Genomic DNA, 130,680 nt, shown 5'->3' on the forward strand with positions numbered 1-130,680 from the left:
TTAAACCAAGGCATAAAAAAAAAATTTGTTTGGTTCTGGTTGGTTGTCAGTTGAGGTCATGGGTCGATAGGGAATTTATTTTAAAAAAAATTCCCAGTGGCAGCAAATTTCAGTCGGCAACAAAGCAATCCCGGAAGTGGAACGTTGTTGATATAGTGGGGACCTCACCTGGACATGTACAGTAACATCACCCAGCTGGTCAAGAAAGCACAGTTTTTTGCAATATGTCCTATGGCAGGATGTACTGTAGTGTGTAGTGCAGGACCTCTAGGCTGAGGGACAGCTTTTATCCTTTGGTCATCAGACTGATCAGCATTCTAATCTCTCTCTCTCTCTCTCTCTCTCTCTCTCTCTCTCTCTCTCAATCTAGCCCTGCCCACACCCTAACCCACCTCACCATACAGGAAGCTTCACAGCTTCACCCTGCACACACAGTCATAGACATTTACCCACTGTCTGCATAGAGTTTGGCACAGATATTTCTCTATTACTCTGTATATTGTAAATTAGTTTATTTGTTCCTCATGTTTCCATGAGAATGGCATTCAGAGTCAAGGGAAAAGGAAGAATTTCATTGTACAGGGAAGATTGTTTTAAACTGTTCATATGACATTAAACGCTTTGACTTTACTTGTAAGGATTCAGGATTCTGTGCATTCTATCACACTTTTAGGCTTTGAGTGCAATGATGGAGTGTACAGCTCCATGCCAGTGTTTCACCTATGGAATGACAGGTTAGGGTACCTCTTTTTCTGTGAGGTGCTCTCTCATATGCTGTCTACGTTACATCCCTCTTATATCCACATTCTTGAAACGTGTCCAACACATTTACTGCCTTTTTTATGTATTCCATCCTGCAAGAGCACATCAAAGACAGAAGAACTGAATCAGTAGAAGAATGTGTACAAGGAATTTGGGTATTTTAATTACAGAGCCACATAATTGTGATCCTAAATACGTTAACTAAAAAAAAAAAAAGTATGACATCATCCACAAATTTTGTTCTATAGTCTCCTAAATGTGTGAGGTCACATCTAGTTCACAAATCACAAACTAGTTTCCTGATTAAATAAAGGGATAAAATCATGCAATACACAACTTGTTATTTCATTCAGTTTCATATAAATGTTATCTATTACAAAATGTACATGCAATCCACTCTGGAACACTCAATCTTATGGATTTTAATCAAATAGGACTATATAAGCTGAAAACAGGGCTCACTGTAGGTACAGTGTACAGTATCTGACTTACCGACCCCATGTTTCAGTTTTGCACAGCTATCAAATTTCCTCATGTCTGATTGGAAAGAATGCAGCAAATCTGTTGTGAATATGGCTCGGGTTTATTGATGTTGGAGGCCCATGATGACATTGTTGAGGAGTGGGAGGTCGAGGCAGACAGAGCTAAGGGGCATGCAATTTAAAATGGGGACGGAGGAAAGGCCTGGTTGTTACTGAGAACGCTCCCTCACTGGGCTGTGTGATCCTCTGTGTGGCCGTAGCTGCCAAAATATCCCTGAGAAACTTGTGGCACACAAGGGTGACACTGCTACCAATCTTTTCACCGCACACTGCAAAGTTGATCAAAGAGTGTGTTTGCCAACTGCTGCAGCATTCCTTTAGGTTTGTGCAATTGCACTGCTCCTTGTGCTTTTTGACTGCAGCTGAAACATCAGTGTGAGGACTGCATTCATCCAAGTAAAGGTCCAGTCATGTGTGAGAGCCAGTGGGCCAGGGCTCGGCCTGCCTGCGACTATTTGCTTTTCCAGCTGTTTCCTAGACTCACCCTGTAAATGTGGGAGAGAAAGTTGTGTGTGCGTGCATGTGTGTGTTGGTTTGGAGGTGGGGAGTGGGGGCGTTGAAGTGAAATGGAGAGATTCTGAGTTCTACGAAGGAAGATAGTGAGGAAGAGAGAGCTACAAAGAAAGTGTGTTTGTTCAATTTAAGTGAGAGTGTCTCCTGTTCCTATTAAACTGTAGTGAGTTACAGAGTGGAAAAAACCCTAGACAAACAAGGTACCCCATACAGTATATACTCTGTCTCTGTCTCTCATACACACACAAACACAGAGGAAGATGAAATCCTGTGTGCGCATGCCCCCACGCAAACACGCCCATATGCCTAGCTGCCCCTCATATAGCCTGATTGGCCTCTCAGACACAAAGCCACAAGGGATGGCCTAGATTCCAGCACATGCACACACAGGCAGGCTGCAAGGAAAATGATCACACACACATAGGCTACACATTTGAATGTTAAGTATATAAACCGTATAATGTATACCTCTATATTTTCCAGTATATGTGTTTCAAACATGTTGTTTCAACCCTATATTTGTAGGGTGTTGACACAGTTTGACGCATATGCTATAAGAGTAGCGTAGTGATGGCGTTGCAAGTGTGTGGTAGTGCAAGGGGGAGGGGGGGGAGGGGCGGTAGATGCGCTCAGAGCAGATAGCTGTTCAAGTGTGATAGGAGCAGAGGAGAAATTAGCAGTAATGTTTCAAGTGGTAATAGTGGACACTGAAACAACATTTGAGGCTGTGGGATGTGATGGGATGTAACTTAGGCCTGGTCTGTTAAACAAAGTTACATTGATTACATAACTAAACTTTAGATTAGAAATTCAGAACAACATTTCTTTTAAAATAGCATGATTATATGTTTTAATTAAAGCAGTCCTCAATTATTTGACCCATTTTATCCAAACAATATGATAAGAATTTATAATGTGTATTATTTGCTAGTTTCCGGGCCCCTTTTACCCCAAGGGTGTCCCGTTTCACATAACAGCATTATGTCTTATGATTGTACTTGTCTTTTAACTTTTGTGAATTAATTGAACAGAACTGAATTGAACTTAAACGTATCTTAACCATGTGATATGATAAGCTACTTCAGTACACTTTGAGAACAAATATTACTAGGACAACTACAGAATATGCAGAATTGCAGATGAACATTTTATTTTTAGGAATTCACATGCAAAAAATGTGGCCACAATTTAGCTAATTTCTCACTTACATTTACCCGTGTACTAGGTTTCTACCTACTAGTCTTGTTTATATTCAGTTTATGAAAGCAAAAATAAGGTGTCACACACTCTGGCTCTATATGCATTTCTCTTTTATTCTGATGACGTTTTGGCGCTCAGGCCTTCTTGAAATAAACAATCAAAGCCAACACATGCACATTTGATGATGATTAGATAATCATGCTGTTATTATATATTCAGTTTATAACAATTAGGTAAGTCAACATTGATGTATGCTTAATTACAAAATCCTTGTGATGTGTTCCAGTTTTCACTGGAGGCTTTGAAGAAAAAATGTGAGGGGACAGCTGTGAGCTGTACAGAACCATGCTGTTCTAATTGGGATGCATGCATTTATTTGAGCTAAAAAGGTTTCTTGAAGCTACAACTGGTGAAACCACATTCATCATTGTATGACCATAACATCCTTATAACCATAACCATTTAGCTTTGACATTTATAAAACCCGAATGTACTATCCTGTGGCATAGTAGGCTATAATAAGGTATAATCAGTAGGCAATTTGAGGGGGGATGGAAAAGAATTTGTTAGCAAAATGACCAAAATACATGGCCCTTGTTAACCTGTCATCCCCCCTCTCCATTCCCATAGTAGCAGGGAGAGAGTGCAGGAGAAAATGTTAGTCTAGTCTCGTTGTATCATTGATCCTTTATCTGACTGAGGTTTGTGCACGTTAGAATCTATTGCCCGGACATGATCAGAAGTAAAACCGCAAACTCAAGTCATTTGTGAATGACCACCAACCCTGTTAAAAATGAACAAATCATCTACTTGCTTTGGTATAGTAATAGCATAGTCAGGGGCGGAGTGGGACCAAAAAAATCTACCGGGAAATTTCGGATGGTCCGGTGAATGAATGAATAACACACAGCACAGCAACACGATCCACACTAGCCCAACGCAAGTAGCGCCAATAGTAAACCATTAATTTGTCTCATATTTACCATGAGCTACTTTCAAATTTCACAAGCTTTTGGCTGGCTGGTAGCTGGTGTTAATTCACATCTGTGCCTAGCTGTGACATTAGGTGTTTAGCAAAGTTAGCTTATTTCACCTGTAGTATCTTTACTTGTTGATGCCTGGGAACATGTCCGTTATTTTGGAGCATTTCGCTGCATCCTCCTCCATAATTTTTTTCCTTTTGAGTCTGACCTTCTCAGCGCCACCTTTCCTTTTTCTTTTTTGGCTTTCCATCATTAGACTCACACACTGTCTGTTAACATTACCAATAGACTTCCAAACGTGACGAGGAAAAGAAGAGGTGTTCAATGGCTTTACGCCATAGGCCGACCAGGGCTATGCCATTTGGAGAGGGGCCGCTCACTGAACCCCCTATATTTCTGAAAATCCTAGACATGGTTGTGACCTGCACTTTGTTAGTGCTTTCTGATTAGCCTGTGTTTGTATTGAAATAAGAGGCTGCTGCGGCCATTTGTACGGGTTGAGCAGAGGCTGCACAGTTTGACCACCAGGCTGCGAGATGGTATTGCTAAGAACTTGCATAATGTATAACTATTATCAGAATCTCCCGATTGTCACTCCGCTACTGAGCATAGTTTACTATATGGTGATTTACTGTATAACAGTATAATGTATAGTATGGTAAGTATAGCATAGAGTAAAGTACTGGGTAACAGTAAAATGTATTATGTAGTATTCTAGAGTATGGTATAGTATACATAACTGCGTAGAATAGTATGACAGTATAGTCTATCTAGTCAATGCTAGTAATACACAGCATTTGAAGAAAGTTAGATTACAGCAACTTTACAGCTGTTTGCCAGTGTAGATGTTACATGCAGCCAACTGTGATAATCTTGTTGATGTACAGTAGCTTAAGTGTAACAACATCAAACTCCATCCATGATGAATACATCTCCACTGCCTTACAACAGTCAAAGAAGCTACCAGAAGAAGTATATTGCAACAAGTTCATTCACACTACCTTTACAAAGTCAAGAGCTTGACTTCCATGATGACAGTTGTTATTTCAACATACAACATGCCATATATCACATGGTGAATAAGAAGAACGGCTTTCTAAAAGCCTCCTTTCACACGGCACAGAAAGCAAGCTTTGAAATACCCTAATCCGTTCACAGAGAGCTCAAAACCACCAATAAGCAGGCTTCAAGTTGCCTTTTTTCCATCTGTCAGAAAGGGGATAATGTTGCCTGTCTCATTTGTACCATTGCATTAAATGTACGGCAAGTTATGGATTACTCACTGGAATGTTGTCAACGTGGACCTTTTTGTACTGAAAGGTCATGGGTTGGATTCCTGTAAGAGCTACATGGCAAAAGTGCAGTTACGCACGCAATAAAAAAGACACCATAGTCCAACTTTTCCAGGCTGGCGCTGTGTACTGCATAGCCCATCGAGAGAAATGGCAAGAGATGGATATAAGAAGAGAATCACTCCTAATTATAGAGTGGGTAATGTGGTGATTGAAGTGCTATAAAAAAAAACTCCCAGGGGTGACATAGTATAGCACCACAGGGCTCTATCATTCCATTTGAATTCTTCCACCAAGTAGACAAATTAGCCCCTCTCCATATAGGTTATAGGCTTACACTATGGACACAGACCAGCTGGTTAGTGGGTTGGTGAAAATGTTGTTTTTACTGCTCTTGGTATGTGTATACTATCAGTTACCACGTGTTTCCAGGACAGAGAGATCAGAAAGAGAGAGAAGAGGATGCTGGAACTTTCATATATTATGTATAGGTAGGCTAAATCATAAATAATTCATGATGAGAAATGTTGAGTTACTAAGTACATGCAGCATTCAAAATTCAACATTGTCAAAACACAAATTTGCACACACAAATGTATAAAAGAAAAGAATATGGTGACATTTCTCACCATCTCTCCAGTCTCTATAAATTCAGGCAAGCAAACGCCCTGAACATCGCAAGTGTAGTTCTTTTAATTTATACATTTTTATGATGTAATTTATTTATTTTTTATTAACTATTCTTTTTTTTTGTTTCTTTGAATTTGTTTACTACCTATCAGGCTGTGTGGTACATCAAGACACACCCCTATATGGTAAGGAGACAGCTGGAGACTCGGCTCAAGACTGACACGCTTCGCGACCAATGGGAGCAGACACTCCTCCAGAGTGGAGAGCTGTGATTGGACACTGGGGGGATATTCTATATGTATAGATATGCCTGACTGTTAAACCGTGGGGGGCGGGTCTATGGAGAAGTGCTGCCCGTGACCAGTCTATGTTGATACAGATCTAAAAAACTGGACTAACAGAGTGTCTGCTTACGTTGCCCTTCGCATGGACTAATGTAAGTTATTTTGCACTTTCCTGTACCTTTAAGAGTCTTCCGTGTAGTGAAAGTGGATGTAACATTGTAATAGCGTTGTAGTTGTGCTTTTTCTCGTCTCGTTTTACTAAGAAGTGCTTTCAGGCCGAAAGGCACACGCGCTTTTCAGGCCAGTGAAGTGTGCTGCTGTAAGCGTAGCGTTAGCTGTTGTTATTGCTCTCCAGCGTGCTGCAATATTTTGACATACCGCTGACACAAACGATACACTCAGTGAGCCGAGGCGTACTGTCATTGTAGAAAGACCATTTAACATAACACATACTAATATCCACGGTGTGTGAATATTAAAGGACATTTTCGTATTAACTGCTGGCACTGCTGCCATTCTTGTCAGCTAGTGTCCGAGCCCCCGTTAACGTTTACCGTTCTCTCTGCTCATGTGTGGAGAACGGGGACGACGAAACCCCCTTTTTTTTTATGTGGCAGTTGAATATGGCCGAATGTACAGAACTAATAACATTATTTCACAGACCTGTCATAATCCTACCCTCAAGCAAGCGCTTCGCTCACTAACATCATAAACAATGGCTCTGCTTTTAGTCCCACGTTTTTCTAACAAAATAGCGAGATTCGGAGGGTAAAAAGCAGTGTGAGCAATCATACGCCTTGAAAGTTTAGTTTGGATGAACTCGTGCTGGATCATTTGTTGTGTGCCGAATGTCCAAGAAGTCCCGAAATGAAGTCCTGTTTTCAGAAGTGTGTATCTACGCTTGAGTAAGGCAACTATTACAGTGCCAGATGTATTGAATCGTTTATTGGCGTCACAGTGTGTCCATGTAAGAAATAACGGGACGTCATCTGGACTCTAAAACGTTACCCAATTCCCAGCCCCCCCGACTGACCGTTAGATAGCCCTGCCTGATTACTCCTGTTGACAGTGTTGTTTTAAACGGAGGAAAAAGTTTTTCAGCGTGGGGAAATTGTTAAAAAGAAAAGCTGCATTCAACTCCACTGGCTCAGAAATTTGGCGACTTGGCTCCAACATTTGGGGGGCCCCTCTGCTACTGCACAAAGTGAAGGTTGATATGCCACATCAGGTAAGAGAGCATTCACTAGCATAGTTTTTGTGACAGGAACGCAGTCCAGTTAGCATGTGTACGTTGTGAGCTAACCGCTGCACATAAGCAAAAAGGAATCCTGCAGCTTTTCTCTTTGTGTCCTCGCTAATACCGAGTTTACGTGCGTCGAGGCCACATGGCATTTCACATATGCCGATTAATTTCGCGTTTTAGCAAAACTTGTACACTAGCCCTGTCCCGCTTATGTTTTGTGTGGAGTGTTATTGTTATAGGCGGGTGCTTCCCTCCACATTCCACATGTGTGTGCCTGCCTGCCTGCTGCAGGCTCAGTGCGCAAATCCCTGCAAATCCAAAAACGTCGATAGGAAAATAAACCTAATTGGAGTGTACTGAATTTCTATTATTTCTGAATTTGTCTGTACAGTGACAGGCAGATGAATGTTGTGGATGTGGGTTTACAAGTGCTCCTTCCTGGATGTTGTCAGTCTCTGATGTGGAGGAGGCTACTCCTCTTTGCAGGCGGTGAGGACAAAGGGACAGATCAGCATGGAGCCGAGTGGAGTAGAATGGACCCGGATAGACTTCAGTCGTTTTCACAGTTAGACAAAATGTTGTTGGGACTATTCGGATTGGAATCATAGACATTACTGGGCGTGGAAAAGTGATTATATTTTATTCAATATTGCATCCTACATGTGCATTGTCAGATAATATCAGCTATCAAGTCATCAGAGTACAATGTCCAGTGTTATTGTTCATACAGTGGTCTTTACTGTTTTGCTGTTGTGGAATTTGCATGGATATGCCATTCGCGATCTTGAATTATTGCTCCTCAATTAAGTATTATTTGTGTTGTGAATTTTCAGCTAATACGTTTCACTTTGAGGCTGACGTTTTAAACAAAACCATCCTGCTTTAAATAAGAATAGGTAATTATTTTAATTGTATTGATGGAGAAGCATGTATGGGCATAATCCATTTCTTTGGGTGTTTCCACTCAGGCTGAGACTGGTTCCCTTGGCAGAAGAGAAATTAAACTGCATTTCAATTATACTTAAACAAAATGTTATGTGTGATGAGATGATTTTTCTTTACCCCACAATCTGTAGGCTTTTCTATTTTTGACTTTTTTTAGCATAGCATATAAAACACTATAGCTGTACTAGTGCTTGTAGTGCTGAACTGGAATTACAGGGTCTGTAGCATTGACTCCGTCGGAAATGATGAAAGGCAATATACTTTCTGTAAATCTGATGCAATGACAACTAAGAGATTGGAAAGATAATGTTTTGTTCTTTGAAGAACACATTGTGTTATTTTGCCCAATGTGTTTTTAGTTGCACTATTTGTATGTATGCTTGTTTTCGTCTTATTTTGGCACATTGTGATTTTTATTTTACTGGCTTGTTGCTCTCCTGCTACACCCTACAATAACATGATTCACTGATCACTTAACCGCCCACCGCCATTGGAGCAAAACCTTGTATCTCCAAGAGTGCATGGTATCACGCCTTTAGTAATGTAGCCTTGTTTCTCAGCGTCACCCGCTCCATGTTGCCAGCGCAAGAGACATACATCATGCTCTAACTCCACCAGGTCAACGTACAGTTTTATGAATCTGGAAAGAGCTGGGAGTTGAGAAGTTTTGTTATGAAAGGGATAATCACTCTGTCACTTTGCAGGGTTGTTTCCTTCATCTAAAGGTTCCTCCCACCCACCTATCACCTCAGTGGGGTACAAAGGGTCTCTTTCTGTAATGAGGTGCTTAGTGGAGCACATTGTTCTCAGGAGGTTTGTACTCTGCTGAGTTACAGGCAGGTTGCAAAATGATAACAGATGCATGGGGGCCTCAAGGTGCAGGCACACTATTTTGAAACATAAGCGAATTCCAGGTAATATGGAATGCATGTGTGTGCACGCAGGACACACACACACACACACACACACACACACACACACACACACACACACACACACACACACACACACACACACACACACACACACACACTTGCACTAACACCTACAGGTCTTCACGCAGAGCTCTTGCCGTAGCCTACTTAAGTGGCCTGATGTTTATACTTGTGTGCTGGTGTGTGCGTTGAGTCGCCGTGTGTGTGTGGGGAGTGGGTGATAGAGCGAGGGAGAAGTGAGAGAGTGACGGCGATTAGCTTCGGAGCGAGTACCGACTCTAGAGTCATAGTGAGAGAAACAAAGCTTCTCCCCTGTGTTTTCTGACCAAGGTGGGAAATCTGTAGCAGGAAAAGGTAACCCTCTCCTTGATTTCACGTTGCATATGGAGAAGGAGAGCCAGGAAATGAGCCGGGGGAAATGCAACGCTACCAAGCCAAGGCCGAGCGACATGCGTCGCTGCGACATGCGTCTCATTACAACACAGATGCAACAACTCTTCTGGTCATCATTTTCTCCACATGATTATTAGTTCCAACAGTCCAAAAAACAACAACAACATATATCACATTCACATCACTAGCCTATCTCATAAGACCAAATGAAGCCACAACTTAACCAGAGAATCAAATACATTTTGAGAAAGTGTTAATGAATAAAATAACCTCACTCAGAGTTGTTTGAATGAGAGAAATCTGTTCAGGTGAGATCTTAATGAGTGCAACACGGACATGTCTAGTACAAAACTGTGTTTAGGATCCACAAAACAAGGATTACAACACTTCAAAAAAACGAACAATGATCTAACAAACAAAATGAGAATTAACTTTAGATAGCCCTAGTCTTATATGATTTAACAGGAGTTAGGAGGAGACAGTATTGAGATTTATAATAGCATATGTACCTTTCTGTATGGATCATAGTATAGTATTAAGGTTAAGTTGTTACATATAACATTTGTGCTCCGGCTAATCCGGTATTTTATCTGCTGAACCATAACATTTGACAAACTAACCAGATTTAATTTGACAAAGCACATCATGGCTACACTTCATCTGTATACTCTTTTAGTCTGATTTGTTTAATATGTAAATAGTTATTTCTTTCTAAATTATCTGTTAATGTTATGTAGCCATTGTTTTCAATAAATAGTTCATAAACCTTTGTTTGACTAGTTTATTACTGAACCCAGCCATCACGCGCCGCACCGTCACATCCTGCGCCACCCACCACCACAAATAAATTCTCAACCTGTGGGAAACACTGTAGAGTGACGGTAGCAATAATCTCACTCTGACATTTTCTGTTTTTGCCTTCATCTTTTGTTGTGGCGTGCTGATTGCTGCAGTATTTCTGCTCTGTACTTCTGAGTTCTCCTGTCATTCAAACAGCTCAGTGCTCTGTTGTCTTTTCTCTTGAATTTTCCTATTGTCTGTTAAACCATGGTGTTCGTACTAACCAGTTTCTCCTCTGCTTATTTTTGAAACCACACAAATCACTCCCCTAGGAAAGACCGACTAGACACCAGTTGTGTGCAATGGCAAGATGTGTAAGCTTTCATGAGCTGGCAAGAAGTTGAATCACTGTTGTGCAGAATAAATCGGTAATAGAGAGGAGAAAAAACAGACCTTTGTCTGCTTTGTAACATTCAGAAAATAATACCGTTCTTCCTACAGCCCCAGTCTCCTCCTCTCCTCCTCCCTCCCTAATGTGGACGTGCTAAACAGGGGCTAATGGATTCCTTATGAGAGGTAATTGTGTAGCTACAACATAAATGTAATAGAAGCTCTGGTGTTGTGGCTGGTGTGATTAGGTCTTGTTTGAAGCCCCTAGGGGGCTTGGCCTGATAAACGTCAATAGCGCCTACCATACAAGTAGTGCGTGCTACAGAATTGTAAGTTCTCAGGGTTCGCCATCTGAATGACTCGGCGGTGGTGAACAATGGCACAGACCATAGAGATCACAGGGCTTGTGCAGCGTGTTGTGGGCTGGGGTAGCCTAACACAACACAACAGAAACACTGCTAGGGTTAGAGGTTCTCACGAGGCGAAAATGTATTCACCATTGTAAATGTAAGGCTATTTGGATTGAATAGTGTCTGCATCGACAGTGTAGCTAATGGAGACATGCAGTTTATTTTCTTGAAATGTTTCTTGTAGTACCATTTTGCCGGATGGCATGGGTTGAATATGAACAACATGTTTAAGACCCATATTAATTCTAGGATTGCATGTATACATTCAATGTGCCAAGGGATAGTGACGTATTAAAATGCAAATTTAATTTGCTGTAAGTCTACTGAATATTTGCCATTGTGACCAAGTTATCTCTTCAGTCACAAATCTGAGAACAGTCAGCCCTTCATACTGCCTAATGTTCATCAGCATCCATTTTACCTGTCAGGCTGACTTAAGATAAAGCACAGGCCCACTTTTCTTTTAGCAGGGCCTCGTAGGGCTTAATGTGGCCAGAGAGCAGCTTAAATGCTTAACGGGAGACTAAAATCACCGTCAGTCTGTATTTGCAGAGGTAACTTGGACAGCAGCTCTGGATTCAGGTGACAGTCATAATACCAAGTTCTAAAATAATACATACAAGAAACATATCTTATTGCCCCAGATACTTCTTGAGAGATGCCTGCTTCATAAACAACATGTGGCCAAGCAAAAAAAAGTTGTGGAATCGGTAAACTGTTTCTAACCCTAACAACAGGGTTTTTTGAAAAGATGCAGTGGATCCCTGAAAGTAAGTCTTTTTCATTCAGCGTAGGACTTTGTGTTGGCACAGACAGTTAGAGAATCAAGCCCCGCATTGCCGGTTCCCTTGCCACCCCTGAACTCACACAGATTATGCTTTTAGAGGTTCATTATTTGCATCCCATTTTACGGTTTGCATGCTGTGGAGGCTGAAATATAATTTAAGGTATTTAAATTGTCTGTTCACCAGCCATTGAATCAGCCTGGTACTAATGTTTCTATCCCATCTGTACTCCAGTAAGTACAACTAAATATAGATACTCTGTAATTGTAAAAGTCAGGGATGTTTGTCATGTTTGTCTCCCAGCGACAGAAGTTTAATGAGAGATTTGGCCACAGGTTGGCAAAAACAAACCGGTAAAATGTTATTCGTGCAACTTGTGCTGTTAGACATGATGGAATATTCCTGGGAACAAAGCTTTGACATTTTAAAAGGTAACGTTTACAGTGTCACACAAACACAGGCCTTTTACAATCCGTAATCCAAGTCTGTATTTGGTTCCAGAAATGCACAGCCAATTCATTGACTTTAATTTGGTTTTTGTGGAATCAGACTACCAAACCCCACACTGAAGATATTTCCTTAAGCAGCCAAAAGTCTGTTGCAACCATCACTGCCTTCTGTTTCCATTGATTTAAACTGAGGCTTTTTAATTAGACTGATGTGAGAGTTAACTTGGATGTGTTTTACTGCCATACTAAAAGCACGGCTGGCTCATTAGTGCAGCCACTCATTAAACCTGGGAGAGAGAGAGAGAGAGTGTGTGTGTGTGTGTGTGTGTATGAAGTTAAAGTATGAAGAGTGTCTGTCTGTTCTGCATGGCTGCTGACGGCCCTGTAAGCCGTAGTCACTCTCACTGGACGAAATATGAGGAGGTTGTACCAGTGTCTGTTTCAAAAGTAGCATTTTGTTATATAGCTTTAGAGGTGCATATTTTCAAACTTGGAGAGAGCCGGGCTTCCACACACTTAAAATGTGAAGGAAATTAATTTAATCAATTAATAATATTCTCCAAAAAGTGGGTGTTAACATTTCTGGATATTGCAGGGAATTGCCCCACAGTGAGAAGGCAACATAAAACACAAGCAAATGGAATTCAGCTTCTGTCTCTTTCTTGCTCACTCTTTCTGCGTCTGTCTGTTGAGGCCCAGTGTAAGGGGCTTTCAGTGAGCTACTAACCCTGCTCAACCTTTTTTCTTTTTTTCCTCCATTCCTCATTTTCTCTTTCCTGATGCTACTGTAGCAAAGAGAGGGAGAGACAAGCCCACAGGAAGTGATTGGTTGTAACTCAACAGGCCCCCCACAGAAGGCTCCACCCATCTCATCCTGTTTGTGGGACAATTAGTCATCCTAAAGTGATGTGGCTGACTGGGCAACGTGCCGCATGCACACACACGCTCTAAATGCAGTTCAAGTGAATATCCTTTATTACTATTGTCATAAATAGTCCATGCCTCACTGTCTGCCAGCATCTGTTTGACACATGTAAATATAAACCATGGATCCAGTGTAAATGCAAAACCGCAGGCCCAAGCCGACATGACGAAGCATGTTCTTGCATAGAGCTGTAACACTTTCGCTCTCTCCCTCTTTCACCCAATGCCAGTACTTGGACTTCGGAATAAAAAAAAAGAAGATTATAAATGTTTATTAATTAATTATAAAAAAAATTTAAAAACTCCAAATTGTCTCTAAAATGGGTGAAGATGTGACAAATAGGTAGCAGTCTGGAGATCTGTTAACAGTCTTAACAGTTAACAGTTTATAGTTTCATCATGTACTGTAGACAAGCTAGATTTGACAGCTTTATACCTGGTTTTGGATTTATAATTGCTCTTAAAGTCAGGCCCCGGTAGAATTACAAATTGGAAAGGCTTCCTGAAACCTGGTTTCTTTATCCTCTTTGTCAATCTATTAAACTAGGAGAACGCTTGACTCCTCTTTGACTCTTATTTGTGCTTTTATGTATTTTTACCTCTTCTACTCTGCTGGGCCTACTACCATTACAAATCCAGAACAAATTTATAAATCCTGAAGACTATCTGATTTTCTGAAGTTTCCAGAGACGCAACATATGTGTTGTGTGAATTAAATGATGCATCTGCTGCTATCAAATATTTGATCTTTCTTGATGTTTTGGAACCATTGATTCATCGACTCAATGTCATCATAAAGTCATCAAAGTGGAATTTTAATTTTTACTCAATATACACATTGTATAGTATAACTTTAAAGTGACGGAACAATTGTGTGATCTAATATCAGATTAGATCACAAAGTTTGTTGTAACTTTGAAGCTACGGAAATAACAGAAATATAGGTTTCAGGCGGATAAAGTCCATTACATTATTAAATTAATGTGGCCTAAGTTTAATTTGACACCTTTCCATCTGCCTCCCATCTTTTTGATCTGTTTCACTTTATAAAAAAACAAACCGTTGTACCTCAAATATTCCCTCTTTTCTCTTTCCCTTCTCTTTCCTTCACATTCTTTCATGTCTCTTTTCTCACTATGAATTTGTCCATTTAGTGTAGTACACAAACCCAAGCTATGCGTGTGTGGGCTCTGTGATTATTAAAGCAGAGTCCAACCTACTGCCCCCCATTTTTGGTGAATGCGTCATGCCCTCCTCCGGAGTGTCATGCCCCCCCTCTACTCTGCATTATCAGGGAACATAGGAACGGCATATGAAAAATGCAGAAAAATAAGGCTTTACTGATTTGATAGGTATCAGACAGTCAACAGTCTGTATACTGTACATACTGTTGCGTGTACAGTTGTCAAGTTGGTTACTAAATTGGTCTTTTATTTAAATTCCTGGTAGCTGTAAAATCTTAATAAGCTGTTTAAAACATTTTCTGTCTCGTTATACGGTCTGTCTCTACCTCAATTTACTTCTTGTCATTTGCCTTTCTTCCTCTCCTTCACTGCCAGCATTTTACGCTTGTTATTCTCATTCTCTGACTCCCCCCCTGCCCCCTCCCCCCTCTCCCGCTGTCGTTCTATTTGCCTCCTGTGTTTTTTTTCCTTGTTATGGTTTTTCTGTGTCGCTCTCACCCATTCCCTTTTCTACCCCTGCTGTGTGCTGTATTATGTAGCGTTTAAGACTCTATTTGCTTTTGGCAGGAGCTGGAATCTGCTTGGGTCAGATTTGTTTTAGTGCTACACTGCTCGTGGCTTGTAGTGTATGCCCCAGAGAAGGAAAAACACTGCTGCACACACACTTGTACGTAGTGTCTCTCTCCAACATACAGTATGCACACTGCAAGCTGCCTTGCCCTTCTGACTGAATCATTCGGGGAAATGACGCAACTTGAAGACCATAAAAGAGATTAAATAGGTCTTGTGTGTGTGTGTGTGTGTGTGTGTGTGGACCCATGTACATGCTTACCTTTAGACTAGACATGGCGTCTTTCACACACCAAGGTAGTTTGAGAGTACATACATGTGTGGTCTTATATTTCAACACAATATTCTCTGAATATTTGCAATATTAATTAAAAGCATTCTGCATTTGGCCAATGGCCAATGGCCTTTCGATAATATATTGCAAATTTTAGTATCAATCAGCATTCCGATTGTTTTAACAGACTGGTGTTGGGTGTCGCTTGTTTCTTGTCTTCTGATTGTTGTGAACTGCTTTGAGATAGTTGGTGACTGTCTGACTGGTCTGCTCTTTGCTCCTGTGGAGAGTGGCATATAATCTAATGATATGATAATGAAGTGCAACAATGCAATGGATTAGCCTACATTTTGATGAAAGCCTCTATGAGCCAAAATGTGATTGAAATTATTTTAATGTTACAGATAAAGTGGTTTTAAATACATGGATTTTCTGTGCCTCTGTGACATCTAATGTGGACAAAAATGTAAATAAATAATGAAACATATAATTTATATAGTAGGCTATATCCTGATCTTGGGTCATCTACCGGTAATTGGATATTTTTCACAGAATCAAACATGGCTATTTTCACTCGTTTTTTGTTGTTGTTCTTTTTATTTATGGAATCCAAAGATCACATATGTTCATTCCACAGGCTATAAAAACGACAACAAAAAGCCCTACAATTCCGAAAAATTTAAAAGAATTGCCAGAGGTTTGAAAAATACAAATATTAATCACTGAAAATGTTTGTTGCTCTGAACTGTGGCTGCAGTGTTCACTCTGAGCGTACAGGATCAGAAAGTAATCGGCACGTCTAATCAACACATCTAACACACACGGGTTGCAGAGTTGTTCTGTTTATTAAGCTGTTTGGCCCGGCTAACAAGGTTGGATAGAGAACATAGCCGCAGAAGTGCACACACACAGACGCATGCAGGGCAGGGAGCGATGCACACCAGTGTTAATAACATGAAGAGTAAAAAGAAAGCTCAGGCCACCAAGGCTGCTCTTATAAACTAATCAACATCCTAAAAGTCTAAGAAATGCTCTCTTTTGCAAACAAGCTGATGTGTGCAGTTGTCTTGTGACTCATCATTCCTATTTACTTATTACTTGCAACTGAGAGCAATCACTGATCCTCTCTCTTCTGGCCCACATAAACAAAGACAAACGCTAAAGGAAAAGGAAACCAACTACCACCGATAATTTAATTTACAAGATTCCGTCTGATCTTTTACCTGCGCCCGGGGGCCCAACAGATAAAACAACACGGCCTTCTGGTGTCATTGAATCAACCCACACATCTTTGGCTAGAACAATGACATTACTGGTTTTCCTTGCAGGCCACAAGGCAACACAATAAATGTGAATAGGTGTTTTGTGTAGATATTACCAGTATGTTACGAGTAATATTTTGTCTGTTCTGAAGCAGAAAAGTATAGCTGTTCTACCTACCATCTTTCTACTTAGTATTTGTGTCAGGTCATATCTCTACTGGATAGACTCGCTCATCTCTCTGGCTACTCACAGGAGTTTTGACACCAGTCGTTTTAACTCATTGCCTTTCCAAAATTAGACCCGTGGCAGTGCACATGGCCTATTTACTGGCTGGCTCTCACAACACTCACTTTTCAGTCCCTCCAGGGTTTTGCGGCCTTTTTTTGAGATCGTTGCGGCCCAAAATGCCTGATTTTGCGGGAGCTTTTGTAAAAAAAAAAAGCTCTTTTTTTTTGTTGTTGTTGGTATAATTCTTTAAAAATTCCTGGGCTGAGTTTTTAGTAACCTTGCCAAAAAGGCTCAGGATGCTTCAAATGTTGGTATAATATGAAAATGACTGGTGGATTTAAGACAAAAAAATTATAATTTATTGAATGAATCAAATTTGAACATATCTGCCAGTGGCTTGTTGATCTTTACATAGTTGGCTCATTTCCAGTCCAGGCCTGGGCTGGGACACACATTCATACGGTTTGATAAAGCAACGTTACTCACTGGACTTTAATTTATCATTGCATTTACAATAATGAGCGTAGCTGTCATCCTGTAAGTCTCATCTCTGTGCATCCACTGTGTGTGTGTGTGTGTGTGCGCGCGCATCAGTCTCGAGGGGAACTGAGCAGCAGCCCCGCCCGCTGCAGAGAGCCGACAGGATTAAAACAGCAGCAGCTTTCAGCAACTTTAGAGTGAAGAAGCGTTGCGGTCTACATTGATGTTAAAATGTATACAGGTTGGCAAGTCGGTCTGAAATGTTTTGCACGGTCTTTCGCTGTACGTTTTGTTGGTAAATGTGAGATGTTCGAGTCACACACGTCTCGTCTTCATATCACAAACAAGGAAATGAATTTGGCGACGTGCGTGTGTTACGTCAACCCGTTCTCACTTCCGCTTAGTCAGTGGCTCTCATCGCAACACAGACAGACTCAAAGTCTGGCAAGTGGGACTGCTGTGATTGGTCGAAGTCGCGGGAAACTCCGGTTATTGGTCAAATTTGCGGTAAAGTTGCGGTGATTGGTCAAAATTGTGAGTCGCACCGAATTCACGGTGATTGGTTGAATTCGCGCAAAGTGTTGCGGCGGGACTGACTTTTACTGATCCGCTCACAGGGCTGGACTATTAATTAAAAAGTAATCAAAAAACGAAATTCAGTTTTTTTTTTTTATCCTGTTAATACTTTCCCCACTGTGTGGTTCATGTACTTTTCCCTTAAAAACATACTACGGCGTGTGTACTAACTGTGACGCCACCCCGTCCAAGACAACACAGAAGTAAGTTTAGCTGACAAAAGGCGAGTGTGAGCCGGTTACCAATCAACGTGTGGTCGTTTCAGCGGCTGCTCGGTTACGTTTAGCCGACAAAACGTGACCATCATGCGGACGACGACGCCAAAATGACGAGGAAGATTACAAACACCCGTTTTCTGGGGGAGACTTTTTAACTTTTACTGGACATGAGCTCCCATGCTTGAAAGCCCGGTGTTTTACTTTTTATAGGGCAATATTTGAAATGTATTTTGTCGGCAAGAGATGCTGATTATTTTCTACTTGTGACATGGCAATATTTCAAATTTTATTTTATTTGCAAAAAAGTTGTTTATTTTCAACTTTTTTAGGAAACTCACTTTTTACATTAACATTTAAAATGTAACTTTTTTCACAAGACGTCTTTATTTCAAGCAGTGTGTGCTTTGATTTCAATTGTTAGGGTTATTCAAAATTCAAAAAATAACAATTTGTTCATCTATGTGTTCACAAAGATAATACATGCACTATTTGTGTTTATCCTACTGTCTACTTTATTCCCTTATAATGGCCATATTTAATGCTGTCCTTTAAAAAAAAAAAACTTACTATAGGTTTTATATTACTATGTCTACATCATTTTCTTATATTGTCCATATTTAATGCTGGTCTCTAGACTTTATCCTTGCACTATTGGACTTATTTGCACTACCACCATGACACACTCTCAAGTTTGTGAAAACACTGTTCACAAACTGCTCCAAACAGCTCTATTGTAGTCCAGCCATTAATTCAGAGACAAACATGCTTCACTTTGTAACACGTTATAATGCTCGCCTAGCTGCTAGCATGGCACATCCTCATGCTCTGCAACTGACTAGCTAGCAGTACTTGCTGCGCATGTGCGATCCCCAACAAAGATGGTACAGAAGTGTTATGCCTCACTCTGTAGCTAAAACAGAGAGCTCAACACACGGGGTGAAAAGAGGAGCTGCAGCAATGTGCAGTACAACAAAAACATGGTGTTTTCTGAAAATTAAACAACATAAACCTATTCTGGTACAACCTCTATATACAATTATGAACCTGAAGATGAGCATAATATGAGCACTTTAAGCTACTGGGACCTTGAATTTCTCCTTGGGGATCAATAAAGTATCTATCTATCTATCTATCTATCTATCTATCTATCTATCTATCTATCTATCTATCTATTTCATTAAAAAATATTATCCTACCATTTAATAGTTGATCATATTAACAGTATAAACCTTGGACCTCAGTGAACAACAAAAAAATTGTTTATAAATCGTAATTGGGGCTAAATGTTCAATTAATCGCGAAAAATTATTTTAGGTCATATCGTCCAACCTTATCCACTCATTCGTGTGTGTGTGTGTGTGTGTGTGTGTGTGTGTTATGGAGCTGTCTAAACAAAGCTGCAGCAGTCAGATGGATGTATGTGGATGACACTTGTGTCAATGTTTGTGGTTGTGGGAGTTTGCAAGGTGTGGCATACATGGGTCTAGCAGCCACGCTATAGAGCAAGTGTACGTATGTGTGTGCATTAGTCACTCTATGCCATGAGTTGTGTATCACAGGCAATGCATACATATTTGACTTTAGTCATGCTGTGTGTGTAATGGTGTCCAGTGGGTATGCTGAAAGCTGACACAGCTGTTTCACAGTAACCACACTGTTTTCTCCACACTATCTACAATTTCACTCCCTAGAGTGAACTTCTGCCACTTCACTCTATCATTGTTTTTCTCCGTCTGATTTTCTCAGATTTTCTCTTTTAGTCTGTCCTCCCACTCCACAGTTCCACAGTTTCACCCAGCGAGTGTGTTTTAGCGAGTAGCGAGTTTTGGTGTGTTTGCACACGGCCAATATTGTGTCCTTTTGGGTCAGCTTGTGATGTTATTTTGTGTAATGTATTTACAGAACTGGATCTTTCCTTTTTAAGATAATATACACCTTTTATTGATCCCTATCCATGCTCGATGGACACTAACCTACAACAAATTGTTACCTCACTCAGGGCCCAAAATTAAGGCTTATCCGCTTGTCCGGGACAAGTGGATTTTTTTGTAGGGCAAGTGGAAGATAAATTTACTTGCCCCACTGGACAAGTTAAAACGCAAACAAAATAAAATGCCATGTTACTTCACGTTATGTGCCACTCATTACTTCTATGTTACCAATACAGGACACATTTGTTTCTACTGTTTCAACTGAATTTTATTAATGCTGATAGTGTTTGGATGACTTCAACGGTTTGTTCGAATTCTGCATTAGCAAAACACACACAAAAATAAATAAATAAAATGATAAATCTTTACCTGGACAAGTGACTTTTGTGCATGGACAAGTGAAACATTAGTGCCTCAAAAAGTTAATGTCGAGCCCTGTATTGAACACAGCATTTTCACAAAGTTGATCAATTGTTTCTTTTATTGTTTCCGTATGGATCAATCCTCTTGGATGTAGGCCTAATGCACGCAAATTAGCTGTGCATTATAGCCTCAGGGTTAAATATCACCCATGTCAGATGCCTTGCTGTCAGGTGGGCCACTGAAGGTAACTTAAGCCATAAAAAAACACATGAGCACAGTGACCTAAATGAATAACAAACATAGTGACACACTTTGTTTTAGTGTTCTTTTCAATGAATGCTTTGGTTTTGACAGGGATGAAAAGATGGAGCATTTCATGGTAAAATGTAAGGCCTCAGGTTTGTTGGACAAAAATTTGTAATGTTATGCCCTTATTCAACCAGATACTAGAAGCTGCATTGAATCCAAGTGGGTGTGAAATTGCGGCCGGAAAACAAAGACGTGACATTGTGAGGAGACTGTAGCAATGTAACAATGATATGGAAGGAAATAGTCATCAGAGTTGACAGTTCATCAGCTCCAGTGTGCCAGGAGACAGTGCTGGTACCCTGGGATTCTAAAGCAGCAGTAAATCCAGGCAATAGACTGTCCATCTGTGAATTTATTTAGCAATTTGAAATGTTAGCGAAACATACATTTTATACATACAATGGGTTAAGTAGTAGGACAATGACACCTTTCATTGTTTTATGTGTTGTTAGTAATGCATTGTTAAGGAGTATAAAGCTTTAGCTTAAACAGTGGTATGGTTTGAGTAGCACATCCATATTGAGTTAGTAGTGTAGGACAGGTTCTGTCAGAGGTTTCTGCCTGTTAAAAGGAACTTTTTCCTCGTCGCTGTCACACCAAATGCATGCTCTTGGGGGAATTGTTGGGTTTCTGTAAATTAAAGAATGTGTTCTAGACCTACTATCTGTTAAGTGTCCTGAGATAACATCGGTTTTGATTTGACACTATAAAAAAAGAAAAAAGGATTTAATTATGCATAGTTTTGAATAATGCAGGCAAGGATACTCAGCACAGCAAAAATGTAAAAAAGTAAATGTTTTACTATTGTGGCCAAACAGTAGAATGTATTGACTGGTCAAGTTAGGTCGCCCGACCTCAGTCCAACTGAACATGTTTTTCATCAGGTCAATTAAGTCAATTTAAACATAGCCCCAGTATCACCAAGTGAAATTTAACAAGGTAGGGAGGATTTTGTGTGGTGTGTAACATTTTCTGAATAATTAACAAAATGTTCTTAGTTAGTGGGATGAATAGGATTAGTTTTACAACTGAAATAAAAATGTTATTACAAGAAAAAAGAAAGAAAAATGATCCGATATGCGACTCAAAACCTTGATACGAACCAAACCGTGAGTTTTGTAATCTGCGTTACACCTCTAATTTTAATATATATGACTAAATATGACTAAAAATAATAGTATCAGTGAATATAATATAATGATAAAATAACAGCAGTATCAGTAATAATAACAGTAATTTATAATGATATAATAACAATCTGATCCAGCCCTACCTATAAGCTTATAAAAGAGGGAAGTCTTAAGCTTACTCTTAAATGTGGAGACGGTGACTGCCTCCCGAACCAAAACTAGGAGCTGGTGCCACAGGAAACCAAACTGTATTCAAAGTCCTAAAACAAACAGGGAGTTAAGATACCTGGCAGAGTGTCACTTGGAAGGATTTACACAGTTCTGAGAGGATGTATTATACAGACTACAGATTTAAAAAAAAAAGCTTCTTTATCAACAAAAACTCTACAGCAAGCATAAAACTTTGTCCTATGTAAATGTTCATGTTCTTACCATGTTTATTCCTTTTTATTTTATTTTATTAAAAAAAAAAAAAAATGTAATGTAATGCACCAGAAGAAAAACACAATCCTTCAAAGGAAACCTATTGGTCAGGGTAAGATAGAGACTTTTAGCCCCCATCATTCAGGCTAAGCGGCCCCTCATCTGGCTGGGAGCCAGGGGTAGAAGGGAGGTGAGGTATTTTAATTCACCGTAGGAAATTGTTTGTACAATGCAGAGTAATTGGTGGAAACAACTTTTGTGAGATCAGACAGAGCTAATCTAACAGAGGAAAACTAAAACCAATCCGGGCTGTCTCATAAAACCTGTGTGGTCTGAGAAGTTGCAAAGAACACATAGAAACAGAGTTGCAAAGTAATGGATATTAAAATCTAATATTGACAGATGCGTCACTATGACCTGTCCAATTGCGTGCACAGGAAAAAATGTTAACTGTTGTCGATGGTACCTGGTAGGGATGCTAATGATTAATCGACGATCGATTAATTGGTCGTTGGTCGATGCTATCAAGTTCTGAAAAACAAACGTGTAGTTTCCTATCATATTCTAGCATTGAGTAGAATGGTGTATTTTCGCGCCACCTTGGGGCACAATATATAACTTTTATATGACGCCATGTTGGGGTGCGCGGGGTCAGGAAGAAGAGAGCGGCAACTTTGGAAAATGAAGCAGGTGAAGTATTGTGTTGGACCATTTCGAATTATTTTCTCATAAGACTGTTAGTGGAGATTATTTTCAAGAGCGTACTTCGCATGTTATTTCAGCGTGGTTAAGACGTTTAGGCCTTTACGTGTTTATGTTTAATAGGCCATGCAATCGTGTCAGAAATGCTGTGGAAATAAAGCTTTAATTGAGGAAGAAAACCCATTTGGTATTGTTTAAATGATTAAGGAAAGTGCATCCTCTCTGATATTTTCTGCCATCTCTTCTCAGCCGATGATTCAAATCCTTGATATTTAGGAGGCAGCCCTACTAAAGGCTCTTTAAAACCAGTTTCCCTTCTTACCACGTTTTCACTGACTTTTCTAGTTCATTGTATTCTACCTCATTATCATTTCAGTGCTGTTATCTATCAAAATATTCACTGAAAAAGTAAAATAAACGGCACCTACACCTGCAGCGATGGTTGTGTCTTCCAAGATGTTGAGATAAGAGAATTATTATGGACAGGCTATGTATAATTTAAGCATAGTTGCAATTCCACCATGTTTATATTCTTCTTAGGTGCCTCGGAGGTTCAAATCGATCACGAAAAACCTTTAGTGCTCATGTCAATAATGTGGTGTCTTGTTGTCTGTGCAGTTACATGTAAACCAAGTTGTGTTTTTGGTAATCTTATAATCATTTAATGTGTGCAGGTATTTTTCCCTGCGTCGCTGCTTTGCAACAGCTGTAATGTTGAGTTTATGCTCCTAATGTTGTGCTGACATCAGAGTCAATGGCAAAAAGAGGAATGTGATTATGATTATAAATATGAACAGGTTGGATTACATTAGTATTTACGGAGCTCTGCTACATAAGAGGGGCTCTTGAAGTAAACAATGAGGTCAGACATGTTAGTCATAATTCTTTGGAAAATGTATTCATGTCAATGTCGCAAGTTACATATGTGTAGTGCTAACAAGTGCTAAACTGATGCAAAGATCCGGCTGTTCCGGGCTTACTGCATTTATGGTTTAGGTATGAAAAGAGAAGTATGTGATTGAGTATTTATTGTCCTATAGGGCTAATCATTTCCACACATCTTTTCAGAAACTTACAGAATATTGTCAAAGGCTGCACACAATAAACCACCGTATTGTTCTATACTAAAGAGTGGGGACCCTGGTGCAGACAATCTTTTTTTCAATTGCAATACTTTTATTGTGACCAAATGTAGGCCTACATGTACTGTATGTTTGTCTAGTATGTATGTGCAAGTGTAATATGTGTATGATTGACATTTAACTTCTTCCTTTTTTTTAAATGGACCCATGAGAAAAATAAAGAAAACTGAAGTAAAAAATTAAAACCTTTTGGCCAGGTCTCGCCCAGCCTCACATTTGTTTTATTCTCCAGCCTCCCTGCTGGCAGCTTTGACTGGATTCAGCATCAGTTACATAACACTGTCATTCCACGAATACCTTGTAACTTAGCTGATTTTCTTTCCTGCGCATTTTGTCTTTGAATCAAAGATTTGGTCCTTTTTATTTTGAGGGGTCACTCGGCATTACATATGCGTTGGTGCTCTGATGTATCGGCTTGCTGTCTGGCTGATGAGTTCATGGACATCTCAATATATAGGCTAATATATGTGTATATATTTCTACACAATGATCCTTGTTCTTTTTCTTGTACAGTGCCTAACTATATAAAGATACCAGGCAACTGAAAACCCTGCGTTAATATTTATAAGGGGTGTGAGTCCATAACACCAGGACTCATGGCGGTTATACACATTTGTGGGTCTTGTCCAATGCAATTAGCAGATACCTGGTGATGCATATTGTGTTCTCCTTCTGCACCTTTCTGTGCCTATCACCACAGAGCCAAAAGTTTCCAGCTGGTGTGAATTATAAACAGCTTCCCAATCAATCTATGGACTTCATCTTAAAGGGATAGTTTGGATATTTTGAAGTGGTGTTGTATTCAAGATGCAAGATTCAAAATCCTTTATTAATCCCACAACGGGGAAATTTGCACTGTTGCAGCAGCAAGTGATAGTTGGTGTATTACAGTATATGGCGGTCGGCACGCCCCTAGTTAGAAGAAGCAGGCATTAGTACCGATACGGAAGTTAAGTAATGTGCTGCTGACGACGGGGGCAGTAGCAAAACATATTTTAGCCACCTAAAAACAAAATAATCAATATCAGGTTAAGTGTAGCCTTCACTATATTTAGAATATTTTCACCGCTTTACGTTGCCGTCAGACAACCCTTTCCGAAAGTTGAACTAAAGCCTTTAAATCCTTCCTTTAAAAAAAACAACAAAAAAAACATGACGGACTCTTCAGAAGAGGTAATTATCTTCACTCGAGTTTCTCCGCGCGAAAGTCGCCGTACGACACCATTTTCTGAACATAGCCATGCTGAGAAATCCAGAGAGAGTTGTGTGGAGCTGATAGTCTTAATTAGCTTTGTATCAACTCATTTGGCAATGGCTTGAATGTAAAAGACGTTACGGATGTTACAGAATATTAAAAAAGGTTACACACTAAAGCTTTTAAAATCACCAGACGTCTCACCAAATATTGATTCCTTCCGTAGGTTATACACTGACTATGGATATGCTAAGTACCTCACACAACCCCACTTCAAAAGATCCGAACGATCCCTTCAAACGGGTAACTTTGGCTAATGATAAAAAGTGACATACCGAGTGCTGACTGAATTTAGCTGGATAGCAGATGTCAAGAACGGTGTTTTGTTTGTCTGCCTAAGACAACATGCAGTTTAATTCCAATGAACATAATACTGTGTGTCTGTGTGTACATGTTATGTAAATGTGTGTATGTATACACAGCCGCCGAAACCAGGAGAGAGTGGTTATGTTTTCCGAAACTTATGCGAGTTTACCCAGAGAGGAAAAACCAAGCAACAAACAACAGCCGCAACAAGTCTAAGCAGAGTTAATGATTTGCGCTCTCTCTCTCTCTCTCTCTCTCCCTCTCTCTGCTCTACATATGGTGTTGGTTGGTTGTGGTTTTTGTATTCTGCAATTCTGTGTATGTGGTGATTTGGTGAAGACCTCGAGCCTGGCTGGGAAATGCAGAGCCCTCAGCTTCTTTTGGAACATGCACGTACACACACGCGCGCGATTACGCACACAAATCCATGAATTCGGACACATTTGCAGAAGGAAACCGACTAAACGTCTGCACACTTTGCGCTGCCTGATCCCTCCCTTATCCCACTTATTTATAGTTGTTCTGTACACCGCAGAGTTGAAACTGTCACTCAGAATCAGATTCTGCTTTCACATGTGGTGATTCAGACCGCCTGTTTAAAAAAAACAGCCATCATGTTTGACAATCATGTACTTTATGGCTTCACCAGAGACTTGACTTGATTCACAAATCCTATTTTGACAGTTGCTTGTACTTGTGATTATGTGTTCCTGTTCCAATAGTGAAAATGTGAACATTTTGGTTGGTGAGGCTCTTGTATGACTTTCAGGGTGTGTCACTGTCAGTAATGCCACATTTTTTTCCCCTCTCCACTTTTCACTCCATCCGCTTTCAAGTATACCAAAAATATCAAGAAAACAATCCATAGCAGTGGCAGTCAGGACAACTTCAATGGCTTTTTTCAGATGAAGGAATGACATTTGAAGATCAAAAGAAATTCCGGTTACCAGTGATGCCGGACACGTTTCATATACAGGAAATCATTACTTTAAAACAAAGCATTTGTTTGAATATCTTCAAGACAACAGAGAACTAGAGTAAAAATAGAGGCAATCCTACCATAAAATTTCACTTTGCATGAAACATTTTGGACGATTTATTTATTTATTTGATAGGAGAGCTTAGACATGAAAGGGGACGGAGATAGTTATGTATCACTGCCATTTTAGTACATTGCATAGTGCATCTTTAAGCACTATCCATGGGTTAAAGGTCCCATGACATGGTGCTCTTTGGATGCTTTTATATAGACCTTAGTGGTCCCCTAATACTGTATCTGAAGTCTCTTTCCCGAAATTCAGCTTTGGTGCAGAACTACAGCCACTAGAACCAGTCCTACAATGAGCTTTCCTTAGTATGTGCCATTTCTGTGTCTGAAGCTATTGAGGAGGAGAGAGGGAGTGGCAAGGTGGATGGTGGGGGTGTGGCCTTGACCAACTGCCACTTTGCTTGTTTGAAAGCCATGATGTCTCTCTCTCATGGGTTGGCCAAATTCTCTGGGCGGGCAAAGCAGAGAAAGGGGAGGTAACCTTGCTTGTTATGACCTCATAACAAGCAGATTCCAAAACTGCTCATCTGAGCTTTCATTTTCTCAAAGGCAGAGCAGGATACCCAGGGCTCGGTTTACACCTATCACCATTTCTAGCCACTGGGGGAACATAGACAGGCTGGGGGAACTCATATTAATGTTAAAAACCTCATAAAGTGAAATTTTCATGCCATGGGACCTTTAAGTTAAAGTTGCTGACAGTAAAGAAGTCAACATTTGCATGAGAGAATTACAAGCACACAATGAATTTTCCCTGCCTGTTTTCCATCAATATTGCCCTGAGTCCCAGAGTGATCGAAAAACCTGTGTCTAGAAATGTAACCCTGCAAGATGTGGAGCAAATCCTGTTTCTTCCATACTTTTAACAGCTTTTTTTCATCTCTAGAAAATTATGCCAATTCTGTCACTTTTTTTTTTCTTAGTTGGGCAACAGGCAAGGGTGCTGACAAGGACAAAGTAGAAGTTATCAAACCAGCCAAGGCTGGAGTCGGGTTGCTTCTCTACAGGGACTTCTCACACATACAGTACATGAACTTGTAAACACACACACACACACACACACACACACACACACACACACACACACACACACACAAACACACACACACACACACACACCTTATTCAGTGCCACTTCACTGTTAAAATAACCACAAACAAATACTGCTTTAAAGATAGGTGGTTGTTTTTATTTAATACCAAAAAATGTGTAAAGCAAAACCTGTCTTCAGAACTTGGTACTGTTAAAGGAGCTATGAAGGAAAACTTAAAGGCAGCTTTAGGTAAAGTTCTGGGAACAGAGGGGTAAACATGTTGTCCACAGTACTGATGTCTATGTTCTCATTCAAGTTCAGCTATATTTGTATGTACAGGATGTGCTGGAGCTGGTAACTAGAAAAGAGGAAGGGAGAGAGCGAGAGATGGAGGGATGGAGCGATGGAGCGAGAGATGAGTCATTTTCTCTGTCAGACACTGTTGTTTTCCACTAAGCACTGTTATTTTCGCTCATAAATGGATGCCAGGTAGTGGGTGGGAAGAGTCTCTTATTTGTTTTTTGTTTTTTTCCATTTGGTGTAATTTTATAATGGGGGAAGACTGTGGTTAAACTTGAAACATTTGCATGGACTTGTCCCTATGTAACCCTCTTCTGTCTTTTTTAGACCAAACATGTATTGTGAAATTATCAGAGCCTTTTCTTTGAAAACAGCTGCCTTATGAGCCCGAAAACGACCCTATAAGAGCGGTAAGAGTGAACCAAAACAGTAAAGTTGCGGGCCACGAACCGAAACCGTGTGCTGAAAGATGCTACATGCAGAGTTGAGTAATAATTCTCAGGGGGTTCCTTGCTACAAGTGACCCCTTTCAAATACAACTTATTTTCTTAGCACTTGGCTCATGCTAATGGTTAGCACAATGAACATCAACTGCACCGTTTGTCACTCTGTATAAGGCAACAGTTAAATATCTACAGTGTAAAATGTGATGAATAAAGTAGTGACTATTGTTCTTCTGAGCTTGATTGGCAGACTCTGGCATTGAAGATACCATCCTTGACACCTCCTTTTAATACTTCTCTGACACTGGACAGGAAAGAATCAAGTAGTATTAGATCAGCGGCAGAATGTATTGAACCAAATCAAAAAACAAATGGGGTGGAATTGAGTGGGGTAATAGGCATTCTGTGTTGAATTGTAACCTTATGCCTGTGTTTGGATCTGAAGGATCTCTTTCAAGAGGCCATTTGCACTCAGTTAATCTGACTCTGAGAGTTTCTCCTTTTTCACAGTGGTTAATGTCAGCCCTGCCGCTGCACTGCAGCCACTTCTTTCCTGCCATGACTCGTGTTAAGATTATCTGCCGGCCTCGTACAGAGGAAGCCATTGTAGAGAATGACATTCATCCTTTATTTGTAGTACTATGTTTCTGTTAGCAGTATACTACTAACATTAATTATTCTGCATTTCCCAGGCGAACACACTAACCATGTTCAGGCTCACGGTCCCCATGAGTGACGTACTGTAATGCAGTGATTGTAAAATGTTTTCTGATTCATTCATTTAAATTATCATGATATATTAAATTTTTTACAAAAGGCTTCATAGTTTAAGGAATACTATTAAAAATTTTAAACTCTAATAGATAGTTAATAGATGGTCTCGCTTTGCCAGACCCTCTGTGGCTACTCCACACAGAATTTGGGGATGGGAGGAAAACGTGCTCTGGTTTATTGGCATTTCTTGAAACCAATCACAATTGTCTTGGGCGGTGCTAAGCCCCGGAGAAAGTTCGAAAGGAACTTGTTTTGGTGGAACATGTGTACGTTTAAAAGCTGTTTAGTCGTGCAACAGAAAACTCAGATTGGACAGATAGTCTAGCTAGCTGTCTGGATTTACCCTGCAGAGATCTGAGAAAAGGTTAACCATAGTCCTCATAAATCCACCAGAGTTTAAAATGCCAACACAAAGGAAGCCCAAGGCAGCGGATATCTGGCCTAAAAGAGTGAAATCCGGCGGATGGGGAAGGAAGGGAGGAGGAAGTGGAGCTGCATCGTCCGTCTTTATATACAGTCTATGCTTTGGATCAGGATATAGTTACCACCGCCTTTAAAAAAATAAAATAAAAATAAAATCCTTAAAAGAAGGCAGATTTCTGTATCACAGCTTTTAACTTATAATTAGCCTTGCATTTCTGTCCTCTTCTCTCTAACTAACCAGTTTGCAGTGAGACAATTACGATTTTAAAACGTTAAAAACCTAGGCCTAGATGAAAACTACAAACAAAGGGGGAAATACAGTTTAGCAGATTTCAAAAGAATTTGCACATTCAAAAGATAAACAATGAGAAGTCCAACACAAACCAAATCAATTTAGCTGTTTGTTTATATTATCCATCTTTATTCATTTTGAGGAAAATTTTGTGCAGAAACTACTAGGGATCGACCGATATGGATTTTTTAGTGCCGATACCGATTGCTGATTTTCTTGAGCCGATATTTGGAGCCAATACTGCTTTTGCTCCCTCAATTTACATCATAAAAATGTAAACCCTGCCACACTGGATTTGTTTTTGGGATCTGCTCTGCCATTTCTTTAAAAATAATAAACAAAAACACAGATCAGTGTCAACTTCTGCAATCATCTTACATTCATATCACCCAAATTATGTGTGCAGTGTGCATCATATGGATGGGTGCACTGCATACGGTTAACTGCAAGGGTAAAAGGCTTTCATCAACATCTACAACACAGCCTTGATGATTCATTGCTTGCTGACATATTATAAGACCGATATAATCAGGTCATCACAAAATGTCCTTTGTCAACACATTTAAATAATTTAAGAAAACAATAAACCTGAAAAGTAGCCATTGAAATAAAGTGCTTGATCTGTAATTTTAGACTGCCAGCACTGCTAGTGGGGGAGGGGCAGTGTGTGGTCTGCACGTGAACTGCAGCGTCTCCAGCAACACAGAGTTGCCTGTCTGTAAATAATGCCGGGAAAAAACTATCGGCGAACGCGTAAAAATGCAGATATCGGCCCGATATATCGGCCGGCCGATAAAATCGGTTCTATCACTAGAAACTACTCAGGTAGGCATGTACTTAGCTGTGATATCTTGCGTAGTTTGTTGTTACAAATCAATGTTGTCAAGTCAGCTTGCTGTCTTTTATTTCTGCAACATAGTAAAGAAGCTTCCTTCCTTGTAATACATACACTTGGTTCATGTCTTCATACTATCCATCCTCTATTTTAACCACATCATAAAACCTATATTCTGTGTCCTACATTCCACATTCCTGCATCCCATTTAAAGCATAATTGTCCATGTCCTACATTCTGTTTTAAGCTTTACTATGTCTATAATTACCTTTTTATGTACATATGTAACATATTTGTTTACATTTGTAGCCACATAGCAGCTTATTGTTAATTCTTCTTTTTTGATTTTATCAAACCTCTTGACAGTTGATGATTTGACCTAAAAAAGTTCTTTGGAGCCTACATTTTGTAACGGGGATTATTATCTATCCTTCCATTGTCACCAACTACATCACAGAATTCTGTCAGTGATGATAAAACTGGAAACAAAATGTCGCTAATACTGGCAACAAATCTAGTCTGGTTCTGCAGTTTGAACTGAAATTATGAGGAGGAACATTTAACACTCTTATCTTGAAAAAGTCAGGCTCTACTCCTTCAGTAAGAGACCCTTCTGCTTCACTGAGTGCCAGGCCCTTCTCCTTCAGAGCTCCTCTCTTTTATAACAGCTTGCCAAGCCACATCAGGGAATTTGAAATTGAGTCTGTTTTCAAGCACAGACTCGCGACCCATCACTTCAGTTTATTATATCCTAACCCCCACCCTGACCCTGAACCATGTCCGTTATCACAATCGCCTAGTTTTTATGAGACAGTGCTCTCGTGTCTCTATCTATCCTGTGTTATCTATTTGTTTATTTTCTTGTTGAACGGAATGTTTGTTTTGCTGTTGTAAATCTTGCTGAAAGAATGCTGTTAAATGCACTTCAAATTCCAGTGATGTTTAAATGTAAACTTGGTGACTTGGTGGGTGTGTGTATGTGTGTGTGTGTGTGTGTGTGTGTGTGTGTGTGTGTGGGGGTGGCTGTATTGATTTACACCTGCATACTTGGCAGTCTAGACAGGCTGGGAGGAGTCTCCCACACAATACTGCAGTGGAAGATAAACTGATACTTGGCTTAATTTGGCTATTAAAACTATCATTACCTGCTCAACAAAGGTGCTGGGCCATCACCGTGCCCAATGTGTCAAGTCCCAGAATGACAGGAAACTGGAATCAAAAGGTTTAGCATGTAGCATACCGTGTGTGTGTAAATGATTGTGTGGTTTTCATAGAGGATTGTCTATTACATATATGGTTGTGACTAGACTAGTACTGAGTTTGACACCATTTGTGTGTGTTACTCTCTCCTCAATCCATTGCATGCTCCCGTTGGAACACGTGGAAATGATACACACAGGAATTCACCTCTGTTGCTTTAGAGAGGATGAAGGCAGCTATGAACTGTTACATACCAGGCGGGCTTATCCTGTTCTTTTGGCTGCTAGTGGTTCCTACACAAATGGCTTCCCCACACACAGCGCACTAAGCTTTCAACTTTAGAAAGAACAGTGTTGGATTTCCCTCAAGTCCAAGTTAATAATGGAAAATGAAACGGTCCTTCTAGTAAGTCCTAATTACTGTATGTAATCTAAAACTTGCAAGTAGTGCTCAATAGAGATTGTATTATTTAGATTCCAATAGCAGAGTGATCATTTTTCTTAAGACCAGGCTGACTGCGTCCTCGATGTGGTTCTTAAAGGTGATTGTACCGTCACTTCAGAGCACCATCCGTTTTTGTTTTGGTTTTTTTAACATTAGGAATGTTAATACAACCAGGCTCTGCATAACATCAGTCCTTTACTGGGCAATGTTGGACACACTCTCTAGAATAACAGTAGACATACGATGATCATTCTTTGTCATGATAGGTCATCAACATAATGCTGCTCTGTTACAGAACACAGAGTGTCAGCACCCACCCCACCCCAGACCAGGCCCCCTCCCAGTTACAACTTGCTTTTAACACGCTTCAACAGAATCTTTATGATTAAAACTTATTTTAAAATCATGCTTTTTTCAAATTCGAAATCCAAACCACCAAACCTGCCTTCAATTCTGGTATGAAGATTGAGATTTATTTTTTATTTTTGGGCAAATAGATTAGATAGGAAGGCTGAGATATGAAAGGGGAGAGAGAGGGGGGGGAAGACCTGCAGGAAAACCATCACAGGTCGGACCCTAACCCTGGACCATCTGCGTCGAGGAACAAACCAATGCATATGTCCACCCGCTCTATACCAACTGAGCTAACCGGCAACGATTGAATGGGTTTCTAAGCACAGATGTGTTGGTATTTTAATTGATGAATCTCTTTCTTTTACACATCATATTCAGCAGCTAGCAAAAAGATTACAACTTAAACTAGGTTTTTATTTCAGAATCAAATCCTGCCTTTCGTTCGAATCTAGAAAGAGGCTGGTCGCTGCCACTTTTATGTCTGTACTTGACTCGGGTGATGTTCCATACATGCATGCTTCGTCTCAAAGTTTACATGCACTGGACACTGTATACCATGGATCTCTGAGGTTCATCACTGGTTTTAAAGCCCTCACTCACTATTGGGAACTGTATGAACGTGTTAGATGGCCTTCTCTATCAACACGGAGACATAAACACTGGCTTATTTTCATATACAAGGCTTTTATTTTTTTATTTTTTTAAAGCATTTTTGGCCTTTTTTTTTTGACAGGACTGCTGAAGACATGAAAGGGGGGAGAGAGAGGGGGAACGACATGCAGCAAAGGGCCATAGGTCGGAGTTGAACCCGGGCGTGCTGCATCGAGGAGTAAACCTCTATATATGGGCGCCCGCTCTACCAACTGAGCTATCCGGGCGCCCATATACAAGGCTATTTTAGGTCTACTTCCACCCTACCTTCTGACCTATACCAGTGTAAATAGTATTGGGACTTATAATCTTCATTCCCAGGATCTTTTCCTTCTGTCTGTTCCAAAGGTTAGAACTGAACTGGGGAAAAAGGCGTTTACGTTTGCTGCTCCCTCTACCTGGAACAAGGTACAGAAATCCCTGAAACTTCATGAGCTGGTCTCATTGGTCGCTTTTAAGAGGATGTTGATTGACTTGGAGACAGCCACATCTGGCTGTAGATGTTTTGCCTTTATTTTAGTTTCTAATGTTTTGCCTTTTAATTTAGTTTCTAAAAGGAATTTAACAGCAAGAGATGCCCTTAGGAAGAGATGGGTTGTATATAATAGGGTTATAGGGATAGCACTACAGGGCTTCGCCTTAACCGAGCAAGAGACTAAAATTTCAGATATTTTAGGTATGCCACAGAACCTCAGCTAATGGAGCCATAATCATTTGATATCAATGAAAGGAAACTATTTTCTGATGAGTTTTGTTTTGGATACTAAAAAGAGTGTCGCTCTGCCTGTGAAGTGAGAAAAGGTTCCCTGTGAGTGCTGTCTGGCCACATTAAGCACCTTACATTTCAGTGAGCTAATATGTTAGTTTTGGACTGTTGCCTTTTTTTCCCCTGTGACATAGAGATTTGGCAGAGGGCAAAGAAGGCCTTACTTTTTTTTCGTTTTTTCTTTTTAAACTTTTTGGGGACTGCAGCGAGGTGATGATTTCACAGGGACTCTGGCTTTGTAGACTTTGCTGCAAGTTTGGTCAGCAAATTGGGTTTGATTTTGCAACACTATAACCACTATATCCATGTAGGAAAAGGGGTTACTTTAGGTTTATGGCTCAATATTTAAAAAATGTCATCCTCTTAAACATGAGCACCTTTTAAAGTAAATGTGTTAAAGTCAATAAATGAATAACCATTTAGATAGAGATTTTTAGGTGTCAGCTTTTCTTTAACAAAACTTTAAATCTTACATGCTGTCTCACCCTCTCCGTCAAAAGCCACTTTAATGTATAAATATAGTACTTAGATTTCCTAAAAAAAAACACACTCACTGGATTACTTAACCCTTTCATTAACTGATTCACTAGCTTTGTACACATTGTGCAGTGTATACTTATTAAATACACAGTGTCACTATACCATAATGCATAATAAAAATATATTTCTATCAGACTAGTACATCATTGCATCTGGCATGATTTCATACCATTATTCACTGTGGGAGGTCTTGGGTGAGCTGTCCATATATTCACTTATTTATATTGTAAGGGAAACGCTGCTAATATGCAGCTCTAGGCCCTGTCAAATGTGATGGTTGGACTTTAAAAACCTTTGAAATGTTTTTATTTACACCAAAGTAAATTCGGGAGTTGTTGAGGTAGATGCGCCAGAACGTTCTGGTGAAATTGGTCCATTGCCATTAGTTGTGCGTAATATATCCAGGGTTATAACTCTCAATTATGTCATCTTCCACATCTCCTTTTATCTTCAGTATGTATTAATTTAAAATAGCAAATCTTGGCATGGAGTTCCTCAGGCTGTTTGAGGCTTAAGAAATTCATCTAAAGTTCATTGCCCTATAGCATTCCAATGTCATGTGGCCTGCACCCTTAGCTTATAGGCCAATTTTACCGACCTAAAGGACTTACCAGACTTATCTACCTTATTATTATTCAACTGGTCAGAGGTAGTCTCATGTTGGCATTCTGTTATTGCTGCTGTTCACAGGTCATTTCTCAGTATCAGATTGATCTAACGTTGGCATGGCACTGCGTGACACTTGTGATCCAAAGCAGCAAGGCTTGGACTAGGGTTAAGTTTGGCTTAACACAATAAATAATGCTTTAAAGCTGCACTGACCAATTTTTTGTTATCACTTATTATTGCTTTAAATCATTTACGCACCTGAGGAGCTGTATGTGCAAATTTCTGAATCAGTTGGACCAGACATTGAACACACTTTACCCTGCCAGCTCCCTAGTACAAAGACCGTGCAATGTCCAAAGTGTGAAAAGAGAAGGCCATTGTTTTTATTATTATTTTTTTACGCATTTTAGGCCTTCATTTATATAGGACAGCTGAAGACATGAAAGGGGAGAGAGGGGGAATGACATGCAGCAAAGGGCCGCAGGTTTGACACCGCCCTGCATTGAGGAGTAAACCTCTATGGGCGCCTGATCTACCAGGTGAGCTACCCAGGCACCCACAGAAGGTCATTGTCCGGAGAATTTGCAGCGAGCAAGTGGTTGATTTATCAAGCGTCACAGGGTGAAGAAGAAGGGTAATGAACACGAAGAGACTCAACGAAAATGTCTTACTGGGGAGATGATGAGATTTGGGAACTTTTTGTTGGTGACACTGAAATTGTCAGACAAATTCACAAGAACGGAAAAATAGTCGGATGTTTATGACCAAATTACGAACAGCTCGTTGGCCGCAGTGTAATCCGCGTCATGTCCTGCCTCCTGCGCGCTTTACCCAGGCGCCACCCCTCGCCTAAACCAAACAGATTATTTCCAGTAAGTGAAAACATGTCTGACCTGGACAATCTGTGTGAAAGGGCGGCTTCGACAATGATTCGACCTGATTTGTCGGACATTGTCCGGACTTCATGTGAGAAAAGGGCTATAGTCTACTAATAGGGAATCCTGTTTGATCCGGAATTAGTGTTATGCACTCATGGAAGAGAGCTTCATTTACCCAGAGACTTGTGAAAATAACTTTGATCAACAAAGATGGGAACTTTTGCTAACCAAAATACACTCTTGAAGTAGGGCTGCTCGATTATAGAAAAAATATATAATCACGATTATTTCAGTCAATATTGAAATCAAAAGTTAAATAAATTAAACCGTAAAATAAACACATACAACTGTGAAATTTGCCTTAATACTTTTCCTATTTAAACTTTATTTTTTCATTCAGAACACAAGAAAAAGAAAGGGTTTACTTGCAAAACGTAATTTTCTCAATTATTCTGTTTTTGTGATCATTGGGAGCTGAAATCATAATCACGATTACATTTTGAATAATTGCACAGCCCTATCTGGAAGTTTAATTTGATTTTGTAACATCATAAAATCTCATGTTAGACCAAGTTATGTGTACGTCGTTGTTTTTTTTTAGGTTGGTATGATGTTTATGTCCAGTGGAGATCAAACAAAGGTGAGTGTCCAGTTTTATTACCAATCATTATAAACTGGCATTCACTTCTGGCTTCAATAAATGGGGTGTGGTATTGCCAAGATGCAGCAGTTGTTAGCTTATTTACCTAAAATAAAAATAAAAATGGCTGCAATAAATGCTACATCAAAGACCTCCATCTGCGTCTAAGCATCTGAATTGAACCATTGTGTTGATGTCTCACACATTTTTCTAATTTTACATTCTTGGAAAATTAACCAAATTATGGGTTGTAAAACGAAGTTGCCAACGGTCTCATTGAACATTAATAACCTTTTTTTTTATCACGCTCCCTTGAGTTAATGGCATCATACAGAGTAGTGGTGTATTTACTGAGATTATTGTGCAAGTCAAAGTGTAGGGCTGTTTGTCCAGAGGTTATTTCATGTCAGGTTCCCTCAAAGTTCAGGGAATCCTACTTTTTTTTCTTCTTTTTTTTTTACGTCCTCATTTCTCTCTCTCTCCTTTCCTTGTTTATGCACCCTTATTGACATTTTTGACCCGCCCTCCTTTTCAGGTATTATATTCTTTTTATTTCTTTTTTCATTACTCTTAACCTTCTACATTATTTTTCCTGTTCCACTTTCCCCCCCTCCCCCTCTCATTCCCTTCCTTAAGCCCTTTACTCATGTCAATGGTGGCTTGTGCTATATTTGTGAAGTTTGCCCCCAGCCTGCTGACCCCAATTATCAGGTTAACCATTAACTTTCAGGTTTCACCTTCTTGGCCCTTTGCCCCCATTCCTCGTCAACACTAGTCTCGCATTGCCAGACCTATCTCCACAGCGCTTGGGAGTAAGGTCTGGCTACTTGTGTGATTTTGTGTGGAGGAGTGTGGCCTGTAAGCTACTGTGTTTGGCTGCTGGGAGAATAATGGAGGAAGCTCTCTCATAGTAGTAAAAGGTCAGTAGAAGCTGCCAATGCTGCTGGGCGTCATATTGTTTCCTTTACATCAAATATTATTTATCTTTTGTTATTTATTCCTAGCAAGTCTGTGTATTCCTCAGAGTTTCCACCAAAAGGAAGCTAAAAGTGTGTCAATGTCAGTGTTAATTTGCATTAGGTCGCTGTTATGATTCATAGTTTGGTAATGTAACAAATGTATGCATGCATATATACAACATGGTTTTCATTCTAGGAAAGACATTGGGATGCCACCTGCAATATAAGAATAGAAGTAGTCCAAATGGTATGTTAAGAAAAAAAAAAGTCTTGTTTTTAATAATGGAGTCGTAAACCTGTGCTTCATGAGTAATGTATGACTCATGACAGGATATTCCAGCAATTGCATTTTGTGTACTTTAATGGCCATGTTGTGGTATGATAGCTTTGTTTTGCAATTAAATCAGCATGCATTTTGAAGAAACAAAACCAGACGAGAAACCAGACAAACAAAACAAATAAATTGGAGGTGGCTACAAACAAACAAACAAACCGAAAACACTTCATTTACTTTGTTTTGGACTCAATGTTCAGAATCTGTCAGGTCTACACTGGTACAGTCACAATTGTACTATTGTCTATTCTTTTCTCCATTTTTGTGTGACAATTTTAAGTTAAATATGGATATTTTTTTTCTAATCAAGCAGTTTGTAGACACCTTTTGGCTAATTTGATGGGCATTCACGGTTAGCTGTCAGCGCAATGGTACAATATGTGGTACTCTTGATGGGTTTTATGAAGTCCCCTACGAATAAATTGATTGAGCATGTTAAGTTTGCTATTAAGTGTGTGTTGTCCTGAGACTGGTGCTGAGATTCTAATTGGAGTAATAGAGTGTAGTTAGAGTCATTTACATTACTTTGCGTGGTTTGTTGTTGGTGGTTGTTCGTCATGAAAAGATTAATACAAGCATCCAGTTGCTTTTGCTGAGCTACACACACACACACACACACACACACACACACACACACACACACACACACACACACACACACACACACACACACACACACACACACACACACACACTATGTGAATGCTCAGGTAGCTTCTTTTCTTGCACAAATGAGGCTGTTGCGACCGTTGCCTAACGAGTCGGAGCTGAACTCGGTGAAATATTTAGAGAAAACAACTGGTAATTTATCTTTAATGTTGTCACAACATATTTAGCTTGAAGTTAAATGTGTGCTTAAGCAATATTTGTTGTGATGGGAATGTGGCCTTCTAAGAAGCAAAGACAAGGCATATTTGATGTTGAATTTTAATTAATTAATTGAATGTAGATGTGGTTTTAATGTTGTGTATCCCCTACTGTATGTGGACATATACAAATCTGATATTACCAGCGTGCTGTGTGTCATTGGAGATCTGTCCTGAATTACAGCCTGTATGAATGAGTCATTTGTTTTACTTGGTCCACCTCTGAGTGAAGTCAGAGGCATCTTCAAAATCAGACAGTCATTGTTTCCATGCTAAAATCAAACACCCAGCGGCTGTGTGATGATTTTTTTCCCTACTCAACAACTGGACATTGGCTCCTCTGTGAGGTTTGTAAGTAAAACTGTTAACATTTAGCATTTTAGCTTAGTGATCTAGCAAACCAACTGCTAGATACTTATATTCACCCTACAATAGTCTATATCCACGACCTTCCACTTCCGGCATTGCTCCGCTGCTGCCGTAAATTTCGCCGGATGTCACTCTTTTCGGATGTCCATTTTCGGATGTCCCGTTACCTCCTGCTTTCTTTGGTGTAATTTTCAACTCCGATCGATTTATGAGGACTATGGTTAACTGCCTCCTCAGATCTCTGCATGGCAAATCCAGACAGCTAGCTAGACTTTATGTCCAATCTGAGTTTTCTGTTGCACGACTAAAACAACTTTTGAATGTACACATGTTCCACCAAAAGGTTCCTTCCCGAGGCTCATTGCAGCGCTTAGCACCGCCCAGTATGATTGTGATTGGTTTAAAAAAAAACAGAGCATGTTTTCTACCATCCCGGAATGCTGTGGGGACTAGCCAGACAGCGCTGCGGAGGAGGGTCTGGCAAAGCGAGACTAACCCTACAATGATACGACATTACATATTTTTTAACATCGCTGTGTTGTTGGATTAGAGGAAAAGTCAATCACCCTACTTGAAGTCTGAACGAATGAAACCTGGAACATGACAAAATGTTTTTTAAAATTATAAAAATAAAAAAAAAAAATATAATATATAAAAAAAAAAAAAAAAAAAAAAAAAAAAAAAAAAAAAAGAAAAAAAGGTTATAAAAGCTTAGAAAAAAAAAAAATTAAAAAATTTTTTTTTTTTTTTTTTTTTTTTTTTTAACAGTGTGTGTGTGTGTGTGTGTGGCTCAGTTGCACATGCTGTGGCTGGATTTTCACATTTTGACAGCTGGTGTCCTTTTGCCCTTATTCACATATTCTAGGTCAGCAATTGACAAGAATGTATTGATCAGCCACGATGAGTGAGCTTCAGCTCATCTGTGCGTGCATGTAGAGAGACTGAGAGAGGGATTTTTCTCAGTCTTGCCAAACTATTTATTTGTTTTGGACATTTTACATATATAAAAGACAGTGTAAGCATATACTACAAATAATGTAAGCAGGTAGGGCTGTCGGCTTTCTAACCTACTCTCTACGGTATTATCTAAACTCTCCTCTGGTTGGACCTCTGCCCAGAACGCTTCATTGTACACTTCACATGCCTCTAGGTTCTGTTAACACTGACAAAACACAACAAAATGAGGTACACTTTGAACATGAATGGGCTCTGTGCTAGGAATACGCCTCTCACTCAGTGTGTATACTTTGTACTCCGTGCATTACAGCCTCAGTTCTTAAGCCATGACGATTAAGCTGTCAGAAACAGCGCTGGGCATATCACATTTGAAAAAAGTGCAAGTTCTGTGCAAACCGTGACATTTTGGCCCGAGGTTGGCACTATAAGAAATGTAGTGTGTAATGGAAAGAGTTTATCCTTTTCTTGCCGTCATTCTCACTTGCTTTCCTCTTTATTTTCTTATACCTTTTTTCTTATGCATTTTTTCAACAACTTGTCCTTGCTATCTTTTTTGCCAAATTTCTTGTTTCCTTCACCAGCCTCTTTCCCTGTTTTTCCCCCCTCTCTTACCCTTTCAATCCTTCTCTCTTTCACTTTCTCCTTTCATTCCTCAGTTCCCGCCTTATTTTTTTTCATTACTTCATTCCTTTCTTTACAAGCTCCTCTCTGTCTCTCCCTCTCTTCCTCTCGCTCCTCCCTCTTCTGTCTCCTTGTCAGCCTGCCAACAGCCTGACGGCCTGTTCGTTTTCGTCCTCGGCAGAGAAAACAAGGTTTAAAGTTCAAAGCTGCTGTTGTGGATTGGCTGCAGGAGAGGATGCCAGGCCTTGGTCAAAACAGATTTAAATACTGTCTTAAATAGATGGAATTTTCATCTGATCAGACACCACATTTAAATGTTATATGCAATCACTTGGGAGTTAGATGAATGAAATAGAGTTGGATTACTCATAGTTTTACCAGTTTCATGGCAGGAAAGATTACATTTACATTTGTTTGTATAAGTGTGGGAATGCACTGCAAATGGTGTGTGTGTGTGTGTGTGTGTGTGTGTCTGTGTGTCCGTGTGTCCGTGGTCCTCACCTGGCCAGTTTGATCCAATATATATCTTAATGATCAGAGATGTCCTCAAAGCCCGGTATTTTTGAGCATTTTTAAGAGACATTTTTCTTTCAGTTTTTATTTTTGAATAGATTAGAAAAAAAATATATAGTAGCATCTGATTGATTTGAAATATGTTGTTTAGATTGCAGACCAAGATCTCACTGAAGTCTATTTCAAAGGGTTTGATTAGATGTGGATAGTTGTGTGAGACTCTGAATTGGTTGAATCCAACACCACTAATTTGTGAGTCTGTGTATGTGTGTGTATTTGTGCATGTGTCAGGGGGTGCGCCACGTACCAACCAATCACATCAGTCCCTTTGTGTAGCATACTTCTGCAGCCAATTGGGACTCTCAATTATCTATCACACATACTGTACTTGACACACACACACACACACACACACACACACACACATTCAGGTCCCCTTCCTTTTTATGGCCTCAGGCTCATTAGTTGGATGTGCAGGCATCTGTTTGGATAAAACCAGAGCTCTCCCTTCTCTGTCTCTCTCTCTCCATGTTTCATGTCGTTTGACCATGCTCTCTCTTATGGTACCGTACTGAAGCACAGTGTAGCCTATTGACACTGACATTCATGTTGTGTTTTGCTGCCTTCTGATTTACAATCCGTTTAGGCTACATTATGCAATTACTATTTGTCTGTGTATGTTATAGATAAAAAAAAAGAAAGAATTATCTTATGCACTTCTCAACCTATTACTGTATAATTGTTTGCACTCACTTTATTCTTCTGCATAAATATTTGCACGTTTCCATACATTCCTAACATGTTCACTTCATGTTACAGTCCTTATAATGTTGTTTGATTATGTAAAAGTATCTACAGTTTATATTGTTTTAACCAGTACAGTTTGCAGTAACATTTTTGTTGCATAATCACTCAAGCTTTAGCAAAAACATTAGCTAGTTTATTTGGTACTTCTAGCTACAATATTGTAGTCCTGCAATCATTTTTTTTTCTTCTTTTTTTACCATAATGAAGGTTAGCCTATAATGTTTTTTTTTTTCAAAGGGTGTTGAATGATGGGGTTTGTGGTGCTGTTGAATTTAGCATTCCTTCATTGGTATGAATGGGGCTGGGAATAGAAATTAGTAGCCTAGATTGTTAAACTATATGCAAATTGGAATATTATGTTCAGCCCACCTGAGATTAGCTGGACTGGGTGGACGGCTTTACCTGTGGACCCGTTTTAATCTTTCCATAGCCCACTGTTGGGTACCAACTTAGAGGAAAAAAAAAACACTGGCTTTGATCTTTTTGTCCCACATTGATGTTTAGGCCCAAAGCAGGTTGTTTGGGTTCACATGCCGCTACTCCTCTGTGATTTCTTAAATTACCTTTGATCAGGATTTATGGAGCCAAACAGAAATCAAATACCTGGGGAATGACCTTTATTAAATTGGTCAAACAGAATTCCACTCATTTTACTGTGCAGTATCAATACACAAGTCCAATCCAAAAATGACAGAGCCAGAAGTGTCTGCGTAGGAAAAATAAGGAGTGGCCGTTTGGTTTTCGAGTGGTGGGATTTTGACTGTGCCTGGCTGCCGCTTTGTTGTATTGTACTGGACTGGAGTTTATGGCGGTTAGCTGTTTGTGGGGCCCACTATGAGGCAGCTAGTGGTAAAAGTAGGCCATGCGCCCTGTTGTGCCGCCTATAGAGTGAGCCCCTCTAGTAACAGATTTCCATTTCCTATACTGAGCCTTATACAGGACTGGGCTGTACTGAGTTTCTGCTGAGCTTTGAAGACAAACTATACCCACCTGAGGGAGCAGAGAGGAAGAGGAGGCTTGTCTTTCTCCTCTTTAAGCCCAGACACTGTGCAACACCGGCTTCCGCGGCAAGCCTAATTTATTGTTGGCCCCCTTTTTTACTGGACTGAGCATCTCTACCTGTTGTGCATCTTCTCAGCAAAATCTCAAAACACTAAATTTACATAGTCAGTGTAGATGAAACAAAAGTCAACTTCTTTGTAAGCAGATGGCGATTTAAACAAAGAGAGTCCTCTTTCAGACAACGGTGTAACTTTATGGATCCCTGTGAAATCCTCTTTTCTCTTGCCACCTCCACTGGGAGGTCAGAGGTCAGGGTCAGCTGTGGAGCAGCAGCCCTGCAGCTGGTAGGGGTCTGGGTGTTTTAGTTCAGGGACACTTCTGTAGTGTTGATGCCTGCTGGTATGGTGGTGTTTGAACTCAGGTCCTCAGTTTAGGGACTATCTCTTTAACCTTTATGCTTCCCTGTCGACAAGTTCAAACCACTTCAGCAGCGCGTGGCCACTCTGTAAACATGGGATATAAAAGGCACCAGTCAAACAAGAATGCCAAACACTCCTTTAGTTCCTTTATGATATTGATACTGGCAAAGAAGCTTACCGGTAAGACTGATCATCTTATCCACTCTGCTAGGCATGTATTTTGATAAATATTTGAAGTGTAGCAATGTCCCTTTTGGATCAGAGTGGGCTTCCTGAGAGATTTTTTTTCTTCTTCCCACATAATTTTCACACTAATACTAATACTAATTAAGCAGTAGAAATGTTCCCCTATGTGGTAGATTATATTGTTAAAAGTGGATGTATCACTCAATGTTTCTGTACACAAACCACCATTTATTGTAATAGAGCAGTTATTGAGACAAAGGAGAAAAAAGGAGCCCACGCTATGCTGATTTTATCTAATTTGTTGTTCAGCAACTTCAGCCCTTTTCTTCTAAACAAAATCCACAATAATAAAAGTAAGTTTTGTCAGCCTGTGGTTTCTGAAAACATTTCTCAGATTGTGTAAAATGGCACATTCTGGTCAAGGCCACCAGATGGTAATTAATTCTCAGACTCAGTCTCAGTGTTGTAGTGACATAATGCTCAATCATGGTGATTCTATTTAATGGTACTGGTGCAGGTTAATCAATACATTGATAAGTCCACCTCATGCTCTATTTTACTGAAAGCCTCACAAACAGTAGTGGCGGAGGAAGTACTGAATCTCAGTACTTAAGTAAAAGTACAAATAACCAGAGACATATTTACTTTAGTAAAAGTAGAAGTACCACAATGACAACACTACTTAAGTAAAAGTAAAAAGTACCTAATTTTAAATGTACTTTAAGTATTAAAATTAAAAGTACTTGCATAACGATTTATTCTCTTAATGTCTATTTTCTTATATATATATATATAAAAAGCAACAGTACGGGCTGTGGCATTTTAATTAAGTTAGTTTTAGGTTAATGTAATTGGGTTTACTATCTGTGGCTCAGTTTAAATTCTGACTTACAATTCTGGTTATCCATCAGGGTGATCTGAAGCTGAACTTTGCATTATTTCCCACGGGACAGTGAATGCTGCACACATTTATCTAGCGAGAACACACGGGCTTGGACAACAAGTACGTGGTGGCTTCACAGCTGAGGAGGACCGGGATTGTTTTTAAGATAAATATACGGGTTGTATATTAACCCTATGTGAACGGATGCTTCACATATGACCAAGCAGAGTATTGGGAGCAGCGGAATGTAATGGAACGTTGTAGAAATGTAGTCGAGTAGAAAATATAGATAATTGCTGCAAAATGTAACAAAGTAAAAGTCAAAAGTACGCACTATTGATTATACCTAAGTAAAGTACAGATACGTGAAAAATGTACTTAAGTGCAGTAACGAAGTATTTGTACTTCGTTACATTCCACCACTGGCAAACAGTAACACGCACACAAACTGGTAGGCCAAGCTGACCTAAAATTAATGCATAGTATTTAGTACATAGTAATTCTTGATACCACTGGACATGTTACTCTTGACTCCTCCCCAGTCAGGTGATCTTGTTTTAGCAGCTCATTGGCTGTGTAGGTTTTTGCAAACTGGAACATCAGATTTATCATAGGAGGGAAGCCAAACAAACGCAGCACCGAAGTTTGACTGGCCTTTAAGGGGCAGAGAAGAGGCTGGACTGAGTGAGAAGAGAAAAGAAAAGCAGACAGAAAGTCACAAGAGAGCTACATGAAGTTTTGAAGGAGGTTACTTTCTGCACTGTTGTAAACTGACCTGGGTGGGCTTTAGTAGAGTACCTTTTGTTGCAGTATGGGGTGTTTTTTTTAGCTATGTGGAAATCATTGGTATAAATAGGCTACTGATTGAAGGACACAGCTGAGTTTTTTTATATATATATTTTTAACCCTTGTGTTGACATTGACCCGTTTTCAATTTTTGTTTTATATCAGAAAATATGGGGCATAGAAATAAGCGCTGAAAATGTGTAGAAGAAAAATTTAACAATTTAAAACGTTGGAAAAAGCAAAAACAAACTGTGAAAAGAAGGCGTCGAAAGGTTGACGGGAAGACGACACAAGGGTTAAATATGAACGTTCTCATGCATTATTATTAGAGATTTGGTGTTTTTTCCTCGAAACTTATACCTCTTCTGATTTAATTATAATCTCTTGTTTGTTGACCAATATTTGCAGCCCTGGCTCCTCAAAATCACGTTCCCATACCACTAAACTGCATTCTCAAAAACATATTTTGTCCTGGTTTGTTTTTGACACATAGGCCTATCACAAATACATTTCTAATCAAAGTTCACGTAGGCAGGAGGTCAGTGTGGATGGATTGGTTAAAACAAACACTGGACTTTCACCGAGGAGACCGCTGTTTGTGTCAATGTTGACCTGTTTTAACCTACGTATGTAAATTAACTTACGTAACGTACTTAAATTACAAACCTACGTAACAAACATACATTTATTTTAACCCAAACCATGATATTTTCCTAAATCATGTAGTTCTGTTTCAATTCAACCATGTTAACCATGTGTTTTAAACTGTGAGCGTTTTCATGTGTGTTTGCTGGTATGAGGACTTGTTGAATTAAATGTAATCCAGGAGAAAATACTTTTCTCTTGAAACGTATTTGAGAATGCAGTTTAGTTGTTTGAAAACCAAATATTTTAGGGGACAGGGTTGATATTTTCACAATTACAAGCATTAAAAGCAAAGTTAAATCCTCCTTTGTTAGCATTAGGTAAGATGAAGTGGGAACATAGACTGTAAAAATAGTTGACGTAGCATCGGTGACGTGCTCATTGATCTGTGGACTGCTGTTTTGAAACCAGGACTTTGCATTTTGGTCATCACCATCTTGGTATTTGGAGTCAGTAGTGACCATATTTGGACAAAAGGGCGGAGCTGGGCAGGGTGACGTGGCTAAGCCGGTGTTGTGTATGGTTTTAATGGCACTAAAGCGTGAAAGTCGCTGATTTTCAATGCTTCTGACGTGAGCTTTACTGGCGGGTTAATCTCCCTTTGCCAGACCTACCTCCACAGCGCTGCTAAAGAGGGTCTGGTGAGTCCACATAGCATTCCGGGATGGGAAAAAAAAACATGCTCTGGTTTATTGGCATTTCTTTAAACCAATCACAATCGTCTTGGGCGACGCTAAGCACTGTACATAGCCAATGGCGCCTCTGCAAAATAGCCTCGGGAAGGAACTTGTTTTGGTAGAACGTGTACATTCAAAGGTTGTTTTAGTCGTGCAACAGAAAACTCAGATTGGACAGATAGTCTAGCTAGAAGCCCAAGGCAACGGGCATTTTGCCTAAATGAGAGACATCAGGTGGAATTTCCAGCAGCATAGGAACAATCCCAGAAGACTACAGACTACTGACGGGTAAATGCAGCATGTACTTCAGTACGCAGAGCTGGTTAAAAATTGGCAGACTTTCTCCAAAGTTACCAGCTAACGCTAGCGCTAGCTAGTTAGCTGGGTTGGCAGAATGCTGAACAAGACATTTCTAAGCGACCAAAGTATTTCCAATTAACTTTGATAAAGTGAAAACACACAGTGAGAGGGTCAAAATTTAAGATAAAAACATGGACAACGCCCAAAAACAAGTTAACAGCTCTTTCAATCAGGGCGATGGATAAGCATTGCTAAGCTTCTAGCATGATTGACAGGTCGACGTGTAGCCACACCCCTAAAGATTCCTCTGCTGTATCGTTTATTTTTTTAAATAAATAGGAATATACTTTACAAATCAACATCATGCTGTATTGAAAAAGACTTGAAACTAGCGATTGAGGCCATCAACTCGTTAGGAAAATGTTTGAGGTAGTAAATCAAGGCAGAAGTTTTTCCGTTTTTTAAGTGATTTTCCCATAGACTTCTATAGAAACTGACTTTTTTTCTGAGACAGTGGAGTCGCCCCTTGCTGGAAATTAGATAGATTGCAGGTTTTAGGCACCTCCACATTTGCTTCACTTTATTAAGCACAGAAGTTGTAGCTTGAGTGGAAAGATCTTGTTTTTATGCCAGCTTCCAAGCATATGACGGGTTACGTGAATCAATAAAGAACCCAAAATGTTGCATGCATGTTTTTATCTAGGGCAACAAGCACCCCTCCAATAACCTTTTACAGGTGCAATGCAGCATTGAATTGGCCATTACAGGCTGGTCCTATAATGACTAATTATGTTTTAGAGCTTGAATAGATTTACTCCTTTTAAACAGTCTTTGCTGTATTTTGATGCATTTTCTGAATTATATACATGTCATTTGTGTGGAAAAAGAAAAACAAACTATTCTCCTTCAGTAAGAAAACAATGCCAAATATGCTTTAGTGAATGTTTCTTTCAGACACTGCGTGGTGATGGGGTCTGAATGGTCTGCCCGATGGGACAAATTGTTGACATGCTATGTGGAGGGTTTATAAATTTTAACACAACGAGATGTAACTCAGCTGCTGCACTGCTCACAGCTTCGGCGAGGGAAATAACATCAGCATCAGCAAAAACAGACCTCCTCTGGCCTGATTATCCCTCTTCCTAAATGTTTCATCTGTTGACATTAGATGGCACTTGTAGCCGTATCTGCATAGCTCTCAGAAGCAACATGGACAAATGTGTTTATAGCTATGGATGGCGAGTGAAATTAGTGAAAAGGGAGGCAGAGAGAAAAAGCAAAGTAAAACACAAAGGGGAAAAAAGAAAAACAGATATTTGGGATGGGTTGACGATGCAACAACTGTTGTTGCAATGACATTTGACATGAGTACCAGTGTTTCATAGATTAAAACGTTGAATATGAATATGACTGCAGTGCATTTGGTAAACAAGAAAAAAAAACATTTATGCTCCTGCACTGGTGTCCTGTTAAAAATCAGGAGTGTTTGATGCTTTTGTGATGTTTTCAGTGATTTGATTCTAAAGTTTGTAGTACATGCCGTCTAAGATACAGACTTTGTGTATTTATGTCCAGTCTGCACATACACCCTCAGGACACAACTTTTGAAGTGGGAATTAATCTCATGGATTTAATTTAGGCTAGTCAAAGTTGGTAAAACTCTTGACAGTTTGCAAAAGTCTGTTTTCAGTGTTCAGTCTTTCGCAACACTATTGACGTAGCATTGGATTGTGTTATTGTGTCAACACCAGCAAGGACTGTAGGTGCAGTGAGTGATAGGAGTCACAAGGCTGTAACGGGGCATACAAGGTGAACAGTGGTGGGCTAGCTTGACAACAACAATGCAGTTCCACTTCTATATGGTAAACAACACATTGTGGGACAGTCAGCTGGCTAAATATAATACCAAGGAGTGCTTCTTTGGTAAGTCAGGAGTATACTGTATGGAGGGACTCTTCTGTAATGTAGGGACTAGTCTATATCCTTCGCGTTCCACTGAGTTCCACTTTACCACTGAGTCTAACTTAATGTCCCACCCACAATGCTATCCGACTATAATTTACTGTTATTTTGTTGAAAGTTTCTCATTTATTAAATAATTGCTTAAAAATGCATATTGGTTCCAAGTATCTGTTATCGGTTTCATGAACTACTTATTATCAGTATCTGCCTTGAAAAAAACGTATCAGTCGATCCCTAATATGTATGACCTGGTAGTTCTGTAAAATAACGATCATATCACATTATATATTTTTTCTAATATGCCTAATATCTAAATAAAGTAATCTAGAAAAGTACAGACATATGTGTGAAACCCTATTGTACAATACATGTATTTACTTATAGTTCTTTCGAGATGAGGATGTAAAAATGCACGACTAAGGAATAGGGCCCTATTTTAACGATCTGAAACGCAAGTATCAAACGTGAAACGCAAGTAGCTTTGTGGGCGGATCTCGGGCGCTTTTGCTATTATACCGGCGGGATAAATGACTCTTGCGCACGACGCAAATCTAAAATGGGTTGGTCTGAAGTAGCTAGGTGTGGTTTGGGCGTAACGTGAAAATAACCAATCAGAGCGTCATCTCACATTCCCTTTAAGAGCAGGCACGCTTGTTCCATGGCGGATTGCGATTATAACGGCGGATTTGCCTGGCGCACGCCAGCGGGAGCTGTCCGGGATGCGGCAAAGTAATAAATGCCCATCTTGGCCAGGTGGCGATGTTGCTGCGGCCTCTCAGGCGCATCTTCCCAAGTCTGGAGAGGATTGCTGCAGCCATGGAGCGTGGGCCTCCAAACGCACCACCTGCACCTGTTGTGCCCCTTCCTCCTCCCCCCACTCCCATCTCCGTCCACCTGCTCCATCAGGAGCACATCGCGCATTACTCCCGGACCAGATTCCGCCGGAGTGTCCAATCCCGCCGTAGTTCAACATCACGTCTCCTTAAGTCCTCTAATATTTCCTCATTTATGTCATCAACACATCCATGATTCATGGAAATGTTGTGTAAAACACAACAAGCCACAAAGAATGCTGCAACTTTTTGAGTACTGTACTGTTAAGTGCCTCCTGACCTATCCAAACACCTGAAGCGCATTTTCAGTAATATTTTTCTTTTTCACGCTACATTAGCATAAGCATGCGCCCCTAAAATAGCATCTGAATAACGCGCAACTGACTTTAGACTAGCGCCACTGACTTTAGACCAGGTTTTTCCTGGTCAGTGGCGGAATTGTTTTCTGAAACTGCAAAATAACACCAGGGAACCTTTGCGCCTGAACACGCCTCCTGTTTTCGCTGAACCGGGAGCGCAAATACATTCCCTAATTTACCGACGTGCGTCTGTGGAGGGAAAAGTCCGCTGTGCGTCAGGTGCAAAATAGGAATGATACATGCGTCGGTGTACAAAGACAATTGCGCTGAGTGCAAGATAGGGCCCATAGAGTCATAGTTATATTTTCACAACAATCTAATTTCTACTTTCCTGCGATAACCAGATAATAGAATAGATGCTTTAGGGCAGGGGTTCTCTAACAAGATTTTAAATTGAGGTTTAAGGTCCGGAATGCGTGGCAATAACAAAATAGCATTTAATCAACTCACTTTTAACTTTTAAGCAACATAAATTCAGGTTGAGTACTTGGTTTTCCTGGTCAACTTTTGTACCTGAAATTCGGTGCCAGTACCTATTTTTCCGTTACACCACTACTGTATCTTCAACGTCACTAACAATTTATTGATCAATAGAAAATGTATTAAAAAATAGAAAATGTTACACTTAATAAGGTATTGTATTCATAACACGAGGTATGGCCAGGGTCCTGATTGAATCGTCGTTTGCTTCAGATGCGGACCTTGGTCCAGACTTTGAGAAGCCCTACTTTAGGGAATACATAGAATAAAACAAATGTTCTATAGTTTTCCAACCATGATGCTTGTTTGCAAAAAAGAAGTAAATCATTTCAAACTACTATTACAATCATAATCAGCTCTGTATATTAGGGGTGGTACGGTTCACAAAACCCACGGTTCGGTTCGTATCACGGTTTTAGGGTCACGGTTTTCGGTTCAGTACGGTTCTTGTTATTTTTTTCTTTTAATCTTCAACACTCCAGAATATACTTCAGAATATAGCTAAAATTAACATATTGAATGCATGTTGCACAAAACATGCACACAGTGGCAGTTCTATATATTGTTTTATTTCATCATAGGTACCATGAAATCCAAAATGTTCCCACACACCAGACTATAAACGACGCTGGCGCATCCTGCAGCTCCGGTCAGCCTCTCTCCCACTTGACATTTCTGCATGTGACGTGACGTGACCTGCAGCGGCGCCCCACTCCACTTGAGGAGCGGTCGGCTCGGTGTCTCTCAAAATCTGACGAAAATCTTTTAAACTGACCTTTGTCGATCTGAAATGAAGACAGATTCAGCAACTGCATGGCCTATTTCTCGCTTAAAATGTTTTCAGAAACACGTTTCGGTGAACTATTTTAGTACAATATGAGATCGTATTCTGAACGAGCCGCCATGACAGTTTTGAAATTAGGGACCAGCCAGACCCATGTGACGCGATCGTCCAATCAGCTGTCATGGGTTGCGTTTGTCACGCCCATTCCGCTCGTCATTTCCAGTTAGTGTTTTAACATAGGTGTATAAAGTGGGCACTACGGCAGTAAGAGGTTAGTGCAGCTTAACAGTGTACTGACGAACCGTGCGGTACACACATGCTCCGAACCGAGACTAGCGAACCGAGCGGTTCGGGTGTTTTTTCATGAACCGTACCACCCCTACTGTATATGTGTGTATGAAACCGTGTATGTGCTTATATCTTGTTGTCTTTCTCATACACAGAGATGATCTGACCTTAGTTGTGTAACACGTTTATTAAATCAGTTATCAAGCGTCGATCCATAAATCCATTATACGTGCCATCTTGGGAAAACAGTCCAACAATGAACGCCGTGCAACCAGTAACCAGTAACATAGCTCAAGCAGGGCGTTTGTTGTTCGACTGGTCATGACTGTTTTCCCAAGATGGCGCCTGCTTGTATACGTTAATGCTACTGTTTTTATAAACTGTCTGCACTAGGGATGCACCGAATATTCGGCCACCGAAAATTTTCGGCCGAAAATGGCCCAAAAGGGCATTTTCGGTTTTCGGCCGAAATACCTTTATCACCGAAACAATACGGCCGAAAATGTTGTGATGACGCAAACAGAAAACGCGACCTGCACGTGTGTCAGTACCCGATCCGTTCCACCTGCAAAGCGTCTCCTAAGCAAAGAGGTTGAGACGGACCACGGATGAAAACAATGAAAAGTGCTCTTAGAGTCTGTCAGCACACGTTTCACTGAGATCTGTTCGGATCGTCTGCACTTCATCGCGACTGTACTTGATCCGCGTTATAAAGACCATTACTTGGATGCGGAAATAAAGCAGGGCGCACGAGAAATGATCCAGGCCGCGATGGATGCGGAGAACCCGCGTGGAGACGGAGACGGAGCAGGAGATCAGAGCGCAGAAAAAAAGACTTGTCTCGCTGCACCAGATGAGGGGCATGCACCCTCGTTGTCTGATATGTTCAGTGAAATCCTGCAAGAAAGTGCCTCAATTAATAATAATAATAATAATAATAATAATAACAATAGGTAAGCTATTCTGTTCTTAGGCTACTGTATACTGTATGTGACTATCAGATTGTAGCCATATTTCTGCTAGATTTTTTTTAATTAAACTTTAATATTAATTTATACAATTGCAATGCCTTGATTTTAGTAAAGTTAGTACACAGTCATAGACCTAAATGCAATGGTACTAATAATTGGCTTAATTTCTTTCGGGGTTTCGGTTTTCGGTCTTGGTTTCCTCTTTTTTCGGTTTTCGGTTTCGGCCAAGAATTTTCATTTCGGTGCATCACTAGTCTGCACACTTACAAAGTTCTCAATGCTTGGGTTTACATGTAGGGACCCTCATTATGCTACTGTGGAAGTGTGGTGCTATTTTGAGCCTTGTTAGTGGTATAGAAGTAGCGATTTCTTTTTACTTTCCCTGTACCCCGACGACTAGCTTTATAAGTTAATCAGCGGTTTGCGCTATCTTGTTTCAAGCTAGAGACACATTCGATTAGCATGAAAACATCCCAGAGAACGGTCGACTCGGTACACGTGTTATTAACCCCTATGTTCATTTTGCGCCGGAATTGTCCTTTTAAAGAAGATATAGGTTGATTGACAGATCTATAGAAACAAGTGTATGCATGAGAAAACAGAGCAGGGATTGTTAAGGTGTTAGGGAACGTAAGATAGAAAGGGAGCGATTGAATTACCTGTCAGCTAAAAAGTCTGCCGCCTTTTTATCACCAACTAATCATGCTCACTATAAATAAATAAGAATGGTAATTATCAAAGCAGCATTACAAATGAGAAACAAGTGAGAGAAAGCACATAAAGAATAACAAAAAAAAGAGTTACAGAGAAGTGATTAAAGGAGAAATAACACTAGAGTTGTTAATCACAGACCTGGAGCCCACTCGGACTGTTGTTAATCACCACCACTAATGAAACGGCAGGTTGTTTTGGTGGTGTTTTTGCAGATCTGCTTGGATTTTTTGACCTACCGTCTCTCCATTCCGCCCTCTCCATCTTTTTCATTATTCACCTGGTGCTGCATCCGGGGAAAAAAAAAGCTGTTTTTGTGACATGATGACTAATTGCGTGTCATGTTTTTGTGTCTGTCAACACCCCAGCACACACTGTAGCCTGAAATCACTCATATGTATTTGAATGAGACAAGCCCCAGTGCTGGTCAACATGCATTAAAGTGATACTCCACCTGCACAGTAGTGAGTGCGTGTGTGCGCGTGTGTGTTACAGTGTGTTACAGTGTGTTCTAGTGTGTCCTGCTTTCCCGGTGCGGTGCTTTCTGGGTAATGGGACTGATGCGTCTGTATATGCATGTTAGTGTTTTCCTGGGAACCGGCGCTGAAGCTTCAACTAGCCAAGTTGTAATGAGAGCTAATGGAGTCTGACTATGTTTGTCTCCATCCTTCACTTGTGCTCTCACCTGCCTCCCCCTCTTTCATTATTTCTCTTTGGCCATCGGTTGCTCCGCCTCGGCAGTTCCTCCCATCTCTTTGTCCTCATTTGACACTATCTGAGTCCTACTTCTATGCACGTCAGCTCCCCACAGGCTATATTCTGCAGCCTGCACCCCTCCTTTTTTATCCTCATTTGGTTGTCTTCCCCTTACATGACTTCTCCTTCTCTCACACATTTCTCCGTAGTGTTTATCTACAGGCACTGATCTCTCTGTTTAAGCATTACAATACCAAAAACCTACTGACCATGTGTTTGCTGCATTGGAGTTTTCCATCGTTTTGTTACATTTTGAGTCCTATCCTTGTATCTTCTACAGTTTTTTGTTTGGACTTTCCCTCTTTCTTTCACCCTTGGACCTTTTCCTTAAATTTAAACACAATTTCCATTTTACACGTTTCAGATTTTAGCATTAGCATCGAACCGAACCAATCAGCTTCTGGTTTGTTCAAAAACAAAAATGGCAGACATAGTAGACAGGTGATATACAGATCCAATCAACTGCCAGATATTTTTTTTTAAAAGCCAGCCTTTTTCCCCCAACAGTTTATGATAGGTTCTGTGTAACAAACTATCTGTTGCGTCAGGTTAGCATAAAGGGACTGCAACTTGCATTTTGTTGTCCAACCCTGTGTTGTACAATGACGACAAATAAACCTTCAACCTTAAAAGGACAATAACCTGTTCACCTTTTGTCTCATTTTCCTTCATTAGCTTTATTCAATCCAAATGATGAATACTATTAACATAACGAAAGGTGCAGATCATACCCCTCTCCCCTCGTTTCCTGTCTGTATTTTCACATCAACTATCTAATCATTTTGAGTAGATAAATAAAAGATAAGTCTTCTGTCAGTATTCAAAAACTAACTTTAGGCCACAAAATCTACTTGATGAAATATTTTTTGTTTTCTGACTAAGTTCTTTTCTTGAAAAGGGCCTTTGCGGTTTGGTCAGTTGAGCTGAAACATATTGGTCACATCAGAATATGCATTACAATTTAATTGAAGACCTTGCCAGAGTGCATTTGTCAGTCATGTTTGACCATAGTATACAACATACAGTGTTCATTTGCTCCTGCATATTTTCTCCTCTTCTTTTAAAATCCTTAAAGTACAAACAGAGGATCTTTCTGTACCGATTGATATGGATTAGTAAGCTCACAGTTGGCCAGTCGGTGTGTGTTACTCTACTGCTGTTTATTTCATAGGAGAAGGCCAGATGGTGTGAGTGTGAAAAAATGAGCACTTTCATCTTGGCAGAATTAAATGTATCAGTCATTTCTTAGCCTATGGCAAATATCCGTCTTTCTGTCATTAATTTGCTTTCCCATTAATATTGTATTTTCAGTGTGTGTGTGTGTGTGTGTGTGTTTGAGTCATGCAGCCAATAGCTGCGAGAGTCTGAGTGTGGCTGTCAATGCCTTTTGCTAAATATGCTAATAGGCTGACACCTGTTTGTATAAGAAGAGGAAAAAACCCACCTCCCCATCAAACACTCCCACACAACACACGAGCAGAGGAAACAAACTGATTTTTAAGCTTTGGGCGAGGTTGGTGAAATTCATGGATGCACACAGACATTCCTCCCCTTTTTGTATCGTTTGTGTTTCATTCGTAAACTAGGAGCAGGCGAGCAGTGTCAGGCTCTAATGTCTTCTCTCTTTGTTTGTTTTCTCTGCAGTGATGGAGCCCATGACGGTGACAACGTCGGTGGCCGGGCCGGACGAGTTTGACCGCAACGCCCCGCGGATCTGCGGTGTGTGCGGTGACAAGGCCACCGGCTTTCACTTCAACGCCATGACGTGTGAGGGCTGCAAGGGATTCTTCAGGTGGGTGCTGTCCCTTGAGAACCGTGTGTTGTTCATCTTGTCTATTTTGCAGTTTTTAAATGGGTGGGATGATGAAGTTTGTGAAGTGTGTGCGTCTCTGTTGTATTATCTGCCAGTCCGTGTGGAGGTGGTGTCTTCAGTTTGCATCTTATTTGCTTTATATTCGGGCATCATGTAATAATAATAATAATAATAATAAATTGAATTTATATAGCGCTTTTCATAGACTCAAAGTCGCTTTACAGGGCAGGGTAGATTATAAAAACAGAACAAAACAAAACGAACAAAACAAAACAAAACAAGCAAAACAAAACAAGATTCAGCAAAACAAAAGAAGGTTCACATGTACTGAAACAATGATTTTTCTGCCGAACTTGAACTGAATCTGTACATTTCATTATCATGTCATTAGTTACGTTCAGTTACACATAATCAAGTCTTATCCTTAATATCCTATATAAAGGTTCAGAATTTAGGCTTATTTTTGCAGCACTAACAACCATTGAACTTGTCTGTTAGAAACCCTGCAGGTACTTTTAGGTCTTTTCAGTTTCCCGTAAATTTGAATAGATCCTGCATTACGTATAAAACGAATGGTCACCAATTATTTTTGTTCTTCCCAAATTATTTCGGAATTAATGAGAGAAATGTTTTTGATAAATATCGGCAATATACATTTATATAGTTGTTTTAGTACACTGCCCTGCCGTGCTCCTCCTTAACACGTTGCCATTGTATGACAGCCTGATGTCAGTATACTGTACACTGTGTTTGATATTATGGTACAGTAAGTTCAGTGCTCAGCTCTTCTGTTGTTTTTTCGTATTCTCCCCTCGATCTCACTTGCTCTCTCACATTCACTCAAATACACAAACGCACACACACACAACACACTTTTTCATATATCAAGGTTTCTTAATAGGATTCACCAATGAAGTATTGTAATTAATTTAAATCCCACCAGCCGAAGGGAGAAGACGCCATTCCTTAAAACAAACAGTGTTTTTATTATCAATGGAATGAGCTTGTTTAGGTAGAATTTAATTAGTAATCATCAAAAGTGTTTATGTAAAATATATGTACAATATATAAATTAGACATTACTTAGGCTGTGATGCTCGGTTCCTAAATCTTCAGTTGAGTCATTTAAAGGAGCATTCCGGACTGCTTATTTTAGTAAGTATGGAAAAAAGAAAAGAGAGTATAGAAAAATATTTGTTTCTTGCCCCTATTCTGTTTTCTAAAAACTAAAATTCTGAATTCATAAAAATAAATAGATCATACAAGCAGAGTGTTTTTAATGGCGTTTGGAGCAGGCAGCCAGCACAGCTAAAATGTTATCCACTGTGTGAGAGTGCACGCCAGAGCGAGCTTGATGTCATCGGAAGCAAGGCAAGAAGTATGGCGTGCAACTGAAAGCACACTCCTACGCAGAGCTGCCTGAACGTCACAGCCTGCAAAACAGCTCTGTCCCAAGTGTCTTTATATGTGTACCAAATCTGGACATCCACGACCAAATTAGTTTGAAAGTAAATGCCGCAATATCTTTGAATTGCTTATACGGTACACATAGCATCACCAATAACCAAATATTATACTTGGCTGAACATTTAGGAGTTATGCAGTGATGTAGTTAACATTCTATCTTTTTTGTATAAGGAAAACATACCTTTATTGCTGGTTCATCATCCTTTCCATAGACGCAGTGAATAAACAAGGCTGCTCAGACGCCATTAAAGTTTTAATTATTTAACTTTTTCCACTTATTTTCTGTTCTTATTTATAAAAAGAGACTAAAATAGAGAGAGAGAAAATAATTTCTTATGGTAAAATAAAAAGAGTATCAATGGATAGTAATTTTTCTTTGAGGACAGAAGTTTTACAGTGGAACGTCTTCCAACTTTCTGCGTGGGAGTGTGGACTGAAGAGCCACAATGGGTAAATGCAAGTTTTCCGAGGGCTGGCTATAAATATAGTCTGAAAAATCGACCGGGAAGTCTAGAAATTTGAGTCTGGAAAAGTATGGAATTTTTAAAAATGGCAAGTGTGTAAGAACCCTGAATGGAATATTTGAACCACCACAGAGAATAAACAAAGTGAGTAATCGATTTGCTCTCCTATAGGCGCAGCATGAAGCGTAAAGCCTCCTTCACCTGTCCATTCAACGGGAGCTGCACCATCACCAAGGACAACCGGCGTCACTGCCAGGCCTGTCGTCTCAAACGCTGCATTGATATTGGCATGATGAAAGAGTGTGAGTAGATTGTTTATTTTCTGATCTCTGACATTCTAGCGATGCTGCTGATTTCATAAAGTCATAGCTTGAGATGGAGGTGTGACGATGCAAATATTTTAGTTTCGACCATTTTTCATGATGCTCTGTGATTCAATGTTTTGGTCTTCTATTGTAATGGGTTGTTAGTAGGGATGCACCGAATCCAGATTTGTGGGGTTCGTGATTCACTGTGACTTCAACGAAACTTCAGAGCCGATGTTGTTTACTCCGTCCGCACCTCTGTGTGTGTGTGTGTGTGTGTCGGTCGGAGCTCGGTGCCATCGACATTCGGTGCCCAGCCCTACCATTAACACAGTAAACCCATTAATGAAGTAAACAAATGGTTAACACAAGTTTTTAGCTGTGACTGTCCTTCCTTTGCCGTACCTGAAGTTGCTGCATTTTGGATGCTGTCTGTCCTTCATGCACAACTCGTATTCTTCTGGATGTTTTATACGCAAAAGTTTTAACAGCGGCGACGTTGTGTGTTGTTTAGGGTCCTTGCCACCACGAGACAAATCGGCATTGCAAATTGAACATGTAGCTCGACTTGAATCGCCTTTTCTGACCGAAAGTACCGCTAAACAACACTTTTTCTGCTCACGAGTTAGATTTTCACTTTCTCACAGCCTACTGCATTGAACGGTCCACCTATGTAAACACATTCCCGTAATCAACGGCGGCGACATTACGTCGACCAGCGTAGCGCACGTAGTGCAAGCGTAAGGTTCAGTGGAAAAAAATTCGAAGGTTTGGCAGAAACCGAACCCCGTCAAAAAGCCCAATATTTGGCCGAAGCCGAATCCTGGATTTGATGCATCACTAGTTGTTAGCTGTGCATTAATTAGCTCAAACCTAGAACTGGTGAAATGATTTCACCTATTTCTAATGCAGTTTTACTTAGGGGTTTTCTTGGGGCAAATGACACTACTTAAGACATATCTTATTTTATATTATTATTATTTTTTTTTTTGGCACTTGAACAGACAGTATTTTAGCCAACACATTCCCCATCTTATTACACATAAAGCCAGTTAGAGGAGGGCAGCCTAAAGTCCTATTTAATGAGTGTATTGTCTGGCTTTGCTAATAGCTTTTTAATTTTTTTTATTTTTTACATTTCGACTTCCAATTAGGACAGTAAAGTAAAGAATCTTCCACTCTAATCCTTTATCTAAATCTACCGAATTTCCCCATTAGGTGTCACACTTGTCTCAGCTGCTCCCGAGTGAGACTGAGAGTGTAGCGACTCCAGACTACCTGTGAAGTCATAACCGAGACGGTTTATTATCTTTGGTTATACAGTAATAACTCTTTGATTTGGTGTTTACACTTGGCCTCGTCTTATTCAGCTCACTTCTTTGTGTCTGCTTGAAATCCAAAATGTTTCCATCCTGGCGGTGCAGTTTTAGTTTTCTTTGAGACTAACAAAAAAAACGAACAAACACGGTGTGCCTTTAGGCCGTTTCCCGTCTCACCCATACTCCGACTCCCTCTCTTTCACAGCACCGCTCGGCTCGGCAATAGATTGCCGCCAGACACTAGCGGCTCCGTTAGTTCGGTTGTGTGCTCCGTGCTTGAGCTTCAGAATGCTCAGGGGGAAGCTTGCGTGTACGCTACCGCACTACTTGATCAATAAAAGAGCTAACTTAAGCTAATGACAAGCTATTTGAATCAGAAAACAGCAACGCAGTTTAGAAGTAGTTAAACTAGTAATGCTACTGCCCAACACTGCTTGTAATACAAGTTGGATTTAGTGTCGTGATGCTGTCGGCACAGACTGCTAACGTCAGCTACTTTTAATTTGCCAGAAGGTGTCATAGTGACAAATGTCGGTTCAACCGGTTAGCATAAAACCAAACCGGTTCAGCCTAGTACACCGGACCGGATGGTGAAACCGGAAATCTGCCAAACTCTAGTCCAAGCAGTAAACTGGTTTCCATTTAATCTAATATTTACATTCAGGAAGAAAAGTAAGCAGTCAATATAATCACTCTAAATCTAAATGTGTAAATTGATCTGATTTGAAACAAGGAGATGGTGAATATAGTAGAATGCGGCACAAAGGGAAAATCAGACCTCACCTCACTGCGTGTTAACACAAAATCACACCTTGTCGCAACTGAGTCATAATTACTAACCCAGACGGGTCTTGATTTTGCATGTTTACAAATTATCACATTATTATTGGTAGTAATTACTTCATCAGTCATGCGTCAAGATTATTTAAATGTAAAATAGCGAAGAAGCACTTCGTTTCTTCACAACAGGGTTGCAAGGCAGAGTGCACTTGAATTCCAACAAACCAATAGGAAGTAGCGCCAACAGCACTGCAACATGCAACATAACTATGACAAGTAGTGGATGACAAGAGGAGAATGAAAGCGAGGGAAAGAAGGAAGGAAGGAAGGAAGGAAGGAAGGAAGGAAGGAAGGAAGGAAGGAAGGAAGGAAGCCAGGGAGGTTATAGTCCTGTTCAACAATGGCTCTCTTTCTTCAAAGAGACACACAATGGTCTGGCCCACATTTCCATTCACAAACAGACTGTGTGTATGTTTGTGTGAAACAGCGATGATGCAGGGCAGGGTTCAGACTGCTGATAACCACTGTGTTGACCACAAATAGCCACATGACACTGAAGTGTCTGTATTCCATTGAGAAAAGATGAGAGAAGAGCGAGCGGGAGGAGCGAGACTTATTAGTATAAAATGGTCTCTTTGTTTCTCACAGCTAGGATTCAGGTTTGTGGGGTGAAGGAAGTCCACTGTACTCACTGCTGAGTAGGACAGCTGCTCTGCTGGTCTCTACAGTGTCTGCTGGACACTGTACAGCCATTTTTTTTCCACTTGGAGAACTTGAAGGCAGCAGCGTTGTTCATATTCTGTACTGCCAGTACAAAACCTGACCTTCTGCAAGATCAAGCTGTTTCAAGAATGTTGCATTCATTCTAACTGCAGAATTGCTCAAGGGTGGCTCTGAAAAGAAGCAGGATGATACGTTTGCAATAAGTGCTTGACATTAAAAGCACATTTTAAACTCTAGCTATTTCCCATCATTGTCATCTGAAGGCCGCATGTATGTTTGGACTGACGTGCATTGTCAAAATGTTATGATGCAGTACAGATCTACAGGTTGAACCAGGCAGCTTCAAAATAACCACACAGACTTCTGGACTCTTGTGCACATGTAATTAATCATTTGTATCCTGGTGTTGTTCTACTTTATGCAGTGCAAACCAGTATTTGTTTTAGTTTAAATTTGCTGGCATGACTGTGGTGAAGTTAGCGCACACATTCATTAAATATGGCTTTGCCCTAATGTAAAATTGATTTACCTTCCTCCATGATAAATGTACACATCGCCTTCTGTCCAGTAAAATGTATTTGGAAAGCTACTTTGTCTGTAAAGCAGAAGCAATCACAGTCCCTTAATAGAGCTGCATTCTTAGCTTTAAAAATGGCAATCCTTATGAAATTGGAAAATACAGAAATGGACTGTTACACTGTGGATAACTGGCGCAAAAACCGTATGTGTGCGTTTCCAGTCACAAAAATATAAAACATGCTCTTCCACTCCTCCTGTGTAGATGTGGACTTGTGCTTCTGAGCATGACCTGACCTATGTTTCAGTAGGTCACAGTGGATGTACCATCTTTGCCTCATTTTGAGGGTATCCACGTTACTGTGTCTACTCTGACTGTGTCATTATATCCACATAATCAAAGACACAAACAAAACAAGAAAATGAATATACATGCTAGGGCCAGAATGAAGGTGTGGCACTGAGCGTTGATTGGTGGAACATTGACATACAGGATGCACACATGGGTGCACGCGCACACAAACGCATACCAGAATGTGGACTTACTAAAAAAGACAGGTCACAGTACCAAAGGCATACTCCACAAAACAAACACAAACAACATGGAGATCAATTATGACTGTACATAAGTTGCTCATCTGACAGACTACTGAAGGTGAGGAAAACACATAAATGCTTTGTACATATCTCTACACTTGGTCTTATGAGCATGCTCCTAACAATGACTCATTTGTGCTTTTCATCAATCCGTCTCACTGTGAGTCTTGTGATGTAACTTAATAATAATAACCCAGTATAACTCTTCATTTTTAATGGGAGATGGTATACTATGTTCTTGAATGCATCTTTGAGGATTAATTACAATTCAGTTACCCTCTGTTTTTGTGGGTATGTGTTTGTCTTCCTTTATGCAATCCTCTTTTTATTGGCAGCTTTTTCTAAGCTTCACCACCCTTCAGTTAAAACTGTGTGTATGTGTTTGTTTGTGTGCCTGCTGTAAGCTGTGCCAGCTGAGTTTGTAGTAAACACCCCTATGCTGTCCTTGTTTGACAGAGGTGAGATACATGCCAGAAAAAAATCTCCCCGCTTGTGTGTGGGAGTGAATGTATTTGCATGCCTGCTGTGTTTGTCTGTTTGCAGGGGTGTGTATTCGTAAAAGGATTAGAATCACAGTAGAGTTTCTGAGATGTTTTAGCCTAGATGATTGAATTCCCACCCTCAGTGTTTTTCAGTAGCAAAGCTTATCCTGTGGTGCTGCCCTCCGTTTGCCTCCCTAATTTACATTCTTCATCGTCTCTCTGAGGCTTTTGTATTCTGTCTCTTTAACAACCTTTACACCTGTATTACCATAAGTGCCAGATGCTTAATTTGTAGTTGGATAGACATGTCGATTAAGATTATCTCTTTTTATTTTAAATTTTTAAAGGTCCAGTTTGTAACGTGTTTAGTTATTCATTATCAAAATCTGTGTCCCACGTTCACAAACGTGTCCTTTTTCTTGAATATTTACCTCCACCATCAATTCCAAGTATTCCTTTTGGCTTGAAATTTTACATTTGCATTCACATGAACTGGGGTAGACGCTCCATATTCATGCGCCATCTTCAAATACGTTAGCCGGTAAGGGACATACAGGACATACTACTCCACCTTTCGGGTTTTCGCTGTCGCATGATAAACTCACAGGTGCTGCTAATGCTGCTAATGGGTATCGTCGCTTCCCGGCCCCGGCAAGTTTGAAGATGGAAACGTGGAGGACCACACGTATTCAAAATCCAAATTTCAGGAATAGGAGTCTTCTTCTTCGCCCAGAAAAAGAAAAAGGATATTGAAAAGAGCAAGAGACCAACTACCATAGCTGTAATATGTACTTTGAACTGCGTGGTGCGTGAGAGTTGATTACAATATATGATCTCAGCGCTAGAGCGGAGAAATTCCTCCACATTGGACCTTTTTTAAGATAATTTTTTGGGGCTTTTCCACCTTTAATGGACAGGACAGGTGAGAAAGGGGAGAGAGAGAGGGGGAAGACATGTAGGAAATCGTCTCAGGTCGGAGTCAAATCCGGGCCTCTGCGTCGAGGCATAAACCTCTAAATATATGTGCACCTGCTCTACCCACTGACCCAACCCGGCCACATTAAGTTCATCTTTTAAAGCATTTCCACCAATATACAGTATATTTGTGCGATGTGCTATCCAAAGATAGTTGAGAATTAAATGTTATGTGCAATATAGCACATTTGTTTTAGCAGTAACTCAACCAGCAAATACATTGCAAATGAAGGAAAGAGAACTGAAGTCCACATAAAGACATATTAAAATTGCAAAGTAGATACAGCTAAGTAACACCAAATGTGTTTATAGCCCATTTCTTTCTGCCACCATGTACTGGTATTGGTAAGCCGTTTTCCCAGACACTCGGCATGTGTGGGTGCCCTGACGCCTGACTGACCTGAATTCACCTCCTGGAACATCACACTCCCAGGGCAGCAGTGGAAAAACATTGGCCACACACACGAAATCCAGCTTGACATAATATCACACCGAATGGGAGTGTTAGCAGCATCCATTGTGTTTAACTGGTCTGTCGGCTGTTTAATGAGTAAGCCCGCTGTGAACCTCTGGCCTCCACTACAAGGAGACTCTGCCTTTCCCTTTTTGTCAGTGTCTCTGGCATTACCCGCTCTCTCTCAGTTTGCCTTTCTTTTTTGCCTTTCCTTCTCTGCTCGTTTCTGCCATGCAGGGCACTTCACCACATCCAATCAGTCGCTTTCCAAACAGCAAACCTTCTTTTTGGTAAACTGCTGTGCGTCTGCCAAGAGCTGTGGGGTGGTCAAGATGTTCCTTTGATGGTCTGTTGTTTTTGTGAACTCCTGCCTTAATGATGCCATCTAAGGCTCAAACTTGGCTGGGGACTGACTGACTCAATCATGTCCCAGCCTTAGAATAGCTTCTTTGACGGCCTGTGCCAAACTTTGACCAAACTGTACCTATTCACGATTGGGCTTTGTGCTGCATACTTGGATGTCCTCACCACAAGGAGTGGTTCGAAGCAGTCTGGACATGGACTGGATGGACATTGGAGCATAGCCAAAGCAGCCTAATTAATGACGGTGGGTTAAAAGAGATGAAAGCCAAGTAAATCCTTTGGTTAGCTAAGCAGTCAGATTCATTCAGTTGCCTTTTTAAGCCTGTGTAGCCAAACTGTTGTTGTTGTTGTTGTTGTCGTCGTCTGCATCGCCACAATATGCGGTTATGTAACACTGCTTCTGTGGTTGCAATCCAGGGTGCAGTCTATTTGAAATATAGTTGTTTACAGCTTCCAGGAAAACAACCAGTATTTAGTATGAGGTGCATGATCTGAGCTCTATTTAATTTAGAGTCATTTGTGCCATCTCATTGACCTCTTAAATAAGCAGTTACTGTAAAGAATGTATTCATTTAGTTTTATTCCATTGATCCAAATATGCACTTACAATTGTCAAGGCTAAAAGCTGTACCCACATATTTTATTGACATTTTTAGGAATGGGTAGATAAACCATTTACAAATTGCTGAATTAACAGACGGAAGACATTAACACAGTTTAAAAAAAGCTAATTTATAGGTTACTACAGCTGACAAACAATAGTGTAAGGAGCTATTATCCTGCATTCAGCTGACATGGACAAGGTCTCTATCTCTTAAAAACGGTCATGCAAAATGTCATGCCTATAAACCTTAACTCATAGCATCATTTGATGGAGCTAAATTTAATGTCAGTTAAATAGAAATAGAAGAGTGTCTCTGTTGCTGCCAGGCCGTCCGACCGTATGTGCTCGTATTGTGACCTCATGGCTCTGGGCCTGTCTCTCTTTGGCCGTCATGCTGTCTGTCTGCCTGCACAGTTGAGCGCATCATGGGTAATCAGTCACTGTGGCAGAGAGTCAAAAGGATAATATGGGCAGAGGCATTTAGGGGTCAGTACATTACTCCAGCAGTGACTCACAGAGCCAGGCTTCAGACTAGGGCTGTCTCAAACGCTTATTTTTGAAACGATTAATCTAGCGATAATTATTTCGATCAGTCGACTAATCTAACGATACATTTTTCAATTAATCTAACGATTAATTTTTCAATTAATCTAACAATTTTCAATTAATTGTTATTAACAATTTACACAAAACAAATTTCAATAAGGTTCAAATCACTATTTATTAAAAATTGTTTAACACTGCACTGTTCAAGTCAAATTAATTTTTAGTGCAACCTGAAGCCAGATGTAGGCTATCAATCCAACCACAAAATAAAGTCACTTTCAGGAGGAATACAAAAATAAAAAGTGATGGTTCGGAGTAATTTCACCCTAGGGTCTTTTGCACCATGACCTCGAGCCAAACACCCCCCCAGAAGCTTTTTTCACCTGGGTCGAACATTGGGAGAGTTAGCGTAGCGTAGTGTTATCAGCTAAATAGCTTAGCGCAGGGGATCAAATGTACACTTGGTTTCAAGTATCTCGTAATGTTAATGACCTAGATAATAGCGAAAGAGACACCCCCCCCTCCAAAAAAAAAAAAAAAATTATTACAAAAAAAAAAAACATTATAATTTATTTTTTTTAAAAATTTAATTAAATTTGTTTTTTTTTTTTTTTTTTTTTTTTTTGTTGCTGCTGCTGCTGCTGCTACCCGTAGTTAGACGGTACTAGGGCGTGTCTACAAATGACTACACCGAAAAGAGATGCAACAAAAATATTTATTAATTTAATGATTAAATAAGGTAATGTCTCCAAACTTACCTCGATTATAACTTGTCTCCTGCTAGTTATACTACAGCACTTATTTAAAAAAAAAGTTAAATTAATAAATATTTTTGTTGCATCTCTTTTTGGTGTTGTAATTTGTAGACGGCCCTAAGCACTCGGCTTACTGCAGGTAGCAGCAGCAGCAGCTAGCAGAAGAGAGCAGGCAAGTGTTCATAAACTTCTTGTGTACTTACAAACTTTCCAATCCATCGTTTTATGAGTGCATAACCTATTTGTACTAGTGTAGAAGTTTGGTATCATTTCGGGCATTATTAGTGGGGTCATTTACGAGATACATCACTGGATCCATTAGCCCCTGCGCTAAGCTATTCAGCTGATAATGCTACTCTAGCTAACTCTCCCAATGTTAGACCCAGGTGAAAAAAGCTTCTGGGGGGGTGTTTGGCTCGAGGTCATGGTGCAAAGGACCTTAGGATGAAATTACTCCGAACCATCACTTTAAAGTAAACAGAGCAAGTGCAAAAAGAGAAGCCTGTATTTGCTTTTTTTAACAGTAGGTAAAATAATGAATAAGCTCTTGTTTAACATCCAAGCTCTTCTCCCTTTAATTTAACCTTAATTATTTTTATCTAAATGCTGGTTAAGCACTGTAGGGAGGAGAAGTTGGACAGGTTTTTTTTGTCTTGTTCCAGTGATTGGCACATCTGAGTAATGTCGGATATGCGTTGGCATGTTAGATGTATTTCCACTTACATGCCCAACAACTGCTGAACAACGCCGACACACAGTCCTCGTCTTAGCCATCACTCTTTCGCCTGTAGCCTACTACTGGAACTGACCCAAAGACCAAAGTTTGAGAGAGGACATGACATGGGAGGCTCCAGGCTGCAGCCATACAGTCTCGAGGTTTTCCCAAACTGGCGATCTTAAATAGGCCGGCGGGTCCCTCTAACTCTTGTGGGTCGCCACCACTCGCCATACTCGTCCTTTCGTGCAGCCATCTCTGACTCACTCACTGGACCGTCGACCTAGCTTCAGGGCTAAGGCGGGGCTACAGTTTAGGTGTCCCTAGAACCCGCGTGTCTAACACTAGTTCCACATTACATTAATTAATTTATAAGTTATAAGTTAACTTAATAAGTTTTATTTATTTATTTTAAATTTAAATTATTTGTGTCGGCGCATTTACGTAATCGATGACGTCAACGAATCGTCCCAGCCCTACTTCAGACCTGGATGACAAAAATACTAGATGACAGTGGTAAAATACCACTGAAGTAGTACATTGTCAGTTACTGTATGTTATTGCGCAGTATTTCTATATTCTGTGCTGTTTCTTTGTTCCATGTGTGCTATGTTTAGGGTGCCAGAAGAATACTGAAGTAGAAAAGTGGTTTGCAATTAACTTGCTAGATATCGAGATATGAAATTTGGTTTACGAAATATTTTGCATCCTTGTTTTTTGGTTCAGTGGTAAATATTTGCTCTGAGTATATAATAATTGTACAGTTCTCCTTGTGGGTTATGTGCTTATGTGTTATGTGCTGGAAAACCTGGAAGGTGTTCTTATGTACGTCAGCAACATCAAATAATGATACTTTGAGTGACATAACGCTCTTCGTGCTTTCTTCTTCTGGGCACAAAAGAAACATGACGAACAAAAAGACAAACACATACCTGAATAGAGTATGTTAAAGTTTAATACGTAGTAGATATGTGCGTATATACAGTGTATGTGGGTGTGTCCAATTACTTCGTTTATAATGAGCATTTACAGGCACATGACATCTATAATCTTATAACTCAATTATTAGAAGGACTTTTTTCAGACCTCATTACAGATGTCACATCCACACATGGAATATTTAAGCTGCCTGTTATTCATCTTCTATAAAATCTCTTCAGGCACAGTTTGTATTCCAGGGTTTCCTGTTTCACACCACGAGTGGCTACTCTGCAACCCACATCCAGATGTTGGTCATTCTGTCGGTTGCTGAGAGGCGTCTTTAAAAGAAAAATATTGTACTGCAGGAATTGTGTGTTGGGTTAGGGTTAGGGCATTCTCGCTTGAATTTTGAAAATAGCCTTTCCACAACAACAGTTTAAACTGGAGCCACCAGACTAACGGCAGCTCCAGAGACTTGGTCTGCAGTGCGAGTTAAAATTGAAATTTTAGGACGCCAATAGACTGAGGTGCTGTTGCTAGTGTGACAAACTCAATGTTGTGCTATATTCATCCACTAATGGTGGCTAGAGCTGGGTATCAGTAAAAAATGACGATACAAGTACCAGTACCGGTACAAATGGAGTAACAAGTACCAATACCGGTACAAACGGAGTACTTCATTTGATACCTTTTTTTTCCTACTTCATTCAATACCCATCATGGAAGCACTCCATAGCGTAAAATGCCACCACCACTAGCTGCTGGGGTAGTGGGCCAGTATGATGTCGCATTGTATTGAAGAACGCTTGCAGGGATTGGCTGCGAACTAAATTATACAAAGTCAGTTTTTCTAGTTCTTTGTACAAAAAGGATCGATTGCAGGTATTGTTTGACTGTAGAAGTTTCGATACTACTTGATATATGGAGTTATTTCGGTTGATCGATACCTTTTTAAAAGGTATTGAGTACCGATACTCAGCCCAAATGGTGGCCCACCACAGCTTAATTTTCAGTACTCAATGCATAATATTATCTAACACATCTTAGTCATTCATGATATACATGTCATTCACAGTATTTTCACAGCAGAGAAGTGCCCGTGTTTTCACTTCTGCTCTGCACTGTTCTGTTATTTGCTGCAATAAGCTGAAATTGATGCGTAAAGTTACAGGATGAGTTCAGGGTTATTTGTTGTGCAGAAAATTTGTAAGGTGGTAGGGTTGGGGTTGCCATCTGACTGAGGTGTGTGTGTGTGTGTGGGGGGGTTATGTATATAGACTACAGACTCTGTACTACATTTAACAATTAGCCTACTTATTAAACACTGAATATTAATTATTTTATTATTTAAAAAAACATGTGCTATAACAGTGTTACTTGCATGGCTCCCATTTAGGGGTGGGCGATATGGACAAAAAATAATATCTCGATATTTTTGCAGATTTTGACGATAATTAGACGATATCCTTTAAAATTGTGTTTTTAAAAGTCTGAGTTACTTAATCACTGATTATAATAATGGGCACAATGTTGAATGAAAACAATTCTTATTTATTTTCTTTAAAATGCAAGTATTCAAGAAAAAACTATTTAAAGACAAAATACGAATACTATACTAATACTAATTGAACTAGTGTAGGAACATTGAACTCTGAGTAAACAGTAATTCATTTCTACACCTCTGTTGTAATGTAAATTGTGCAGCATACAAGCAAGATTAAATCATAATAATAAAGGGCTGTGTTCTGTAACATATTGCACACAACCATGTCCTTACTGGAAGCAGTCCTGGAGCTGGGACAGGGCCGTGTCAGGCCAGGTTCTGATAGTCCTTCTACTTGGCTGTATAGTCCTTCTGACCAGGATTTATGCTGGGATCAGAAATAGTTGGATGTGACCCGACTGGCCCAGGTGAGGTAGAGGCGCAGTTCTGTATGCTATGTTAGAGTATACATGATCTAGTGTGTTCTTCCCTCTAGTAGCACAAGCTGAATGCTGAAAAAGCTGGGAAGTACAGACTTTAAGGACGCCTTGTAAAAGTCCCCTGCTATAATATGTATCCCCTCCAGATGATCGCGCTGGAGTTAGTTCACTATGGTAAGCAGTGAGCCAAACTTGTGCTAATGTTAGCATCGGGGGCTTTGTAGACGGCAGTGTGCTGTTTCCGTGGTAAATAAAATGGCCTGTATGTTACCGACAGGGCTCCAGGTCAGGTGAGCCGTGCTGGACAACGATCCTGTGGTTGGTACTCCATTCATTCTGCACAAAAATGCAGTCCTCCGCCTCTGGTCTTGCCGGAGTTATGTTCTCATCCTGCCAGTAGCTAGCTCGGCGTGCTAGATGCGGACAACAACCCACGCAGCGCCCGGTCTGGCTATGTCCTCCGGGATGTTATGAGCCGCCTAGAAGGCTGTCGTAACGGCTGTGTTGTATCGTAGTCCTATACTGATTAGTTCAGTGTGGCTGTACTTGTATAAATATACACCGACAGGAGAGCTAGTAGCCGCTGCACAATAGCGCGCCGCCATCTTTGTTGACATGAGCGAATGTGTAGCGTTCCAATCGGTTCCAATGCGTGTTTTGAAGTGTTTTTTTCTAAGTAATTTAAATACTCTTTAAAGCGCCCATATTATGCTCATTTTCAGGTTCATAACTGTATTTTAAGGTTGTACCAGAATAGGTTTACATGGTTTAATTTTCAAAAAACACCATATTTTTGTTGTACTGCACAGCTCTCTCTAACTGCTGTAAATCCTCTTTTCACCTGGTTTCTGTTTTAGCTACAGAGTGAGACCTCTTTTCATCTTCTTCTTCTGTACTATCTTTGACTGCACTCGCACATGCTCAGTAGTTCAGATGTAGATCATGTCAGCTAGCTAACTCTAGAGACAGTAAAAGAAAGCCTGTTTCTCCAACTTTGGTCAGTTACAAGGCAGGATTAGCTGGGAGACTTCTAAATGAGGGCACACATGTAAGTAATTCTTTTGTAGATTATAGTGAACTTGTGTGTGTTGTAGCAGTGCTTTGCTATTGAGAACGACGTAGCATGCTAGTGTTAGCATTAGCGTTAGCATGCTAATGCTAACTGTTAGCATGCTAACGAGCTAACGGTTGTGGTTAGCCAGCTCATTTCGGACTGTGACGTCACAGTCCGAGCCGATTTTGAACAGCTCACCAGGAGACTGAAGGCAGGACACATTCAGAAACTGTATCTCACTCAAAACAGCATGGATGGATTTTTTTCAAAGTTTGTATGTGTGTGGAAGCACCAGAGACACAAAAGAACACCCCAAATCCCAGAAAAAGTGATTTTTTCATAATATAGGCACTTTAATGTCAATTTGCACATCATTAACACAACAATAACGATATATATCGCCTACCCCTACTCCCATTATCCTCCATGACACGCTCTCTTCCGTTTCGCCTGACAACTCTTCTCCAAAGTAAACCGCTCTGAGATAACAGAGCTCAGCCCATAGCTTCACTCACTCAAAGCAGATAGTATGCATGAAATAAAAACAGGACATGTAATTACACTGTGTGTAGTGTGTAACTACGCTAACTAAACGTGTGTTGTGAACCGCATGTAGTGATTAAAAAAAAAACAGACAACAGCTGTGTCTCAGAGATCGGTTTGCCAGTTTAGCTGGTGATCCTGTTAACTGGTGATATTTGCATGAAATCAGTGAATATTCAACAAGGCCCTGCCCTGCGTTCTGCTCTGCCTCCGCCCCTCGAGTGCCAGAGGTTCACATTTTCACAAAGTGTTTGCAAGTGAGACCAAATAATGGATATCGCTGAAAACATCACCAATTTATGTGTAATACATGTTAGTTTAAGCATTATCCACACAAATACGACACATACTGTATGAATGAAAAATAAAATAAAACAAAACACACGGATCTAGCTGGGATTCGAACCTTGGATGTCATGGACAAAAAAGTTAACAGACTACCTTCTCCATCATCTATACCACTACACTACCCACAACGCTGAATGATGTTGTGATTTCTATCTATATGTGACTTTTAGTTTACGTTAAAACAGGTTAACATATGAGAGAATATACACCCATGTTAACTGGTGATATCACAATTTAACATGGCAAGGCAAGCCCGGAAACAGTAAAGTAGGTTCACCTTGCCTCATTACTCGAACGTACGATGTACAACAAACTGGCATGACCCACTTCACACTTTATTCCTTTTTTTGGGGTAAAAATAAAACACATCAGTCATGCGACAACGTGATCATTTATCATTGTTAGTGTGGGCCATCTCATCGAAGAATGTGTAGTCTATCTCAGCGCAACAGCCCAGTCTCTTTCAACCTGTGCCACAGTTAAAGTCAACTGATTATAGTTGTGTTTAATGTCATTAAGCCCATATTAGGAATCTGAAACAGCAACACTATGAATGTTATCAATCTCTCTCAGTACATCAAAGTTTTGTAATCATATATACATAATGACCATTTTGTGTCATCAAAGTAGGTCAACAAATGATGTTGCGGGATAAATAAAAGTCAAACTGAGAAAATAAGCCTCTTGTTCTTCATCTTCCAACTTCACTAGACTTTTGTTCAACTCACTTCATACTAATCAGCGACTAAGATAACACTAAGTCGCCCGAGAGAAAACGAGGAGCAGCACTTTGCTACAAAACATTCAATGGCCATATGGTTATAACAATAGTGTATAGGCTACTGTCATTAATAACAATGATAAATGATCACGTTTGTACGTGATCATTTATCATTGTTAATGTGTAGGCCTATCTCAGCACAAACTCTCAAAATTATTATAGTTGTGTTTAATTTCATTAGACCCATATTAGGGTATGTCTGTGGCCCGAATCGCAATCGCATTTTGTCTTACGGTAGCCTATACACTATTGTTATGACCATATGGCCATTGAATGTTTTGTAGCAAAGTGCTGCTCCTCGTTTTCTCGGCGAATTTAGTGTTATCTTAGTCGCGGTTGCTATGAAGTGAGTCGGCAGCAAAAGTCTAGTGAAGTTTGAAGTGAAGAACATATGAAGCTTATTTTCTCAGTTTGACTTTTATTTATCCCGCACATCATTTGTTGACCTACTTTGATGACACAAAATGGTCATTATGTATATATGATTACAAAACTTTGATGTACTGAGAGAGTTTGATAACATTCATATGTTGCTGTTTCAGATTCCTACTATGGGTCTAATGACATTAAACACAACTATAATCAGTTGACTTGTGGCACAGGTTGAAAGAGACTGTTTGTGCTGAGATAGACCTACACATTCTTTGTATGAGATGGCCCACACTAACAATGATAAATGATCACGTTTGTGCATGACTGATGTGTTTTATTTTTACCCCCAAAACGGAATAAAGTGTTAAGTGGGGTCATACACGTTTGTTGTACATCAGTTAGTTTTCGGTATGTGAGGCAAAGATGAACCTACTTTACTGTTTCCAGACTTGCATTTGCCCATGTTAAATTGTGATATCACCAGTTAACATGGGCGTATATTTCTCTCATATGTTAACCTGTGTTAACATCGACTAAAAGTCCAATATATAGATAGAAATCACAATACCATTTCAGCGGTGTGTAGTGGTATAGATGATGAAGAAGGTAGTCTGTTAACTTTTTTGTCCATGACATCCAAGGTTCGAATCCCAGCTAGATCTGTGTGTTGTTTCGTTTTTTTTTTGTTTGTTTCATTCATACATATGTGTCGTATTTGTGTGGATGATGCTTAAACTGACATGTATTACATATAAATTGGTGATGTTTTCAGTGATATCCTTTATTTTGTCTCACTTGCAAACACTTTGTGAAAATGTGAACCTCGAGGGGCGGAGGCAGCGCAGAACGCAGGGCAGGGCCTTGTTGAATATTCACTGATTTCATGCAAATATCACCAGTTAACAGGATCACCAGCTAAACTGGCACACCGGGCAACAGCAGCCGGGAAGTTGAAAATCGAGAGGTGATGGATAGTTCCAGTGACACGTCATGTATTCACTTCGTTGAAACAAGAGAAGAAAGCCTCATTGATGTGAAGAACAGGACAGATACATATATAAATGCTCTCTACCTGCCATATAGCCTACCAACGCTCCGGTAAGTCCACTCAGACAGTCTCTGCCCGGGCATGCCCCAGCTGGCCGCACATTTGTTGACAAACTCCGACACACACGCAACGGTGAAATGGCGATTTTTTATTTTTTTTTATGTGAATAAACGACAGTTACACTCACCGCCAGCAAATGCTCTTTCCGTTGTGATTGGTGGTATCTTGACAACTCCGCGTTACCTGGTTTCCTACAGACTGTGTTGATGCAACTTGTACATTACAGCCAGTCAAACAGGACAGAGTAACATGGCCGAGATATACATGGCGGAGATCTATCTATATATATATATATATATATAATATATATATATATATATGCCTTAACTGCAAAGTGCTGCGGGAAACCCAGGAGTTGACACTAATACAGCCCCTCTGGCATTCTTCCCAATAACAGAATTTTAATTTGAATCTGTGATGCCACTTTAGAAAATGTTGACAACAATGCTAAAAGTTGGAGAAAAAAAAGTTATTGAAAAGTATAAAAACACTTGGGTGTTGGTTGTTAAATCTGTTGCGATAGATATAAATCTGTAATGAATAATTAATATTAAAGTAATTTAATGCTCTAAGACATGTAGAAGTGTCATGCAAACCCATGAATTCCCAAAAGAACCTCTCATCTAGTCAAACCTAAGATAGTCATTATAAACAGTATGCATAACCCATTCTGCACCACTGTTCCACTCTGCCTGCAGTCTCTACTCCTGCAGCATGAATAAGGCAAAAGGCACTTTAATATCCAACGCCTGCTGCATCAGCCGTATGAAAAGGCAGCAGACATGACAGGCCTTTTCTGCGTGCCAAGCTCACAAGATGTATGGTTCATGGAACCTGGGATGGAAATATTTGGAGCTTACATTACAGCTCCTTCACCTAGTTTTAAAAGCTAACTTTGTTTAACTGCTGACAAGTAGCACTTTTTTTTTTCTTAAAGCCACAATCCATCCTAAAACTGTATTCATTATTCCTGTTATCATAGCCAGTTCAGGCAATATTTTTGGATATGAACACAGATATGTATGAACATCCCTCCTTACATGCTATCAGTAAGCAGACTTAATGGTATTGCTTTTGTAATTGTCTTGACGTCAACCAAAGTGTTGTTAAGGTACAACATAAGATCTGCTTTTCTTTCAGTGTGGGTCATCATAAGTTCATTTTCCTTGTTTCCTTTTTTTCTTGAAATTCATCATAATTAGGTGAAAAAACAATCCCATTAAACCCAAACCCTTAAATTAAGAAGATATTCAAGTACCTGGATTGATTATAAAAATTAATGTTTATATATATATATATATATATATATATATATATCTCTTTGGTGCAGTATTATTATCCACTTTAACACAAAACCTGGTCACCTTCTTTGATTTATTGTGCCCCCCCTACAATGATTACCTTAAGTTCTTTACTGTGTGTAACAACATTGTGATGCAGATAGTGTAAAGAGAGTGTGGTGTCACTACTACACTGTGTGTGTGTGTGTGTGTGTGTGTGTGTGTGTGTGTGTGTGTGTGTGTGTGTGTGTGTGTGTGTGTGTGTGTGTGTGTGTGTGTAAACCTGCGCCTGTGTTTACTTTCACTAGATTAGACACAGTGAGAAGAGCCCAGATCAGTTACACCTTGTGATACTTGGGGTGTTAATGGAGTTACCTCTTGATTAAATCACAAGACCTGTTTGCAGCTTTCTGACTTTTTGGTAAATTTCAAAATATCTCTTTCCAAAATACATATTATCAATGTCTGCATTGACATGAATGCAAGCCATTAGTATGAGGAATTTATGATGTAGGAACAGTTAAATGAATGTGGGAAGGTGTGTAAAATGCTAAGCTTTACTGATCTGGGCAGCTTCAACATCCATGTTTGTGAATGTGTGTGTGCTGGGGATTTCATTTTGTCAGTTCATTGCAAGATATTTGAATATATCTTCTATTCCATCCTCTATTGCAGTCATCCTGACAGACGAGGAGGTTCAGAGGAAGAAGGACATGATATTGAAAAGGAAAGAGGAGGAGGCGGCCCGGGAGGCGATGAGGCCACGTCTGAATGAGGAGCAGGCCCGGATCATCTCCAGTCTGGTGGAAGCTCACCACAAGACCTACGATGCCTCCTATTCTGACTTCTCCCGCTTCAGGGTTAGTCCAGTACAAAGCCAAACCACATTCACATTATCATTCATGTAGCCAAAGTCACTATGTTATCCACCATAAATATGGGTGGAGCAGGTCATGATGTCATGCAGCGGAAGGGAGGGTTGGCTGATGCACGGAATCAGGCCATAACACTACATGTTCCAGTAAAAATCTAATTGATAGAGAAGCAACGTTTTCTTTTTTCAACATGAGTTGCATACAAAGCTGTGTTCTTGATATTCATTTTCTAAGTAAGCAGCCTGCCACCATAGAAACTAAATTCCTTAGAGGTTAAATGCTAAAGAACTGATCAAACAACAAGAGATGTAATAATAGTATATGGAGACCATCTGCCCTGTTTACCACAACACTACAGACCTTAGCATTCTCTCTTTTATGACAGTAATTGGCTAAAGTAGGCTAAAATTATAGCTAAAACACTAGGAAAGGCTGCTACTTCTTTATGTTTGATCTTCAACAGTACAGCATGTAACTGTACTAAGTTACTTTAGACCATGGCCACATTCTCAATTTGGTTTGGCTGGATTAACTTTTAGTAATCAGACAGTACATGGGCCGTCCTCTAGCTCAGAGTGTGCGCCCCATGTAGGCTGAGTCCTTGGCAGCGGCACAGGTTGAAATCCGACCTGCGGCCCTTGGCTGCATGTCCCTTCTTTCCCCCTTTCCTTTCTTCAAGCTGTCCTGTCAATTAAAGGCCATAAAAGCCCCAAAAATACTAAATAAAAGAAAAACCAGACAGTGCATACGGTCTTTTTTTGTAGTTCTAAATTAATGCACCAGTATTTAACTTTAGGCAAAGACAGCACCAGTGAGGCTTAGCTCTTGGGGCTAACGTTATTTGTTTGTTTGGTATTTCCGTAAATCTGGACGTCCAATCCAACTAAATATAGGAAGAGACTTAAATAGAGGACCTAAATGACATTAGCCATGGTGAAGTTGATAGCCTGAGTCCGAAGTCAGAAGAAAACAGACTTGCGAAACGGCTTGCATTTTCAGTATATAAGCATACGTTGGACCTGTTACTGTAGACAGCAGTACTCCCGCATAGACCCTGAGGCACAGGAACTGCATTTAATGTTTTAATGTGTTAATGTAATTTCTGTTTAAATTATTTCTTGGGCATTTTAAGGCCTTTATCTGTATAGGACAGCTTAGACCCAAAAGGGGAGAGAGAGGGGGAATGACATGCAGCAAAGGGCCGCAGGTTGGAGACGAACCCACGGCCGCTGCATCGAGGAGTAAACCTCTATATACAGGCGCCTGCTCCACCAGGTGAGCCACCCATGCGCCCTGATATTTTTTTATATGATTACATATGGCATTTTGTTGGCAAGTGGCTGTCGTATAAGTATAATGATAATTACGTAATGCTAAGGGTGCAATCACATCTACGTTTTGGTTTCTTTGGTCAAAACCAGAATCAGAATGGAGTTTGTTACCAAGTAGATTTTCACATACAAGGAATTTGCCTTGGTGTTTTAAAGGCCCTGGACACCCACACAGGTGTTTTCAGTTAATCTGGCTGATCGGACCTCTTCCCAGGACTGTGTGGGTGTGTATAGACTGATTGATTGACATCTTCCCGAGTCTCCGATTAGCTTTTTTTGCACCTGTTAGGACAGGACAAATGACACCTTTTATCATTCTTATTGGTAGATGAAATTTGTGACGTAATAAATTCCCATCAAAGCTCCGACCTACCTTCAACCTTAGCAGAGGTCTAATCAGCCAAAGCAACTGAAATCACCTGTTTTTATGTTTTAAAAAAAGTAGTTACCCTTTAATCCAACGACCATTGTTGCATTTTTGTGTACTTGTACTGTGCTCTCCTGAATTATCTTCTCAGCTCTCCATATCAGTTCAGACCACACGAGGAACATACACATGTGAGGAGGTGGTGACAGCCAGATTTATTAATGAGCGGTGTAAAATGACTACACTTGTGTATGAAAGTAATGGGATTCAGCGCTGCTCCTGTGATCTTGAGATAGCTGTGAATAAAGTCTGTAACCGCAGTCCTGTTTACTTGAGACCAGCATGTCAGCTGCCATGGCCTGTGTGTGTTTTCAGTTTACTTGACACCCGTAACGCGAGTCACCAAAGGCATTTCTCCTCCGGATAGCGGCGTCGTATTTTCTCCCTCCCATGTCATGAGCTTGATACTTTCAGACGACATTCTCTCTGCGAACCACAACATTTGGGTCGTCCAGAGTAAATGAGATGGAGGATACAGATTGGATGGAACGTCTGAGAAAGTCTCAAAACACTTTTGCCTTTGGTCTGTGATTTATTAGTGCAAAGAGTGATTCCAGCACACACTGTGCAGACAGCTATAACCATCATCTGGATTGGTGTCATTTTGAACTGAGAGTGAACCTTACCAGATAAAGCACTCAGTCACCGCTAATCAGTCTAAAATAAAATCGCAATTCACAAATGTTTTCTTCAAGATTAATAAAGTGAATGCGTACTTAAAAAGCCGCATGTTGTCCCTGGGTCAAATTTGACCCGTTTTCAACGTTTTTGTATATCAGAAATATGGGACGTCGAAATAAGGGATGTTGAAGTAAGTGCCGAAAATGTCGGAAAAAAAAAACAGACAAAGTGGTGGGAAAAACGTAAATTCTTTTGAAAAAAGAGACCAAAACAACAATAAAAACACAGAAAAAAGTTTTTTTTTAAAGGTCCCATGACATGGTGCTCTTTGGATGCTTTTATATAGACCTTAGTGGTCCCCTAATACTGTATCTGAAGTCTCTTTCCCGAAATTCAGCTTTGGTGCAGAACTACAGCCACTAGAGCCAGTCCCACAATGAGCTTTCCTTAGTATGTGCCATTTCTGTGTCTGAAGCTATTGAGGAGGAGAGTGGGAGTGGCAAGGTGGATGGTGGGGGTGTGGCCTTGACCAACTGCCACTTTTCTCGTTTGAAAGCCATGATGTCTCTCTCTCATGGGTTGGCCAAATTCTCTGGGCGGGAAAAGCAGAGAAAGGGGAGGTAACCTTGCTTGTTATGACCTCATAACAAGCAGATTCCAAAACGGCTCATCTGAGCTTTCATTTTCTCAAAGGCAGAGCATGATACCCAGGTTTACACCTATCACCATTTCTAGCCACTGGGGGACCATAGACAGGCTGGGGGAACTCATATTAATGTTAAAAAACCTCATAAAGTGAAATTTTCATGCCATGGGACCTTTAAGTGACCAAAATGTTGAAAAAGAACGCACAAAATCATTTTAAAAAAGACTGAAAAAATCAACAAAAATTTTAAGAAGGGACAAGAAAAGTGTTTTTTTCAACAGGAAGGCAACACAAAGTTAAGTTGTGAATGTATTGCAGCGATATATTAATATTTCTGTTTATCTGTGTGTATTTGCAGCCTCCAGTGCGTGAAGGCCCAGTAACACGCAGTGCCAGCAGAGCTGCCTCCCTTCATTCCTTGTCTGAGGCCTCCTCGGACTCATTCAACCACTCACCTGGTGAGCGTCATTCTCCTCCTGTCTTTGTTTGCTTTCATACTTCAAGGTTAACTTAACCAAGGACACGGCAGTCGTAAAGAGCTTTGTTGATTTAAAAATGCATAGAAACATCTCTGCGCCCACTGTCTACCTCTGCTGAGGTTTAGTGTGCCAGTGAAAGCCCATCCATCATCTACAGTTGTACATCTACTCTTTTACCCAGCAAGGCTCCTCACTGGAGAAACTAGCACATGTCAAATGTATGCCTATTTGTTAACCTCATGACGTACTATTTATTGTGTTTATGTTCTATCTATTGCGAAGACTGTTTTGTATTTATCGCTCTACAGTATTGTCCTTATTCCTACTGTACGTTACTATCAAATAGTTTGCAGTCAGATATCCATCTAAGTGTGTTAGTTTGCACGAAAATGCCAGGATGGGGAGTTATTAGTGCAATTTGAAAATACGGAATGGTTTTGTTCTTATTTTATGTTGTTTGATGTTGATATAACAGCATATTCACAGGTCTTTAAATGTCTGAAAAGGTCTGTAGTTACCAAAATAATGGCTTTTAATTTGCCTTTCATACAAACAAATCACCTTTTATATGTTATGTATGAATATTTTAGCTCATCTAAGTTTTGTTGTGATGTAGATTTTCCTTTAGCTTTAGCTTTAGCTTTAGCTTCCTTAAAGTTAGTTGACCCAAGGCAGAAGCTAATGGGAATGCTAATAAAGAAATAAACTACTTGCTCACACTATATGAGCTTGAAAAAAAAAAAGTAGTTGTTTATTTGTATTTGATTTGTTGTTTGTTTCATCAAGTAGAATAAATCAAACATGTTCTATAAAATGTGTTTCCTTAAAGTAGTATACACTTCTGCAGTCAGTATTCAATATGGCATGTGGTTTATTTAATTTCTTTTGCAGCACCACTGTGTTCTCACAGCAGTGTCTTGTCTGGTTTTAACCTCTTACTGGCATTTGATATTTCTGTGTCTAAATGCTTCTTTTTAATCACTTCCTTACCCTGCTCCTGTCCTCTTTTTGCTTTCTTCCTTTGTACTCCTCTTGCCTCCTCTTCCCCTCCCAAACAGAGTCTGTTGACACCAAGATGAACTTCAGCAACCTGTTAATGATGTACCAGGACGGTGCTAGCAGTCCAGACTCTAGTGAGGAGGACACAAAACTTTCCATGCTGCCCCACCTGGCGGACCTGGTCTCCTACAGCATCCAGAAAGTCATAGGCTTTGCCAAGATGATCCCAGGCTTCAGGTAAAAAACTGTGTACACTGCGGCGATTGCTGGTAGATTGTGAGGTATCATTACAGGGTAGCAGCATAGATTGCTGTCTACACAGTGTCTTAATATGCCTCTGCGCCGGCTAGCTGGAGGCTTTATGTTTTCGAGTAGCCTGTCCGACCGTTATTCAACACCATAACTCAGGAACAGAAGGGGAGACATTTGGTCGGATACTGAGTTGGTGACACTAATCTTGAAACTGTGCTGACTGTATAGATCTTTTGTGCTGCCGGGTTAAAAATGTGTGAACATCCACGTCCTCCAAAAAATACACTTTATACCTTTTTATCAAATTCCTTCCAACAGTCTTCACGACATATAATAGGAGTCTATACGGATGTGGATGTAAACTGCAACTTGACTGGTTGGCGGAGACATACAACCGCGAGGCGGTAATTCTAGTTTATCAGTCAACAAGGTCAGAATCTTCGTCATTTGTCACAGTAGGGCTTTTAGAAAGAATATGTATATAATCTTGCTTTCTAAAAGCTAATATTGGTGGACAGACCTTGATTCTGAGTTTTTATTTGACGATAGCAATAAATCTCTTGCAACACAATGTCAAGTCAGCTTTAATGGCATTTGCATGGTTCTTACTGCATCTAAAATAACTATAGATTTAGATTTATTATTATTATTTATAGATTATTTATCGTTTTAGTCATTAATTAAGCAAAAATGCCAAACATTTGCTTGTTTGATAAAAATGTGAGAATTCGCTGCTTGCTTCACTATTTTATGACATTTTATAGACAACAAGTATAAATCTAATAATCAAAATGGGTCATGTTAATTGAAAGAAACAAGAAATGCTAGTTTGAACCCTAATCACGACTGCTGAAGCTGACCTGAACCTTTGAGTGGCTCAGTAGGGCTCTGATATTAATGCAATATATGTTATTATCCTCAGGTGCCATGAATCACATTCTGGCTATGTTGAAAATTTAACTTTATTACCCCTGCAGCTATCTGCTGCTTTATTGGAGTTCTGGTAATGATTTTGTTGACTAGTAAAATGCTGCTGCATCCAACCAGTAGCACATACAGACACGAAGGTTAGCAGCCTGAACGAGCTCCCCGCCCACACGCAGAGCACATTGATTTGCTGCCCACATGTATGTAGGACATCATTGGTTAAAGTGAGATGCTATTATCACAAACAAACAAGCTCTTCCAGGAATACGCCGGAACAGGCTGTAGCTTTATGAATGCATGCTGAGCTGAAAGATAAGTTTATAAATGTATGCACATACAGAGACCACGTAATAAAAAGAATAGAGAAGACCCATATGGGTATACATAATGCAAGCGTGTGTTTGCATGTTATGAATCAGAAATGGAAACCTAACAGTAATTTTTTACATGCAGCTGGCTTTATTTTTACAGACATTTATTCCTGTGTAGCTGAGTCTCAGCTGTGTGTGTGTAGTTCAGGGGATTTCCTATGGGAATATAAGAGAGTGTGGGATATCTTTGCTCAACTAAAAGATCATTCTGGACCTCCAGATTAACTCAAATTTGATTTGAGTTGGAAATTCAGACCTTAATGTCAACAAGTTTTCTTTCAAGAAAATTGTCAAAATGTCGCTCTCTATTCAGTCAGGTATTAGTCCTCCGCAAATACTGTTTGAAACTGACTTAGCTACTTTCTATCTATGCCTCATATACTGAAACACTGCAGTGATTCTGTCTCTTCAGTTCTTCCCTGGAATAACTTTTGTAATTTGTTTACGTAAAAGAAACAAAACGGTGTGTTCAGTAAGTGTTTATTTGCCACACACTGCCAATGGACATTTGCTGTAGGTAGCTAATAACACACCGACTCTATTTGTGTGATAGAAACCGAGAACAATGACAGAAACTACAGTTGTTTCTGTCATGTTTCTCTGTATCTTTATATGTACAAATCTTTTGCTCGAGTTGAAAATGTTTTTAGTTTTATCTTGCAGAGGCGGACCTCTCATTTATAATTTTTAGCATAAACAAAAAACACAAACACCTGTTTTCAATAAGGATAAGATGACCAATATATGTATTTAGTGAAAGATTTTACGGTTGAAAAAAATTTGTGTAATAGTTACACTGTTGCAAAACTACCTCAAATGTATCTTTGGCATTTCTGTACTGCAATGTCTTGTTATATTTACTGTATACACAATACAGTCATATGTGCGATAAGGTGATATCAGCCAATTTATCGGTCTACCTAAAAAATTTGCAGCGACTATGCAGTTCCTATATAACTCAAGTACCGGTAAGATATTTTTTTGACAAGTTGATACAGTACAAGTTAAGGTTAAAAAGCAAAATGAAGTAACAAAAAGATGTTGAAGTTTGTGTCCAACTATCAACATATATACAGTAACAGTAATAGTAATAGTATCTGTGACTGTGTTTTCCAGAGAGCTGACCGCAGAAGACCAGATCGCTCTGTTGAAGTCGAGTGCCATTGAGATCATCATGCTGCGTTCAAACCAGTCGTTCAGTCTGGAGGACATGTCCTGGAGCTGCGGAGGACCTGACTTCAAATACTGCATCAATGATGTTACAAAGGGTTGGTTGCATCTTACTGTCATAGTACCACAGTGAGACTAATGAAACTGGATTAGGGGCTCAGTTTCATGTGTTTTAAAGAGCCCCTATTATGCTTTTTGGGGATTTTTCCACTATTAGTGTGTTATATAGTTTTTTGTGTATGTAATAGATGTATGAAGTAAAAAAAAAAAAACATTTCACCCCAAATGGTGCTTTCTCTCCAACAGACAGCACTTTTTCTCAACTACCTAAAAACGGCTCGCCCACATTCCTGTTTGAAATTCCTAAATTAGTGATGTCACTGATTGAGAATGCCAGCCCAGTTTTTCACATGTGCTGCCCATAGGTGCTGCCTGAGCAAGTACAGCACGCCCGGTGGCTTGTTTGAATTTGGTTGACCAATCACAACAGAGTGGGCCAGCTGACCGGGCCTTTCGGGAAGGCGGGCCAAGAGCTCTAACAGAGTGTTTCAGGCAAAGGAGCTGCAGCAATGGGCACTATGAGAAACATGTTTTTTGAACATCAAAGCATGTAAACCTATTCTAGTAGACCCCAAGACTGCAAATATGATGCTGAAAATGAGTATAATAACTCTTTAACTTTAACTGCAGAATCAGTATGTGTGTGTCTGTGTGTGTGTGTGTGTGTGTGTGTGTGTGTGTGTGTGTGTGTGTGTGTGTGGACTGCACACAGAGCATGTCAGAGACCTTGCTTATTGATTCCTCTCAATACACACACTCCTCTTCTTCCTCACGTACCCAATGCTCTGAAGGTTTGATAAAACGTACACAAGTACACAGAGAAAAGTGTTCATTGTTGGAGATGATTACACAGCTTTGATTTTCTTTTCTTTTTTCTCCTACCTTTATATAACGGAGCCTTACAAGCAGGGTTCAAGGCCTATCTACGCAAACTTGCACATTACTATGAGGTTTTGACTTCAGGTATTTTGATGGAAGCAATAAAGCAGCCACAAACAGAAACACACACTCTGTTCTTATTCACTGACACATGCAGGGCCATAGAGAGTAATGGTTCTACTTTGAAGCACACTGCTGTACAAAGTGTGTTTTGATTTATAAATCAATAGAAAAGCACAATATAATGTGTCCCCTGCCTCGGACTCAGTATAAACGTTATGTTTGTGTCGTCCTCCGTAGCTGGTCACTCTCTGGATCTGTTGGAGCCGCTGGTGAAGTTCCAGGTTGGTTTGAAGAAACTCAACCTGCACGAGGAGGAACATGTGCTGCTCATGGCCATCTGCCTGCTCTCCCCAGGTACTGCTTGTGTTTGTGTGTTAATTTGAATGTTCACAGTGTAGGTGTATTCCCAGCAGAGGCATTTTTTTAAGAGTGAGATTGTTAGTAGATTGACTGGCTTACTAACAACGCCACATCAGGAAAGTACAAACAGTGTAGCACAGGGTATGTGTTGCTTGCTGAACAAAATTCCCCCAATAATTAGTGTGTTTTTGATGCTGCCAGTTACGCATGAAAAAACATGAAGTTACCACACAACGTCAGAAATGAATGTTGGTAAGAGAAGTTGACAACAGCACTGATTGAGGTCGTCAAGCAGCAAGGCCATTTCAATAATAGATGACTCATTCGCCCTCTAAAACATTTCATAGGCTGTCTGTTTCCACTATTTAACACCATTGTGAGTCAAAGCGTTTTAATAAATGTGATATTCAAAAGTTTATGGCCTTGTTTCAAAATGTAAGATATATTGATCCCATTAGAGAAAGGAAAAACAAGAGCAGTGATGGAATCCATAAAAATGTGTATTTGCTTTTATACATTCAGTATATTTTTTAGTAGTAAGGCTCAGAAAATATATATAAAAAAATAGTTTTATATCCCTTGGAACATTGGCCCTCTCCTCTGTCCATTAATAAGCCAACATTTTTTTTCTGTTCTAGAAACTGTTCTTTAGCATGTACCACTCATGCCAACTGATGTCATTTCTGAGTAACCTAACTTATCTAAAAAATAAATAATATATGTATAATATAGAATAAGATATACTTTATTGTTCCCAAGGGGAAGTTTTGCTTGTACAATAGTCCTACACACAGCTGCAATCAAATTTAAACTTAAAACAATACGTAGCCACAAGACAGAACGGTGGTACACAAAAGACACAGTAAATAAATTGCATACACCAAGGATATGTAAGATATTGCGCGTGCCCTGTGAGATAAAAGATATCAATACATAGGCCTAATAAAATGTATGTATAGACTATGTGAAAATGTGTAAATAAAGGGAGTAAATATATGATTTCAAACATTTAGGCCAGAGTTAAACATTTGCTAAAATTAAGAACATGTTGTGAGCATTATAACTAACTAACTAACTAAATAGGAAAGTGCAAAGAAGTTGTGATGTATTTTGTGCTGGAAGTGTAGTGTACATTAAAATACTGTTTGCCGTAGCCAGCCAATATGATAATAAATTGCATGCTATGGGAGGAAGTAACTGCAATAACAATGTAAACATGTCTACAGACCATGATTACAGTACACTACAACAAAACAACCAACTGATGTTCTCTCTCCATCCATCCATCTCCCCACCTGAACTTTACTCTCCTCTACTTTCTCTCTGTGCCCCTCCCTCTCTCCACCTGCCTACCTCCTCTGCTCTGTGACCTCCCTCATAACGGTCTTGCGCACATTCCTTCCACTGCGCCCTCTCCCTTACCCAATGGCAGATCGTCCCGGTGTCCAAGACCACGGCCGCATCGAGCAGCTCCAGGACCATCTGTCGGAGACACTGCAGGCCTACATCCAGGTCAACCACCCAGGCGGACGCCTCCTCTATGCCAAGATGATCCAGAAGCTGGCCGACCTGCGCAGCCTGAACGAGGAGCACTCCAAGCAGTACCGCTCACTCTCCTTCCAGCCCGAGCACAGCATGCAGCTCACCCCGCTAGTGCTGGAAGTGTTTGGCAGCGAGGTGTCATAGCAGAGAAGGAGGCACGCTTGCATACCCACACACACTCATCACACATCACAGGACACACAGGACGACCAACCAACCCTTACAGCCTTTTCCCCAAGAGAACCCCAGCCCTGATTTATACCTGGACGTGAGGGAGAAAGATGGATCATCAGATAGGTAGACGGTAACCTTCAACCCCTTCAGCATCTGTCCATCCTCCTCCTCCTGACCTCAAGCAGCAAGGCTCAGATGCCTGGACCTCTAAATTTATAGATTTTAAGACATCTTAATATGCTCTGGATTTCTGCAGCACCTGGATAACCAGATTATATTTTAACCTCTGAATTTGCAAACACAGCACCACATTAAATGTCATTACGTCAGGCAGATATCCTGACTGGTAGACATCTGGAATAGACAGACATCCTGATCCTCTCCAAATTTAGAAACTCCAAAAGGAAGATCGCCTTTTCTCATCACCACCGTCCCTCCGGATATCACTGCTAAATTCCTGTCATTTCTTCTTTTTCATTTATTTTTATTTTTTTTACAGTGAAGACAGCTTGATGGATGTGAGCATCGCATCCCTTCTACCATCATCCTCATAACATTGTTCACATCGTCGCGATGACAGACAGAAATAGATACACAGATTTACATAGTTTAACCAATGCTGGCACTTGTGAGTTACAGACACATTGCTAGCAATGTTACTACACTCACGTTAGATAGCTATAAACTATTGTTGATTTACAGTTTGTTGACAGCAAAGACATCCAAATATATTAAACGTCAACATAGTCAGTGTTTTAAAAATACTTGGTTAAGATGGGCTGCTTAGCCCTGTGTATCTGTAGGTCTCAGATGGTCAGCTGAAGCGAAGAAAGGAATTATAGGTAGGAATCTTTCAGTATAGGAACGGTGAGAAGAGAGGTGCCATTTGGAGGAATGAGTAAAGGAGGTTGGATAGATGGAGGGATATGCTACGGTTAGAATTCCCTGTTCACAAGACAAAAGGGAATTTCACAAAACAAGAATGTATGTATAATGCTATATAAATATAAATGATACGTATAAGCTGATATATATGAATATATATATATATATATATATATATATTTAAGAGAGCGAAACATGGTTACTTCCAAGGAAGCAAGCAATTCAGAGTGTTGTATAAAGTAGAGGATTTGAAGGCCCCTTCTCAGTTGTGTGTGTGTGTGTGTTTGTGTGTGTGTGTGTGTGCGTGTGTGTGCGTGCGTGTGTGTGCGTGCGCGTGTGTGCGTGCGTGCGTCTTTCAAAAGACAATTGTAGACACACAAGAAAGCGCTGAGAAGTGTGAGGAGTCCTTCTATTTTTGTGTACAGTATATGAGAATATTGATGAACCACAAGGGGGTGTGTACAGGCTCTGACCGAGGGATTAGTGCAGGGAAGCACTTCTCTGTTGGATGTCGTCGTTTTTTTTTGGACCTGTGAAGTTTGTAGACAGACACACACAAACACAACGTCATGTTTCCTGGATAGTGGTTATCCAAAAATATTTGTTCGGCTGGTTAGATTGCTGCTAAGACAGTTCGAGCTAGATAGTTGGACAGAAGCCAACTACTGGCTGTTGCCTCAGGGAAAAGTTTGTCTGATGATATTGTGTACTTAGTGTTCATGGTGTGTGTGTGGCGTAAGCTTACAATCATAAGACAGAGATTGTTTTTGAAGCTCTAGGCATCACTGTGATTTCTAATCATACTAAATACTAAATAACAGCATAAGTAAGCTAAAAGTGAAACTTTTTGAAATAAATGGTGACTACAAGATTTTCATTACTAAACTTTATCTGTTCAGTTAAAAAATGACTTATGAAATAGTTTGCATAGGCCAAGAATCCATTAGAGATCATTGTTAAAGTAGACCTTCCCTTGAAATGGCTACATTTTAAAATATAGAGCCATCTGTGTTTAAAACATTGAGTGATTAATATCAGCCTTAAGGTTATTTTTTTCAGGGCAAAGTGAATAATCTACAGAAGGTAGCAATGTACAGTAGTTAAACAATGTATAGCCTGTAGTGTTTTTGGAATGAAATCCTTCAGATGCTCTAAACAGCTAGGTAGAATTATAAAACATGAGAAAGAAACTTTTTTTTATATTAAACAAAACTCAAGCCTCATACATTTTTGTCACATCTATATCATTTCAACACCAGCCACATAAGCGAGGTTTAGGATGTTACTTTTCAACATCACTACATATCATATCACGTTTCAGTCGACGCAATGCATGCTCACCCCTCACGCAGGCCTGGATCACCCCCTTGTGGACAAACTTTGTAAATACCACTTGCTAAGTCTGTACATAGTTAGAGATTAATGTAGGCAAAATACTAAGAGAATTCAATTGTTGATGATGGCAAGATGCTCTGGAGATACAGCACTATGTGCAATTAGGAGATGGACTCTTATGTTCTATTCAACTAGAATCGGCAGAGGCGGCAATCCTGGTCAAGTTATTGAGTTGTTTCAGGGTGCGCTGAAGAAGGCTGTCTGATATGGTTGTGACCATATGTCACATGTTTGGCACTCAACATTTAGCAAATTCAGATTTAACCAATTTCATAACCATGAAGTAATGATATTAGGCATTTCACAGATCAACACACCTGAAAGAACATCAGGAAATAACCTATATCATACCAGCCTGGCCAATAGAGTCCCTAATAAAGGGCCAGCATTAGTCCCAACCCTGTTTTGGATGATGCTCGTACTAGTGTGGTACGTGTAATGATGGGACTCGGAATTTGTAATTGCAAAAGACTTCATGTGACTGAACATTCCCAGTGGTGATCATTCCAACTGGCTGAGTCTCATGCACTAGCTACACTCTGAACATCAGCGTGAGCATCTTTAACTCTCTGGCAGCCTTTTAAAGGCACCCAACAACTCAGTATGTCAATCACCAGGAAGTGTCCTCTCTGTCCATTCCAAGCTTATGGATGTACACCTTTTCTCTTTCTCTCTTTCTAAAGTCTATCAATAAGCTTTTGACAATTATACAGTATATCCATAATATTCATTTTGGTGAAAACGTTATTTTTCTTTTTCTCTATTTTCTTTTGTTCTTTTCAAGATTGTCAATTTTAATGTGTGTCTGAGTTTTGCTGTCTAGCTAGCGCTTGGCTTGTTGCGCTGGGACCTCGTTATAATGAAGCAGAGGTGAGCCTGGTGGAGCCCTGGAGCCTTTTCCACTTGCAAAATGAGCAAGCTCCACTTCCCTTGTTCCCTCGATTTCAAGTGAGTGAATACGGAATAGCCCCTTTTTTTTAACTAAAGATGTGGCTTCACTTTCTTGTTCGGACAGGGAAGGGCCGCTGGCACTCATTCTCCTTCCTTTATCTTATTGAAAGAAAAAACACTCGTCGGTGCAGCCGTGGTACACCTGGAGCTGCACCCTGAGGTGAAGGAAAACAGTGGAGCTAAACATTTTTCATTGTCAATGGAAAGGCAGTCCCCAGCTCTGAAACACAAAATCAGCTACATCTACTTTTTCCAGAAGCAGGACGTCAAAACACAATCAAGTGATCATGAACTACCACTGCCTCAACTGACTGACACAGGATTTAGCCAATGGCAGCAGCATCAGCGTGGGCGTGCCTCTTCATTAACCACCCAACCATGTAACCGCCTCTTTTTCTGCAGTAGCCAATTACAGCAGGATTACTCTTCATAGCTTTAACTCAGCAGCCAGTCAGGCTCTGCTTTCGGACAACTGTGGTGCACCAAGGGCTGATGAGTCTGAAATGTAATGGAACAGCTGCTGTGGAATTGGATGTGTCACTTTACTGTGAAAAAGACAATGCAGAAATTGGCTCCTTTTGTCCCATTTGACCCAGACAACCGTTGGATTGGACCTCCATAAGACTGTAGAATCAGTATAGAAGATTTTAGGAGAAAGTATTTTTTAAATGAGAATTGCCACAGGCAGATGTAGTGACGTGCTCTATAGGCAAAGTGTGCAGTGACTGACGAGATGTCGCCTCCTGAACCCAAAGTGTGACATTACCTTTCTCACTATGTCTCGCATCGCATCTCTTGGAATTTTAGATTTGTAAAAATCATCGTTTGTTAAACAATAGTTGTTGAAATACATAAAAAAGTGGACTTTTTGTTTCTGTTTCAAAAGGAATGCAGGGCGGGGTTATGGGGTGAGAGTGTGCTCAGTTTGAAGAGTTCTGAGCGTGAAACATCAATTATTTAACGTTGCTATGCTGCTTTGCGACATAACGCTGCATAAATAAAGGTGCTGTAGGTAGGATTGCTAGGATCCAGGACTTGGCCAAAAAATTTGAACATCGACCACTTCTCAGTCCTTCCCCCCTTTCTGCTAAAGCCCAAAACGGTCTCTAAGCCCCTCCCCCCCACAACGGAATATGAATGCGTGTGCATCTAAAAAGTGATTGACACGCAGTTAGACACACCCCCTTGGCCCTGATTGGTACATCTGAACAGGGAGCTGTAGATTTTTGCAAATTGCACTACAGGCTGTAGTGCCGGATTATTTTTTTAATTACCTGCTTCATGTAGTTCTACTCGAACATAGGGTCAGTTTCAGCAAATATGACAAAAAGTTAGTTTTACAAGTCTTACCTACTGCACCTTTAAGTTTCCATTATTAATGGTTGCATTTGTGGATTGTACATGGAGAACATTATGCCTGCAAGACAGATCTGGATTACAATATTTTCACTAATGGCTAACATTAGTATTGTAGCTGATGCTACTAGGGCCATTAGCACTCAAATGAACCCAAACGAGGCCGCACTCTCTCAACCCTCCTCCCCTCAACCCAGGTCAGCAGCTCCACCTCAGTAGCCTTACTTACAGAAACCTCACTCAGCTGGAAACATTTAACAGATACCTCAATATTTTACAGGATGACTTTTCACAATAGCCTTCAAGGGAACAAAACATAAACACATACACTCACACAGACACACAACAGCTCTCTCCTCAGCAAACTTTACAGTTTTTTTTTTAATCAAACGTACAGTAAACTAGTTGCCAGTTGTGTAAAATATAAGGTTGTCCAGTAGAATCATCTTGCCAGTAGACCAGTCAGTATATGAGTAGATCCCAATGTTTTGGACATGTTAACTGTCACTCTTTTTCTGCTTTACTCACTTGATCCTCATCTCTGCCTCATTATGCATTTTCTGTAGTCTCTCTGTCTTTACAAACAGATGACATGCCGCTAAGCTTTGGCGCTGGGTTTAACCAAACATACTACCTCTCCCCCCCCACACACACACACACACACACACACACACACACACACACACACACACATACACATACACATACACATACACATATATATATATATATATATATATATATATATATATATATATATTTGTTGCAGCATGATTGTCCAGCATACATTAAATATTTTAACACTAATTTAGAATTTTTGTGTATATGTACAGTAAATTCTTTTTAATCTATTTTCAAATGCTGGATGAATTTTTTTTACCTCAAATCTCAATATAAGCCAACAAATCTTAGTCAGTAGATCAGAGGCCTCTCTAGCATCACGGTGCCACCGAAGTGTGTAAATGCATGTTAAGCCTACTTTCACATAGCGGCTGAAAGTGCACACGTTCTTTTTTCTTTCTTTTACATGTGACACAGATTTTCTAATTATTTTGAGCATAATTTTTAATATACAAGATATAACGTGTTACTAAGTGAGCTTTTTGAGGCACTGGAAAGCAGATTTATTTTCTTTCAGACAGAGCCCGGCTAGCTGTTTTCCCCTGATTCTAGTCTTTATGCTAAGCTAAGCTCAGCGCCTCCTGGCTGTTAGCTTTATATTTAGCAAACGGATATGAGAGCATTATCGCTTTCCTCAGCTAACACTCCGCAAGAAAGTGAATCGAATATATCCCAAAATGTCAAACAATCCCTTTAAATAGCAAAGCTATTAAAACAACAAAATAACTGAAGTAGTAGTAGTGGACATTAGTACCAGTCTGTGAAAACAAAAAGACGAAGCAAAATGTGAATCATAACACACTTGGAAAAGAAAATAGTATTTTTATTATTAATGGAAAATAAACGCAGTTTAACCAAAACAGACTAATTTAGAGAATCCACGATCAACAAATTAACGATATGATCAGCAAATGGGAATTGGGCCTGAAAGCCTGCTATGTGAGTGTAGCATGTAACCACAGAGGCGATGATGAGTGGATGTGCGTCTGCTCATCAGTGGACAGGGAGAATTTGGACTTGAAGCCGCTCCTCCTTGAGTCTAGCAACGCCTTCCTAACCGTTGTTGTAGCAAAATGCCACCAGAGTCGGCCAGAAGACTCGTCTGTCTGATGGGACTCCACAGAGCTGCCAGTTGTAGGCCTACTCTTTTTTTGTTTTTTGTTTTTTATATATAGAGAGTTAAAAGTGCTGGATTAACAGTTGAAAAACCTCTCAATCAGGCTTGTGCAGACGCTTTCAGCTTCATACTAGAGTGACTCGGATAAGGGGAGCGGTAGTTAGACTTTGACAACCGCTCTGTCCTAACATCTAAAATGTAAAAAGTAACAGCTGCGGCCTGGATTTAACACCCAACACAGTGTTGTCCCTCAGTCTGCTTCGCTTTGGTATTGCAGTTTCCGGTTTGTTTGTCTCTAGCTTTCTATATGATATAAGGGTTTGCAACATTGGGATCCCATATAAGATATTCTAGATACAAATAGTGTGTATATTATTTTTTTAACTCAGCAACCAGCCAAGTCTCACGACCCCCGCTACAACCCAACCTCCGCACTCTGCCTGCCTTCTTCTAACTCCCTCTAACTCTGCTCCTGAATCCTTTGTTTATTTGCTGTTTTTTATTCACTCAGCTTTCAGGAAACCAGGCCTTCAGAATATATGCTGTGAACGACACACCACGCCTTTAGGGATCACGCTTAGTACTATATCGACTAATGAATCACGTTTCATGTGGAAGTTTAAAAGCTTTGGGCCGATATGGAAATTCAGTCTGATTGAGTTGATTCAGTTCTTAAAAAGTATGAGATATTTAGGGATGCAATTATTTGATTGCATCAACATGTTATCTGTTTCATGTCCTTTATGGAAAATGGATATTAGGAAGCTTATTTGTTGAGTAAATGGTTAAATATAATGCAAATCAACCGACTGAATATTGAACTTTAGCTGCTTTTTTTTCAACCGATGTCTGAGTAAATCTCAGTTTGGAGCGGCCACAGTAAAGGTCTGTGGCTCGGACTGAAATATTGTCGCCCATGTGTGAACCTGAGAAGAGCAGGTAGATAGAAAGTCGTCTTTTCTACTGTCGTAACAGATGGATGGTTGTCATTCAAGACCGATTGTCATCTGTTGCTCTGATCGCATTTCTCTGCTACCTCTTTAAATATGTGCTTGCTCATACACAAATGCACTTAAACAACTGCACTCACAGGCAAACATACACTCATACTGACTGAAAAAGACACTGAATACAGTACACACACTCAGACACACACACACTCAGAGACACACACACACTGCACATTTCTGTGCACTCCTTTATCCTTCACCAGCAGTTTTTGCCAATGATGCACTTGTGTTTTTGTCTCTAAATGCTCTGCAAAATGTGTGACGTCTAAAACTGATTTGTTCTCATCGTCTTGTGTTTTTTCTTCTTTTAAAATAAAACAAACTCTAATTTCTATAGCAGGTCCTGGGCTAGCCAGGTGGTTTGAAATAAAGTGAACATTAATCAATCCAGAACATACAGAAAGTTACATGTCTTTTAAAAAAAACAAAAAAATAAAACATAAATGCACATATTGCTCAGCTCAGTTGTACCTTGGTGTGCCTAGAACCCACAGCCTTATTTTGGGACAATATCAGGTGTTTTAAACCAGAATACAGGGACGATCTGTCCTTGTATTGCTGCCAGCTTCATTCATTCGGTGGTTAATCTTTCCTGTCTTCATATCCACACATTTGTTAGTTTCTTCAGTTGTATCGGTTTTATGAGTCAACAGTAGCTTGCTTGTGGGAGATGCATGTCCTTATGTGCTGAGTCATTGTTATTCTGCTGGTTGTTCTTTAGTTTCATTCAGTACTTTAATTTATTCCCCTTGGCTGATTTGTCAGTGACAGTTCTTGTAAAGCCTAACCATAGATTATATAAAAAAATTATTTAGATGTCAGTTCAAAATCTTTACTTGATGTGCTGACGCAACAGTCTAATGTAACTTCTTGATTTTTATTTTAATTAAGCTTTTTTTTTTTTTTTTAAAGAATGTCCAGCAGACAGTGACCTCCCATAGCATTAACTATTCTCATAATTAGGACAAAAGCAAAAAAAAAAATAAAGCTTATAATTGTAATTGATCTCAGCAAAGTCCCAAGATAAGTACCTTTACCTTCACACACGCACACCACCATGCAGTAATACTCACCCAACCTCAGTGCATATACCGTTGCCATGGCTTCGTTGTTGATGGCACCATCAATCGCCCTATTTATAAAAGAAATAGTGTTATACATACAGTACCTTAACCAATGTCTCTCTTCATGGTCAAAGTCACCACCTGGTTTTTGTGTTGCTCTTTTCTTTTTGCTCTTCTCGTCTTTAAAGTTGATCCATTGTACTTTGATTACATGCATTGTATGTAGTAAAATACCGATAATGTTTTGGGGAAATCACAAATAAAACAGCTGTACATAATGATGCAAAACATCCCTTGTGTTCCTGTTTTCTTTTAAGGCTTGTTGTGTTTCTGTAAAGGAGACATGAATTTCAGAGAATAAGATTAGATCTTAAAACCTGGTTTTATTTTTTTTTTTTGAGATCTCTCGCAAAATGGAGACTACTTTAATTTCTATTGTGATGTTTACAGCATTAAAAACAAACATTTAAGGCAATGTCTTTCAGGAAAGAGAGCCCCTGTTCATCTTAATAATCCACAGAAACATTTATTGGACTATTTATTTAGTAGCAGTTCTGATAAAAAACACAAGTCTGTGGGATATTCAGACTAATTGGGACTGTTGGGAATTATTCTTGGAAAGACATATTGTTGTTCAAATATTTAAATGCCATTTTGCTATGGTGTGAGCACAACACATTACATTTTAGCAAAGCCAAACGTTAAAAATGGGCATTTTCTTGTTTTGTACATTTCCACTCAGTGATGCAAGTTGTAGTTTAAACATGGTGCACATACATGTCTTTGGTCAGTGGAGGGCGCTAAGATTCTGCTGTTGCTGTAGTCATCAGCAGCTAAACACCTTCTAGAAAGTGTGTGTGTACAAAAAAAGATACACTACCCAATTTCCTATTTTATGGTTTCTTTACAGTCAAAAAGTAAAATGTGTAAACCAATGAAATGTCAGATTTTTAGAGACAGGTCAGTCAAATTATAATACAGCATTTAACAGAAAGTAATGATTGTGTTATGCTAAAATATGCAAAAAATAGTGTAGATGTTTAATCTGAATTACTCTAAAGAAGAGGAGGAATGCAGAAAAGTTAGCCAATTTACAGTAAATATGTGCACAAATGCAGGCACCTAATGGCATGAAGAAAAGGAAAGAGAGGGTTTGGACTGGCAGCGACACTAGGCTGTTTCAAAGCTTGGCACTCATCCTCAGGCAGCATCCTGATTCCAACAGCTCTTTATCTTTTCTTGTATGTTATAGCAGTGGTTCCTGACCTCGGGGTAGGGATTCCCCCAGGGGATCCCAAGCTAAAACTAAGAAGTCCCAAAATGATCATGGAGGAAAAACAAAATGTATATAGACAGTACAAATCATGGTTGTTAGACCTTCAACAACAGACAGTGTGACATTGCTTGTTTGTGAAGGCTCTTACATTCACTTTCCTCCTGATGTTTGATCTCCCCCCCCCCCTTCTAATGATAAGACAGCAGCTGCAGCATGATGAAAGGAAAAAGAAGACCGTCTGTTTAACATGATGTACAGTTTAAGAGAGATGGGCCTTCACATACAATAATTCAACAAGAGCTGAAAAGCGGAGACATGTGAAAGTGTAATAACCATCTCAGACCTCTCTTTCATTGCAGACTTTTCCTAATTTGCCCGTGTTATGACAAACCCCACCCGCCCGGCCCTTTCCAGCAGGATGAAACAAACGCTTGAGAGTTATTTGCAAAACCCTACATGACCCAGGTCTGGCGAGCAAGAGGATAACAGAGTGCTTGGCCTGTCTGTGATGAGAGTCATCCAAACATCATTAGAACCATTTTCTCCATGTGACCCTGTAGGAGACGCCTCACACACACACACACACACATAGATCTGTGGACTTCCTGGAAAGAGAAAAAAACGAGGAGAGATAGTGAGAGAGCGGAGAATGGAGGGACAAAGAATGGGAGAAATAGGAGGAGAAATGGCCAACCGTGTTTTAAGGAGGAGAACCTCATTGATTAACTAATGGAGGTTTTGAAAGCAGATTGCTGACTGAGTAGCTTTTAAATTGGACCATTCTCATGACAAAAAGGTTTGGCTGCTGTCAGTTTAGTGAGTATTTCCCTTTGTTTATGTCCATGACGCAGCACCTCGTGGTTGGATGACTGTGTTCTTGCTTGAAATAAACTAGGCCTACAGCGAAGCCGCCATCAGCACTTCTATATTGCACTCATTGCGGTTTTCATAATAACTGCTTCTCCCATTTTTAGTGCGTCTAAGACCGCCAACCAGATGCTAATGGCCCACGCTGCAGTGTTGATTGGCTATTATTTCACAGGCTTTCACGGCTCGTATGAAGAGAGTTAGGGGCCATCCACACGGAAAAGTTTTTTTGTGCAAACGCACATGTTTTGCATCGTTTGGGCCGACCATCCAGACGAATCCTGCAAACGCACTGCCTGAAAACGCACTTTTTTGAAACCTGGTCTCAGGGTGAAAAAATCCGAAAACGGCTCTCGTTTGGCTTCGTATGGATGGTGAATACGGATCCGTATCGATGATGTCATCGCCACACCCCTCTTTTACACCCTCTCCCACGGCCGCTGACGCACACAACTGCGTTGAAGCTAAGCCAGCACATCCCATCTCCATGGTCAAACCAGCTCACTTCATCTAAATACTGTGTCTCTGCTCCCTGACCCTTCCCTCTGGATTCTACACAAGATATATTGCTAACGTTATGTAGCTAACGTTAAACATCGCTAAAGTAGCTGACCGCTCCAGCAGCGAAGTAACGTTAAAGTTAGCTGCTATGGCTATCTGTTTATAAAGTGGAAGTAGACAATTTATCAACTAGCTAGCTAATCTGGCTGCTTATAAACTCCTTGAACGGATTATAGTAACTTTTACCACGGCTTATCATAGAAAGGCTACTGCAAGATAGATGTTTGTTTGACTACCGATGTTAGAGCTAGCTAACGTTAGCGCGCTAACGTTAGCTCGCTACTAGCGCGCTGCAATCATGCAAAATAAAAAGCAATCCAACAGCACATTATACAATGTAAACAAAGACACGTTTTCTTGCGGCAGCCTTTATAAAATGAGCAGTGGTGAAAGGTATTATAGTCCACGGATGTATTAAGAGAACGTTATAATCTAGTCATGTTATGATGGGAAGTGGAAGTGACTATGCTGTTCTTCTCCGTTTTTGGTGAATTTCTGTAGCAGAAACAGCGCCGCCTATAGGCCTGGAATATGAAGTAGCGTGTTGAGTCATTTACAAGTGGATTCGTTTGGACGCAACTTTTCTTGAAACGAATCCAGGGAAGACGGGTAAAAAAAAAGATCGTTTTGGTACGTGTGGACGGGGCCTTACACTTATGGATCAGGCAGCAAAGCCAAGCGTCTGAAGTGTTTCTACAGTCACATTCCTGCATAATTACTGCACCCAGCAGTGTCGGGAAACGGCTCTGACGGTGATCTTACAGTATGTCGTAACAGTTCAACAAATCAGGACTTGATGATCACTCCAGTAAACTGCCCCTGCGCCCCTGAAATAGTTGTAAAACACACATGAGAAACGGGAGTGCTGTGTTCTTGAAACAATTACTGTAAAAGTAATGCATTTTTAGAATTCCACTATTTACACATAAAGTACCACCCAAAAGGGGTCACACATGTTGGCTGACAGAAATATGAAATCCATTTACATGCTTTAATGTTCAAAAAAGAAGATACCTGTCATCACCCTTCCGTCTGAAACGCTTCGTTTGAGCGCCTGTCTCTTTAAGCAGTCTGCTCTGAGTAGTCAGCGTTTCGCATCTGCGCTGTCTGAGTCTCTGCACTATCATTGCAGCCGGGGAATGACTGTAACGGCACTCTAGCAGTACTTTCTACCTAGATATAGTCAGAGGTGGGTAGTAACAAGTTACATTTACTCCGTTACATTTACTTGAGTAAGTTTTTGAAAAAATTATACTTCTAGGAGTAGTTTTAAATCACTATACTTTTTACTTTTACTTGAGTAGATTTGTGAAGAAGAAACTGTACTCTTACTCCGCTACATTGGGCTACAATGAGCTCGTTACTTTTCTTTTTACCTCTCTGGTATTCTACGCGTCATTGTTTGTATTCCCCCCGCGTACGCCTCATTTTAATGTTTTATTTTGAAAGAGAGAGAGAGAGAGAGAGACTTCCGCCAAAGGCTCTACCACGTACGTGACTGTTCACCAATCAAACGTAGTTGTGCAGTCTCGTCAGCTGGCAACAAAAAATAGGCGACGCTGATGCGTAAATCAACACTTATCAATATCACTTCCCCATCAGTCAGGACCAAGATCTGACCATAATTACACTTGTGCTTTCCATAAACTGCCGTAATTAGCCTATTATTTCAGTTGCAATCCTGCCAGTGGAAGCGATCGTGAGAGCAAATAAAAAATAAAAACATAATTCAAACCGCCAGCGAATTGGCTCAAGAAGCAGAGAAATAGCCGATATGTAATTCCCTCCCATTCAAATCTATATATTTCATAAATATACCCATCAGGGAATGTTTACGGCGTTGTCGGTCTCTAAATGTTTTAACTTTTATGAGCGACTCTTCCCCGTCTCTCTCTCTCTCTCTTTTTCTCTCTCTTTTCGCGACCGAAGCTCCGCCTGATCTTCTAAGAACGGTGATGCCGTTATCAATCGAGTAGGCCTATTGATTGGTCAGTAGGCGGGTGCTTTTACACCGTTGATCTCTGATCTCCAACATAACCTGCTCCCCACCGGTTAGGGCGTCCAGCATGAGTTACCACGGCGATTGAACCCGGTATCAAGTGATCCACCTTCGTGATAAAGAAAACCCTGGGTTGAACCTGAAGTTAGCTCGTTAACCCCAAATCTTGCTTCATAGTACAGGCCTCTGGCCTCATAATGAAAGCATGTTTACCTTAGTAAAAGTGCCAAACAGCAGCTCCATTACCGTGTTCTAGTTCTGCCTGCAGAGCCTGGTAAAAAAAAGTAGGTTTGGAAATTTGTGTTACTTGTGCTTATTTATTTTTATGTATTATTATTTTATGGATTTTATTTTTTAAGTACTTGAATTTACCTGGATTATTTTAATGTAAGCTATTTTGTAATTAATTCATTTTTATTTATTTTATTGATTGGATGAACTATAATTTGCCTAAAGATGATTATTTAGTATTTTTGTCCGTCTGATTGAATGCTTATGTTAAAAAATAAATCAGACGTTACTCAACAGTTACTCAGTACTTGAGTAGTTTTTTCACCGAGTACTTTTTTACTCTTACTCAAGTAATTATTTGGATGGCTACTTTTTACTTTTACTTGAGTCATATTATTCTGAAGTAACAGTACTTTTACTTGAGTACAATTTTTGGCTACTCTACCCACCTCTGGATATAGTATAGTTGTAACATTACAACCGAACAGAAGTCCTGATGGCTCGTTTAAAGGCACAGTTTCTGAATACAGGCTGTGTGCATATCTCTTTGTGGATTGAGTGTTTTGATAATTTCACAGCATTTATATAGCACCTTGACCTGTTTTATAATAAAAAAAAAAATAAAAAAAACATGGAAATCTCACTTTTTACAAGGCTGGAGTTAATCTAGGTTTTTCTTAGTGTCAACATGAAGAGATCAAAACCAACAATATGTTAGTCTATCTCTCAATACTTCCCTACCCTGACTGTAGCACTTAAACCCAATCTCATTAAGTCCTAATAAAGACATCAATCTTTAAAAACATGTCCTGAGTCTTGGTTTCATTTTTAGAAAAGGCTCAATCATTTCCTCTAACAGCTGGTCACTGTAGTTTTTGTCACTAAGGCAGGAGTACATCGTGCATTTGTTGGGGACTATTTTCAGCTGCGGATTCATACACATTCGGTGCACAAGTATTTCTGGCCCCAGAACGGTGTATGTAGATTTGTCCATCCCCAAGAAGGGAGTCACCTCCCGTGGTTTCTTACTTGTCTTATCTTCACATCGCCATTTCCCAGTGCTGTGCAGCTTTTCCCAGCGGAGGAGTGTTTTAGTGAATAAGGTTCTTGTTTCTCTAGCCAAGCATCCGACATCCACAGCTGTTGCGGCAGACAAATGGAGGAGTTGAGTCTTCAATATTACATTTATATTTTATGCCTCCTGTTTCTCACAGTTAATCAGGCTTGTACTCACATAGCCTGCCATCTTTACACAATAAATGTAACCTAGAGTAACAAACAGCGGCCGCACTGCTTAACACACACACACACACACACACACACACACACACACACACACACACACACACACACACACAGCTCCACTCAGGACTCCCTCTTGCCTGCTTTCATTCACCATTCACTGAAGCCGTGACACAGAGCGCTGTATGTGTTGCATGATCAAAAACTGCTTGCAAATAGAAGATAGCCCTTCTAAGTCTCTGTTAAATTGTAAACACAAGTATAACCAGCTGAGCAGATGTCAGTTGTTGCTGTTTTTTATTTTATGTTCATAGTATAGACTAAGTATAAATGCTAATCTCTATCAGCTGCAGTAAAAATGTGGTGTAACAAGTCTCTGTGATTTGAAATTCCCTAAAATTCCATTTAATGGAACAATAGAAAAGGTTTTAACCTTCAAAATGACCGATTTATACATTCCCTGTACCATAAATATGGCATTTTTCATCAGATTGCCTCAAAACCTTATGATATCCTTCACAAAAGGCATTTGAACACATAACATTCATTGTGACTACTTTCTTTGAATTTTGAGAAATTTATTCAACTTAGTCACACTTATGTTTACGGTCAAAATGACATGGGAAATGAATGGGAAAGATTATAATTTTCATCCAGGAGATAAAAGACATCTCCATATACACACACCTACAACTTTCCTGTGCTTGTGTACCCGATCACAGGTGCAAATCTTCCATTTGCAAGGGACACTGCACCATGACTGCTGATTTGCCATTTGTGCGTGTGAACCACCAATGTTCGCACATACATGCATGCACGCACACACACACAGAAACAGACACACATACACACACATGTACACCCACTCACACACACACATACATGCCCACAAACAGACAGACACACATACACACACTCACACACAGTTCATGTTGTCATGTTGCCACTTGTGCATGTGAACCACCAATGTTCGCACACACAGAAACACACACACACAGACACACACACACACAGACACACACACACACACACACACACACACACACACAGTTCATGTTGTCATGTTTCCACTTGTGCATGTGAACCACCAATGTTCGCACACACATGCATGCACGCACACACAGAGACACACACACCCCACACACACAGACACACACACATACACACACACACACACACACACACACACACACACACACACACACATGTACGCTCACACACACACACACACATACACACACAGTTCATGTTTTCATGTTGCCACTTGTGCATGTGAACCACCAATGTTCACACACAAATGCATGCACGCACACACACACACACACACAGAAACACATACACCCCCCTCCCATAAAAAAAAAAAAAAAAAAAAAAAAAAAAAAAAAAAAAAAAAAAAAAAAAAATTTTTTTTATTTTTTAAAGTTTTGTTTTTTTTTTAGAAATAATTTCATGAGCAACACTGGCATTAATTCAGCGTTGTGTTTGTGACCCTCTGGCAAATGTCCAATATTTATTCTTTAGCTTAGCTTTGGTCCCCACCAACTCTTCAGGAGATTGGTTGTTTGGTGCTAGGCAGGTGGTGCACAGTGGATTTCGTTAGTACTTTTTTGCTGAACGCCAAAGAGTAGTGTAAAACCTAAACAAGCTGAAGGATGCCCAAATGCTTTGTATAGCTGAGTGGATCTGTAGGTGACCCATTGTTAACATTAAGATGTTATAATAATATAGTTCAGCTTCAAAAGTAAGTAGACTACATATATACTGTATATATATTTACATATGTTCCGTATGCTTTTCCAACATCTGATTCCAGCTATATGATGATGTTATTATGGCTGCACAAGTACATGAAAATGAAATATTTTAGATGTCTTGGCAATATGTATAAAGTATTTCCCCGTTCAACGTAAGCAGATGTGCTACTTTCGGAAACTCAAATAAAGTTCTGTGGGTTTGAACAGTTGTTGGCTGTACAACATGTGCTGGTTTTGATGGACTCACTGGTGGGTTTATGAAGATTTAGACATCTTATTTGATTTTTTTTTTACATGCTTGTTAAGAATTGTTCCATGTCTGAACTAAATGTATGTCAGTGTGAATAATAACTTGAGCAAACATTTATGAATATAAAACTGAAAGTGTGGGTAGGAAAAAGAGAGATAGAATGAGAAAGAGGTGTCAGGTGAAAACAAGAGGGTGGAGTGTCAAACAAGGAGATCATGGGGTTACAGAGAGAAAGAAGAAAAAGAGAGAGAGAGAGAGAGAGAGAGAGAGAAGGGAGAGAGAGAGAGAGAGGACGAGAGAAGCTGCGGTAACATTGCTGACGCACACATGAAACATGGAGGGGAGGGAGGGATGGAAAGGAATCTCTGGCAGGGATCACCAAACCTCGAGACGAGGTCAGAAAGCCACTGGCGACATGATGAATACACACACATACACACACACACACACACACACACACACACACACACACACACACACACACACACACACACACACCACTAGAGTCAGGGTAGTAATAATAACAGTACATAGTAGTTTAATAGGTGATAATCATCGATGGGGTACGATTGTGAAAACCATGAGGAGTGAGGGAACGGAGTGGTGAACCCAAAACCTCCCTCTCTCTCTCCCTCTCTTTCTCTCTCTCTCTCTCTCTCTCTCTCTCTCTCTCTCTCTCTCTCTCTCTCTCTCTCTCTCTCTCTCACACACACACACACACACATACCTGCACACACACCTTAGAAGCCATTATTTCAAAAAGAAGAGTCACAGTTTCTTTAGGACAGCCCTCTGTCACCACTCCTCCGTCCCTGTGTGTGTGTGTGTGTGTGTGTGTGTGTGTGTGTGTGTGTTTATGTGTTTATGTATACATGCATTTTGACATCAGACAATGTGTTGAATGTTTTATGTTTTGGTTGTTTGTGTAGCTGTGTTTGACGGTTTAGCTGAGCATTTCTGTTGTGCAGCTTTTTACTATAAATGTCACGCGCGCACACACACACACACACACACAGAGTTTTATGTTGCGACCCTACAAGTGTTTTTTATTTTAGTACCAGTATGTGAATACATGCATCTGTGTGTTTGTGTGTACAGTATTCGTGCAAGTGAGACAGATAGAAAGTCTCATCGGTATGTATACAGGGTACATATGTGTGTGTGGTTGCATGCTTATGTGAACATGTGTGTGTGCTTTCTGGCCAGTCGGAGCGTGGGAATGTGGTGAAGGATTTCTGCGGTATTTTTAATGTTTGTTATTAAATATTACCACAAGGGACCACGACCAAACCCCAAACACTCCTCCTCTGCTCCTCCTCCTCCTTCTTTCTCTCCTCCTCCTCCTCCTCCTCCTCCTTCTCTAATAACAACGAAAGCAAAAGACTCACTGCTCGTTTTAAATAAATCACACACTTAAAGGGGTGATAGAATGATTATAAAGGGTATTTCACACTGTTCCTTATGGTCTCCTAATGGGGTATGTAACATTGGTTGGGCTGAAAATGGCCTGGTTGATATTTTATTGGCCCTTATGCATCCCTGTGTTTTGGCCCTATTTGTAACAAGAGCTTTTCTTCCAAATATGGTATGGTCATGAATATTTAGATGAGCTGCGCGCTGATTGGTTGAGCGACTTGCCATACGCACATATTAGAGACGCTGGATTGTTTAAGCCCAATCCCCAATACACATACATTAGAGAAGCGACAGAATCTCATATTCCAGACACTGCAATGTTTCATTACCAAATTCACTTCTGAGACTTTTTAGCGAGAAATCAACTATATAAAGCTGAAATATGGGCCGTTTACAAAAATTGATGGCTAATTGCAAATTTGGTAAAGACGTGTCGGACTTTAGGATCTCCACACAGTCTGACGAAAGAAAGCAGCCTGCTGGGCTCCATACCCAGCGCAAAGTCACCCCTTGTGGATACTGCACTACGGGGCTCCACGGCCAGCTGCCGGCATAACTATAATATATTTAGCGCTTTTTTGCACGTCGCCACTTTGATTTTAAGGCATTTTTATGAACGTGAGGCGTCTTTGTAGGACGAGCAGCTGCTTGCAATATGTCCCATTCATTACAATGGGGAAATACCGCGGGGCTAGCTACCACCTGTCGCCATAACTAAATTATATTTACAGTTTGGAATTCGTCGCCGCTCTATATAACATCATTCCCCAATGTCTTATAAAGCTAACTGTTGTGTCCGTTTGATTTTAATGCATTTTTATGAACGGAAGCGTCTTTGTAGGACCAGCAGCTGCTTGCTATATGTCCCATTCATTACAATGGGGAAATACCGCAGCCTAGCTACCCACCTCGCCATAACTAAATTATATTTACAGTTTGAATTTCGCACGCCACTTATATAACATCATTCCCCAATGTCTTATAAAGCTAACCGTTGTGTCCGATTTGATTTTAAGGCATTTTTATGAACGTGAAGCGTCTTTGTAGGAACCGAGCAGCTGCTGCTATATGTCCCATTCATTACAATGGGGAAATATCGCAGCTTGCTCACTTTCGCATAACTAAAGTATATTTACAGTTTGAATTTCGTCACGGCATGAATATTACAGGTTCCTCAAGGTCTTACAAAGCTTAGCTAACACTTGTCCGATTCGAGTTTCAATTGAATGTATTTTTGTGAATGTCAGAGTTAGGAGGAGGCTAGCTAGCTCTCATTGATGGACTCCATCTCACCGCGGCTCTATCAATGAGACTCGCAGACAAGAGGCTTTATTTCCCCGATTGTTTGTTTAAATAACTCAACACACATACCCATTATAAGATTTACTGGAACCTGCGGCTGCGGTAAAAGTGCGGGCGTAACAAGCTCGCCTGACACTGCGGTCAGGGTGGCGATGGCAACCGCAACGCAACACCGGCAAGCAGCTAAACTCCGACACACAGTCGGAGAAAATTTGTAATCAGCCATATTTTTGTAAAAACGCGGCCCATATTTGAGCTTTATATGGTTGATTTATCGCAATAAAAAGTTTCAGAAGTGAATTTTGTAATGGAATAGCAGAGATCTGCGTGACCTAGCTAGATTCAGAAGACTACCTGATCTCAGGTCAGTTGTGTAGCCTATGTAAATGTTGGAGTGGACCGTTCTCTTAAGGTTCGGATTTTGAGATGCTTGCGTAAGCAACTCAGCTTTGTTGGGATTCACCCGTTTTCAGCGGCAGTTTCAAAATATGAGATTTTCATAGTAAAGGGGTGTCAGTGGGACTTTGAGCTTCTATGTATGTCCTATTTACCCACCGAACTGTCGTTATTCAACTATGACAGGGTAAAATCGGTTTTGCATTCTATCACCCCTTTAATGAAAAGGCCAAACAAACTAAGCCAGAACCAAACTATGACAGGGGTAAAAAGTCTAAATAGCCAGGGTAACACAAGAAGTAAAGCAAAACTATGGAAAAACCGAGTGACACACAGCAGCAGGTGGAGACATTAGAATGGGAATGATGACAACACCTCAGTTGTCTCACAAGTTATGAGGGAGTGATGTGACGACATGTGTCTTAAATGCACTCACTGAGACTGGCGGTGAAGACCCACTGGAAGCAAACAAATCATGCAATATAGGGTAATGGAGTCAGATCCCAATTAATTTCCCCCATAAATAGTGTAACGTAACTCCCAGTTGAAGGACTCCTATAGCGTGGATGGATAAGAACCTCTCCCGGTTCAATCATCAGTACAAAATATGAACAACTGCATGAGAAAGTATCTGGTTCTTTGATTAAACAGTTGAAGGTACAAGCCTGTTGACAAAAAACACTTCAGAGGAGAAGTTACCGATTTCTAACGTGTATTTTGGCAAGAAACATCCAGTCACAGAGATTAGAATTTGGTTATGTGTGTGCGCCCATGGGCGAAAGCTAAAGATTACACTGTTGAGAAAACAGAGTGTGCATGCAGCTTAAGAAAATGTACTTTTGGCTTCTGAGTTTGAATTATCTCCCGCTCTGATTTGCTCCTCTGATTGGCTTCTTCTCCAACATCAAACTAAAAAACATGCCAAACTAATGGACAAAACATGATTTTTCCTTATTGTGTTACAGTAATATGTCTCAGTGCTCACTCACAGTATTGCAAAGAACAATTTCCCTGCGTCCCAAAAAACGTCTGATGATGTGCTGGTCTAGTTGTCTAGTCATCATAAAAACAAAACTACTAAGTACTGAGAACAGTCAGAGCAGTTTTTACAATGATAAGCAGAGTAAACACTAGGAGTGTTTATCTGATCCTCCCTGCTGGTGGATGTATCTACAAGATACCAAAATGTTGTAATATCAGGTTGTTGAGTCACTCCAGCTGAGAGGATCATCATCTTCTAGTTCTGGCCTCATCTATCTATTTTTTTCTATCTCTTCTCTATCTCTCTCTCTCTCTCTCTCTCTCTCTCTCCTCTATCTATCTATCTATCTATCAGTTAACTATTACTAAAATGTACTATCCTCCATTCCTTACATGTCCCCCACCTACTCTACTCAATCAACCCCCCAAAAAAAAAAAAAAAAAAAAACTTCCTCATGAGGCTCAAAATCTTACCAAGTTTGGCTTATGTATTTAGGCTTGATATTACAAAGTTAGTGTAAACCATATATCCATTTAAACATTTTGTTTACTGCCTTAGTATAGCGCTTCATTGCTCTGACTGCAGTTGGAATCGCCTGGCATATAAACTACATTATGCTCTTTTGTCAGGGTAGAGAAGTTCAAGTTTTGGGTGGAGCTGACAGATGGAGAGACTCATACCATACAGTAAACGTCTTTTTTTACTTACCAAATGTATTTTCCCTTTTCCTCAGCAGTGTGCTTTCATCCTTCAAAACTCTCACACCAACTAAATTCAGTTTTCATAGCTTTTTTCCCCCCTTCAATCTACAGTTGTAGACTGTAACCCAGCTTTTCCTCTTGTCCTAACCAGTTAATATGTGTGTCATTGTGCTAAAACACAAGGTTGATTTCCTGCCATGGCAGATCTTTACAGCAGATTAGAGGTCATGTAAACAGGATTTCAGAAATAAACTGCAGGATGGCTTATTTTTAGTTAATGTGATGACTTACATGTTTCTTGTTCCAGAAATGGGTAATGGATATCTTCCGATGGCATTAGTTAACCTCTCTTGTTTTGGCACAATTATTGAAAGAAGTATTTTTAACTTTGGCAGGGTACTTTCTATGTTGCCAAATAGTCCAGTAGATTATTTTACTTCCTATGTCACAGTTTTCTTTAACTTGTCAATATCTAGACACTTAAAGGGTAACTACCATTTTTTTCAACCTGGACCCTATTTTCCTGTTTTTGTGTCTCTGTGAATGATGGGAACAACAATGTTTGAAATTGGTAAGCAAGAGCGCTGCAGTCGGCAGTGGTGAAACAAGCTACAATGTAAGTTAATAGGGCAATTGTCCAGCTTGTATTTACCTTCACAAAAGTGCTCGTTTTGCCAAGGATTTCTAGGGAGGCCGACCTTTCTGTTAAAGAGTAAGATCCTTTTTTAAGCCACCAGACTCCATGTAAATAAACAATAATTTTAGCATCGTAAAGCAGACTTCATTCAAAGTAGACAGAAACAAAATAAAACTATGAAAAGTCGTTTTGGGTTGTCTTTCCCCTTTTCCATCACAACTCTAGTTGTGGTTGTAATAAACACATAGTTTACCAATTTACATGTGAAAATATGTTGGCTCTATACACGCTAAAAGTCTTGCTTTTTTAAATGGAGTCTGGTGGGTTTAGCGCTAGCGATCTCAGAGCTGTCTCTGCTTAAACAGAGAGGTTTCAAAGAGGTTATAAAGGTCTATCTCTGAAGGGATCCTTTCCATAATGTAGTCAGACACTTAGAATACTAATCTGAGCCTGTCACTGGCAAAACAAGCACTTTTGTGAAGGTAAATACAAGCTGGACGATTAACTTACATTGTAGCTTGTTTCGCTGCTGCCGACTGCAGCGATCTTGCTTAAAGGACAATTCCGGCGCAAAACGAACCTAGGGGTTAATAACAGATGTGTACCCACTCTGTCGTTCTCTGGGACATGTTTTCATGCTAATCAAATGTGGTTGTAGCTTGGAACATGCTAGCGCAGACCCCTGATTAGCTTACAACGCTAGTATATGGGGCACAGGGACACTCAAATTAAATCGCTATTTAATACCACTAAAAAGGCTCAAAATATCACCACACCTTAACGTTAGCATAATGAGGGTCCCTAAATGTTAACCAAAGCATTGAGAATGTTGTAAGTGTACAGATAGTTTATTGAAAAGATAGATTATAAAGACAGTCGCGTTCATGTTTACATGCGGGCGCCATCTTGGAAACCAGTCACGACTAGCCGAACGCCGTGCAACGTGGAATCTCCCATGGTCGATGTTGCCGGAAGAAAGCACTGCGCGCATAAGAGAAGCACTCAAAGCAACAACAGACTAACTAGTGCTTCCACAGGATATACACTAAAGAGATGGCGGATTATTCAACCGAATTTCAAAACATCGACAACGAACCCTTTCAGGAATATACTGACGAAGAGTTATGGGAGCTCCGTGAAAGAGCTACGAGAGAGAGAGAGCTACCGGTAGTCACTGCAGCAACACAGCCTTATACTTCGGGAAGCTGGTGGTGTACCTGGAGACATTGTGAAGCTATGGCCACCGAACAGGAGTGTCTGTGCGCCCGCATATAAAAATGAACGTGACTGTCTTTATAATCTATCTTTTTAATAAACTATCTGTACACTTACAACATTCTTAATGCTTCGGTTAATATTTAGGGACCCTCATTATGCTAACGTTAAGGTGTGGTGATATTTTGAGCCTTTTTAGTGATATTAAATAGCGATTTAATTTGAGTTGTCCTATTGGTGTAACCGCGTTAATTTTATAAAAAAAAAATTAATCAGCGCCTAGCATGTTCCAAGCTACAACCACATTCGATTAGCATGAAAACATGTCCCAGAGAACGACAGAGTGGGTACACATCTGTTATTAACTCCTAGGTTCGTTTTGCGCCGGAATTGTCCTTTAATACTGGACCAATGTCAAAGATTGTTGTTCCCATCAGTCACTTAGATAGCCTAGAAATCTAGACGCACCCTAGCAGCAGCAAGTGTAATTTGCAGCCAGGGTCAGTCTAGCAACTCTCCGTTGGCTTGCAAGCTGGAAAAACCAAATTCTGGTCAGGCCAATCACATTGTGTATAGAGTCGGTGGGCGGGCTTAACATGACAGCAGAGTTGCGACGGTTCCGCGTGAATTCCCCATAGACAGTATATAATGGAGCAATAGACCCCGTTGCTCTGGACGGAGACCAGTGAAGGCTATTAGAAGCACTTTTCCGGTGATCACTTGCTTTACTGCGCAGCCTCCAACTGACGGAGACAACGTAAATGTGACGTGAGCAACGTGTCTGAAAGTTGTAAGTCTTCTGGTAGCTGTGCCAAGAGAAATCTCAATCATTACCAATCTTACAGAGACGGAGAGTGTAGGTATATCTAAAGAGATAACATAAGCACAGGCTAATTATTGCTAACTAACATGCTAGTTAACATTAGCAATTAAACCTAAACAGCTAATGTAAGTCGAAACTGCCTGCAAGCTTCTCCTGTACTGTACGGTAATTCCTCTACTGTGCGACAGTAAGTCACTTGGTTATGACACAATCGTTAGCCTATTTTACGCTTCAGATGTAAAGTTATTCGCAGTCAAGTGACGTAAAAAAAAATGGCGGTCAGTGGAATGCTAACAGGAGGTGATACCTTTGTAGCAACAAAATGGCACCATCGGAGGTTCGAGTTCTGAAGCGAAGCTTACCCCCTTGGAATTCCCTCTTACTTGAAAACAAAGGTGATGGCTGCTGCTGCTGGCGAACAGCGGTCTTTCGAATTGGCTTTGGTCGCGACAGCACTGAGGTCATTCTTAAAAAAAGGAAGATGTGTTCGGAGTTTTTCCGACCGGATACGGCAAAAGTTTAATCTATCAACTAGCGTTAGGTTGGTTGTAGCGCTATCCTGTTGCGTGCAGAGGGAATTTGAAAGACAACCGTTTATCCCGCCCCTCAGATTGAGCCCTGCCAATGGTGAGTTCCCAGACCCAACATCTTGATGTGGGTCTGGCTTGTCAGGCTATCACTTATGGTGCGTTCTTTTTGTCCACCGAAGTCGTTTTACGAGTTGTTTTCCGGAGTTACGACCCGGAAGTTGCAAAAAGAACGCCCTCGAGGTCGTATTTACAACTCGTCAAGTCGTCTGAACTCAGAGGACCCCGAGCTCACTTTCAAAGATGGCTACGTCGTGCATCACACGTAGTAAACATTGTGGTTTTCTACAGTTTTAAGCACTTTTGTCTTTGTTGTAACCAAATGAAGAAGTCGTACACATAGCACTGTATACTGCTACCTATAGGCATGTCGCTACAGTCTTATTAGGAGTTAAATACCGCCTGATTAGTTATTTTGTAGCTTGTGCAGCTGAGACGCTCGGTTGCTATATGACAACAACGGCTTTAAGCTGAGCCTTGAGCAAAAAGCAGAGCAGTAGCCTAACGTTACCGTTAATCAAAACGTAATTTTCATGTATCAAACTGTGAAATATAGTTGTGTAATATGTCAATAACTGGGTGAATAGAATCCTAAATGTTACTAAAAATGTTACAAAAATCCATCTTTTCCCCAACTCATAGTATTGTGTGACAAAAAGAACGCAACAACCCACGGTAACTCGTTTTCCGACATGGATGTGCGATTACAAGACAAAAAAGAACGCACCATTAGACACAACAACATAAGAAACTAGGTTGAAGAAACGGTAGTTACCCTTCAAAGCATGTTTCATGTGATGTTCCGGACGTGTTTCAGCCTCAGAGTATAGTTTTTGGAAAGTCATAAGTGTATTACTGTTGATAATTTTTATATTGCAGGCTTAAGTGTACTTTTCCAGTGTTCATTCCGTATGTGTTAACAGCGTAGACTTGTGTTGTAAACTTTTGACAGGAGTCCTCACATTCCCCCATCAACCCCTGTTTTCCTTTTTATGTCATCCATCTGTTCCCAACTTTCTCCATTCCTGTGTTTGTTCATCTCATCCCCGACTCGCTGCCTCCGAGCTGCCTTTCTTCTTTTTTTCTTTCTTTTGAGAAGTATGTGAGAGCGCAATCACGGAGACTCCAAGCTTTTCCGCACAAGCAGCCAAATTTATCCTTGTGGTTTTCCGCATGTTTATTTTGAGTTTTCTTGAGGGACGACATATCTGCGGGAAAACCAAATGGCCCGGAGCGGGTGCTTTCCCTCTGGGGATCATCACGGCGCAGGGTAAAAATAGGAACGTCTTTTTTGGGAAATGGAATTAAGGATTGGTGAGCGCCTCCCGAGGGTCCCGCTCCCTCAAAGCTGGGACAGGACGGGAGAGATCATCACTCATTTATTCCTTTGTTCTATTTTTCTAATTCCTCTTTTTTCTATTCTGCAGAGCATGTGAAAACAACAATTTGCATCTGGTTTTAGACACAATAGAAAAAGTACCACAGCCATTTTTAATATCACTGTAATTTCCCAGAACAATTAGCACCAAAACATCACATAATTACTTTACACAAAAGTGTTTTTTTAACAGATTAAAACAAATCACTCCCTGTCTCCTCCTCCACTTATCTCTTTTTTTCCTCTTTCTGCCTCTGTATGTAAATCCACTCCACAGGAGGATTAATCTCTTTCATCCCTTTCAAAACCTTTTCTGCACTTTCCCTTATGCTCCCCCACCCCTGTCAGCTGAACTCAATGGCTGTCACTGGAATATGTGTGTGTGTGGGTTGGGAGGAATTCTGGAATAGGAAAAAAACTCCTCCGCTCTGACTTCTTGCTTTGACCTGTGTTTAACATGCTGTCTGCTATGGCAATCTACTACTACTACTACTACTACTACTGCTGCTGCTGCTGCATTCCTGGAAATTGTCCTTCTGCAGGGTGGGCGACATGCTCAGATTGCATTAGGAGGGATGGTGGGCGAGTAAATTGTCTTGTTCACCCGGATTTTTACTGCAGCTAACCTGCTATGGTCTTTATAATACCTTATACTATCCTATGCTGACATTGGCCTTCATCTAGCAACTGCCGTATATATGATGGAGGTTCTCCCCTGCAAAACCTTTGACCTCTGATCATTCTTTCTTCACTGAAAGGCGGTGAATCTGTATCTGATACAAAAAAAGATTTGTATCACTTCGGCTTTCCGTGGAGAGTTAATCCTGCAGCTAAACACTGAATATTTGCAATTATTCAACAACAAAAAAATCATCAAATTACATCCCTATCTCCAATATCTTATCCCCCTTTACTTTGTTTTTTTACTGTACTTTTTTTGGGGCATTTATTTTCACAGGACAGATGAAGACATGAAAGGGGAGAGAGATGGGGGAATGACATGCAGTAAAGGGCTGCAGGTCAGAGTCAAACCTGCGGCCACTGCGTCGAGTAGTAAACCTCTATATATGTGCACCTGCTCTACCAACTGAGCTAACCCGGTCACTACTGTACCTTAATTTAATGTGTTGAACAGGAACAGGCAAACTTTTTATCCATTGTGTACCATGGCTACAGAAATATCATCCGATATGAATTCTGGCCTTACAATATCACGAACCTCAAGGATAAAAGAGGATAATACAGTATTCACATGGCTGTTATGCTCATTAATGGAGCTTTTATTTTTAGAAACTTTTTAATACATTCTATTCATTTTTAATATTAAAGGGGCACTCCACAGGAGTGCACATGCTAGGGAGCAGTCAGTATCTATTGCGTACGTTTTTACTTGTGGAGATAAATATTTTGAATCTAAATGGACTAATCATCTTTTAAGTGTGAAGGCGAGAAAGGCATGTCCAGTAACAGTAGTGCTAAAGTGATCATTTCCTGTTTAATCCTGCCTCGTCCTGTGATTGCCACTCACAATTGCGTAGGCAGATATGCAAGCGGGAACAGAAATTTAGTTGGAAACAAAAAGAGGATGTGTGTGGTTTGCAGCTGTTGTCCTGTTAGTTTAATGCAGAGAGATATGTGGTGAACTAGGGGAGAAGTGTGATGCAGCGCCAGTCCGTCCTCACCCAGAAAACAACCATATGGGTCGATTGTGCAAGCAGCTCTTAAAAAACGTCAATTACGTTAGGCGGCGAACTCTCGTGGCTGTAGTAATTATCGCGAAAGCAAACGAGGAAGGAAGTAAGGTGACAAATTAAAAGAGTGACAAATTCCGGAAAGGAGGCAGGTTGGGTCTTGTCCCTGACCCACAATCCTTCACGCAGCATACCTGTATATGAGCAACAGTGTCAAAGTTGAAGGCGCCATGTTATGAAGAAGTAGTATGTTACAATTGCATGTATACTGCATGCAACAGTACGCACTTAATAAGAGCAGCTGCAGCACATACTAAAAGTAAAACAAAAAAGTGTGCGTAGTGTTGTGTTTTTTTGTGCCTAAACTTAACTGGTTCCATTTCACAACGCTTTCTATGTGTTTAAAACTAGGGCCGTTACATTAATTACAACAGTCACATGACTACGCTCACCTAGTTTAACCGCAACCGTGCGGCAGTAAATACAGCGTAGTTGTATGTGTCGTTTTGGGAATCTTTGGAAATCGACCTATTTCTAGTTTAGTTTAGTTTATTTCGATCGCATAGATACACATCAGATACATAACATAAATGGTAAAAAAAAATTGTCATCTTAACTCGTTTCTAATCAATACTGACAGAAAAGGTGTAGGTTGATGCATTTACGCATTACAACTGCCCTTTTTTACATTCTATTTTATTTATATTTTGTTCTCAGGTTCCCGTATCTTATCAATCTTATTAAATTTATTATTATACATTTTTGTATTTTAAATACATATTACATATTAACACATATTACGTGCACAAGATACGAAACAAAACAAAATAAACAAAACAAAATACATTCCCATTCATATGCACATTGCCATACATGCCTCACTTTTATTTTTGTTTAGCGTCTTGTTTTTTTTTATTATTTTTTTAAAATCTTTGTAACGTGTTACACATTTTCATTTCCTCAGCTAAAAGATATGTATGTCGTTTAGGTATTAGGATGTGTTGTTCAGTGAATAAACTGCCATTTACAGTTTTTTTCGATTGCTAGACGACTCTGGGCACAACTGGAGTCACATCTGCAAAACTCTAACTACAGTCTGCACAGCAGCAGTTCATGTGGACCAAACTCTTGTTCGTTTTTTATTGCTTGAACACAGTTTTCAAAACTCTACACACTTACCCCATGACTTTAACCACAACGTGCACAACACTGTAGATTTACAGCACTTTGTTCAAATGCTAACACACTGCTGTCAAAACTGTTAACCACACATTCAAAACAGAATAGATTTCAGTCTGGTGCCTATCAAACACGGCTGATTGCAATTTTAGCTGAAAGCCTAAGCAGGTGTTTGTTTTAGACTAGTTAGTGAACATATACGGTATTTATATACAGTAGAGAAAGCTCAGAAAGCCTTTTTTGTATACAAACACCAAATAAGAATGAAATAATTATACACTGTAGTGTTTGAGATAAAAAGGTAAAAGAGCAAAGATACCAATATGTCCAGGGAAGATGTCTGAGGATATATACACAGCTATACAAAAAAAGTGAAAAATACTATATCTTTACAATAGTAAAACTGCGCTCTTACTGTTTTTCAGAAAGTAATGGAGGTGAAAGCAATAGAAACACCACATTCATTTGTATTTAGAGATGATGCAGACATCCAATGTGATGAAGAAAACTTGCCACATGATGCTGGAGAGAGGCAGGATTAGTCACACTATTCTTTAGTACTGTTACGTATGTACCTTTAGTTTTTTTTCCCCCAGTAATTCCATAAATTACTAGAGACAAAATACTTTATTGAAGAAAACTGCTGATTTTCATTCCTTTTTGTTTATCTTATGTAAAAACTGGTATGCTATACAATCTATATTTTTTCCTTAAAAACACTGTTGAGTAGTGTCAAGTCACTCAAATTGTTCAAACTGTAAAGATGAGAAAGTTTGTAATCTCTGTATTGGTGTTTGATGCTAGTGTTTTTACTCTCCGTGTGTTCTGAGTGATGGTGTGTGTTATCTCAGTGAGGCTTGTGCATAGTGTTTGGCTGCACTGAGCCTGTTTTGAGACGTGTGTGAAGAGTTGTGTTGCTTTGAATGAGTTTTGTAGGTGATGTGAACTGTTTAGCTCAGGTGACTGGTGGTAGTGCAGACTGTAGTTAGAGTTCTGCACACGTGACTCCAGTTGTGCCCACTGTTGTTTAGCAATCGGAAAAAACTGTAATTGTACAAACCCTAGGAACATAACTTTACTTTTAGGGTGAACAACATGTAACTTAATGCTTACGTCACGTACTGTCTAGCATCCAATTATTCAAATATTGTATCAACTGTGATATGATGACTGCTCTTGCTCACTTTTCTATAGCAAGTAGCCTGTAAGCAGCGTGATGTCCACGTCAGCACTGACCCCAGCTTTCCTCACTCAGTCGGTCACTTGGGTGTGGTTGGGGCTTAGCGAGCTGCTTTCACTGTGACTAATGAGGTAAATGTGGATGTACACAAATATAAGATGCACAAGAACACATTCACAAATATAAAACTCCTTAAAGAGGAGGCTGCACAGTGCATTCACAAGTGTTTGAAGAAATTCATATTCAAAACATTTTGGATTCTGTTTGATATACAAAGTGGTTGTGTGAAGGCTGCAGTGGTGATTGGAACCAGAAACCAGGAGAACATAGAATTAAAACACCTAGAATGAAGACACAGTGTGCATTAAAGATATAATGCGCTGCTCTTCAAGCTTTTTATGGTATCATAAAAGAATCATAAGCACACTGTGAGTAATAAATGGCTTGTTAATAACAATTTATCATACTTACGGTAAGATTATTGTCTGACATTTGTTTAGGATTTTAAAAACAACTGAGCAGACTCCTTCTGATGACGATGACCATGATGACGATGAATCAGATTAAAGCAATTGGTGAATTTGGGACATAGTTAGATTAGAAGATCGATTCCCCTCTCATGTCTGTTCAAAATTAACTGAAGCAAGATGGTGGTTAGCTTACCTTAGCATTCTCAATCTCTAAAAAAACCATTTTGTCTTGTTGTCCCTGTGAGATTGCCAGGCAACCAGCGAAAGACCCTAGGAAGCCATACACATAACCCCCCTGTAAAACCACAACATTTGTAATCTTTGGTTGTAGAACAGATGGATTAAAAGAGATATATTATATTTATATTATATATTATATCAAAAACGTCCTGAGCCCTTTTTAAGACTCCACCGTCAACATTTTTTTTCTGCAGCTCAGTGCATCTTTTTAAAGTTGAAAAAAGTTAAACTTCACAACAACAAAAAAACGCCCTACGTCAAGCGCTTTTTTGACAGCTGACCAATGACAAGCGGAGTAGCAAGACCTGTCATTTCCATAACAACAAGAAAAAATGGAGAAGGTGTCGATTGTTAAAGACTTGCGAGTTAGGCCTGATCATATGACCCTGGTCAGGACACTCACTTTGTTTTATCTAACGTTAGCAGTAGCACCACTGCCTTTCTCTGTTCATTCCCTAGCTCGCTCGGCTGCTTTGTTTTATCTAGCAACGCTCCACATTGCACTCTTGGATACTCTTGGATGTAGCAGTAGGTGTTGTTATAGCAACAAAAGACGCTCTCGGCTGCTTTTTGGAACCAAAACGCTGCCAGTGTTTTATTTAACTACAAAAGCGCCCTAGTCAACTTTTTCTTGTCAAAAAATTTGTCATTCTTGAGGAAAATATAGATAAGAATTTAACATGTTGAGATTAATGTGTATGTACTTGAATTGCTTGAATCACTGGCTTTGAAAATTATCTCACCCAATTTTTTCCCTTTAAGAAAAACAGGATTTTAAGATCAATATAATGTATGTCCACAGTTTCTCCAATCACTGAATTATTTGTCCAGCTGTTTTCACTATATATACTTGAGTGGAGAGCATTCTTAGAGTTACTTTTTTTCGCAGGTCAGGACAAGGTCTCTGCCCTCCGACCTGGTCAGAGAGTGAATGTTTTTTTAAAAGCACCTCAGATACTGAGTGTTTCGGTTAGACCTACTGCTGGACAGATTTGTTTTTGAGGACGGATATCTTACCAATTGTAATTTACCTTTAAATGTTATTCTTGTCAGAGTGGCAGATTAATAGAGACGGTGTAGTACTAATGGATTCTACAATCAGTTTGTTATCGATCTAACCGCATCAAATCCATCATTTCAGAGGTGACGATTGGACCAGATGTGGATTCGGTGCTCATTGGTCTATATTGGTTTTAAACTACTCAGTGAATCCTGGCCTAGAGGACTGTAATTCTGTGTGTGTGTGTGTGTGTGTGTGCATAGCCACAGAGTCAAGGTCCCCCATCAAAGAGGAAATTACTTCATGAGACTCAGAGGCCTCTGCAGTGCCTAGGGGGAGGGCTGGTATGCGACACACACACACACACACACACACAAACACACACACACACACACACACACACACACACACACACACACACACACACACACACACACACAGACACACCTGCAAACCTATGAATGTGCACAGAAGGCTGCCAAAAATGCACAATTGCAAGCATAAAGACAAGTAAACACAACACTGCAGGAACTGCCATATAGTACTTTAAATACACACACACACACTCACACACACACACACACACCGGCCTGACACCTCCTAGGTCGGGTGCTGAGTGTATTATTTATTTTAGCTAGCCTGTGTGCGAGTTAAAAATGGAATGTTTCATCTACATAAAACGCTTCCTGTTTTGACGTCTCTCTCACTGAGCTGTTCCCCCAGCTAAATAGTCCCAAAGCACTGCATGCGCATAATGATAGTCTGACACACAGGGAAAATGTGTGTGTTTGTGTCTACATAAACTGTGTACATTGACTCATGGTTATCCTCTTCGTGTATGTATGTGTTATAGCACATTTTCCCCACTAGTCTGTGGGCTTGTGTGTAAAGGAGGGTCTTGTTGTTCTTGTTTGTGTTGCTCGGTGGCCTATGTGTGTGTGTGTTACCATGAGAACAGGAAGAAAACACTGTGCTTCATTTAGGGTCAGGATAGACACTGTTATGGAACCGAACTCTCATCTCCACTACATTTACATTCAGCAGATGCTCTTAAAATAATATCTTCCGTTTTGTATGGTGTTGTTTTAGTGCATTTTCACACCTCCAGTTTGTAATCCACGCTTTCTGTTGAAAGTCTTAACCACAAACGGACATAATTGCATCGTCAGGGTTAATTTTGTCAAAATCTTCTTCTGAACAACGTGTATTACATTATTAACAAAATAAACACTCATAATCCTAATACTGCTCCTAAATACCAGGGTACCACACAAACAGCTTTTCAGCTTGCAATTACACCAAATGAAATCTCTCCTCTCACAGTCATATTTAGAAACCATGGGACCTCCTTCGTATAAAATGTGTAATCATTTCATAGTTATGATTAAAAAACAGATAATCATCTAATGGCAAGAAATCCCACATCCAGATGTCTAATCATGTGATTTCTGGCCAAATATCCCCCTGCTCTCTATCCAAATCACTCACTCAAGTTTTTCTGACATTCTGCTGACAAAGCAAAGTAAACATAAACTCCCACAGAGAGACGTGAGCTGCTGCAGACGAGAGCTGATTACATCTCTCACACTGACATCTGGCTCGGTGAAAATACAGGTGTTTCCAACAACTAAGTGTGTCTGATCACACACACACGCACCTCCCACCCACTGCCTTTAAACCACGAGCCCACCACTACGACAAACCAACATAAAGACACTTACTATAGAACTGTGGGATGTATAGAGTTCATGGTGCTGCTGCCTGCTCTCATTATCTGCACACGCTTGAATGCACAGACTTCTTTTTTTTTATCTTTCTGTCAGTTGACACGTATGTCTTTGTCACCCACATCTCTTCTTTTTTTCATCTCACACACACATAAATACACAGACTTAGACAAACACTTCACATTTTCACTCTCTCAACCCCCATACAACCACCCATCCACCCACCCACACACACACACACACACACACACACACACACACACACACACACACACACACACACACACACACACACACACACACACACTCCCTCTTCCCTTTCCCTCCCTTGTCTGTAATCCCTGCAGCTGTTGCTCTTACTCACACTGCTGCCCCCTCCAGCCAAAACCTCATCTGTGTGTTTGTGTGTGTGTGTGTGTGTGTGTGTGTGTGTGTGTGTGTGTGTGTGTGTGTGTGTGTGGGCGGGCAAGAGAATTAAAGAAGATTCTCAATGAAGTAGGTGGGACAGAAAGAGTGAGGGTAAAATGAGAGGATGGGAGATGGAGAAGTGGAAGAAAAATTCCCCTCCAGTTTCCCCCTGAGAGAGCCTCCATCTTCCCTTTCTTCCCGACCCATTGTGTTTCCTTCTCACCTCCTTCCTCCGTCCATCCATCTCCACATCCTCAGCACATACGGGGAGAGTGGAGGGTTTGGCTTTGTGCAAAAATAGCTAAATATACAACAGGGATGTTATATCTCTAAAGATGGCTGTGGATTGGATAGAGTTCCTTTCTGTGGTGTTCTAAGTGAACTGTCTGATAAAGTAGACATGTCTCCAAATGAAGATACAGTGATACAGGAAATCTCTTGTTTTTAGATCTCTTTTCAATTTGTGTTTCTTTTCTCTGCTCCATTAGTTTCTTTTGGCCAAAATAAAAACAGAGCAAGTAACCATTTTCATTCAGTTTTGGCCAGTTTGAATGTTTAGTAGTCTCGCATTGCCAGACCTTCCTCCACAGCGCTGCGGAGGAAGGTTTGGCTAGTCCACACAGCATCCCGGCATGGGAGAAAAACGTGCTCTGGTTTTGTTTGCATTTCTTTAAACCAATCACAATCGCCTTAGGATGGAGCAACGGTGCCTCGGCAAAATAGCCTCGGAAAGGAACTTGTTTTTGGTGGAACGTGAAAAGTTGTTTTAGTTGTGCAACAGAAAACTCTGATTGGACGGATAGCCTAGCTGTCTCGATTTACCCTGCAGTGATCTGGAAGGAGGAATCTGTGGAAGGTCTGGCAAAGCGAGACTACAATCATTGAGACCCCAAATCCAGATAGGCACCACCTCTAGTCATTACTTAGCCACCAAGTTCAGGTCTCTGGGCTTGATCTCCATAGTGTCTTCACCACCTCTGATTCCAGCTGGTTACCAAAATCTACTGTTCGCCCCAATTTTCTGGGGGTAAAAGCTACAAGAAAATGGTTACCAGGCTCAGAGTTTCATTGCATCATTTTCTGTCTGTGCATACTCTAAATCACGCACAGTTGCCTTGACTGTAGTGACAGAGCTGCTACAGTATATAACCCTGGGTCATTTTAACGGACTACTGTATATCAAATGTGCGTGTCATATCCAGATTTCTAAATTCACACATGCTATCGCACAGCAGACCCTAAACGCACACCAGTTCATGCACATGCAGCAGCACACACTCATTTCTCATCTCGGGGATTTTAGGCTGTTTGACACTTTGGTTTATAAATACTCTGTGATCAGTCAGCTGTTGGATATCCTATGAAGGTCATTAGTGTCCTTGTGGTGAGATTTATTTATTATCTATGCATATGTGATATAAAAATGCAAGCTTCCTGTTTTATTTAAATAGTGATTAAGTTCATTTAATCCACTCTTGTTTATTTTGATGTTTTCTGAGCAAAGGATTGCAGGGGTAACTGACTACATTTTGTATGTTCATTCAGTTATTTCTGCTGTATGACTCTGTGGCTGTTATAAACAGTTTTAATGCGCTGGACAGAATGAAGCATCTGCGCTGCCTCCGTGAAGCTTGTATACATCACTGGCAGAATCGTGTACACACTTATGTTTGGACGAAACCAGGGTTTATTTACATTCAAGTTAGGCCGCGACAACAAGCTGTTTTACACACACTGAAATGTGTTTATACAGGCTGTGCACTCCTAATGATGTGCTATTGTTATCGGATTGGTCATCAGATCATCATATGATTACACAACGGGTACACAAATGGTAATGTTGCTTAGCTTTTTGGCCCATTTGAATCTAGATTTGTGAATATTAACCATTTTTCCTGAGAGACGTATTTTTTTTCATGATGTCGTCAAGAGATACAGTTTTTTCCAATCACTTTGGCACTAATTTCAGAACCTTGACGTAAAAAAAAGACACAAAACACACAACCAATGATCAAAATACACATTTTTTCAAAACTCTAACACTTGTTTCAATTGCTTGGATACAATACACATAAACCTAAGATCATTTGTTCATTTAACAAAGATCACCTGTTCAATATGACACAACTTAACATCAAAGTACTACTATTTCAAAAAGCAATTCACACATTACATTTCAGATGATTGTCTATTCATTCAATTACAATCATCTAACTATTAATTCATACAACAGCTCAAAATGATAAGTAACTGTTGCATTACTCTTAATGCATAATTGTATGGAAACAGACAAACAATATTCCATGTTTAGATCATGAAAGTTTCAAGATAACGAGATTCATTGTCACCATTAGCGTGGAGCATGAACCAATTAGACTACATTATCTATGGATGTAATATTTCATCATCCTTCTTCACTGTAATATACTACCGTTTATCAGACACTGTTTCTATGGTCCCATGTACTACTACTGTAATGTACTACTGTTTATCAGACACTGTTTCTATGGTCCCATGTACCACCTTTGAGACTATTTACAGTATTGACAGTACTGCACTGTATGCATGCAGGCCCTTGGAATTGCTTGTCCAATTCTGCCAACTCGTTACTGATGATTGAGATATATACTTTACATTACAGTATATATACTTTATATATAAAGTACTGTGTGTGTATGTATATATATATATATATATACTTGTATCACATTGTTCGCCATGCCCGAAGGTTTTTTCTAAGATATTTGGCTAATGAAAACATCCATTGCGATGTAGATGAGAACCTGTGGCCAAATCCCCAAGACAGAGTTAATGAAGATGTAGAATACAGTAATCGTGTAAAGTACAAGCAAGTTGAGGAACAGTGCATTTGATGTTTTACAGTACTGTCTTTTCTTTTTTATTTCCTAGCTATTTATTTTTGCTTTGATTCAAATAAATCTCTGTTGTGATCGTACTGCATTGTTTTTCATCAATACATTTCAGATTTTGTTGAATGATTCCACTGTGTCTGTAGTATTCTCTCTACTACTGCAGTACTTTTACAGGGATGTATTTACATGTCGTACCATAATGAAACATGTATCACCTATTTTGTACTACAATATTTACAGTTTTTTACAATCACTTTGGCACTAATTTCAGAACCTGGACGTCATTTTTCAAAACTCTAGAAACAAAACTCACAACCAATGATAAAAATACACATTTTTTCAAAACTCTAACACTTGTTTCAATTGCTTGGATACAATACACATAAACATAAGATCATTTGTTCATTTAACAAAGATCACCTGTTCAATATGACACAACTTAACATCAAAGTACTACTATTTCAAAAAGCAATTCACACATTATACATTTCAGATGAGTGTCTATTCATTCCATTACAATCATCAAACTATCAATTCATACAACAGCTCAAAATGATAAGTAACTGTTTCATTACGAGTAATGACTAGTTGTATGGAAACAGACAAACAATATTCCATGTTTAGATCGTGAAAGTTTCAAGATAACGAGATTCATTGTCACCAACTAGAGTGGAGCATGAACCAATTAGACTACATGATCTATGGATGTAATATTTCATCATCCTTCTTTACTGTAATGTATTACTGTTTACCAGACACTGTTTCTATGCTCCCATGTACCACCTTTGAGACTATTTACAGTATTGACAGTACTGCACTGTATAGATGCAGGCCCTTGGAATTGCAGGTCCAATTCTGCCAACTCGTTACTGATGATTGAGATGTGGAACTGTGTGAATGTGACAGGTCGTCATTGCAAATGAGAATTTGAGAATCAAAACATGAGAATCAACTTACTTTATATGTAGTACCATAACGAAACATGTATCACCTATTTTGTACTACAATATTTAATGATTGTACGAACGATGTCACAGTGAAACTATGGGTAGCTTGTGTGTGGGTGATCTAAAGTCACGTTTCAATGGTATTTCAAAATAAATTAGTTTTTTGAACCAGTGATTGTGTAAGTGCAATATTTCTTTAAAGATATGAAGGCACAATGCAATGTTTTGAACATTGGACAGTCTGTGTTACAAGTGATGACCGTTGTGAGTTTTGTATCTAGAGTTTTGAAGAATGATGTCAAGGTTCTGAAATTAGTAGCAAAGTGATTGTAAAAAACTGTAAATCCTGGATACGCCTCAGTAGAGGTGTGTGAAAGAGTGTGAGGCAGCTTTGTTGCCACAGCGACACCACCCATGGGCGATTTGGACACATCCTCTGCTTCATAATTCACACTGTCAGTCAAACAGTTATGATCTCATATGTGCTATACATTCAGAGCACATTCAGAGCCTCGTGTGTGTGTGTGCGTGTGTGTGTGCGTGCGTGCGTGCGTGTGTGCGTGCGTGTGTGCATGCGTGCGTGTGTGTGTGTGGGTGTGTGTGTGTGTGTGTGTGTGTGTGTGTGTGGTTCACTGGCAGTGAAGAAAAATACATGACCCGTGTTGGAAGGCTGCTGCTTAAGAGGCCAGAACCACACCACTTAACCTCTGCATCACACCCACACCCACACACACACACACACACACAAACACACACACACACACACACACACACACACACACACACTCATTCACTGTAAAATCCCCCAACATATGGATGCTATAAATTCAAACAGACCTATAAATTCTTGAGCAACACACTTCAATTTTTCAGTAGAATTGGTCTGACTCCTTTGGGTTTGATGCTGGTTTTCATAAGAAGTTAAAACCATAATTCTTTCCTAAAAGACAGCTGGCATGTTAAATCGACCATGATATTGACGAGCCGTACACTCTTGACATCGGGGTTTCACGAAGCCCGGTTACATTTTTGATAAGAAGTGAAAACCGTGGGCGGACTTTTTGGGCAGACTTTTCGTGCTAGCACTTTGTTAAAGAGGATACATTAGCTTGTGAAATGTTATTTTTATGAATGATTATGTTCTTGACATTTCATTCTTTACTAATAATAACAAGAATGAACTGTGCAGATGTTATACCAAAAGCTCATATGACAAGTGCTTTGTGGGACTTCATTCAAAAATATGCAGACTTAAAACTAATGAAAAAAAAAGTTAGAAACTCAAAACAACTCACCCAGCCAAAGTTTCAGAGGCAAGACATTTTAAGGCCCTGTTTCCTAAATTATGCAGTCTTTCAGCAACCACTAATAAAACAAGATGACAAAACAATGTGTGTTGCTGCACATCGGTTAGGAAGTGAGTGAGTGAGTGAGTGCTGGGAAGCCGGGGAGTATTGCATGTCATCTAACACTAACATTCTTTAAGTAGGTCAAGTAGAGAAGTGATTCCCAGCCTTTTCCATAAACCTACTGATGTAATGCTGACCTACAAAACAGCAGCAGCTGCTGGGATCAGGGGTCTGGACCCCATCTTATCCTCCTGCTCCTCCTCCTCTTTGCCCTGCTCCTTTCCTTTTCTTTCACTTTATCTCTAAAGTTCACCCATGTAACCTCTAGCCCTAAATAAATCATTTCATCATTTCTCGGCAGTATTGCTGTCGACATAGTACCTTAATCCTAGCCTAACCAATTCATTGGAGTTGCCTGATCTTAACCCTAACTATAACCACTATCTAAACTTCCATTTTACATGCATACATAGGTGATCAGCTTCAATACTTGACTCTTGCAAAGTGTGTTATTAGACTGGCTAGGGATGCAGCGATTAACCGATGTCACAATTAACCGCACATCAAAATGTCACGGTTAATTAATCGTAAAAGCTCCGCTACACCGAGTGTTAACTGACTGCTCAGCTTTTCCCTCTTGTCCCAGCTTTAATCACTAGTGCCAAATTAAATCTGATCTTTTTCCCAGAAAATGTCATCAACATGTGTAAGCCCACAGTTTTCTCCAGCAGTGGCAATTCTACAGTACATGACTGACTGAACGAGTCATATGAATTTCTTTACCTGCATGTGAACATACATGTCTTCCTGTATCTGATTTGATTTACTGGAATCTCATGGTTAAAGGACAATTCTGGCGCAAAACGAACCTGGGGGTTAATAACAGATGTGTACCCACTCGATCGCTCTCTGTTTTCATGCTAATCGAATGTGTTTGTAGTGACAGTCGCGTTCTCGTATACTATATCTCGTCTTGGGAGCTACTGTCTTTCTAAACTATCTTTTTAATAAACTGTCTGTACACTTACAAAGTTCTCAATGCTTCGGTTAACATGTAGGGACCCTCATTATGCTACCGTTGAAGTGTGGTGATATTTTGAGCATTTTAGTGGTATAAATAGCGATTTCTTTTTACTTTCCCTGTGCCCCGAATACTAGCATTGGAAGCTAATCAGCAGTCTGCACTAGCTTGTTTTCAAGGTAGCATGAAAACATGTCCCAGAGAGCGATCGAGTGGGTACACATATGTTATTAACCCCTAGGTTCGTTTTGCGCCGGAATTGTCCTTTAACCTGTATCCTGAAAAGCATTTCATCTGAGACTTGAATAATCAGACATTCTAGTTACTACAATAAAAATGTGTAAACTTACATGTAGGATAGTTTCACATTGCCAGACCTTCTTCTGCAGCGCTGCGGAGGAGGGTCTGGCTGGTCCATACAGCATTCCGGGATGGGAGAAAAGCGTGCTCTGGTTTATTGGCATTTCTTTAAACAAATCACAATCGTCACCGGAGAGAGACACGGTGCCGCTGCAAAATAGCCACCAGAAGGAACTTGTTTTGGTGGAACATGTGTATGTGCAAAGGTTGTTTTAGTCGTGCAACAGAAAACTCAGATTGGACAGATAGTCTAGCTAGCTGTCTCGATTTACCCTGCAGAGATCTGAGGAGCAGTTAACCATAGTCCTCATAAATCCACCGGAGTTTAAAATTCCAACACAAAGAAAGCGGAAGGTAACAGAAATCTGGGCAAAAAGAGCGTGATCCGACGGAATTTCCGGCAGCACTGGAGCAATCCCGGAAGTGGAACGTCGTGGATATAGACTACATGTACGATAATTAATTTCCTCCAGAAGGAAATTATTAATAAATCTTCTTTATGAGTGGGTATAAATAATCTTAAAGGCTGTTAAGTTCACTATGAACATCATTACGTTGTGTGGGGAATTCCGTGATTGACAAGCCAGTCCATTGTATGTGAATTGTTCTGAACACTCTCACACCTCGGTCTTGTGTTTCTTCTCCTGGCAGTGGGACTGATTAGTGAGGCCTAGCAGACAAAGGCTGGTAACCAAAACAGAGGAGGGGATCGAGGTGGAAACACACAACACAACACAGCGCACTCGCTTACTAATCACTGTGTACAAGCATCACACCCACATCTGCAGACATCTTTCCGTGTGTGAGTGAGAGACGGCGGGTGTGAACAGGAGTTTAGTCAGAGAAAATGACAGAAAAGGTGTGTGGTGGTTTGCCTGTGCATGGTTAAGACAAAGATTCATGTGTCTGTGGATTATTGAGATTGTACAGAAGTCAGCGGGGTTGCTAGTCCGATGCCTAGTAGTGACAAGGACAGCTACCCTCCTTCAACAAGAGTATTTGATCCACTGCTCCACCCATCAGAAACAACAAGTCACCCGGCTGTTTCTTTGTGTCCTGCCTTTTAGTTTAGATTAGCATTCTCCACTGTGAAACATGCCTGTGTGATCACACTGTGTAGGATTACAATGCATGACTCTCTGAATGGGAGCTGGCTCTCGCTGTGCCAGGCTCTGCTGACTGTATGCTAACCAAGGACCCGCTATGTGCCCTGTGTGTATGTGTGTGTGTGTGTGTGTGTGTGTAGGTGTGTGTGTGTGTGTGTGTGTGTGTGTGTGTGTGTGTGTGTGTGTGTGTGTGTGTGTGTGTGTGTGTGTGTGTGTGTGTTTGTAGCTAGTCTGTCTTTTTTTTTTTTTTTTTTTAAAACTCCACCTCCAGATGGACCTCGCCCTTTTATTCAGTCATTTTAATGATAAACATGTTCTCTGCTTTTGGACACACACACATTTTTTTTGTCTTTTCTTCACACACACACACAGACATGTACATGGGCACACACTCCTTATGATTGCAATGCATTAGACAGTGACGCACGGCATTGTTTTATTTGGCCGAAATGAGACTCAGATGTGTTAAACGAGTCTGATAAACAACCTGCAGCGAGCCAGCCTCTTCATCAGGCTGCACTACACAGAATCAGTGGAAAAGCCTGCAGATCCGACGTCTTACTTCAAATTAAAGCAAGGTTTTTTTATTAAAATATGTCATCCCCGGGATCCAAATTGCTTACTGTGGGACCCAGGACTGCATATTGCGAGCTTTTCTTCTGGCGGGACCTGCCAGAAGAAGGCCTGTAACCTAATTTGGGTCCGTACCCCCAGTTAAAGAAACCTAGGAGGGTTGACAAAGTCAGACCAACAACTGATTCTAATCATTTAAACTGATGCAGCTCCGGATTCGGCATCTCCACCCTAATTTAAGTGATTTTGACTCATCACGTTTTCTTTGGAAACGTTAAGAGAAACCTCCACAGAGAGACCTCCAAACCTCCGAGAGAGAAAACAAATTCAGTTTTAATTTGTGTTTAGTGCTGCTTTCACAACTGGACAGTAAATCTATGTGTCGATGTAATTAAACAAATACTGCTGGATGGTTTTCATTCCCAGCTCATATGGCTATTCAATACTCTCCATACTTAACTTGTCACCAGAGAGCCTGCATAAATATGAAGCTCATTCAGCTTAACATAGTGATCTGTCATAATCTCAAACACCAAACCAAAACATTCTCAGTCGTTTTCTATTCAAGCTAAACAGACACAACATGTACTCTATCATGATGCTGTTATAGTGACATTTATAGACTTTAAAGTATTTTGGCAACAACAATAAATCTTTCTTCCACTCTACTTGCACAACAGTTGAATGTATTGTAACTTTACAGTATGTGCAAGACATTTGCAGCTGAATAGTATTTCAAACCGTTTTGCTTTATGTTGGTCTCATTTTTCCCTAAAATATAAATGAAGGCCAATGAGAGTTGAAGCTTGGATTTACATGTTGTGGTGCTTTTTGACCACAAATGTCTGGATTACGGAAACCCTATGGAGATGCAAGGAAAAAAATTCTCTTAATCTTTTTTAATTGTTTTCTCTCTTGTGTTTTTATGATTTAAGAACAGGATGGTATTTGTTGTTGTAAAACTCATTTCAGCCACAAGAGGCTGAAGTGCCCCACTAGCCTAGCCTAGAAAACTAGATGCACCCTATCGGCAGCAAATAGGCTCGTTCGAGATGAACTGTAAAGTGGACGAGAGCAGGCGGCAGCAGCCGGGGGCGGTGACAAAAGTCCGCTCTCAAGTCGGACAGTTTCCAGCCATTTCCAGCAGCCTTCAGGCTGAACAGGAACTGACAGAAACACTGTGGTCCAATTCCGATTCAATAAAATCTTATCAGACCCATATATCAGCTCCTACACAGTCTCCAGTTGTTTTTATTATGACAGAGTAGCTGTCAAAATTCTCTACATGTGATCTGTTGCTGATTTTAATTAACAACACACTGTAGATGATCCGTAATCTGAACAGATTTAGTCTCTCTGACTTCTAAACATAACTATCAGTCACACAATTATGTACAATTCTGTACGGAATAAGCCTTTAAATCAGACAAATCACAGTTAAAATCCCTCCGATTCAAAATCAATAAAAAGTTTTTATAAAACATCATCATGTTGAGTCGATTCTGAACCAATCAGCTGTTAGATCAGCTGAGAGGCCGGCATTTCCCAGCATGCCCTGGGTCCGCCTGGCTCTTGCAGTCGGTGGAGAGCAACTGCGGCGCCTGGCTCCAAAAACTGCGGCCGCCTTGATCTTGTGAGATTATC

General features: G+C 40.1%; 1 protein-coding gene across 6 annotated transcripts; it reads left to right on the forward strand.

Annotated features, from left to right (window-relative positions):
- The first annotated feature begins 6,235 nt into the window (after window positions 1–6,235).
- On the forward strand, window positions 6,236–90,124 carry LOC120558767 (vitamin D3 receptor A). 6 transcript variants are annotated; one of them, XM_039799994.1, is made up of 10 exons: window positions 6,244–6,358; window positions 37,006–37,044; window positions 56,157–56,304; window positions 58,428–58,558; window positions 76,396–76,580; window positions 79,979–80,078; window positions 81,158–81,335; window positions 83,765–83,916; window positions 85,058–85,174; window positions 86,613–90,124. In XM_039799994.1, exons 3-10 carry the CDS (start codon window positions 56,159–56,161, stop codon window positions 86,864–86,866), a joined length of 1,263 nt encoding a protein of 420 aa, XP_039655928.1. In that variant the 5' UTR covers window positions 6,244–6,358; window positions 37,006–37,044; window positions 56,157–56,158; the 3' UTR covers window positions 86,867–90,124. The 6 variants fall into 6 exon arrangements, with proteins under 6 accessions (XP_039655926.1, XP_039655928.1, XP_039655927.1 ...); XM_039799990.1 differs by lacking the exon at window positions 6,244–6,358 and adding an exon at window positions 36,326–36,492; XM_039799992.1 differs by lacking the exon at window positions 37,006–37,044 and having other exon boundaries at window positions 6,236–6,358.
- Window positions 90,125–130,680: the final 40,556 nt, after the last annotated feature.

This window comes from Perca fluviatilis, chromosome 5, assembly GCF_010015445.1.
Source record: "Perca fluviatilis chromosome 5, GENO_Pfluv_1.0, whole genome shotgun sequence".
Taxonomy (NCBI): domain Eukaryota; kingdom Metazoa; phylum Chordata; class Actinopteri; order Perciformes; family Percidae; genus Perca; species Perca fluviatilis.

Coding starts and splice junctions, on each gene's coding strand:
- LOC120558767 (XM_039799990.1), top strand. CDS start 36,333: ATGTCCTGCCTCCTGCGCGCTTTACCCAGGCGCCACCCCTCGCCTAAA. Junction 36,493..37,005: donor GGACATTGTCCGGACTTCAT/GTGAGAAAAGGG, acceptor GTTTTTTTTTAG/GTTGGTATGATGTTTATGTC. Junction 76,581..79,978: donor CTGACTTCTCCCGCTTCAGG/GTTAGTCCAGTA, acceptor GTGTATTTGCAG/CCTCCAGTGCGTGAAGGCCC.